We start from the raw sequence: 121,896 nt of genomic DNA on the forward strand, positions 1-121,896 counted from the left end.
ATTCAAAGTTTTCAGTTTTAGTGAACAAGAATCACCTTTAACAAAATACAAAAAACATCTATTCTTATGCAAATTCTATTTCAGATATCTAAATGACCTCTTTTGTCATTCCTCTACAGGAGCTGATTGATTCATGCTACTAGTCTAAAATATACATACAAATCAGAGCACTAAAAAAATTTTCTTTTCATAATGTCAGATAACGTAAACTTTATTATAAAATACTTCACAATTACATATATTGTATTTCAATTTAAACCCAGTCAGGTGTTCTGCAAGGATAATATGCCCTAGACTGAAGTAAGGTACTTATACTAAAAATGTACCAATTTTATCTACCTCATTCTGTGAAAGTAGGTAAGAATGCAAATGCGTGTATGTGTGTCTGCTTGTGTGTGTATCATGCAGACCACTTGTAAACTGTCATGAAGATTAGTCACCTAATTAGTCACTGTATATTATTTTTTAAAAGATCCTGATAGAAGATGCATTGGCAAATGTTCAGACCATCTTTATGTTATTATATCTAATTGTAAACATCAACACATTTAATTATCATGCAAGCATGAACAATTATGCCATTACTTTGTAAACATACATGAAAGGTTATTCATTACTGCCATATATTACAAAATATTAGTAATATCATGAAATAAAACCATATCAAACTTTTTCCCCAATCTTTGGTCTACTCATCATTTGAGAAATTTATAGTAATGAGGTCACTAACATGGAAGAGTGTTTTTTCTGAGGGAGAATATATATCTGTTCTATCTGAAACTGAGATGTATCTACATTATCTTCCCCTTAATTCCTCTTTGAAGTTATTTATATAAATTTATACATCCTTGACAATATTTAGTCACATACATGCCACCACAGGAAACAGAAGCAAACATCCATTTCCCTTCTGAAGAGGCCTTATGAAAACTGACTTAGACATGTTTCAAGAAACAGGGGAAAAAAGAATCTAGGATCATAGAAGCCAAACCAAAATCAAAATGCTTTTCAATTTGTTTGAAAGCAGGTAAGGAGTAGGCTAACAAAAAGGTAGTAATTTAATATTATCATGTTATGCATGCTCCTACACATAAAAGATACTAATTTTACTAAATATCTGGACTTAAAGTTGTCTAACGCTTTACCATTTTAATATTCAAATTTGACTTGCATTTAAATTTGCTAAATTTTCAAACTCTGGACTGAAATTCTTAAGTCAGGTATTGGATGCCAAATACTGCATGGATGAAAACTTGCTATTATAAAATTCTTTCATAAGGAATTCTTAGCCCATATGTGCTTTGAAGGAAAATCTCAATTTTGTCCAGCCAAATACAGCCAAGTTATAAACTTTAAGATATTACAATTCATCTTGTACTAAGGAATATCACATACTAGATCTTAGTAAGAAGATTTTAGAATTGAGTGATATAACTTCCTGACCAACAGACATACTTAACTAACTCAATAATTGAGTTTGTGCACTAGGCATCCTTCAACTCTACCCAGCAGCAAACATGCCCGTACAGTCCAATGTATTCCAATTTAAAAAGTCCAGAATGGTTTAGGCATGTCAGCTCCAAACTGCATCCATTCTAATACACCTGCTAAGACCACAAGCTCATTAGCTACAGAGCATCAATCTGCCAACATAATTATACTATTTCCCACTTAATTGCTCTGGAATTCTTCTGTTGCGAGAAAAAATACCTGTGAAGCATGCTGGGAAAATGGCTGTAATGTCAGCTTAAAGAAAATAGCCTATTACTTACCACCTATTTTTCCAGATATATTACCAAGTTCTGTTTTGTTAATTACATACAAGAGATATATATGCATTATTATTTTGCAGCTAATTTTTGCTATTTATTTTCTGCAGGAAAAAATAAAATCAGAAGTTATATGTATTGCAGTACAAGAACGTTAACTTTCTAAGTTCAAAACTTAGGAAACCCAAGAAATAAGGTAGATTCAGCAATGTTAATTCAGCCCTCACATCTACATTTTAGTTTGTAGTTCCTTATTTATCTGTTCATGGAAGAATTTTTTTCACATTTTGGCTAATTAAATAGAATACATTCTGTTCTGGAAGCACATAAAGCATAAACCGTGAGGGACAATAATGACCAAAAGAAAACTGATTAATCCATCATATAACTAGGAAAGTCTGTAGGACCAGGGTATGTCTGGAAATGGCAGGTGAAGGATAATGGATTTGAATCATGACAGTGAGAAAAAGTTCTAATGTGATGGTAATTGAGACACTTACACCAACATTTTCATATGGCTGCTAATGGCTGCTAAAAATGGCCACATTTTCTAGGTACCTATTTGAGTCATCCTTGGCAGATTCATAGAAGTGCCAAGTGATCGCAGCTGTGGCTGAACTGAGTTGGATCTATGCTTGTTATTTAAAATGCTCTAAAAATTCAGGTCCAAACTTGTTCAATTAGCAAAATGCTAGTGAAAACATGATAATTTTAATCTCTTTCAAATATTTATTTTCTTGCACAGATTTCTTAATAGTGGAAGAATTATTTTACAAGTTCTTGAGGTTTTAATCATCTTATGGTTTTAATACAAAAATTTTTTGTCATTTTGATGTAGCTTACATAGGCAGACTTAAATGCTCAGACTCAACCAATAATACACCAAATTATCTGTGCCCAGCGTCAAATTCAGAAATTACATTAATGCTTGCAATATTGTTTTCACTTTCACTAAGCCAGTTGAGCCTCTGAATGAATTTAGCACTGTAATGTTAGACTGACTGTAAATCTTAGCTGGTTTAATGAAGTTTCAGATGAGCATAGAGATACTATTTCTATTGCATTTATCCAGGAATTCACTTTCTTGCTTGTTTTCACTGTTCCTACACCCACTGGAAATGTGGAGCGTCTTCACCATTTTCAGAAACTTACAGACAGCATCATGCAAGGACATATGTTGAAGACTGAGATAATCAAGCATACATCAAAGATTTCAGTTTCTGACCTCTGGGCTACTTCCAAGCTAGCTTTCATCTGAGATGTGTTTTTATTTTTTTAATTAATTAAAGTAACTGACAGTTTATTTCCTGGTGGTAACAAGATCATATTTATAAACAGGATATATCCTTTATATCCTATTTTGCAGCAACAGAATTTTAATAGGAAATCTTGGCTGTTTCTAGCTAATGAGAGAAATTAGCCTGGGAGGATCACAGAATCACAGAAGGGTTGAGGTTGGAAGGTCTTTAGTCCCACCCCTTACTCAGGTAGGGTCAGGTAATGCAGGTTGCTCAGGACCATGTCTAGTCAGGTGTTAAGATTATCTCCAGAGATAAGGACTCCACAACTTCACTATATTAACATACCTGTATTGAAGTTAGCTTATATTTTTTCTATCTTATTTTTCTTTCTCAAATTGCTTAAAGTTCTTGCTACTAAATAGTTATACCACTATAACATAACAGGGATGAATATTCATCAGTTTTCATCAACCTCTAACCTACTTCTTGGACAAGTAATTTATCAAATCAAATGCAAATTAAACACAGTACCTTCCAAGTCTGATAATCAGAAGCAGCAGACCAAAATCTTATAGAATTAAAGTCACAATGATTTTGACTGAATTAAATTCTGTATTTGTGGATTTTCATTCACTGTACAGATTTTAAACTGTGTAGTCTGCATTTTCTACTCAGGTGCTGAGGCTGTAAAGGTGTAACCTGTGCTTAAATTTAATGGATTTTATGTCCATTGAATTCCAAAGCATTACAGTTTCCTATGTTGTAAAGTTTCCATGTTTCACATGGTTGTTCTGCCATTGAAAAAGAGCTGGTGTTCGTAGTCTGAGAAAAAACATTTTCATTAATTTTGTTGAATATCATCTGTTCTTCCTGAAAATTGAGCTTTGAGCACTTACAATTTATGACCACTGATAAATTGATAGTAATATTTTTACTGTGATGGGTTGCCAGCTACTTTCTTTTTAAACTCGAACATATTTTCCAAGTTATTGCTTGGGCTAACTGTTTGGCATTCCTGTTCCATTATTGTTTAGGTAGGTTTTTCTGGATTGTTTTGCTATTGTTTACTATTTTTTGCTGAAGAACATACTGAAATTTGGTAATAAAGTGTATGTTCTTCTTCCTATAAAGCTCATGATTATTGATTATGATTAAATATTGTGAAAGGTATTGTAATAGTTCTGTACATTATTCTCTTGGGGAGACTGAAGAGATAGAAAAGTCTGTAGCTAACACAGGCAGTCTCCCTCCATGCAAAATTCATCACTGACTTTGTAGCTATATGCTCAGACTCTTCAGTCAGTAAGTAGTGCTGGTGTTGCAGGACAGGGTATGCATGTGTGAGCTGTAGGGCTATGGCGAGATATGGGCTTTATTACAAAGGGAAGTGAGCTTTCAATCAAAGCAAAAGCTTTGATCTTGAAAGGGAATGTGGGAAAGGAAAGAGAGAAGAACAATACCCTGAGCCTCAAAGTGTCAAGTGATGGAAGTTTCAGTGTTGAAGTGTTGGTCCTGAGTGCAAAATGATCAAACAGGAGGAAGAGGAAATGGGATAACATGAAATGGGATAACATTTCTGAAGACAGAGCTTAATTTCTCTTGGAGATCTTAAGTATGAGCTCAAAATCGTTCAATTATGTTGTCAAAACTCAGAGCAGAAGAAAATGTAAAATAAATCACATATAGAATTGGTGGTGTGCATGTTGACATAAGAGGACAAGGCTTGAGCTGGATGTGAATAAATGAAATTGAGAGTGAAGACAGGGAAAAGGTGACACTGATAAAAATTTATCCCAACCTGTCCTTACTACAAAGTGTCACCGTTTTCTATTTTAGTACTGAAAGCAAGATGAAGAGTGCCTCCTTTTTTCTGGTTTGTTTTTTTTGTTTTGTTTTGGTTTTTTGGGTTTTTTTTGTTTTGTTTTGTTTTGTTTTTTGGTTTTTTTTTGTTGGTTGGTTGGTTGGTCGGGTTTTTTTTTAATTTCTGGCCAACTTCCATTTTCCCTGTGCCAGAATGTTTCCCTGAGAACCCCTGAACACAACACCCCAGTTTTTCACTTTAAAAATACGATCAGTCTGCAAGGAGATAGAAAGAATCTTCAGATTGCTACTGAGTTACCAGTTAGTTTGGCATAATTTTCCACATGACCTATCTTGGATGATATTTTAACTCACTTTCTGAATGATGCTTCCAAATGGAAACCTCAATCTTTAATGGTTGATTTTGCAGCACCAGACAGTCTCATAATTTTGATCTGAGTAACATCTTGGTCTGATGCTTTTCATATTTGCTATGTTTGCTTTCAGCTACACCAGTGTAAATATGCTCATATTAAGTGTCTCAGCCTACTGAAGTACAATTCATTTTGAATTTTGGTCTATCATATCACAAGGTACAACAGAGGTTCAAAACCCACACCAACTTTCTAGAATGTGGTTAGTCTTTTGGTAATCATCTACCTTCATTAGCTGATTGAATACTTAGTATATTCTATCTGACAAATAATTACTGATTTTCAGGCAAAATGATTCCAAATATCTGTCATGACAGCTAGAAAACTAGAATCTCACCAAAAGTCTCTGCATGTAAATATAGATTTGATGTTTTAAGGATAGAAGCGGTTGGGAAAGGGAAATAAAACCATTCATCTTTGACAGAAAATATAAAATAGATTCTGACTTCCTCATCCCTAATTACCTAGGAATGACCTGGGAATTCCATTTGAGCATAAGTCCAGTGGGAAGAAAACAACACAATCTGCATTCTCTTGGATCCTCAAACGTCTGCCATCCTACTGGGGTGACAGTTTTTCTTCCTCTTTTGGCAAAAGAGGAAAAGGACATTCTTCATCCGTTGTGTCAGAGAATATATTCCACTACCATTTAAAATGCAGTTTTCCCCCATACTGAGTAAGCTGTAGTATTTAGCTTCCTAAAACAGCCTCTGGATAGAAATGCAATGTGTTCCAATAGAGTTTGCTTTCACATGTGCAATTTGTTTGTGACTCATGAATCCCCATCAATATGCCTTCTGTAGAAGATGTTATAAATGGCATCAATCCTTTACTTGTATTTGAATCACATGCATAAGGCGCCGAGATTTCATAAGATACCAAGCAGATTTTGGGAGGACAGCAGTGTTCAGCTTCAGAACAAAAAAAAAAAAAAAAATCATTTATGTGCAAGATTTCAGTGTAAATTCAATGTGAAAGAGCAACAGAAATTCTTGACAATGCCTCCTCCCCTTCAATCCCTCCTGCTGCCTCTCTGTTGTCATCCTTCTTAAGTATCACCTCTCCTTTCCATCAGGACTGGCACTCAAGGATAACAGATGGCAGCCTCAAGATTGTAGCACCCTTTAATGTCTGCCCTTTACTGTCTGGCAAAAGTGTTGACATTTCTGCCTTGAATGAGAACTGAAAACATGTAAAAATATATTCAACATGAACATTCAGTGTCTAAGATGTTTACACACTGCTAATGGGCTTTGACTTTAATAGAATGATCCTTAGGTCTGCAGAACCCACAGTCAGGTGTGAACCATATATTTTCTTCTGTTATTTCCACTGCATTAGAGAAATAACCAGCCTTGTTACCCATGGACTTAAGAGCTGTGCATACTATTTCCATCAGCAAATATGAAGGCACTGTTGTGGGTTTTCTTGCAAGCATCAATCAAGCTATGGGAGTACAATCTCCTAGAACTGCCCACAGGAAGTTCTGTCTCCTCCTCTGGGAGGAGTCACTAAATGGGTAGGATATGGAAGAGATAAACTAAGAAGCTCAGGTGCTATTGAACACTGGAGTCTTGAGCAGTCACTGAATTTTAATACTCATCATCACAGGGTTTTGTCTTTCATAGTGCACTGATGTTCAGAAGATAAATTGTATAAATGGCTCTTTGTTGCTGAAAGTAAAGTTAATTTATTTGTTTGCTGAACTGAGCACAGAAATAATGGACTGAATTGTTCGTTTCTAAGAGTAAGCTTCAGGGAAATCTCTGGAATTATTTTTTTCTTAGGGACTCAAAATAGGTGCCTGAATTCATAAGACCAGTATTTCTGTAAAACATTAAACTCTCTCAAAGTACAGTGGAGCAGAGCTACGTCACAGTATTGGGCATTGGCTGAATGCCCCCCTGGCACTTTTCAAGGTAGCACTGCAACTCCTGCAACTCATTTTTAGCACCAATTTATTTCTGATGGAAATTAAAAATCCCTGCCTCCTCTTCATCATAAACTATTAGATAGATCTTACCATAAGGTTTTTGAAACAGCATTGCATGTTATTGTTTGCCTTTTAAGTATTCTCAGTTGTTATAAGGTAGAAATTTCCCATTAAAAATATATATGCGCCTTCAATCTTCAAATATGTGGAACAATTCAAGTCATATGGGTGACAAAATATAGGACATAATTTACCAACAAATCCCTCAGATTAATGTATACTGCTTAAAGACTTTGCACAGGAGGACTACACACGTCTGGGAAATGTGGACTACTTTCTGCTTGCAAACCCTGTATTTTGACAGGCTATATTATCTTGAGATAGAACGTCAGAAAAAGAATGAATAATTTAATCAGAAATAAATGAGACAAATTGTGTAAGGGACAGTACATGGATTTCCTTCTTGAAAGCTGAAGTCTGCCCATGCTTCACATGACCGGCCAACCATTCCACACTAAATGGTGAGCTGATCAGAAGCAGGTTTCTTCCTGCTAGTTTTTAAACCAAATAAATAAAACATTCAGATTGCTAGGAGATGCAGTGAGTTGTTCTGTGGATTTAAAGAGGCATATAGCTTTTAGTGCCCTTAATAAAAGCCTGTAAAGTAATTTTAAAATTACAACTACTATCCGGTTGATCTGAAAATTTTTAATCCATTTTTGTATTCAACAAAATAATGAAAACAGTAGGATTCACTTCCATAAAAATATTACATGGATTTACTTTTTCGCAAACAAGCTTTTAACTGAAATAATATTCCATACATTCCATTGCTTATCTGAAAAAATTGAATACCTTTGTACTTCATTAGACATCTCCCTTCTCTGCCTCAGCAACATGAGGAACTGTAGCCCGGAGTTATTTTTAGATGGAGTGAGCAGTGTGAGAAAATCTGTGTCTTATTTAGGAAAAAATACGTATATTAAGAATTAAATGTGAATGGTCTCCTTTGATCAAAAGTGTTGGAATAAGCATGTGGGACACAAATGCCTGATGTCGAGGCATGCTGTTCCTGCATTGCCTAACTGTTCTTTCATATTTCAAATGCTGTTTTATTTAATCTTCACATTAGAACATGCTGAGTGATAGGGTTAGAGAGACCTAGTGTTTTTAAATTTGCACGTCTAAACCCTGTTTATTGGTATTTTGATGACATCTAGTGGTGACAAAACTGTTAGCCAGATTTCTGTCCTATGCTGATGTAGCAGGATCATCACATTATGAAGAATGCTTGTAAATGTGGGTGTAAGGCTCGCGTTTTGTAAGATGCAGAAGAAAAGGCTCAGCAACCGTTCCACTCTTTTACTGTCTAATCATAGGGAACAGCAAACTTCTGGTACTTTCAAATATAAAGAAACTTATTCTTGTAGTTTATTTTAGGATTTCAAAGTCAGGTTCCACTGATACTGTCAAAAGGGGTAGCAAAATAGAAAACCAGAACCAGGGTTAGACGAAGCCATAGTGTATCTATGATAGCCAGCCTGTTCTTCAGTCTCCACCCACTGCCAACAAGTTAAAAATATTGTGTACAAACTGGAAGCGTTTGCCTGCAATAAAGCAATACCTGGTGCTGACAAAGAATCACACAGTGGTTTTGGATGTGTCTAAATGAAAGAGAGCAAATCTCAGCTGCCCTAATTGTGAATATCAAACCAATTCTACATACATTAGATGGTTGCCCTTGTTACAATTCACCTATATATCTGCAAAATTGGTCTCAGGCCCAGTGTATGTAATAAAATGAAAAAAAGGAATCGAGCTGTGAGAATTCTCTTCCCCCTCCCTCAGAGAATTAGTGTTGAATGAATAGAGATACTTTGGTTGAACAGCACTACTTTCTACAACACAAATGTTTTACTTTTAATAAATATTTATGAGGAATTGGCAGGGGAGGAAGAGGTTATATTTTGATGATTAGAAAAAACAGTGATTCAATAAATGACATTAACTTACTAGCTTCTCTGCTTTTGTTTCAAAACTATGAACATGTAGTGAGAGAGTGTGTGAGTGTGTGTCTCTGTGTGTGTGTGTCTGTGTGTGTGTATGTGTTTGAAAGAGAGAGAGTGTGTGAGACAGGTGGCAGTGGGGTTGCTATAGCAATTACTTGTCACTAATGATAGGAGGGTAATTACTGCAGCAAATTCCCACATAGCTATTCAGCACACAAGTTAGACTATTTCCCATCCCAAAATATTCTTTCTGTATGTGCAAGATTACCTTTTTCACCAGATGGCTACTGGCTACATTTCTAAAATTTAAAATAGTGTAAAACCAGAAGTTCATTAATTATGGTTTCACTGGAATCAGCATTTAGTCGCCCTCATCAATTTTGAAAGAGGCAGTGAAGTTCTGTCCTAGGAGGTATACTTTTCTTAAGGTGCAATACAAAATTTTGTTTTTCAGAACACTTTTTGTAAGTTCAATGTCAAAAACATCTTGAGGTCACCTTCAATGTTGCATTCAAGAAATCGAGATTAGTATGTGATTGAGTCTGACTCATCACTTAATTGCACAAGATGTAAATCAGATTTTTCTGCAGTGAACTAATAAAATTAAACTATTAATAACTGTGAAAACAACTACAAATCAGGCCATGTTCGAAGGAAAATAGACACAGGTATTGAGCAACTCATTGACAGAGTTTCTTTGCAATATGTTCATTAGCATATTTTTCATTCCCTTTCTTTCCATGATTTGTAGCTTAACAGTGGGTTATCACCTTATGCAAATCAGAAAACCATCTACATTGCATTTCATTTTTAGGCTGGTTCATTCTACAGTATTTAAAACATTTCCAAAGGAATAAATATAGATGCAAGTTCTTTGCTAACATATGTAATGAAAATGTTTGCTTTTGTATAATCTGCACTAATAAAATGGTCTCAAAAGATGTGTATCTTATTTCCACAAAAGCATGATGTTACCTAAGCTACAGTATTTCTTAATGATTCTTTCTATCCTTTTACTTTCCTTTTACTGAAGGAAATACAAATTACAGGCATTATTTTTTAATTAACTGGTGGCAAATATGTGGAATTAAAAGCTGCTTTAGAGAGTTCATTTTTTGCCCCTCAGCTGGCTGGACTGTGATAATTTGAGAGAACATACAATATTTTCTCTCTTTTCCGGAAGATGAAGTAATGAATTTCAGAACTAGGGGCTAGAAAGGTAGCACCTGGGCTTCCTTGGTGGATGAGATTGTCTACTATGCCATATTGAACAAATGTTTGATGCACTCCTACTTGTGTATTTCTTTCTGATTCACTTGTTATGAAATTTAAAACTGTACATCTCTCTGGTTACTCATATTAAAAAACAGTACGAATCTGCTTAAGCTTAGTTCACTTTCCATCCAACGTTGCATTTTATTAATGTGAAAAGAAAAGATAGCTGTTACTTTGTGTTAATAATGCTAGAATAAACCTTTATAAAATGCAACTGTTTTCAGATACTTTTTGGTACAGTTTTTTCAATTCATAAATAAAACCAGGTGAATATGCTGGAAGTTAAAATCCAGCTGGTGACCTTGTACAAGTAAGTAAAATAATACTTGCTGTAACAACACGAATAATCATATGTTTAATAAGGATTTTCACAATTTTGTTTCCTTTGTGTATGCCTCTAGTGAGGTTGCTTTATAATCTGCTTCTGATGTGCGAATCAGTAAATCTTATGAATCAGTTTATCCTCAAAGACAGCACTTGAATTCCCAAGGATTTAATGAAAAGCGCTTTCCATTTTTCTCACTAAAAATATATAGCTTGGTGCCAATTAAAATTCAGTGCACAGTGTATCCAGTAACCCTGATAATCAGTAAAAACATGTCAGAGAGCAAAATGGTTTCTCCAACTGAATGGAAATCTCAACGAGCAGTTAACCTACAATAGGAAGAAACTCATTACTAGGATAGCTTGCTGCCTTACAGCATTTGAAAAGCTGATTAAAGAAATAATGACGGGAAACTATATAAAATCCTGACAAAAGTGACAGGGAGGATAATGACACATATTTCAGCTTGTACCAATACTTATTTTGCCTCAGAACAACAACAAAAAAGGTTGATCAGACTGCTACATGTTACATCAATGTACAAGAATGACAATTTCTTCCCGAAAACGCCACACTGTTTTTATTGTTTCAGCTCTTTGACTCTTGCTGACTTGAGTTCAAGTCCCAAACGGACTTCTGATCAGCAGGGTAGCTGATTTCAGAATACGGAGAGAGAGAAAATGTGTAAACTTGGCAAAGTACTCCACAAGCTCCAGCTTGCAAACCTCACAGAGATTGCAGCCCATCCAGCTCGCAAGCTCTCACCTAATATAACATGCTGTAAGTTGTGAAGAAATGTGTTTAAGTATAAATAGTCTCTACTAGCTTCAGGAAGTAAAACTGTTCCCTTAGTTTAGTCAACACATTGCTTGCTGTGGAAGCTGAGAGGCCAATGTCCTAGACTCACCAGTGATTTCTCCCTGTAAAATAAAAGTTACCAATAATTGTGTGTATAGTATTGTCTATTAGGTGGTGCATAAGGGCTTGCATTGTATGTACATACTGTAATTGTATAGAAAACATTACGGAGTGAGCCTGCTTTTAGCCTGATGCCTCATACAGTGGTAATTAAGGAGAACAGTCTTTTGATTTGCTACTATTTGCAGTTCTGTAGGAAAACTGAGTTTAGGCTATCTTGTGCTGTGCACTGTTGCCATGTTTAATCTCCTGATTCGCTAGGAACAATTACATGCGACACCTATGGGGAATTTAATTGCTTTGCTCCTGCCTTTATGGCAATTGTAATTATGGTGTAGTACTATTGGGGGGGGTGGGGCGGAGGAGGAAGAGAGAAAAAAAATGTGATGTTTTTTAGAACATAGCACTGAATAATATCAAGGTTAGATTTATACAACAGCATAGCTCCAAGAATTAGCTTCCAGAATTAAACCTGTGCTTCTTTTCATGAGAGGCCAGACAAAGTAAAGCACTGGTTATTGCAAATATTCTCATGTAAAGCTTTCCATTCAAGCCTATCAAATGCATGTATCCTCCCAATACATGTGGGAGTTAGCACAGCTTCTTTTTTTCCCCCTCCTTCTCCAGCTGAGGAAACTAAGGCACAGAAATGTGCTGCCTGATTTGTCTTTATGAAAAATCCAAAGGAGAGCAAATTAGTATGTAAGAAATTTTGAATTTCTAGCATTTCCAAGCTCCTTTTACTTTTAGTGGATGCAGCTTTGAAGGAAACATAATGGGCAAAACACATGGCTTTTTAAGCTATAAGACCTTAAAAAAACCCTGTAAAATGGAACATAATAAATAAATGAAAAAATGTTGCCGTGCACTATTCTGCTGATAAATCCTGTTGAGCAGAATTGAAAATGTCATTGTCTGAATCATACTGCATGATCCCAAGCAAAGGAAGTTGTAGACAGGATTATCCTATTGCATTCTGAGGGAAATTTTAAAGAGAATCCAAAGAGCAGTACTATATTAGAATTTCTTTTATTCCTTGCAGAAAAGAAAAAATGATCACTGCTTCATTTGCAGTAAGGCCTTTTGATTTCTTTTATCATCTAGATGATTTTCAGAACTGATCTTGATGGCAATTCAGTTAGAAATTAAATTCTCATCAAGAAGTCCTCCAGTGGCTTCACAAGTTAACACTCTTTGAGAAGTGGTGTACAGATCAAAATCAGGACAAATGCTCCACAGAATAGAGTCTGTTCTGGCTGAAGAACTCCATAATAATGCAGAGGTTTACTTGTCTCAAATAAACGCTAATCAGACAGAAGTGAAATGCACTCACAATTCTCCATAAGTTACCTGTTCACCTTCAACACCTGCAGTAGTCCCTTTTAAATGATATACAACACGGCCAAACACGTGACCCATAGATAGCAAAAAGGCAAACCACTCCTTTGGTATAATTACACTGTACAAGAAATACATGTTTAAGATAACTACTAGGGTTTTCTCTTTGCAGCCTATCCAACATAAGTTTAGTCATGCCAGCGAAGGTATAATGCAACAATTGCCTGTATGAATCTTGGTAGCATTTAGACAATGTGCTGCAAAAGTGAAGGCACACAGTACATACCCCTGCAGGTCTGCTGCTATGATTAACCTGAGAAATTTTGTATGAGAAAGAAAGTAACTAAGAGAAATGTGTTTTCTTCAGATAATTATCAACTTCTTTTCATACTGACATCAACAGAACTGACAAGATCTCTTTGAACGTCAAGAGTACCTTTCTGGAGGTTTTGCATTCTTTCTTACTAAAAGAAAAAAATATCTTCGTTGACGTTTTAAGCTTTTCCCAATTTTCATCTTAAAAAAGCTAAGGAGTTGATGGAAGATCCTTCCAAGGCCAAAGGGAATAATTCTCATACAAGAGCCAGTATAATTTTTTCCACAGAGTATATTCTTTTTCCTTTCTCTCAGTTAGTAACTGTAACTCCATATAGTTATGAAAACAGCTATAGCCTTTTCACTGAGTTAACAGTTCCATGTGTAAACGATCCATATCATTCTCCCCACCTTTTATTATGCTGTAAAAGGCTTCTGGACTGGTACAAGACAGGTCAGGTTTTCCACTCAGAACACAGTATGTGTGTTCACAGTCAATGTGATGATCTCCTTGAGAAGTCAGCACATGGGAACTATCATTTGAAGGCCTGTATTTGGCCACTATCTGGTCAAACAACATTGGATAAGTCACTTGCAGTCTTTGTTTGAATTTCTTGTTTATAAAGCCATTATCGACCAATATTTGCAAATTGCTTTGTGTTTCTGTTGTACCTTAAAAGTCATTTTTGTTTTTACTTTAAAACCATGTCCTGACTTTGTTTCCTCCAAATTTACATATCTAACCCTCAATCAAGCCCAAACTGCATCCCTTGTTTTGTAATGTTAACAGTGCAGGCATAGTACAAAAGAGAAGAGACTCCAAACAGTGAATCTGAATGCACTTTTAAACATGCTTTTCCATTGCAGATATTTACAAATGAAACCCTCTGATGCAGCATTTAATTCCCACAAGAAGTACTATTCTCATTGTATCTTCTGTCAGTATACAAGCTTCTGCTGTGTTACTTGTATTGCCATTTTCAGCAGGGACTCAGAAGAGAGAAAGGATAGGAACTCAGACAGAATTACTAAACTGAAACACAAAGATAATGAACTCTAATGCAACAGGACAGCAAATTAGAAGACTGGGAAGTTGTTAGCCCATGTAAAAATAGGAAGAAAAAGAGCTTTATTCCATACTTTTCAAGCATTCTTCAAAGCTCAGAGAGCCTACTAAACGACGCAGTCCAGTTAATCTGCCTAGAGCTCCTCAGTTCGGCTCTCTTTACAAAAGAAATCCAAGCAGACATTTTTAAGAGCAATTATTTTTTTATGAAAAGGAAATAACTAAGACCTAGAAAGGCACATTAGGGGCTAGGAGACAACCAATCAGGAAATGATTTAAAATGCCCATTCAGCTCAATTTGCTTTAAAGTATTTCAAACCCCCTGAATACAGCAAATTCTACAAATAGCCAAGTGGCTGGAAGACATAGTGCATATTGCCAAACAGATTTAAATGCAAAACCAAGACTCCTGTTTCCCAAAGCTGTGGAGGGTGATTTTAACACTGTCTAGTCTTAAGGCAAAGCTAGTCTCTCTGTTTTTATGCATTTCCCTACCAGTGTCCTAATGTTCCCCTTCTGTGCAAATACCTACAGATAAACATATGTATAGAGAAATTTGGTAGTTCCAAAAATGACATAGATTTGGCAAAATTGTGTCCTTTTTCACAACATTATCAGCCACAAGCATTCAAACATCATAAAATACCCCCTGTCCTTTGCTTTGGGACCAAAATTATAAAGATTTGAAATTATACATTTAATATTTTATTTACTTTCCATTTTGATAAGTCTTGTGAAAATCTAGATAATATATTAATTTTTTTTAGAAACATGAAGTTTTAAATTTATGTTTTCATTAAAACAAATCCTCAGATTCACCCTCTATACAAATCATTTTAGCAGCTGAAAGATAAAGAAATGCATCACATATCACAAAACTGTGATAAAATTTGGAAGATGACAATATTGGGCTGCACTATAGTTTTATTATTCTAGAAGTTTATGGGTACTGTCATATGAAAGGGTACAAATCTATTATAATCCTGACCTTTTCAAGTAACTGACATTCTGAAAATGTTCTGACACTTATATGGAATGGGAGAATTTTATTTTTATTCTGGAAAAAAATAAGACATCTAAATCTCTGAGTCTGGATAGGAACTTGAGAATTGAAAGAAATGAAGGCAATGTTTCCAGATTTTTGTAGGGAAAAAAAAAAAAAGCACTACCACTCAGGAAATCAGATACTCAGCTGTGTCTATGGAAAGCTACGACATAATCTTTCTGCAGAATGAGAGAGTCCTTTGAAAGGCTTCCAAGACAGAATAATTCAGAATATTTCTAACAAGACTATTGATTGCAAAAGCACATTTCCTTTCCACTTACCCACACTTTGTGATTTTAAAGGCCTAAACGATAATGGTGAAGTTATATGAAGCCTAAAAACTAGTAAAAGCTGCATACAGAATCCCCGATATCTGATCAAAGGCAAGCTATTTCATAAGTAATCACAACTCTTTGAAAGATAAACTAAAACCATCTATTAAGAGATAATATTTGAAATAATGTCTGCTAAATAAAAATTACTAAATGGGCATTAAAACAGAATATGAATATAGTCAAATGGCAAATATCAGATTTTTTTCTAAGACACATGGAAACAATTTCAGAGATTTTCAGTAAAGAAGCACCATGTGACATGCAGTAAAAGCAGTCAGCTTCCATGTTTCAGCACAAGTTGTACCACACAGTGCAAAGAACAGCAGAAGTTTATTAATAAGCATGTAACTAGAAGACAAACCTGCCGTGATGACCACAGTTGTGCAGAAAAAGATTCTTTCTTGGATTTCATAAAAATGCGCAGAAATTTTTTTCAGATGACATATTTTTCACATTAAAGAAGGATTAGGAATTATGATGACCTCGTGGAAAAAGCTATAAATTATGCCTCTTTTATGTGTAGATGGATTTTGCAAATTCACAATGGCTTTTTTCTGGAATACTAGCCATCCTTCAGATTGTGAAACAAAAGTCTCTGAATGCAAAACCCAAAGGTGGGTCCTCATTATCTGAAGAAAGAGGTGGGGAAGAAAAACACCTTAACTAACTTGATGATGTCCAAAATTACAATACATGAAAAGTATAATACTGAAAACCATGTGAAACAGCTGTATTACATGTACGATTCAGATTCATAACCATTCAGACTAACTAAAAGCTGACCATGACTGAATTCTCAATCATGTGACTGGAAAATCAGCGTTTACCACAATAAAGCAAAACTATTCAAGAAGTATTATGGAATAAGAGCTCTAAGTAGGTGAACAAAATTCCTCTTTACAGAAGTGCTGTAGAACACAGTTGCAAGACATTAGTGTGAAAACAGAACTATGGCAAGAATGATAATTGCATGTAGCCGAAATATTGTGACTTCAACCTTTCCAAATAATGGTGAAGTGATTCATTCCATGGTCATGATAGTTATTCTTGCAGTCTGGTCACACTCATTACTGAGGATCAGTCCTCAAAAAAGCACCAAAGCTAAAGAAAACTAAAGCTTACAATTATGTCAGGATACTCAAAATACTACAGCCTATGTTCCTTCACTGACAAATTGTTACCTAATCACTAATAGTGAAAGTCATTGCACACACAGAAAAGAAATGCTATGATAGAAGCCTAGATGAATTAATTGTTTGGATAATAAAGCCCTGAGATTCAATATTTAAATCCTATGAAGAAATGTCTAGTGGAATGTAGAATCACTTTGGCTACAAATTTGCCTGTCTCCTGGACTGTGCTGCTAAGTGATTTTACTGGGCGTTTGTTGCTGGTTTTATTTGGCATTATGTTTAGGTTTCATTTGCAGTAAGTGGTAAGCAAAATGAAGTCTCAACTTCAATGTTCAATTAGTTTTATTTAAACATTAAAATAATTTACTGTATCAAGGAATCTACCTTCCTTTTAGCCAGGTTTTATATATTTTTTGTCATTACCTTTTCCTATCCTTCAAAGGATGTTTCAAGAAAAATGTTTATAAAAATCTCATTTTGTTCTGCTAACCCTGAAAACTAAACATGTTTCATTTATTTTTAAATTAAGTGAAAATTAGCCAGGTGTGATAGATAAGTTTTCTATACACAGGTCTAAATATTGACAAAAGGAGACATGTCACAGGAAAAATCATCAGTCTAGCAATTATCACGTTAGCATGTTAAGCGGAAAAAGATGTGAAACTTCCAAATGTGTCAATACAGATTATTTCATTTCCACCAGCTATCAGCTATACTGTGAACATCAGTGCCTTAATGTCTACTCAGCAGCAAGTTAGTTTTTGCAAGCAAATATCTTAACATGACACCCAGAATTGTCAGATCTCTGGCAAAACCATGTGTATCCCCTTAAGAAATCGTCTGCCAAGTAAATATTTGACATTTCTAGAAGGACAGATAGTACAGAGATAGAGCCAGAGGACAGGGACAGGAACAAACACTCAACTCTCACAGACATGGCAGTGACTTTCAGGTCCAAACCTGAGTGGACAGGGAAAAGAGCAGAAGTAGCTGGTCACCATGTCCCCAGAGAGGAAGCAGTGGCAAAAATGTGCTAAAACTCTTTTTAACAGTAGGTCCAGAAACCAGCTGCGATTTTAAGGGCTGGTTCTGCCAATTTAAATCAGGTCTCCTTCAGTACAGTCTTGATCCTTTCACATTTCCTTGCCTAAAACTTAAACAGGATTGGCAGCCAAAGAAGAAAGCATTTTCCTCACTTTCCTCCAATCTCTGCTACTCTTTCAGATTCCCTACATATTAATAATTTCTCATATAAGGAATGTATTTGTAATATTCATAATCTAGTCAATGTCACATTATTTCCAAGTCAGTTTAACCTTTTCTGTTGCTGCTGTCCATCAAAAATTTTTTCAAGAAGTTAAATTAAGGTGCTCTGATTAATGAGCAGCAGACAAAGCAAGAAAGATAGAAAAATGATCCATGTAGTTGAACAGGGGGCATTTAAAACACATATTTTTCTTTACAATGTAAATAATTAATTTCAAGATCCCTGAGAATACTAGTGCTTAAATAGGTTTTAAGTTCTAACTCTTTCTCTGGTGAACAATAGTACTGGCAATTTTGTAGCAGCTTATGAAAGACAGAATCACAGAATAATAGCTCACAGGATGCATTATTTTGGAGAGGGAACTTACAGAAGGTTGTCACCCCAGTGAGAACTAACGGTGTGAGATAAACACACTTGAGACCAATAACACTTTCTTGCAAAGATCTCATATAATCTAAGAATTTTTAATATAATTTTTAAAATTTACTTTTGAAAAGCCAGTATTACATGATGTGTGCTCAAAACATGACATATTTTTGGTACTGATTAATCCAACAAGTATCAATATAAGGTCGGCAGCATGGACAGCACCTCAAACAAAGCCTGGGACATTACAGAGAAACAACAACCAATTTCATTGACTTTGCTTCAGACCATTACTGAATGACTCCAGGCCACACGTGCAATTTGTATGGTAGTTTTGTTAAGACCTACAGTACTCAACTATTGTTTTCTGTCTAAATTATGTCCCACCTTTGCAGACTAGGAGGCCCTGTAGAATGCATGTGGGCAAGATAGAATTTATGATGTAATTTGATCACAGGTGCTGAATTTGTTTATAACCGCATTAATTGTACCATGGTCTAATAGACCTTTTTAGGTGAAGAACAACAAAATCTTCTTAATTTTATTTGTACTGCTTTTTTCTTAGAAGCATCCTTATTTGACATTTTAAGTCTATTTTGCCTTAGAAGTACATTATGCAGGCTGCTGGTGGGATAGGGAAAACATTATTCAAAAGTTGAAACTACTTTTCCAAGGAAACAAATCTGCATATGCTAACTTCTAATAAGTACTGGCAAATTATTAAGATGTATTACCCTCCCATATATTTCCTTCAAAATTTTACTATTCTTTGACTTCTAAGCAAGAATTCTCAAACACATAAAACAGTGACAAAGAGATTACTTTCAGACAAATATCATGATTTTTATGTAAAATGCCTCAAGGAACAAATGTTTTTTTCCTATTTTTCATTGTAAACAGTTGGCATGGTATTAAATTTAAGATATTGCAATCATCCCATTCATCTCTTTTTCATTGTCCTCAGGAGTCCAGGGCTTGCAATCCCTTGGCACAAATAAGAAGTATTTCAACATAAAATTTCAGAAGCAAACAAAAAAGATATTTTTCCTTTATATCTTTTTTTACTCTCCCTTGGTGCTCAGCATCAAGCAAGATTTGGCCCCAAGTCATGGAGATTTTAGGCAATAGTTTCCCCATGCTTAAATTTTAAAAGTAGTTGCCATAGCAACTGCCAGACACAGCATATGGTGCGTCTGTTACCTCCAAGATAACAGAGCAAGTTCTAAAGAATTTTCTTTACAATATGTTAAGAACCTTTGTACTTTTTACAATTTTTCAGAGTGCAGTATAAGGTACTGTTGTTCCCTGACATTCTCTTCAAATTGAATGCTCATTTTGTAATTCTCTCTTTCATATTAGGGAAATATTTCCCTCTCTCTTGTATTTCTATTCATCCAATATTCAGCAAAACAAGAAAGAATAAAGTGGGGGAAAGGAGACATCTACTAAGTTTTATCTAAAGATTCTACTTAGTTTTGCTACAGTGTTCCCTTTCCTTCACAGTGAAATCCAAAAGACAAAAAAAAAAAAAAAAAAGACACAAATCTTATTAAAATTTCTCTATTATATAGGTGCTGGGCATGCAGACATTTTGTGGAACTCTATGCAGCCTTCAACCTTTGACTCCTGTACATGCCCACCTTCTCATTTCAAATGAAGAATTAGTATCTGTGCTAAGCGGCCTCAAACAAGAGGAACTCAGAAACACACCTGTCACCTCTTGTTTGGTATGCAGTACATACCCTTGGATAGCAAAGACCTATATTGCAGACCCCCTTCCAAAATGGTTTGTCTTTGCTGTGTGCACCTCCTGAAAAGAAAACCCCTACGACAGCTTGTGGGTGGGATGACACTTCCTACCTTCCTCCACACCCTGAGAAGATCCCACTGTCCAGCAGAGCTCTCAGCAGTTCAACCTTTCAATGCTTGCCTTGCTTTGCAGGATCCCATGCAGACTCAAGAAATAAGGGAAATAGGCCTTTATTCCTCCTTCTGCACCTTTGTGGTTGTATAGATCGAGACAGGATTAAAAAGAATAGTTACTAGGATACATAATAATGTTCTGCTCTATAATTCTCTGTCCCCTGAGTCCTTCATTCTGACAACTTTCTGCAATTCAGGCACTTTCTGCATAAATCTGCTAAAAAATTAAAAAATAAAACCCCACCAAAACAGGATGTAAGAGTGCACATTTAACTCTCCCCCTGAGGAGAAGTTAAAAAAAGGAATGAACCATTCATTATACACTTCACTTAATGCACAACTACATGATGCTGACACTACTCTGATGAAGACACAAGATAGTGTAAGACCAGAGTAAAATATTTTAAAGGAGACTTTGCATGTTTGTGGGGTTTTTTCTTGTATTTATTCTTCATTTACCACAGTTACTTCTCAAGGATGGGGTGGTCATTTTGTATTTGGAATTGCATGTGGATTTTGGAATTGCATGGAACTGCCTTCAAGTAATACTTGTTTTGCAAAGAAATGCTTATATTTATTTAACAAGTTGCATGGTTCATTAGAGCAATTTATAGTGGAGATTTTTTTTTAAATCTTCTTTTACTGCCTGGTCAAGGGAAGAGAGAGACTAAAGAGCATAGCAGCAGGTACTATTTCTGAGCTATAGCTTTCAGTGTAGCTTTCAGTAAAGGCTGAATGATTCTGTTGTGAGGAAAAAAAAAAGACATTTTTGCTGCTGAAAAGAGACTAGGGACAGCATTTTTTTCTCTAGTAATAGCTGTTGAAATTAACTAATAACAGGAAAATACAGGAAAAGCAATGGTAGGAACTTCAGATTTTTGCTGCTAAATAGCATGTAAGAGAAGGTAGGTCATGTGTGAGTTTCACCTCATCTTGGTGATGCATTATTGATTTATTATTCTGTAGCATTTAGAAGAAGAAAATTACTCATGGTGTCCTGACTGATTGAGGGATGGTGAGAAAAATATTATATGTTAATTTGTTTAAAAATTATTGTATTTATCATACATAATATAAAAATTGTGATGAAATGAAAATTCTATAATGCAGGAGACATAGTTGTCACTCTCCATGCCTCACTTTTATTTTGTGCTGTAGACAATATCAGAGTGCATAAGTAGATCATCAGCTAAGTTACCTCAATACCCATGAATGCCATGTTTCTCTCAAATTGTAATTTCATAGGTTCTTACGCCTTAGTTTTCCTTGCCAGCCCATGGATGGCATTATTTGTTGCATTGGACATACACTTGACATTAGATCTCCACAAGTTCCTAAAGAAACACATACTTATTCACTTCCTTCTTCTAAAACAAGCTCTTTCCACTTAATTGTGATTTTTTTCTAGTTCTCGTCTTGGCAATCAGCAAGCAAATCTCCATGGACATTGGCTGTCTGTACCAGCCAGCCACCAGACCACACAGTGTACAAGAAGGGGCTGAAAGAAGCAGTTTGTTCAGTCCTGAGAAGAATAAACAAAGGGAGATCTTAGTGACCTTCTTGCTGTCTTCAACTACTTACTAGGAGGGTATGGAAGAACAGAGCCTAAGTCCTTCTAGTGGACACAATTATAGGATGAGAGTTGGTGAGTACAAATTGTAACACGGGAAATTCCAACTAGATAGTAGGAAAAATATTTTCATCATAGTCAAACAGTGGAACAGGTTTCCCAGAGAAGTTGTGGCATCGCCATCACTCAAAACTCAATCAGGCAAGGTACTGAGTAACCTAATTAAGTTGATCCTGCTTTGAGTGGGGCCAGATGACCTCAAAAGTTCTCTTCCAACCTAAATTATGTTGTGACTCTGTGATTCTATTCAGTTCAGGAGAGCTCAGCAGGCAGTGTTTGCCATTGAAAAAACTACTCTAATTGAAAATCTGAGTATGTCTGACAGAATCGGTCTCTCTTATAAGTGAAAGGGTGTGATTTATTTAAAGTAGTTTGTGCCACAGAGGGAGAGGTTGCTATTGTTCTCTTTTGGATGGCTTTTTCCTTTATTAGTATAGAGTATGTTGAATTTAGTAAAGTTATTCCTGGTGAAATTACAAATAGCAGAGAATCAACTCTTAAACATTAATTTGCCCAAAATAAAATAACACTTAAGTTTCCTTTCAGTATGGCTTATTCTATTTCAGGAAACATAGGACCCAATAAGTTATATGCAGAGCCCCTCTATAATTAAGTGTAAGTGAAGTATACTGCTACACTGTATTAGTGACTTGATATAAACATATTTTCCTCCTGAATGGTTATAAACAGGCTCACCATAACCTCATTTTTAGCTTTTTTTTCCACATTATAAATTCATTTTTCTCTTTGCAAAATGTCACTTTCTTTCCAGCAGGTTAATCCCAGGAGGCCTGGTAACTACAATTACTCCATTTAAATATTCCACAGATCTGTTAAGAGTCAAAAGAATTCTGTAGTGTCAGTTTAAATATAAATATATATAATTCTAGTTAACAGTCATCACTTCAAGTCTGTTATGAAAACTGTATTACTCATTCAGAGTGTGTGTGATGTTATGTATGCAGCATTTGTTGCAGCATTTTCATTGATTTATTGGTTAAAAAAACAACCATACTAATAGCAACATATCAATGACCTCATGCAGAAACCAATGCTTTACACAGGTTAACTGGTGCATAAGTGTTTTTTCTCATTACTTAAGGAAAGAGCACCACAAAGTTCCTAGCTTTTCATACAGAGAAATCTGAAAGTGTATATACTACTGTAAAAGCATATACCAGCAAAATATGCTTTTCATGTCTATAACAGTTCCATCTAAAGAAAATACTTTCATTTACCAGTGACCAGAACCTTATTTTTTTCTTGGTGGGTGGTAGGGAGGTTTGAAGAAGTTGACAATTTTCTGCTACCTTATAAATAGCCTGAAAACACTACACAGTTAAAAGACAAGTCTCTTAATGGCTTCAAAACTAAAATTGTGATGTTAATCAAAAATAGAACACAGTTTATTTTCTTCAACTTTAGTGTGCTCATCAGGTGTTTATTTACTTATCCTGCTAGAATAGCCTTTGCAAAACAGGTAGAAGTGTAGCTGTTTTTACAACGAAAGTTTCAGAGTAGCAGAATGAATACCTTTATGCCCAGCAAACACAACTAATACCAATGAATAGTATTCTGAAGCTTTTTATCTCCATGACAACCCACCTCAGATTCTTCAATAAAATGCCACAAACATACTCATTTATATACACCTACCATGTGTTCATAAATATCACCAGTGTTGTGTATCTTAAAACCATACTATCAATGTCCTTCTCTCAGAAAACCAATCAGTCAGCACTCCAGCTAACAACTTCATTTGTATCCTTCTGCTTATATTAAATGTTGAATAAACAGTTTAATAGAATAAGAACACAAAGAAATACATACAAATTATGGCTCAAACATATAAGAACATTCCTCGAGTTTGGCAATCATAAGGAAAAATAAAGAAATGGGAAGAATTACTTCAAATATCTACACACCAGAATCACAAATTGCACAGCAGAACTATTCACAGTACTTTTTCTGTCTCAGAAAGGAAATAGCTAACTTAAATATTATAAGCAGAGTGCTCACTAAGCTGTGTGAGTAAGGATCTAATTATTGATACGAGTCACTTACTGATGTAAATGTCGCTTAAATTAAGGCTGGAAAAATCACAATAAAATGTTTAAAAAACTGTCCCAAGACCAAAGTTCAATTTAAGCCACTCTGGGAAATGCGATATTACAGACATCTACCCAGGTAAAGGAAACAGATACCCACTGCCATTTCCTCAGCATTCACAAAATTCAGCAGTTACAGTCCATTATCTTGCCTGTTTTGTGTTGTTAGGACTGATTCCCTGGGCCACCCATGCTGCCACAGCTGTAACATACGGGCTGGGGAGATGCACGGCATCGGTGCAGAGCAAAGTATTGTCACAAACGAAAGAATACTGTATGTTCAGGCCTGGATGCAAGCTTGCCAAACTTTTATGCGTGGCCTGAATGGCTGTCATGAGTTTACTGTGGCTGGATTCAAATCCCTAAAAAATTGCTAAAAGGTGAGAGAGGTTCACAACAGGCAAGACAGATTCGATGTGAGGAATAATATTAAAATTTATTGCTAACAGAATAGAAACTAAAAAGTAATAAAATACACAGTATTAAACACACTTTTAACCACCCCTTGGCCCCCTGCATCAATGAAGGAGGAAAAAGTCTCAGGGCAATAGCTAAAGTCTCTCTTCATCAGGGTGCGGGGGGTCTCTGCACCCCCCCAATGGTCTTTCATGGGCTGTGAGGGGACAACTCCCTTCACCATGATCTTCACCACATATCACGGAGAGTTAAAGCTCTGAGTCTTTTCCCTGCTACGTGGGGTCCCTCCCAGGGGAATAAATTCTCGGGGGACCCCTCCAAGTCGGGTCCATACCTCCCCCGGTCACAGGTTCTGGGGTTCATCTCAGTCTTTATACCCTGATAGTTTTCACCAGAGTCCCACTCAGAATAAACCTGCTCAGCATGGCTTCTCTCTCTATCTCTCTCTGAGTTACAAATTTGAGTGGCTGTGGTAGCTGTGCTGGCTGTGCTTCTCCTCTCCACTCCGCCCTGGGCACGCTCCATGCCATGCACTGCTGCCGCTCGGGGCTCCATCTTCAGTTGCAGGGGGCTAGTAAACCCACGACAATGGCTCACAGTAGCTGCAACCCATACCTCCTACAGCCTCTGCCTTCGAGAGGCAGTGTGACCCCTGCCCCGACCCTCCAGAGCCTCCACTCCAGCACATTCTTGCCAGCATTTCCACATAACCTGTTTTAACAGTCGCTCATATCTAACACCCCTACCCAAACACACAGACTTCATTAGTCGTGGTTAATTGCACATATTTCAAACACCATTTGTACCTGTTAAGCCACTCTGCAAGATAATAGCTGACAAACCAGGCATATCTCTTTTTCCTGCCTTCTCCCAGGGTGTGTCAAAGGGTAGCTGAGCATCAGCATCAATTTTGGGAAAAGCAAAAGAAAAGGGGAAAAAAAAAAAGGCAGAAGCAGCTTTCAGCTGTGGGAATCAGCCTTATCTGTGGCATCACAGGCCATCCCTCATTTTGGCATGAGTCTGCTCATCACAAGCCATTTTATCCCAATTTGTATGGTCAGTCCATAGCAGCTGACATAAAACACCTGTGAATCTCCCTGCCAGTCTAGAAGCACAGGTTATAAACTCAGCTGAGAGAACTCTGAAATACCACCAGATATCTTTAGTGATAGACATGAACGAAAATTCTGTGCATTTTCCTCTTCTCTGGTCCTTTCTACCATCCCTGCACTGAACTCCACTATGGAACAACACCACATTTATAGGGGAACAAAGGTCACTTCAGCATACCCGTATTTCCATGGTATGTCACAGGACTCAGGGCATATTAAAGACCTTCAGCATGCATATGAGTGATTTGGTCCCTAAAAGAGTCTCAGAAAGCATTATGAATGCAGGTAGTTGGCTCCTGTACCTTGCTAGAATACACATAACAGAATTGTGCTTCAGAAAATGTGAGGGATCAGGGCAGGAGGGGCTCTTTGCAGTCTTGGACTAATGAGTGCTGCACTATCTGGCTACTCTGAGACATTCTCCAGCAGTAATCTAGTAGATAAAATAACTCTGCCTATGCATTTAAGATTAGCTGTAAACTCTTAATAAAAATGCCAGTTTTAATATCAGCACAAACTTCTGCTTTTGCTTTAGGTGTCCATCCAAAAAAGAAAAAAAGCTTCCTGCAGCCCAAGTACACCTCCTATAATGCATCAATACTAACAATGCTGTCTGTCCCAAAAACCTCCAGTGTGGTCACTCCTATTCCTACGACTCTATCAATAATGAAGACATATTTGCATTCTAAAATGGCATTGCATTATACTATCAAATACTGTATTCCTCAAGTTTCATAGGTAACTGCGCTAAATTATTACATTTATTTTCGGACTTCAGGACATGAAGTCTGCAGTCCATTTCACTGCAAGCCAACAAAATAAGTTTGTCAAGATGTATTCCTCAAAATTTCTTGCTTTGCCCTGTAACTTCTTCATATAACATTTTCCCTGCCTGAGAAACTGCAATATGAGCCAGAAACTCATCTTTAATTAGACATTTGTGCTCAGTCTAAACATGCCAAAAGGACAGAAAGTCTAAAAGCTGAAAACTTAATTGTTTCCCTAAAGAAGACTTAAATATTTTCTCATACTAAAAAGGTTCTAGAGTGTCAGGGCTATATACAATACTTTATAAGGCAAAATGAAACCTTCCTACAGAAAACCCACAAAAAAACCCCTTGAAGTTCTTCCTCTTCTAGCTTTTCCTCACTAATGGTCAGGTGCATCAATTCAAAGTTTTCATTACCATCCCTACATTAAAATGACAACATAAGTCACCAAAAGACAATGTACAATATATATTTCATGCATGTTGAATGCCACTTGCAGTGTCAAAATACTAATGCTTGATTGTACTATCTGTCTAGACTGAGCATCTAAATTTCATGCCTAGAGCTTCCCTGAAATGCTTAATTTTGTAAGCCAGTGCCAATGGTGCCAAAAAGGGCTCAACTACATTTTTTAGGTAGTCACTACTCAAGCACAACAAAAGATAGGAGTTATCTTTTATCTGCATTTCTAAGATGTAGACAGCCCAAGGTTGGGGAGCTAGAGCAACCACTAGAGCAGAAATCATTGTAGAATATAAACCTAAAGAGATTAACCTTATTGTTTTCTCACTGTTTCTTTAAGCCACTATTAAAATCGAATTAAAAAGACAATGAGCTGAACTTCTCATGGTGCCTGAATATAGCTGAGAGTAGATTAAGAAAGTCACAAGTCCAGAGACACTAAATCTTATTAATCATAATGATATTTTTTACATTATAGCAACCACATTAGAAACAACTTCATTTTAGATAAAAAACTCTGCGAACCTGTGTTTCTAATGGAAATCTAATACAGGGACCATAGGTTTTACATGGAATTAGCAGAACTTTTAAGCTGCCAAGACCCAATGCAGGTTATTAGATTTAGCCACGTAACTCATAGTAAAAATAAGCACTTTCTTCCTACTGAATGAGTTTAAGTTCTAAACCAATACTTCACTTTTTAAAAAAAATGTTTTATCTGTTCATTTTATAACTACTGCATCCCAGTTAATTCTCAAGTCAAAAATACTGTTTGTCTAGGATCCTAATGACATTTACAAGGCCTACAATTAATGAACAAAAGATACTTTACCATCTCTCAGTGTCTTGTCCGTATAAAAATTACGTACCGCACTTCTACAGAAATGTATCTTTTCTTCTGTTTAGTTTATTACCTACAGAAAAGAAGTTTTACATAACTTTTTATGTCTTGTAGCTGTAGTCTCTAAACTATATGCAGCTACTTTCAATGAAAAGAGAAAAAACTATAGTGGGAATAGCTTTAATGTCATATTTTTACTAGTGGGTGTGAGAAGTGATTTAACTTACAGGTACTGATTATTTAATTGTATTGATATAGAGCATAGAGCCTACCATGACTAGTGAATCATTCAGACTGACAAGAGGAGGTGTAAAAACCCTTCTTGCTTCTATTCTGCCACATCCTTCCAGTTTAACAAAAGAAAAAGCTTTATTCACAGGTGGGGGTTAGTAAGCCATTAAAGTTCTTGATAACAGCTATGAATGCATAAAACAAACATGTCAAATCCATGCAGTATAATTCTGAAATTGATTAGATAATCAAACAAACTATTCCAAGAGATGACTATATCATCAGATGCACAATAAAACTGACTGTGAGCCTACGGATGTTTTAAAAATAATCTTTGTAAACTTTACAAAATTAAGCATGTATAGTGTGTTCCGTTTCATTTGTTAGTGTGTGGTCTTTATTCAATGCAATTGTTGTATAAAGCCATTTCTTTAGATTTGAAAAGATACAACAAACTATTAAAGTTTTAGCTATCTCATTGTGTATGAAAGTAATTGTACTGTGTATTTTTAAACCTATGGCCCTGCAGCAGTAGTTTTAATCAAGGAACCTGACTCTAGTCTGCGAAATAATTGTTTTTCGGACAATACTTAACCAAAAACAAATATCAGTCACCAGTGTGCCCTGGCAGCCAAAAGAGACAACTGTGTCCTGGGGTGCATCAGGCACAGCATCCTGATTGAGGTAATTGTCCACTCTACTCTGCTCACCTTGAGTATTGTATGCAGTTTTGGGCACTGAAATATAAGAAGGTTATAAAGCTATTAGAGAATGTCCAAAGGAGGGCTATGAAGATGGGGAAGGGTCTAGAGGGGAAGCCATGTAAGGAATGGCTGAGGTCACTTGGCTTGTTCAGCCTGAAGAAGAGACTGCAGTCTACAACTTCCTTGTGAGGGGAAGAGGAGGGGCAGACACTGATCTCTTCTCTGTGATGACCAGTGACAGGACTTGAGGGAATGGAATGAAGCCGTTTCAGGAAAGCTTCAGGCTGGATAATAGGAAGAGGTTCTTCACCCAGAGGATGGCTGATTGCTGGAACAGGCTCCCCAGGGAAGTGGTCACAGCACCAAGCCTGACAGAGTTCAAGAAGCATTTGGACAACACGCTCAGGAACATGGTGTGATTCTTGGGGTGTCTTGTGCAGTGTCAGGACTTGGATTTGATGATCCTTGTGGTCCCTTGCAACTAAGGATATTCTATGATTCTATGAAAAATAATTAACAGAATTTAGATAAATTCTCAGTCTGGTTTTCAGCAACCTGAATAGAAAAAGCTACCTATAGATAGGTTTGAATATGACTATTTGTGTTCTACAGTAATACAATAAAGGAATAATAGAGCTCACATTTTAGATATTTAACAAAGCACAGGCTTCTGGATCAAAAAAGTCTGTTTTCCTTTTCTTCCTCATCAATTTTATCTTTTTCACTAAACACAAGATGATGAAAAGCAAACAAGTAAGGGATTCACCTAAAACTTTTAATCTCTTTTCAATATCATTTTATGATAAGGGTAATCAAAAATACAATGCAAATCATCTGCTTTCTTTAAATAGTTATAATTTTTATTATTTACAGCCAACAATAGATTTTCAAATTATACTTTTCCCATCGTTTTTTCTATAGTATTTAAATAATACTTTTCTGTTTGTGTGGTTTTTTACTATATAGTATGCATATAAAAAATTTTTATCTTCTATTTTCAGTATCATTACTATTTCCTTTATTGGTATAAATTAATATTCTAGAAAGCTGAGTAAAAGCAATATACTGAAGGCATTAACTAATGTGCCTAGTAAAAGAAACATTAAATGTAAGATGAGCTTTTTATTTTTATTTGGGTTTTTTGTTGCTATTGTAAGAAGAAACAAAGTCGGGTAAAAGCTGTATTAAAGAGTTATGACCTAGTGATCATATTCACTAAAAGGTGAGAGTTCCTTTTAAGTACTGCCACGTACTTGTTTTGCCAGAAATGAAGCGGTTTCTTCAACAAATTACCAAAAATCTGCCTAGTACTTGTAGTCCAAGAAAAGCAATGTTATTGAAAGGAAACCCTATCTTCTTTTTTCATTTTGTACAAAAGATAACCCCATTGGGTCTATTTGCAGGGCCAAATCCTCAGAAAATGAAGCTGAGAATGGTTGTATATTCTGCACAACTTCAGAAGAGACATACTCAGAAGTGGCCCATTGGAAGAAAGCTGGCATATCTGGACAATTCTTTAGTGAAAAAAAGTTTTATTTTACAGAAGCTAGACTATACTAAGTAATGCAACATGAAAAAATTTTTACAATAATCCTGGTCTAAGGTGAACTTTGCAGACCTGACAGAGGAATCTTTGTGCTTGTAAATTTAGCACAATTTACTCCTAACAAATGGGATTTCATGATTGATGACATCCAAGTTGCTTTTCAGAAGAGTGCATAACAGTATTTTTATTTAAACATGAACTAAAAACTATAAGTCTGGCAATTCACCCTATTTATCAATTTCTAATTAATGAAAAGGATGAAAACATTAGAATTGAACTTACCCTTTGAAATGACAAGGCTGAAGAGAATCATAAGAACAACTTGGATACATGAATAGGGAAAGTGAGCACTGATACAGGATGTTGTAAGTCTCATAAAGAATTCTATTCAAATATTGCTATTCAGCATCAAATTGTAAAAAATCCTTTTAGATGAGGTGAAAAATCATAGAATTTTAAAGCTCAAAGAACAGGTAATGCAATTATAACAAGATACAGGGGAGCTACATAAATTATCATATTCCACTTAACTCAGTGATCATAATCATTTTGCAGCTCTATTACATCGAGCTATGAAGAATAATTTAGAAAATCATTGACTCCATCTAGTGGTAATTTTCTGTAATTTTCACTTGCAACTCTGCTTCAGTAGAGAACTAAATTCCAAATTTTAGTTTTAATTTGTTACAAGCCAAGAAACAACAACAGATAACAATAATCCAGAAAATCAATGGGTAGTAATGCCCACATCTCTTCCAAAACCAGTGCCCAAGATATTCTGCAAAGAAATTCAACATCATTTTTCATACACTTAGCTTGGGAAGCTGAGAGAGGGAAATTAGACAATTTTGACTAGTGCCAGAATGTGGACAAGAACCTCAGCTTCCCCAACAGAGTTGTCCCCCAGAGAACAAGGATGAGGGAGACAATCTTTCTCCGTGCATGGCTTTGCCTCAAATCACCAGTAGACTAATGGTGACTGATATGATGAAATGAAATGAAATTAAATTAATGAAACAAAACTGTATTTTTCTTTTTTATGACTTAGAGGGGGTAGTCGTATCACTACAGCCACCACCTCAGTCATTACAAGTAACCACATTTGCAGCCCTCTGAGACAATATAAAGACTCAGACTTCAGAATATGTTCTGCTTACTCAGACCCCACACAATGTACAATTGAATCAAAGTGACAGCATGGCATGAAGAAATTTACACTGCCACTCCCCGATCTACCTTATTCCATAAAACAAAACAGAACAACACCAAACAACAGGTCAAGTCCCCAGGGCCATAACTGTAATTTTTCAAAAGCATTTAATCCAGATGAAGTAATTTTGGATATTCTTGTTTATATAACAACTAAAATATAAGTATGCCTGAGAAGTCTGAGAGAAGTGGAAAGCAGTAGTCGGGAGGCTTCCACATGTTTATTCAGGGTCATTGAAATGAAAATTAAGTCTACAGTGATCAGAATCAAAGGAACTACAGAGAAAAGTGATTTTAACATTTTGAAGGTTTGGGGCTTTGAGGGAATTTGGACATCAAAAAAGGTTAATTTTTATTTCTATTTTTACAATAATACTTGTTATATTCAAGCAATATGGTGGACCTCAGGAAGGAGGCCCACTATTCATCTCCAGAGTTTCCATGACAGGGCAACAAAAATGTCATAAATACTGCTCTATTCTAGTAAAGTCAAATACATAACACTTCCCAATTAATAATTTGGAAAGCTATCAATAAATTTTGAACAACTACGAGAAAAATATCAGTTACTGACAGAAATAAACATAATTCCATAAGCACAAGGATTGGGGTTCAACTCAAGTTTGATCTGATTATCAGTCATAGTCTACACAGCCATAACACCTATGACACTGAGCAAAGGATGAGCACTATAGTAAACTGAGCTTTCAGAGCTAAAATTTGAATTATGAAAACATTCACTGGTGAAATTACCCAAAGATTATTTTGAATGAGTAAACTTGGCAAACAGAGTGGTCTCCTAAAGGAAGTATAAATATTACATGTCATTAAAAAAGGTTACTTACCCTCTGCTGTTTTAATCAACCACAGTTGATTTACAGAATTTCTACACCTGAGCCCTCTCCCACTCTAACCTATCTTCCTTTGACAAGACTACTAATGAAAATTCACTGAACTGAAGAAATTTTTAGCTACTAGCATTCCTTCTCCCAAGCCATTATGTTCAGTGTTCAGTACATTGCTTCTAGGACAAAGTAGTCGTATTCTACATGCTGTCCTTGTCAACTCCTGTGAATGAACAGAGCATTTTTAAATAATTCTCTAGACAACTGAGAGTGTGTAGAAAACCAGTTAAAAAATCCTGGAATTTCATAGAATAGTTATTTCTCAGATTATCAAAACAAACAAACAAAAAAATAGAGGAAAAGTTCTTTTTTAAAAATTTTCAAATAATGGAGATACAGGGTGACTTCAGGTCTTCATATGAGCTAACTGCAGCCTAGCAAGGGGTCTGTCAGTTAGGATATATTACATCCTCTACGGCATCTTACTAATAATTTGGTATAAGTAGTTTGATCTGATGATGAGCTCGCTTCTGACTGTTTATAAATGAGATGTAGATCAACACGACAAATGCAGAACTTGAAAAAAACAGAGTAACTATATATTTCATGGTAAATCATGCAGCATTACAGAGCTGTAAAAAACCCAGCTTATTAATGTATTAAAAATAGCAGTGTCAGGTACTGGCACTTTTCTATTTGCCTTTTAAATTACGCCACAGAGATGATCCCCAGTGCATAGTTCTAGTACTGCAGTCTTATAGCTGTATATTAGAACCTTCTTCTCCTATTACAGTCATACCTTAGAGAAAGGAAAATTGTCTGAACAGACCTCTTAATAAGCATAATTTCCCAGGCTTCTAGTTAAAAAACTATTTCATAATAAAATTCTTCATTTGTAACTATTTGTATTTTTTAAAATATTAAAGGCTGTTCTCCCTTGATAATGATCAATAAAAGAATGTATTCAAGGTATCAAGTAATCTCCTGCTATTTTCAATCTTTTGTCTAGCCAATTTTCATATCTTTGGCAATTTGCAGAATGTGAGAAGTCTGGATAATCATGGATTGTGATAGTGAGTTTTAGCTCTAAATTTCTGCAATGAGATAACACTTATGAGACATCTCAACCTAAACTATTTCTGTTCTCCAAAGAAGGTCTTCCTCTTGAGGCTAACATCTTAAGAGTCAGAAATACTTAACAATTTGCCCAGAGAGTTACAATGAATGAGAAGGGGGTTATGAAACCGGGTCCTGCCTTATTATTGCAAAATGTGGAATATGTAAAAATTCTCTTAAGAAAGGATGTTCTTTGATGTTTGATCTTTGTATATACTTTTAAGCCTAATCAACAAGAAAGGAGATTTAATCTGTGAATCAGATAGCAACTAACAAGCAAGGTCTAAGTGATGTCCAGGTGTTAGAAAGACAAACTACTTGTTGGCCTTGTTAAAGTTTGGGACTTGACATGCTTCAATGATCTCAGACCTACAGGGAGGTTAACAAAGGTTGGGAAGAGTGTACCACTGATAGTAGACATAAAGAACGCAGAATTTACGAGCCACAAGGACTTTTGTCAGAACTCTCAAGATAAGGAAGAAACTAATAAAGCCAACTCAGCAATTGTACTGAAATCAGCTCCGATTGGGTAAAAGGTAACTCCGGCACGGGGGGGGGGGGGGGGGGGGGGGGGGGGGGGGATGGCGACCACTGACTCAAGAAACTCACAGACTCAAAAGAAGAGAAAGACTCAGCATGCAGACTAATTAGCATGAGAAGCAAGAGACTCATTAACCACTAGAAGAGAGAATGCTAATTAAAAGAGAAATATGTAACTTGTAGCCAAGGCATATTTATGCCTTTAGTTGTCAAAATGTATAAAAAGTAAAAAGTTTTGATAGTTGGTGTGCTTGATTTGTGGAAACCTCCACCTTGCACTCTGCACAGAGTAAACAATATCTCCTTTCTAAGCTAGACTCTGTGTATTTACAGAGCTCCTAAAATTGGCACACTGTCTCCTCGGGTCCCTGCCAGGAGCCTGCTGAGGTGTGGACTTCCCATGGGGTCACAGCCCTCTTTCAGGCATACATCTGCCCTGGCGTGGCTCTTCTCCAGGGGCTGCAGATGAGTCTCTGCATCCTCGTCGACCTCCATGGGCTGCAGGGGCACATCCTGCTAGCCCATGGTCTGCACCATAGGCTAGAGGGGAATCCCAGCTCTGTTGCCTGGACCACCTGCTGTCTCTCCTTCTCCACTGATCTTGGTGTCTACGGAGCTGTTCCTCTCACATATTCTCACTCCTCTCTTCTCTGGACACAATTATATCTGCAGAATAACTTTTTTTCCTTCTTAAATATGTTATCACAGAGGCGTTATTACCACTGCTGATTGTCTCTGCCTTGGAGCTGACTGGCATTGGCTGTCGGACATGGGGACAGCTTCTGGCAGCTTCTAACAGAAGCCACCCCTGTAGCTCCCCCCCAACTCCCTCCAAAACCTAATCATGCAAACCCAATACCTTCTCAAGTGAAATAAATCACAAAGACATCAGTGAGGCCATCACCATTTTTCTTCTGCTTTTGTCAGACTCCAGAACTAATGTTTTGTGGTAAAATTCCTATATTAGCATCTAAACCTTTTTAAAAGACATGAAGTTTTATAAATCAACAAAGTTGCCTTGGGCATTCTGGACCTTGAAGCTGGTATCTGCATTCATATGTAATTCAAAGGCATTTGTGCTGCACAGGACCATTACTGTACTCTGGACTGTTTTCTGTCTTGCCTGGGTCTGATGAAAACAAAGTGTTGCCAAGTGTCCTGAAGGATGATCCACCATTGCCTATGAAGGCAAAACTAGTGTCTTGATTGTCACAGTTAAACACAAAGGTCTTAAAAAACCATGTATTTAAAAAAACCCCAATAACTCACTTTTGTCAGGGCAGCTTCTTTTTTGGTGTGTGAAGATTTGTCTGTACGTATCTGTAAAAATTGTGAGGAACTTAACCATCTTAGTTGTGAATTATGTTAAGAGCATCGGTATGAAAGGAAAAGAAAATATAATTGACAGGACATTACGTGAAAGGAATTTAGAGTCAACTCTGAATGATGGTTAGCCCTCAATGACAATTCAGGGATGTGTTTCCAAGTGCTTCCATGCTTTCCAAAATCTGAGTCTTCTCACTGAAGATCAGCAAAAGAATAAGTCCTAGTCTATTAAGAAAGAAAAACTAGTATTAATCACCTCTCCAGTAGAGCTCCCCATGAGTTTTTGGCAGAAGTAACATGCTAACAAGGGAACAGACAAAAACCTTCTTCAAATTAAAATTAAAAAAAAATCATCATCTAATGTGCACTTTTGATTAATTTGATTAATTTGAATTTTGACTGACTTCTCTGTCCAGTGACTGCTCCCTCATCTGAGTCTTCTTGGACAGCTTAAGGTAACCTGTTATATTAACCTGAAACAGGCTAATATAATAATATTATATTGTTTAGTAATAACTAAACACTGTTTAGTTATTACTGGATGAATAAGCTGACTAAAGTCTACCCAACTGAGATACTTTGGTTCAGCAGATTTCAGCTAAATTTGCTTACTTCTGCTTATTTATAAAACATATAAGATTTCTACAATAAACTAAACAGAAAATAACAGCCCTTAAAAGAACAAGCCCTACCCACCTTTAAAATAAGTATTTATTTCAATGCTCAAAGAAAATGTTTTATATTCTACTTAACCTTTATAGGTAAGATTGCGAGGTGGATTAGGAATTTTATAAGTAAAGCCACCTACCTCTGAAGTTATGTTAAGTATTTGTATGCTCAAACAAACATCTCAAAAAATATTAAACCGTTTTAAAGGTTTAAGAAATACTGGAAGACTTCAACATGCAAAGAACTAAGTGGTAGTAGAACATGAAAACATTTTACCAACTAACTATTTCCCCTAAAGCTACTTACTGTGCAAAAAAAGATACACTTTTCTTTTGGAATATTTTGTAAGTCTCTGAACCAAAAGTATTTCTCTTTACAGAAACTAATTCAGAGAGCTGAGGAAGCTATATAAGACCACCTCTCTTTATGACATAAGAGTGTTCTCCTGTCCTTTAAAATACAGGGTGTATCTTACTCTTGGAAAAGATGTTGTGGCTGGCTATTTGCATCTTAATCAAATACTTCATGAAGTATCATCAGCATCACCCACAATCTGCGATCGATGACTCTACAAAATGCTTTCTGCAAGATAAGTATTAGCTGACATTTAAATATAACTTTCAAACATAAAACATGAACTATTCAAGTAAAACAACACATTTGCATCTACAGGCTAGATGTTCATTTGGATTGGGAGAAGTAGAAGTTTTGTGACTATTTACAGGATGAAAAAGGAAAAACTGTTAAAGTTTTTTTAATGAACCTAAAAATCTCAATAAACTATCAAGTAAAGAAACAGAGATATATAAACAACAACTAGTCATCATATATAGAAAGACAATTTTAAGTGTTTTGTCAACTTCAGGAAGGGTAGCTGATACAATGTGTAATCACTTTCACCTCAATATCAATATCATGGTTGTTCTCCCCAGGTTCATCTACGCAACGCAACTGCCCTGGGCAGAGCACTGGCCATGGATCACAGTGTCCAGATACATCAAAAGAGAAGCAGTAATTGAAATTTTAGCTTGGAAATGAAAAATTGTAAGGAATTTAGCTTCTGTCCCACCTGAAAAGCTGAGGAGCAGAACGGTGTTGTTGCATTTGTACAGGCACATTAAGCTCCTGACCCGGAATGAACACAGCAATGCAGGCAGCACATGAGCTCTGCAAGGGGAACCCTCACTGTCTTGCTGCAGGAGAAATATCACCCCTAATCACTGCTGCTCACATATCTGCTTATTATCAGAGCAATCCAGTAAGTACCAGAGTAAGAGACCTGAAATTGCTGTTTTGTGAGGCAGTTCCTGCTGCCAAGAGATGGTATGTTTGAGCTCAAAAGACATTGAGAACATTCAGAAGTGACTTCATACCAAAACATTCAAACAAGAACCAGAAAATATAATAGGGGAGAACTAGGAAAAGAAACACTTGTGTTTTGTGGTAAATAATGAGCTAGTACTTTTCAAAGGGTTATGTGAGAACAAAAAAACAAGGGAGTTCATAATTAAAAACAACATATAAAAATTTTAAAGTAGCCTGGCCATCTTTTTCTAAGAACAATTAAGAATAAGGACCTTATTAGTTATTATTTTAATTTTATTAATATATAACCATGCAAATTGAGCATAACATGCTGTCATCACGGTTAGGTCCTAAAAACTTAATAAGCTATGCCATGACTGAGCATCTCCATATGTGATTTGGAGTTTTAGACAGCCTACCATACTTTAGATGTTTAGAGGATGATGTACTGCTAGTCAGAGTTTTACATAAATATAGAAAAATATTTTAGGCTCATTAAATTAAAAAAAAGAAAATCCATAAAACCCAGGAAAACACATAGACACATTCAAACATTGATTCTTCCTTTAGAGCTTTTTCTCCCTTATGCGTGACTGATAAAGACTGAAAGAAAACAAAAATGTTTCATTTTTTTTGACTGAGAATAATAATTTTTATAAATCTAACATATAAGCTGAACCAAAATGAAATATTCTGTAAATGGAACCTAACAGCATATAGCAAAGAAAATAATGGTATATATTAAAAAAGATGGGGGTAGTAACATTATCTATTCAGTAGACCATTACTTCGGACAGTTATCCAGAATGTGGCAGACTGGGGGCTGACTCTCAAATGACAACATTAAAGCTTGTCATTCCCATTGGTAGTGTAATATTTCCTTTTATATATTAGAATAGTCAGCAAGCTAGAGAGGATCATGGCTGGGCTTCGCAAACGAAGATTTGGGAAGAGAGGATACAGACAAGAATGATACTCTACAGTTCTTCAAAATGTACATTTGTATCCATGTAGGAGAATGGAAGCTATTCCGGATTTTTCATATACCAGGAAGGTTGTCGGTTATTGGATAAAACGGCACACCCACCATACTGAGGTACATTTAGGAAAAACAATGTAATTTCTTTAAATTCTTTTTTTTTTACCAAGCAAATAATTACATAGAATCTATCTCTACCTCCTGTCCTGTTCCCCATCCATTAACATCCTTCTTTTTTTTTTTTCCTCAGAAGTACACACTGAAAGGGTATCTGATTAACAGCTGTTTAACATACAAGACTTGGGCAACTAGCTAAGCCCCAGATACACAAACGCAGGATATAACAGAGACAGCGCCAATCGGAATCTCGGGCCACTGATGGCCCATTGAAGGGCCCAGTCTGAAGGAGATTAAACTGGAATTTTCTGTCTTAGAAAGGTACATTGTGTGTGAACAAGCACAGAAAAAAGGCAGTGGGACAATGGGGCCAGTTATGTGAAAACGAGCTGCTGGTCAGCACACTTGCCTAGACAAGTCCCACCGAGGTTCCCAGGTAAGCCCTGTGTTCTGCCTGCGTGTGCAGCTAGCGAACTTCAACAGGGTAGGTAGTGAACAGGGTTCGTGGCCTAGGACCTGGATACTGGGACGAGCTTGAGTCTGGAGCTACTGCAGAGATCCCGGATTCAACAGCCAAGCTACCGAGGGTATAAAGGTCTGCGCCTGGTACTGGAGAGACCTGCTTGGGTAGGGAGGTGGGGGCGAGGTGGGAGATCTCCTACCGACACTGTCCAGTGTATGGGTGTGGAACTGCACCCTGCTCGGCATTTCCACTGGGTAGACCTCGGGACTGAGGCAGCCCAGCTGTACTGGACAAGGAAGCAGCACTGGCGTGCGTCTCGCAACCGCTGGAATGAGCTCCCTAGTGATGCAGTGCACTACCAGTGGCACTCCGGTGGCAAAACATCAGCACAAACATCAAATACAGAGCTTTAGTTGGGAAACTATTTTACTGCAGCAAACGCACCCCGACCCAGGCTCCCGTCACAGCCCACGCCGTGCTGCGGGGCCCCGAACGCCGCTCCGCGGGCGGGGGCGGGGACGGGGGCGGGGCCGGCGCAGCTTCCGGCGGGCGGCGGATGTTGGGGTTTGAATTGGCCGTCGGTTGGTGCGCGCGGGGATCGCGGGCCGCGCGCGGTGAGTGGCGCCCTCGGGGGCTCCGGGCTCGGGGGGCGGGTGCCGGCCGGCGGAGGGCTCGGGGCGGCGCTGGAGGGGCGGTGTGAGCCGCCGGGGCGGGGGGCGGGAGCCTCTTCCTTCGCCTTGCGGGGAGCGGCGTGCGGCGGCCTCTCAGCCCGCGCTCGGGGGAGTCAGTGCTGCCTGGCTCCCGCCGCTTGGCTGGTGGCAGGAGGTGCATTAGTAACTAACCAAAGGGAGCATCTTCCTCTTTCCGCCACGCTCCTGAGAGGAAAAACTAGCGGGAGGCGAGCGGCGTCCCGGGGAGACTCGGCCGTGCAGCCGCGGGCGGGCGTCGCTGGCAGGACCCGCCGGGGCCCCGGTGCGGGCCGGGCGTCGCGGCTGAGCTCCCCCCGAGGTGCGGGCAGATGGGCTGTCCGAATCCCGGCCGGTCGGGATCCTCGTGACGCGGCGGGAGCTCCCCCGTGCCCGCCTGTGGGGGGATGCGGAGGGACGGGTCTCTCCCGGAACGCGGCGCCGGGGAATAACGGCGGGATGAGCTGGCTGGAGGCTGTGTGTAAATTCGGGACACGCAGGATGCAGGGATGGGCTCCGGGAGAGTTCCTTTGTGTGCTGGGGATACCACGTTTGCCTGATAGGTGCCTCGTGGAGTTTTTGGGTTTTTTTCTTTGCCGATCCTGTAGTTTAAAGTCTCCAAACACCTTACGTCCCGGAGCAGTTAAGAGTTTCAGAATTTAGCAAAACCTAAATACCCACTCTGAGGACTTTTCTAGCCTGTTTAGGCAAAGTAGATACATTTTATTTACAATGGTTTTATAGACTCTGGGACATAACGTGTCTCAGATATGTTCTTGTCTCGCATATCTGACTTGGCCGTGCTGATCCTCATGGAGTGAGATGATCATTTTAAGGAACTTGGGGGGACAACCTAAACGTTCCAAAATCTGCCACAGACCTTTTCTGCTCACAGTATCAAAAGCCTTGTTGAGGTCGACAAAGGTTACATAAAGACCTTTGTTCTGTTCCCTACACTTCTCTTGCAGTTGTCTGAGGACAAATACCATGTCTGTGGTGCTCCTGTTGGCTCTGAAACCACACTGACTTTCAGGTAGGATTCCTTCTGCTATAGTGGGTATTAGTCTGTTCAAGAGTATTCTTGCCAGGATTTTGCCAGCAATGGAGAGCAGAGTAATACCACGATAGTTTGAGCAATCTGATTTAATTCCTTTCTTCTTATACAAAGTGATGATGACTGCATCACGTAGGTCTGATGGTAGTTCGCCGAGTTCCCAACAGTGCACCACAAACTCGTGAAATTTGGTGTGGAGTGCTTGGCCCCCATGTTTCCAGACTTCAGGTGGAATTCCATCTACCCCAGCTGCCTTGCCGATTTTCACCTGCTGTATGGCCTTGAGGGTTTCTCCTAAAGTGGGAGCAGTATCCAATTCATACTTTACTGGTTGTTGTGTGATGGACTGAATTGCTGAGTCTTGGACTACACGGTTGGTACTGAAAAGAGTCTGAAAGTGTTCAGACCATCGATTCAGAATGGATGTTTTATCTGTCAGAAGCGTTTGCCCATCAGCGCTGAGTAGAGGGCTTTGTACCTGGTATGTAGGCCCGTATGCTGTTTTCAAGGCCTCATTTCTAGAAACCTTTGTGATCACCCGTATCTGCGCATAATTGAGTTTTTTCAGCTAGATCGATCCACCACTTGTTATGGATGTGACAGGATGGCAGTGCAAGGTGTGCTTGGTGGGCGGTTCTCTTCTTCCTCAACAAATCCTGGATTTCTTGATTGTTTTCATCAAACCAGTCCTTGTTCTTCTTGAGGGAGAACCCTAAGGATTCTTCAGGATGCTGTTTTTAATATGGTGCCAAATTGTCTCGCAAACAGACTGATGCGAAATGCATTGTTTCTGTGAAAAGCCCCATAGGGGCCTCAGTGCATGGGACCTCAGTGATTTTTCTCACGTAACTTTTAACTTTGAACTTCGGGTTCATTTCTCTAAAGAATTCGAGAAAAGTAGAAGGAATTGCAGGTGGGAGTGGTACAGTGATTTTTTTTGTGTGTGTGTTTTGCTGAAGCCAAGGAAAGTTAGGAAGATAGTTTCTGATTTCAAGCCACATGTGTGCTTTTTCTACCTGATAAAGCTTTTTACAACAAAATCTGGTCTTGTGTGGTCATATACAGATAGTACTTTTGTTGTATTACCGTAGGACTTTGGTGACTGTGGAACTGACAGTGACCATGCTGGGAAACGTGTGTGAGCTTTGTGGTTGTCTTTTACTCCCTTTGTACCAGATTAAGTATATTTATTCCTTTGTAGTTTAGAAAGAGGAAAATGTGTTTTTGTGAAAACTGTAATCGGTTATTTCATCTGACTGTCGGTGCAGTGTGTGCTTTTAAGAGCCTCTTCTCCTAAATTGGTTGTGGTGCTTTTTGGTTTGTTCTCCTTTTAGACTGTTTTTTGGCAAAGGTCTTTTGTGTACAACTGCTCCGGTCCTCTAAAAGTGCAGTGGCATAGAGCAGTTTCCTTATGCCTGAGACTTCTACCTCCCTTTTATTTATCTTTCTTTCTCAATAGAACTATCCTAAAACTCCAGTAAATGGCTGCAGTACTTTGTTTGCAATAGTTTGGATTAGCCTGAGGTTTCTTCCTGAAGCTGATATCAGGCAATCATCAAAACTAAGTACCAGACCACCGATAGGTTGGAGTCTGTCAGGCTTCTGGTTTGGACCTTGGATTTGTTGCCGGCTTCTTCCCTGCCCACTTCAGCGTGTGAGGAGGGAGTTATCCGCCTGCATGAGGTCAAGCATGGATCTGCAGGCAATCACCCATGATTCTTGGCTTGCAAAACTTAGGTAATGCTTTCTTCAGCTTTCTAAGGGAAGGCAAGTCAAAGATCTATACATATGTTCCTAGAAGGTTTTTGATAAAGAATTATCATCGTAGTGCTCCAGTGAAGTTTGTTTGGTTTTTTTTCCAAAGTGGCCTTTGATGCATGGCATGGCACATAGCGAAGGGCAGCTCATGTGATACTTGAAAGAAATGTGAGTTAGGTCGATGTTTTTGAATAAATTATTCTCCACTTCAAAATGTTAAATGCATAGTTCTAAGTGATGTAAATTCCCCTGTATGCATGTCCCAATTTTGGATTCTTCTTTTCTTTTTTTTTTTTTGTTTTCTTTTGATTTGTTTGACTTTTTTGTGGATCAGGATGTCTTTGACTAGGCCAGGATCCTTCATTTTCTCCAAACAGTAGAGACTATATTCAGTTACATCATTACCCTACACAGTTCACAGTTATTTTTTTATTCCAAGTTCTTCGTGTTAGTACAATCTTTACTTAAGCAGAAGTCACAGCTACTGCCTAGGTTGTCCTTGGACCATTATTTTTGATGCTTAAAATAAGTAAGAACTCTTCTGTACAATTACATTTGTACATAATTAGCTGTTGCATTGGACTTTATTTTGTCTTTAGAAAATAAAATATATTGTGTGTTTGTTAGTTTGGGAAAATAGTTAAAAGCTGCTGTATGTTTCATTTTCCAGAAAAAATATTCTTAGACTGTTTGCATCCTGCTTTCTGAACCCTTATCTCTCAAAATAACGGTTGAATTCTAATATTCTTTTATTATAGTTCCTGCTTTTAGTTTATTGAGGTTATGCTCATCTTTACAATTTTATATAAAATGTAAAAGAGGTATATAATGGCCATTAAGGTACTGGATGTATTTAATACCTTGTTTCTTTTTCGTGACAGAGTGCCAGCCAGAACTCAGGATGAGTAAACCAAATACTTTTGACAGTCAAACTACATGTAAGTAAAGTTTTTATTACATAGTTTCAGAAATATTTAATGTGCATATATAATGCCAGTTGTAACTGGTTTTATTTGGGCTCAAAGAACAGGTGGGTTTCAGTAATCAAGTTACAGTGCCCAGTTCTGGCCCACTCAGTACAAGAAAGACAATGACCTACTGGAGAGGGTTCAGCAGAGGGCCACAAAGATGGTTAGGGGTCTGGAGCATCTCTGTTATGAGTGGAGACTGCAGGAGCTGGGCCTGTTTAGTCTGGAGAAAAGAAGGCTGAGAGGGGATCTCACTAATGCATATAAATATCTCAAAGGCAGGTGTCAAGATGATGGTGCCAGACTCTTTTCAATGGTGTCCAGAGACAGGACAAGGAGCAATGGCCATAAACTAAAACACCAGAAGTTCCATCTCAATATGAGAGAGAACTTCTATACGTTGACAGTGGCAGAGCACTGGAATAGGCTGCCCAGGGAGGTTGTGGGGTCTCCTTCTCTGGAGACATTCCAAACCCACCTGAGAGAATTCCTGCTCTAGGTGACCCTGACTTGGTAGGGGAGTTGGACTAGGTGATCTCCAGAGGCCCCTTCCAACCCTAACAATTCTGTGAAATTGCATTGGAACCACTTGTCTCAGGACATGAAAAAGAACCACTTATAAACTTTGTTGGATTTGTTTGCTATAATTTGAATATTTTAAAACAGTGTTTTTCAGTATTTTAACCTTGTGAATTCAGCTGCCAAATCACACAGAGCTGTGTTTGAGATGTACCATTCAGGGCTTCCTTGGGCTGAAGCAGTACCCCTATTCTTGGCACTATTATGACTGTTCTTGCTGTTAGAATATTGTTAATCTGTCTTTTATATATCTACTGTGAATTAAAGGGAAGCTGTTAAATGTCTGTGGAGGTATGTTAGTCGGCTAGGAACTTCAGTTAGTGAGTAATCCTCAAGGTTTTAGTTAAATCCAATGTTGTCTCAAAGCCTTCAGTGTTTTAAAAGCAGTGGTAGCATATGACTTGGCACTGTCAGGGTACCATTCACATGCTTTTCACTGTTATCACATAAGTAGACAAAGAAATAGTTAAGTCGATTCATGGATTCTAATATGGTGATGACTTTATGTACAATACTAAAAACAATTAGATTACATATTTTATATGCACCTGGACATTGTTGGCCATTTGATATCTTCAGGTGTTTGGGGAAGAACATTTCAGTTGGGAGCACAAGCTTCTTGTGAATTTAGCTTGGCTCATGGACCTCTCCTGAATCAGCAGGCTGGTGAAGTATTTTCTTTTTAGTAACTAGAGAAGGAACAAATAGTACTCTATTCTGTATCTACTATAAAATTCAACATTAAGGAAAGGGGTATCTACTGTCCTTTATCCAGGAATCTACTTGAAGGTGCGTGTGATTAAAAGAGATGAAAGCTACTCCTCTGTAGCTGATCAGTAGTAATTCCAGTATATTCACTGTGATAATAAACATGATTCTTTGTTTTAGTCTGTGTTCTCTGTGGACGAACAGATGACTGCCCTGAAAAGTATGGAGAAAAAAAAACCTTTGTGGAATGCAATCTTACTGTTCATTATTACTGTTTGGTAAGTGTTGGTGTTGATCTTGGAGTTTTCTGTTTTATCTGGGAAAAACAAATGTAAGTGCAAAAAGTATTTAATAGTAATAATCTGTCCAGTCATTTTAACAGTTTTGTTGTTTTAAAGCTTGAACTGTGAGCTTTAACTCATTTCCTTGAAGGCTTGTACTTGTCAGGTGAAGCAGATGAAGTAAGTAAATCCCAACAAGCTTTTATTCAAAGCTAAATTCTATTCATGGTCCATTTAAATGAATTTAATTCTCCCAATCTATCCTGGCATATAGCAATGAAGGTACATGTTTGCACCTACATATTTCCTTCTGTAGAAGAAGTGTAGTTTGAAAATTTGGAATGTGAAAATTTCACCTCTTGTGGGAAAAAGTAGAGAAAGGTTTTCTTTTTCTCGTTTAGTTCTTTTTTAGCTGTGAGCTATTCTCTGAGGTTACACAGGACTTTGTAACAAACAATAATCCTACTTCTCAGTTAAGTAATACATACCCTACTGATCATATTGCTACAATGTCACTAATTAGTAAAAGTTTGTAATTTAAACAAAGCTATGGATATAAACTGCAGTTGAATAGTTATCACATTTGACATTTTTCAAGCTTCATAGTCTTAAAGGTATACTTCAACTATCTCTCAAATTCTAAATTTTTGCAGGTCTTTAAAATAATATGACTACCTAAAAAAAAGCAAACCCATACAACAAGTTTTTTGTTTGAATTTTTTTCCCCCAAGTTTAAAAAAAGTCTCAGCAGTATCGGGAATAATTTGGGGGGTATGTTTTCTCAACAAGTTTTTTCAGGAGTGTTGATTGCAGGTGGCTTTATAGGTTGGATACCAAATCCTTTAAAGACTAAGGAGAGTGGAGGTTTTCTGAAGTTAAACAAAGATAGAATTGATTTTATTTTTTTATTATCTTTAAACAAAGATAGATTTTATTTTCTTAAATAAATTTGAAGCAGCTGGAAGGAAATATAGGTCTGTTTGTTATTTTGTCTTATATAAGGCCATATGAAACGATAGGAAGAAGTCCTATCCTGATGGAGCAGAACAGCTAGGAAAGGGCATGCTTGCAATCCTGAGCCTTACAATTTATAAGATGTTTTAACTGCAGGAAGCTCATCACAGTATCTTTTATGGTGTGTCTACTTTTAAAAGCAAGCAAACAAACCCCCTTGATTTTAGTTAAATATAGTGCATATTATATAAGAAAAGAGTTCTAGAAAGAGACCAATGAGTGGTGCAGTTTCGTTTTTCTTGGCCAAATGTCTCACAGTTGGAAAATATATTTAATTGGTTTTAGTACATAATTTTACATTTATTTGACTAAAATATTGATAAAACTGTTTTTAAAATGATGCTATGTTGAAATTATAAAATGAGATTGTAAAGAATACAGAAGGCATCAAGTTGTGAAACTGTTTAGTTATTTGAAGATTGTGATGTAGCTACCTAACTAACTTTAATCTAAATTATCTTATGGCTCTTTTGATTTGCCTAGTTACTTGATTCTGTGTTTATTTGAATCTCCTCTAAAGCGAATTACTTTTCCTCTTAGGTAGCACTTCAGTACAGTTACTTCCTACTGTGCTTCATTATCTCCACAGCACAATTGTCATTCATATTAACTCAGCTAATTTAATTTTACTTCCTCTGAAGATTTATATGCTGAAAGTAATTGTTTGACAATTATCTGAATAGTCTGTATACTTCAAAAAGGAAGGCAAAATACACTGTCTCGGGATCTAAAGTATTACACAATACTTTGATGTTATGAAATATTTATTTTCATGTTACTGGTTACTCTTCTCTACTGTCATATCAGACAAAAATATGTAAATGTTTTGGATCAGCTTTTTAATCATTTAAATATTTGCATACAAGCTTTGTTAGACTAAACTCTCTTACTTGAGAAGCACAGTGTACATCATTTTAAATCTTAAGGTAGGTAAATGTTTTAAAATACTTAATTTCTTTTCATAGTTGATGTCAAGTGGTATTTGGCAGAGAGGGGAAGAAGACGAAGGTGTGGATGGATTCTTAATCACAGATATTAGAAAAGAAGTAAATAGAGCTGCAAAACTGGTAAGAGTAATGTCTTTGGTATTATCATAAGGGGAAAAGTAACTTTTAAGTGCATTTGGTGTTGCCTGCAGGATTTGTTTTCTTTTCTTTTTCCAATGGACAGTGTGCCGAGCCCATTCAAGAATCTGAATTTTACATTTAAGTAACATGTCTGTTGAGTTTTTGGAAGCCATGAGGGAAAAAAAAACCTGCAGAAGTTGTGACGACCCACCCTTAAAGGGCAGGAAGCACCTAAGATTCGTAAATGCTTGTTGGGCAAAAGGAACGACAAAAGTCAAAGGGTCTGAAAACAACTAGAAAGTTTTGTTAGTAAATTATGTGCTTGGCATGGAAATTGGTATGTTAGTCCCTGACCTACCTATATAAGCACACAGCAGTGGGTTTTGGTTAAAGGGGTAGGGTGAAAAGGAGGAGAGAAATTAAAGAGGGAAAGATAGATTTAAGAAAGAAAGAAAGAAAAAGGAAAAGGATTAAAAGAGAGGATTAAAGAAAGAGAGAAGAGAGAGAGATTACCAGTCCTGGTTCCAGTATTGATCCAGCTGAGAGAATGTCAGTCCTGGTTTCAGCATCTCTCCAGTTGTGTCAGTCCTGGGGGTGCTGCCTGGGTTTGAGGGGGAGGGGTGCTTTTTGTGGACATGTTTCTCCACCAGGAAGATGAGTTTCTCTGCCCTTGAAGATAGATCTCTTGCTTTCTGTGTAAATTAGTTATCATGCACAGTCCGTTCTTTCCAGCCTTTCTGAAAATGGGTTGGAGGGCTTTGGGGGTCTTTGGTGGTCTTAATCCTTATCCTATAATCCATGCTCACTTCCTGCCACTTATTCCTGTGCTTGTGCTGTACTGTGTTGTGGTTCTTAACAGAAAAGTGTTGCCCCATCTTTGCCTGGCATCCCTTTTCCAGCCAAATCTTGTTCTTTCCCATGTCGTGTTAATACTAATAGTCCTTGGTTATTACCAACAACTCTTGTCTTGTATTACTGACAGTCTTTGGCTGTCTCCATATCCATCCAGTTATTAGTGTTTGAGACATACACATTAGTCCCTTATCTTCTAGGAATTGAGAGCTCAAAGGGTCTCACTTTGGACCACTGTTTATAGGGTCACAAGAAAGTGGGTTTTAGTCATAGTAATTTTCCATCCTGGCCACAATTCGAGTCAGTAGCTTTCTTTGAAGGTTCAGTAACAAAAGTATTATTCCTCTTGGGTTGTTACTCAGCCAAGAAAAATATGTTTCCAAGGATATTTGTTAAAAAACAGGAGCTCATTAGATACCTATTAGTTCCTGGGAACAGTGTTTCTGATAAGCTCAAGAGAGACTTAGTCCAGGTACAGTTTATCAAGGCCAAGGTCTAAAGAGCATTTCTCAGATCACAGTGTGGCCCGGGGGGCGGGGATTTGCTACCACAATGCGTCCTGCAACCACAGTCAGCTTCTCTGGGCCTCTAAAGTTTGCAAATATTTTTATTCCCTGGGTATGTTGCAGATAAATGAATATTAGCAAATTACACTTTCATAATACCTCCAGACATTGTGCTGAGCCTCAAGCTGGCAGTATATAATTTTATAGATGCAACTAAACTGTAGGTACTAGTAAAATAGCTTGTATTTTAACTTACATGTCACAAGACAATATGCATATAAACCAATACATAATATCTGTGAAATAACTATATATATTTACTCACTGAAACAGAGCTAAACCACATTAGTCTTGTCATAGTTACAATCTATTAGCCAATATTCTTTCTTACACACTATTTATAATTTTTCTGTTGGTTTAATTCCTGTAATTTTACTTGGACTTTAGATGTTAATATTCTTTTATTTCTAAAATTATTTTTAGAAATGTAATATCTGTAAGAAAAAGGGTGCTTCAATTGGATGTGTAGCTCCCAAATGCAAACGAAGTTACCATTTTCCTTGTGGGATAAAAAGGGAATGTATTTTCCAGTTCATGGAAGACTTCAGGTGAGTTTTGGGGTTTTGTTGTTTTCCATTTTCAATTCATTATATTTATACAGGAGATGGCTTGTTTTTTTCTTGACTTGTAGTTGGATAGGTTGTTAATTATAAATGACATAGGGTTATCTAGGAAAAAAATATTGTATTTGTGGAAGACAGGGAGGCCAACAGTTATATTGCATACCTAATACCTAGAAACTAAGTTCTCAACACTTCTAAATACATAACTTAGTGCTTCTACAAGTAGTTAAATTGTTTATAAAATTGAGCATTAAATTCCAGACTCTGAAATAAACTGCATAATGACTGATTTGGGGTTTTTTTGTTTGCCTATCTCCTGTGCCTTTGTTGAAATGGCAGAGGTTTGGGTACCTATATCTCTTAGCAATCACAACACTGTGTGCCATTCTGTTGTGTTTCGAAGCTTACTGGAGATGGACTGCAGGAGAAATGGATTTAACATCAAATGTCTAAAAAATGTTTATTTTCTTTTGCTATCATCTGTCTAGCATCTTGGCTGTAGTCAAAATGCTGGAGTGCGTTATTCTGCCTACTGTGAGCTGAGTTTGCAGGGTGGATGGGTTGAACTCTGGCAGGCACTTCAACTTAAAAAATGACTCACATTACATACACATGTAAAGATTATGCAGTTTCAAAAAGGTTTCTTCTAGAGCTGCACTTCTTGGATGTCTTATGTCTTTAAAAATTTGCTAAATTATAAAATTTATCACACTACCTATACTGCTGAATCAGTATGCAAACTCAAAAGTTTCTTCTTTAATGTCATGGTAACACTGAAATACAGGAAGAACTTGGAGTTCTGAGGACAAAAAACGTGTTATTTGGACCAGAAGTTTTGAGAGAAAGGACATATATGACCTCTATAATTTACAGAGCATCAGTTGGCACCGTGATTCTTCCTTACTGTCATTCTGTTGACTTGCTCTGTTAGATAAATAATTTGTTTACATGTGTTCTAGTTTAACCCAGACAGGCAGAAGAGCAAGCACAGCTGCTTGCTCACTACCCTCAGCAGATCAGGGAGAGAATTGGAAGGGTAAAAGCAAGAAAACTCCTTAGTCAAGATAAAGACATTTTAAGTAAAGCAAAAGCTGTGCACGCAAGCAAAACAAGGAATTCGTTCACCACTTCTCATCAGCAGACGGGTATTCAGCTATCCCCAGGAATGCAGGGCTTCATCATGTGTAGCAATTAATGTCTCCCCTTCCTCCTTTCCCTCAGCTTTATTGCTGAGCTTGATGTCATGGTACAGAATATCCCTTTGGTTGGTTGGAGTCATATGTTCTGGCTGTGTCCCCTCCCAGTTGCTTGTGCGTCCCCAGCCTGCTTGCTCCTGGGGTGGTGTGAGAAACAGAAAAGGTCTGGACTCTGTGCAAGCACTGCTTAGCAATAATTAAAACATGCCTGTACTATCAACACTTTTCTTCACAGATCAAAACACAGCACCATCCATTCAAGCTGCTATTAAGACATTTAACTTTATGTTATATTGATAAGGGAACTGTAAATTATTATTTTTAGATCTTACTGTTGGGAACATAAACCAGTCCAAACTTTTATGGATGAAGAATCTACAGGAGCGTCACAGTGCACAATATGTCTGGATTTGGTTGAACATCTTCCAGCATACACTGTATTGAAAAGTCCTTGCTGTAAAAGTGCTTGGTTTCATCGAGAATGCTTGCAGGTAACACAGGTTCTCCCTTGCTTTTTGCATCCACAGAGATCACATTTCTTCTCTGTTTAAAAACAATGGAACAGCTGCTTAAAGTTGTGTGAAATTGCTTAATGTTAATTGAGGTAGTTGGTATGGAAATAGGTTTGAAGGACAATGCTAAAATTGTGTTACGGAGACAAAAAAGGATTTTGGTTTTTTAATGCTATTAATTTTTCCTCTCCTCACCCCCACGTTTCTGCATGTGTGATACACACTTCATGCCTTCACTTATGTTTAGGAACTGAAGTTCAACCTAGGTAGTTACTTTCTTGCAAATCATTATGTGCAGAATCTGAATGCTAAAAATGTCGTTTGTCCATCATCAGTTCTCTTTGCCTAAGTCCAAAGCCAGAAAAAGTTACAATTATTTTTGGTAAATTTATTCTGGATTTGGAGAGGTTGACTTGAAAAGGATTGTGCTTTTGTTTATGAACCTTGATCTAGCATGTGATCTCTTTCCCTTAAAGGAAGAGAAAATGCTCACCGTTTGCATCAGTATCAAGTGATATCATGATTGATGTCAGCTTTAACATCCGTGTGAGGATTGCATCCTTGAATGTAATGTTCATCAATATTAAGACATTTATTGGCATCTTAAGGATGGTAGTAATTCAATAATTGGTTTGGTTTTTTTGTTGTGTTTTTTTTTTTTTTCTTGACACAGTATCAAGCTTTGAGTGCTGGGATATTTTTCTTTAGGTGCACAGTATGCAATAACAAGGACAAATTTCAAAAAGAAATGTTGAGAATGGGCATATACATTCCAGAAAGGTAAGTAATTTTGTGATAATCACTCCTCTACAAAAACTTTGATACTCTATAGAACTGCATCTATTAATATGTGAAACTTTAGTTCTACCTTCAGTTGTAGAATTGTTCACTTTGGTTAAGGAGTAGCCTGTTTCCTTTTAGTTATGCATAAAAATTGGCAAAGGTCAAATTATCTCAAACATAAAACAGAAAGCTCTGAAAAGTCATTTTTAATGCCATGATTCAGCTAGGAATCCAATTAAAAGATAAAAGCACTTCATAAATACAATTATTTTGCCTTAACATAGAAGTGTGCTTTCTGTGCCCAGGTTTTCTGATTATCTGAATTTCTATCCAGACAGAATTGTAATTGACTGATTACTTAGCCATACAGCTTCTATCTTCTGCCAAGGTATTGCTAAGGATATGTTTAGCATAATAACGGCTTCCAAAATTCTGAGTTGTTTTTCATAAGTTTCCACCACTTGATGAGGCTCAAAGTATGACAGAAAGTGATCAGGATGATGTTTCTTTGTTAGAAGTAGTATTCTCTAAAAACTATTATTCTTCAGAGAGTACCATTAATTTCCTCGAGTCAGAAGCTCAAGATTTTTGAGAGGAAGTAGAGTCAAAATATTTGATGAACTTTGCCATACTGGCCGGGAAAATTCTGAGTTTACCTTTCATGAGTCCATTTTCAGTGGTAACTTGAGTAGGTTACCTAAACAAATATCTGTGTTTCTTGTGAGAGAGAAAATGAAATAATGTGAATCAGAGCAAACACACACTGAGGTCATGTGAAAAATAATAAATACTTCAAATCAAAGTAACTGTACACAAGAAGTCTGTCTGTATTTTACAGTATTATTTTAGTTACTAGACTTTTTTCTTCCCCCTCTCAGTTGTCTTAACCGTTGCTTAGAACATTGCATGGTTGAAGTATATTCATGTGTTTATTACATACTCTGTATTTGGAAAAAGATGTAACCCATTTAAACAATTGGAAATAGAATTCTAATATCTGATCTTCGGCCTTGTTTATAGGGACGCGTCTTGGGAACTTGAAGAGAACGCATATCAAGACTTACTGCAATGTTATCAACACTGTGATATTAGAAGATGTCTCTGCAAGAAAGGAAGAGACTATAATGAACCTGATAGGTATGATGCTTTAGCAGGAAAGTATAACCTACAATAGAATAGTTCTTTGGTGTGGTTTGGTTTTTGCCTTTTATTATCATTAGAATTTATTTATTTAAAGCCTTTGATACTTTTCAGCATCAGGTTTTAATGTCAAGCCAGCACACTGTCTAAATAAAGTGTTTGTTTCACTCCATATTTCAATACTAAATTTCTCTAACTAGGTTATGAAAGCCAGGAAAACCAACTTTAATGGCTTATCGGTTATCTTGTCCTTGTTCTCATTTGATACAGAGCTGAAATAGAATTTGTGCATCAACATAACACGTAGATTAGCTTGTACATAAATGAACATTGTGTGTCTTTCATTGAGTTTAATTCCGCAATTTAATAAGTGCTAAAATACTTAGAGCCTTTACGAGTAATTATTGTTAAAGTACTAGACTTATGTGAAAATTAACTAGCTGTGTAAAGGCTAGTAAAACCAATCTAGCTGCAAGCTGTCCCGCTGCATGCAAGTGGCAGATAGAATACTGCTGATAGTGTAATAAGAGGTCATGTGAAAGGCTTTATTCTGCTCTACCACTTGCTTAATTTTTTTTAATAAGTTCATTTTCTGCATGAATTTTTGTTTTGTTTGTGTGCTTCTGAAATTTTTATTTTTCATTGGTGTGAGTATGCTCAAAGCTGTCAGAGCCTCTACTTTGAAGACTTGTTTCTGTAGTACTGTGGTGGTTATTCCCTGTAGACATTAGCTTTGCTTTATATGGTTTTGACCAAGCATTCCATGGTTCATTCATGGTAGGTGTGCACCTCAGGATTTACTTTGCCTTAAAAGTTGTACCTTAGGCTTCCAGTATTTGAACTAATCAGTCACATTTTTCCATTGTATGTTTAAGCAAAATTGAAGAAATCTAGACAAAAACATAAGTCATTAATAAAAACATAAAATAAAAAACATAACACTGTCATTAATGAAGAGTCTTCTTCAGAATGTAAGAATCATCATAGCATCATAAAATGGTTTGGGTTGGAAGTGAACTTTGTCCTGTCACAACAGGCCCTGCTAAAATATCTGTTCACCAACACGTCAGTAGTTTGAATTTTTCCCAAGAGGGCTCTCCTGTAAAAAAAATTACCATTTGGAAAAGTCGACTGGTGGATACCCATAAGATAAAGAGGATTTTCCTGACTAGCAATACGAGGAGAAAATATTGCCTGTAAACTATTGACTTCAAGGCAGGGGAGCACACTAATTCATAGCTTCATTCAATACAAGGTCTTGAAACATGAGCTGCTTTTTTCTTCTTGTAAGTACATCTTGTATGAAGAAAGTTCCCCTTGATTATAATAATTTCTACCAGGCTGATAAAATTATGTTTTGTTAAGTTTAGTGTCTGGATTGAATAGCCTTCATTTTAACTTTTCTTCTGTCTAATACTAAATACCTAAGTTTTTAATTTTAGTAAATGGGAAATAAAACGTTGTCAGTGTTGTGGTTCTCGTGGGACTCATTTGGCCTGCTCATCTCTGAAGTCATGGGAGCAAAACTGGGAGTGCATAGAATGCAGAAGTATCTTGGCAAAATCAGGTAAAGTTATGAATGTGATAGTGACTTCTTAAACGATAACTTTAAGTTACATAAATGTACTTTACAGCTAGCAAATATACTAGTTAATATAATTTAATCATACAGGGAAGTACAGCAGAAAGAAAAAGCGTGCTTTGGCTACCTCTGAAGAGACAGATGGGACAACTTGTTTGATGGAAGAGCCATCTCCAAAGACCCCTCGGCAGTCATCTGGATCCCAACGCAATTTTCTACTCCAGTGTGTAATTTTCTGTTTTCGAGCAGAAACTGATTACTACATAATATTCAAACATGAGGAGGTGATGGCTTATTCTGTAGGAGAAACTTCTTACACTAAATTGCTAATTGATTAAAACTAGAGTTTTTAGTGATTAAAGTTTTCTGAGTAAGCCATGAACAATAGTTATATGGATTTTGTGGCATGAAAACCACTTTAGTTTGATAAAAATAGATCCTTTCTAAAGGAACCTTAACAATTTAGAGGTAACTGAGAATATACAAATGGCAAAACTTTAAGTTTGTTTATTGGGGTTTTTTCCATTTTAATAGTGTTCTAGAAATCTAACTTACAGATGTTTATAATAATATTTTCCTGTGCTGAATTAAAATTTTGTCAAGTCTGTAGAAATTAATGATTTTAGTTTTTACTTAATGTATCAGTTAGGACTTCCATCTCATCTATGGGATGCAACTAAAAGCAGATCCTGAAAACACCATGTAATAAAATACTGAATTATTATTTTTAAAATTGTAGTTCAGGCACTGGTGGACTTCATGGTAGGGGGAAACTATATGGCTATCTTCAAATAAGAAGTGGTTATGCATTCTTCAATTGTATCTCTTCTTAAAATACTGTTTTGACTTATAGATCACCAAAGATAATGTACCAGAACAACTTGTCACCTTGCTCACACCTAGAACGTCCAGCATCCAACAGAGTGACGATGTCCTTATCTCCACTGATGTCAAACAGAAAGTGGTCCTTGAGGCAAAAGTATTTTCTTTTAATTTTTCTTACGTTGAAGAGTAATCTAGCATATGGCTTTATACCATAATTCCTACAAAATATCAAAGGGGGTGGAGAGAGGAGTGTATTGTACCTATATCTACTTGTTTGCATGTATATGTGTGTATGTGTATATATATATATCTCACAGACCCCAGCACCTGCAAAAACATTTTCCCAGGGGACTTTACAGCAAACTGAAGTTTGCTCTCCTCAAGTCCAGAACTGAGGTTTTGCCGGCACTTCTCCTCCTGTCAACAGAGCTTTTAAACTCAACTGTCTCAAGGTCACTGTGGCCAAGACGGCCACCAATCTCCACTTCATTCACAAGGTCCACTCTGAGTTGGCTCCCTTAGGACCTGTTCCATAAAGTTGTGATCCAGGTTTCTTAGGAGTCTTCTGGCCCAGATTGTACCAGCTGTGTGATATATTTATATATATATACGTATGTGTATAGATGTATGTATATAGTCACTGGAAAAATGGAATGACTACACTGAAAACCTGGAGTCATAGCTCGATAAAGGCTTCTGTTTTTTATAAATGCTAGAGGGGTGCGAGGAGAAAAGAATGATACCTATTGAGAATTTTTAGGTCAGGTAGTAAGGGGATGAAAACTCAGAAATGTATATTCATCCTTACTAAAGCATGGCTAGTTATTCTTTAGAAAATAGGGAATAAAAAGAATCCTAGTTGCTTTCTTCTAATTAGACATGTTTTGAATGTTCAAGGTTTTTGCACTTGTAGCATAGGCATAGTTCATGACTGTACTAAAACCAGTGCTAAAACAACATGTTTTAATATAAAATATTCATTTTAAGGATGTAAAATTCTTTATCTGGCTGTGAGTAGTTAATTGATGAATTCTACCTTATGAGCTAAAAATTCTGATGAAGGAATTAGTTACTTCTAGTAGATCGGGTATTTGAAACATTTGGTTGGAAGTTAGAAAACAAAGAAGAGGTCTTATTTTTTTATATGAGAACTGCAACATTTCTTCCTATTCAAATGTCTTTTTAATTATACCGACAAAGATTATTCTGATTTGGTTGCAAAATATTGCTGTAACACAAAATGGTAAAGTTCAATTTCTCACTCATTTTACATTGTTCCAATGTAGACTGACACTGTGAGAATTGTTTGTCACTGTGTTGGTGTCACTGATTTATAAAAATCACTACTTGTTTTATGCCAGGGTAATTATTTCTACCTCCTTTTTTCTAGTTCTTAGAGGTACTTTAAAATTTACTACTACAGAGTTAAAATTTAAAAAATCTACACTGAATATTTTACTGATATAATTTAGGCAATACCTGAATGTGCCATAGTGTTTAAAGAAGTGTTCTTCTTAATAGATTTGTAAGAATGTTTTCTGTATAACTGTTGATAATTATGAATTCATCTGAAAATGCATCTAATTTTCTCATAGGCATTTAAGAGAGCGAAGAAGGGAAGTTTGTAATATTCTGAAGGAGTTAAAAGTACAAGTTAATACAAAAACAACAAGGCTTAATATCAATGCAGACGATATCTGGAATAGTGCTTTAAAAGGATTTAGACAGCGCAACTTCAGTCCTACAAACACCATTGAAATAAATTTCACAAACTGCAAAAATAGATCAAAGACAGATACTTCTGCTGCATCAAAACACCATTTCTTCCAATTATTAATGCTTCACCTTCAGAATTCATCACTGTTTGAGGGCTCTTCTGCGAAGAATTTGTCCCTTGATTTTCAAGGTAATTAAATGCTTTGTTCAAAAATACATTGAGAACTATGTAACTTTAAACATTTTTTAGTCTTCAGCCAGTATGAGTGTCAGTTCACAAGTATCATCTTGATGACTAAAAATTGTTTGGATTTTTTGTTTTCTTTTTTTTTTTAATTCTGAAGGCAGTTGGAGTGTGGATTTGTGATAATAAAAAAAAAATTGGTTTAGTTGGAAATGATGACAATGAAGGAAGAAATACAGCAAATAATTAGACTTGTTCTTGTCAAGTGAATTCCTTTCTTCCTTACTCACTTTCTCTGCTACTTATTTTCCTTTCCTCAAATTTCTAGGATGTTCGTTATCAACCATCAGGAGACAGCAAACCTCATTTGTTGCCTTTCCTAAAATAAGAAGAAATTGCATTATGACACTTTCTTTTAAAAAGTGAGGATCACAAATCATTTCTATGCATAAATAGCAAATATATTTTTCTATTTGCAGCTGTAAAAGAAAACCTTTATTTCGAAGCTGGTAAAATGATTGCAGTTTCTCTGGTTCACGGCGGTCCATCTCCTGGTTTCTTTTCCAAAACACTATTTGATTGTCTTGTCTATGGTCCAGAGAATGTGAAGCCAGTTTTGGAAGATGTTGCTGATGTTGATGTAGCACAAACAATAAAAATGGTAATATGCAATAAGTTATATTTCTAATTCGAGACTATATTTGGAGATAAAGACTTACTGAATAGAACTTTCATTGAAATTAAAAAGCTTTTTTTTTTCACATATATACATGCATGTAGTAAACCAATTCCTACTTTTGTCTTTTTATACAGATAAAATATGCAAATAGTCTGTCCAGCCTACAGTCTACAATACATGACTGCTATGAATTCCTTGCTGCTGCTGGATGTTTTAGACCTATAACAGCTTTGTGTGATAAGAACATGCTGGTGAATGACATATTGATCCATCATGTAATCAAGAGAATTATTTCACCCTTAGAAAGGTTTGTTTTGTTTGAGTTTTCATGCTACTTGGGTTTTTTCCTCACTGAAATACTAAATAATATGTCACTAAAACTATCTTTCACATGTTCTTACTTATTCTTCATTTAAATCAATGGAGTGTACCGTAATTTTCAGTGGATTAATTATCTGAAGGACTAATTAAACTGAAGGACTGAAATTATTTCTCTACATATCTGCTCTGTTGCACTTTTTGGTCGCATTCCTTTTTCAGCCTTGTGAAGAAGGCAGATTCACAGTTTTAAAACTTTTTTTTTTTCACTTTTAAGTTTTTAAAGCATCACAAAGACTACAAAATCTCTTAAGCTTGTGTTCATTTTTAACTCAGCATTGTTTGAATTCAGAATCTTTAAATTTTAGAAATGTTAAACATATGTTTCAAATTTTAATGAGTTTTCCAGAGTTCTAATCAGGGAGTTTGTGTTTGCCATTAGGAGGGCAATAATGTCAACAAGCTGACCTGCTTAGAACATCAGCTTTGCATTGATGTTTCCGTGAGATAGTGATGACCTCATTGACTGGAAAAGCTGCAGCTGTTGACTATTCTTTGATTAATCACTGACATTACTTCCAATTCTTCATCTGCTCAGTAAAAAGGCCTTAGATGCTAATTATTCTAATATAGCTGGATTTATACTTAAAACATTTATAGTGTTACCTTTGACAAATTTGAATCAACTGAATCTCTAAGAGCTATAAAAACTAATTTTGAATGTAAGGATTTTTTTTAAATAAAGTTCAAAGCAATTAGTCTTTCAGTCAAGGCCCTCTGGCATATTTGAACAATATATATCGCATTTTAAAACTTGTCAGTTGGAAAGTAAAACATAATAATTAGCCTGTTTAGGGGTAATGTGGTTTTGTGCATTTTTGGAAATGGGCTTAAATGTGCATAAGTGAGTAGAACAAGAATTTGCTTGCCACTGTCAAGGACTGAGAGTAAATAAAGAGTTGGTCATTTTAGCTGTTAAATATTTTACACCCTGACTGTACGCTTTCAACATGTTTATTCTGAATTTTATTGATTCAGCCTATTGGTATGTAAGAAATTATGAGTAAACACCTTAAGTAAAATTAAATTGTGATTATGGCAGCCAAATTGTAAAGCCAGTTGCTTGAAATGTTCTTGTCCAATGCACAGTAACAAGTGAATTTTTTTTCAACCCACAGTTCTTTGCTTTGGTTTGATTTTGGTTTTGGAGAGGCAAGTGTGTTTAAATGCATGTAGTTAAATTACAGAGTCAGATTGGTGTGTACGGTGGAAGGGACTTCTGGAACTTATCTTGTCTACCACCCCTGCTTAAGCCAGGCCATCTAGAATCAGTTGCCCAGGACCATGTCCAGACAGCTTTTTATTAATACCTCTATTGATGGAGGCTTTACAGACTCTCTGGGCAACCTGTGCCAGTGCTCGGTCACCCAGGCAGTAAAAAAGTGGGTCCTGATGTTCGGATGGAACCTTCTGTGTTTCAGTTTGTGCTCAGTGCCACTGGTCCTGTCACTGGGCACCACCACTTAAAAGAGCTTGTCTCTTGACTTCCTTGCACACTCCCTTCAAATACTTGTAGACATTGAGATTCTACCTGAACCGTCTTTTCTCCAGGCCGAAGCATCCCAGGTCTGTCAGCCTTTCCTCATAGGGTTATGCTCCAGTCCCTTAATCATCCGAGTCACCCTTTGCTAGGCTCTTCTCCAGTGTGTCCATTTCCCTCTTGTGCTGGGGAGACCAGCACTGGACACAGCATTTCAAGTGTGGCCGTACCAGTGCTGAGCAGAGTTAAAGCTGAGCATTTCCTTTGATCTGCTGGCACCATCATTCCTAGTACAGCCCAGGATACTGTTATCTCCATTTGTCACAGGGAGAAATAATAGCATATAAGCACACGCAGACTTGCAGAAGCCAAGCAAAGGCTATCTTTTAAGACATCTCATTTTACCTAAAGACAAGGAATTTTAACTGTTTTCTGAAGAGATGTTTGTAAGAAAGAGATTTGTTAATGTTTTATGTAAAAAAAGTAAACTTTGCACATACAGTCAAGTACTAGGAAATAATTTCTGCATATCACTGGTATTTCTTTCATCTGCCCAAAAAGCTCCATAGAAACATCTAGATTGTTAAAATGAGAGTTAAACATATTTTGCAAGCTAAAATGGGACTACTATGTAGACCTTATTGACAAGACTTGGAGACAGCAGATGGAGATTTATTGTATCCAATCTTGCAGCTTTATAAAACAGAGAGTTCTGATGCATGGTCACTCTTTTTCTTTTTTTTTTCTTTTCCCTCTCCTAGTTTTAGGCAAGGTTTGAAAACTCTTGGTATTCTAGAGAAAATGCAAATGCATCCAGATGCATTCTCTAGCGTATTGTGCTACAAACCCGAAAGACTTTCAGCAGAAACTATTTGTGATCTCTTTTCAATCCATTCCTCATCAGATGTAAATAAAGTTAAAGGTGCTGATTTTTGGATGGGCTATTTGCAAGATGTGGAAAGTAAGTAATTTTTTTTTTTTCTCTCCCCTTCCCTGTTCAGGGTATATATAAACCCTGGTATATATATACAGGGTTTGATTTATAGAGTTCAGTGGGATAAATAAATCCAAGGGTTTGCAGTCACTGTCAGTTCCTAATTGTTGTTCTTCACCCTCTTTCTTACTAATTAGAATTTCTGAAACTGTTGTCCAATTATAATCAAACTTTAGAGGGGTCAGTAAAGGAAAGATAGGAACTAGAGTTCCTGTGAATTTAAAAAGAAAACCAAACACAAGTGACACAGAAAAATCCTTTATTAGATAGTTTGTCTAAAGTCTTAAAGCCCACTGTTTTCTATCTTTTTCTTACAGAAGAGTTTTTTTCTATTCACTTAAGATTTTTCAGAACTAACCCAAGTGAGTTTTGCTTGTTAAACATTTTCTTATTTAGCCATAGAACTGCATATTTATTCAGCATATTGATCTCATTTTATGTGGGCTTTTTTTGATCTAATGCTTAGCATGTAGGATAACGGTTTATGTGTAATAGACCATCAGTGATAAATAACACCTAATCCTATTTTTTTAGGTGGTGAGTCTGTAGTGACGTTTGAGGATATTCTGCTGTTCGTAACAGGCTCCTCTTCTATACCATCCATTGGTTTTGATCCTGAACCTACTATTAAATTTTTGCGTATAAGGTATCCCATTGGAAACAGACTCCTTAATTGCTTAGAACTCCCTATAACAAATACATACCAGCAGTTTAAAAATAAAATGGAGCTCACCATCAGAAACACATTAAGAGTTGAAAGTGAATAAGTATTTTTGCTATTAAACTGGATGTTGGAAACTTCAGTTTTCTGCAAGAACATCTACTTCCAATTTGCTACTGTATTTTTGGACAATGTGCTCTCAGTCTTTTCCCACTTTTCCTCCAAAGATATGCTAAAAGTAGTAATATTTTAAGATGAAAAACAATTTTCAAATCAGAATATGCTTTATTTCTTGAATAATTCTCCTTTTGAAGTTGACTTGAGTCAACAGTCTCTTGCAGAAGTATTTTAAATATCTACTTTTGCTGTAGACAAGTATAAGTACCAAACTCTGTAACAGGTAAGTCTGTGGATTGTATCACATACTTCAGTAACTTATTTATCAAAGGCAAGTCAGGCACATCTTGAAGATAATTTCTGTAGAGCTTTGTTTCAAGTAAAACTGTGATGCAGGTGTTCTGAAATCTTTTTTAAACTGCTGCAGCTTCTCTTTCTTTCTTGATCCTGGGAGAGGTGCTAATCTTTTTATATTAAGACCTATTTTCATCACTGGGTAACAAAAGCAGGTATCCCACGTTGCCCCTCAATTTTTAATTTTTTTCTTTTTTATTTCAAAGTCTAAGGAAATTATTACAAGCCTTAGATCAGATATTTCGCACTACTTTCAAGTAGCTAAAACAATCTGATCTCATCAAAGTCCTGTCATTAGAAATTTAAGAATATAAGAAATTAACACAGGACTAACAGTGTTTTTTGGTTCTTAGTCAAAAGCATATTAAAGTCTACCTTAAAATTAATGTATGAACTCTTAGAGAATGTAATTTGACTTGTTTTATATACTAAGCATTTTCTCACCGTCTTCTATTTTTTTCCTCCAATAATATTCCATGTTTCTCATCTCTGCATAATTTTTGAGTCTCATTCTTCCAATAACTTCTTTGTAGTCTTAGCCTTCAGAATGGTCTATTGCCATTATAAGGAGAATGGCTTGGTGCAAATTTGTTTGCATAATAAGGATTCATATTGTATGTTTGTATTTTTAAAATACAGCAATGAGTCTCCTGCAAATATTATACTTCAAACATGAGCAGTGTACCCAGTGCAGTATTCCTTTTTCTTGCCTAGTTAAAGATAAATGTCTTCTGTAATATTATGTGATTTTTCTGTGTGAGAAGTACAGAACTTACAGGAGTACCAAACAGAGTGTGAATAATTTTAATGGACAATTCCTGGACTTCCGGCATCTGCAGTGACAAGGGAAACTGTTCAGAACTTGGAACTAAATAAACTACATTTTAAAACCTTCAAAGGAGAAAGAAATACAAAGATTAATGTGAATACAGGGCTTCAAAAACATACCTGAGATTACAAAAGTAGAGTTCACACCTTTTATTGCTTATTTCCTTTGAATTCAGCAGTTGAAAGGGTTTTATATAAAGGTAGAACTAACCTTTAGGTCAGCTGTAGGAAATGTTAACTTTAAAACCTTCTGCTATACAATGGTATATCTAAACACTGAATTTGTAAAATTATGTAGTATCTAATATTGCTTGAAAGGGTTTCTCTAACATAGAATTGGTTCCCATTTTCTAATACTGATGTCTATGCATTCAGGACAAGTTTTCTTTCCTTTTTTGTTGGTTTGATCAGCTCTATCTAGACATTCCAGTATATTCCAGTTGTATTCCTCTCCTCTTTGCGTTTTCAGCATTTGTTTATATAGACCAATCTTGAATTTATTTAAACTGTTCATTAGAATTCCACTGAATAAGCTAACTACCGATTCATCAAAACACAGAAAGGTCCCCCTTGTCCTTCAAATGTAAGAGCAGTTTACATAGCTAAAAGGACTGTCAGGTTTTTTATTATTATAGCAGGTCTCTAAAGTGCAATATTATCAAGTAGTTTTCATTTTACATAAACATAACCTGAGGCACACCTGGAAATTAGGGAATTTGCTTAGTTTCAGTATTTCTGTAACAGAGAGAATAATTGTATATACATTAGTTATGTAGTAAATATATTCTTACGGAATTTGCATCTTCTGTAAAATTTGTCGGCAGTGCTCTTTGTGTTTGGCCACAAAACTTCACCCCACAGTTTCTGCATCAAACTCTAAGCATCCATCTGGAATTAGCATATCAAATAGGCTATTTATTTTCTAGAGTGATAATTTTATACTAAACAATAATATATTAGTGGGTTTAGTATGGTCTCCTTAACAATGCACATACAATAAAAAACACCCTCAAGTATTTTAGCTCTGTGTTTGAAAAGCAAAGGAATAAGAAATTTCTGACTTGCTTTCACCCATTCAAAGGATGCTTACCAGAAAAAGCTGTTAGCATTTTTAACTAACTGGCTTAAGAGTGAAATAGAGTCAAAAGGAGAACTTCATTTATACTTAAAGTCTAAATGATTGTGTGCTGCAGTTTTGACATTTTTCATTAAGATGTTCAGCCTGTGAAGACCTGAGGGTTTTGAGAGCATTGGTCATTAATTCACTCACATTTTACATATACATTTTGAAAATATTACTAAAAAAATGTTTTAAATAGAGAGAAATGCAACTTTGGAGCCTACAAAATATTAGTTTAAAGTTTATCTTGATTCTGTATTATATGGTATAGCATTTTAAAGCTCAAACTTTACTGATTTTTACTTAAGGGAGTTCCTAGTTGGACAAAAGAAAAATTAAAATGCTTAAACTTTTGAAGTGTCAAATCATATGCATACAGAAAGTAGTTTTTGAAACACTGATGTATGTAAAAAAACCCAAACCAACAATTCAATCCTCTGATTTTTATATTGCATAAACGATGTTCTTTTTAAACTTATGGTAATTAAAAAAATGTAATTTTGTAAATATTTTTAGCTCTAACTTGAACTGCAGGATCAGTGCCTGAACTGTTGCATCTTCAAGCAACATTATATGTGACAGGTGTAGCATCAATTTTGAAATAATCAGTAATTGTGGGAAATGTTATGTATATGTTCAAAGTGCAATAAAGGGTTAAATATGGAACTTTCTTCAGCGTTTTTTTTTTGTTAACACTTAATGGGTTTTAACCCTGTAAGTTATCGCTATTTTCTATAATTTCATTTGTGTACCTATATAAATATATAGCATGTTTATCCAGATACCTTTGTATCCAAAACTGTGTTAGGGCGAATGGGGCTCTTCCCACTGTAGGATGCTGTAAGAGCGCGGAGAATCCAAGGAAGGCTGCCGCTGGAGATGTGCTACCTGGGGCAGAGGCAAGCAAACCCGAAACTATTTTTCCTTGATGACTTTATTTATAGCTAGCTGGCTGGTTTTGAAACTTCAGTCCTTTCATGTAATCAAATCTGAGTGCTGCTCAGCTGCTTGCATCCGAGCTGTTCCAGTTCCCTCCATGAACCTTCAGTGCGAGAGCAAACACTGCTCCTGCGGCTTTTTGCTCGGGGGTGGGGAAAGGTGTAAAATGCCGTTGTCAGCCGGGCTAAAGCACGGCCCCCCCGCCGGACCGTGAGCAGCAGTTCCCCATGGCCGCTCCCTGCGCACCTGCGGGGCCGGAGGCGCGGCCGGGCCGGGCCCGCCCCCCGCGCAGGGGCCGCCACGTGTCCCGGCGGCTGCGCAGGCGGCGGGCGGGGCGGGGCGGCGCGGCCGGACGGCGGCGGGAAGATGGCGGCCGGTATCCGGGACAAGCAGACAGGTGAGCGCCGGCCGCCGTCCTCGCCGTGCGGCGCCTTCCCGGGGCTCGGGACAGGGAGGGAGCCGGGTCAGCCGCACGCTGCCGCCGGGGGCGCCTGCCTGTCTCCCTGCGGGGCGGGGTGTGGGCGCCGCCTCGCCTCCGCCGGGGGTTCGCACCCTCTCTCCTGGCTTGGGTCTCCCGGCAGGTGGGTGGCGGCTCCTCCACCGCCCTCTGCTTCGGCGGCATCTGGAGCACCGCTCCGCCGCCTCTTCTCGGGGGCCTCGGGCCGCGGCTTTCGCCGAGGAGCCCCGGCCCCGCTGTGGCCCCCGGGCCCCGGCCGTAGGTGCCGCCGGGGTGTGGAAGGCGCCCCCGGGGAGGAACTTGAGCGGGCCCGGGACGGGAACGGTGTCTTCTCCCACGACCATGGACGCGCACCTTCCGTCTTGGTTTCCTCCTGCCCGTGAGAAGGATCAACGGGAAATAGCGTTAAATAAGACTGCTGTTGTGATGCTCGTGTTAAGACAATACTACGTACTGACTGTCAAGAAATTCAGAACACGAGATTAACAACTAAGGATGCAGGTTTTCTGTGAGTAAAGTGTTTGTTATTCAGTCACTTCTTACAGATTGCTGAGTCCTTAATTGACTCTTTAATCTCTGTAGAGCCTTGAATATACTCCTAAAGCATAGAGGATGTCGACTCCACAGTCCTCTCTACTTCCCTTGCTTGCCAAAGTTGAAAGTAGTTTGAGCTGTAATCCTGTCACTTTCTCATTGACAACTGCGGTATCTTTGGTGGTATAGACGATTCTGGGTGCATTTATTTAGCATGAAATGTTTAAAATCATCTGACTAAAAAAAGTCAGAGTCTCTGTGTGTGCCTTAAGTATTGACTAGTATGCTCCATCTTTTTGTACCAGGAGTCCTTTCTGCAATCTCATTCCTATGTCCATCTGCCATTGACAGTGCTACTTGATGTTCCTTTCCAATCCTTTGCTTTTCTTCTCTTTTCTACCTGTCTAATAAAGCCCATTTCTTTGTGCTCATGTTCTGTACAGCTTTATTCTTTTCTATTGTGCTTCACCATGTTCATGGAGTGGGTTGGGTTAAGGATCATCTAGTTCCAACCTCTTCCCTCTCTCGGCAGGGGCACCTGCTCAAAGCCCCATCCAACCTGGCCTTGAACACTTCCAAGGGATGGGGCATCCACGTCTTCTCTGAATAACCAGTTCTAGTGCCTCACCATCCTCGTAAGGAAGAATTTCTACCTTATATTTAATCTAAACCTACTCTCTTTCAGTTTAAGGCCATTCCCCCTTGTCCTATCACTACAAGCCCTTGTGAAAAGTCCCTCTCCAGCATTGTTCTAACCTGCCTTAGGTACTGGAAGGCTGCTGTAAGGTCTCCCCAAAGCCTTCTCCAGGCTGAACAAACCCAGCTCCCTCTGCCTGTGTTCTTAGAAAAGGTATTCCAGCCTCCAGATCATTTTGCTGGATCTTTTCTGGACTTGATTCAACAGGTCCACATCCAGAGCTAGATGCAGTGTTCCAGGTGGGGTCTCACCAGAGCAGAGGGGCAGAATCCCCTCTCTTGCCCTGCTGGCCACGCTGCTTGTGATGCAGCCCAGGATACAGTAGGCTTTCTAGGCTGCAAGTGCACATTGCCAGCTCATCCACCAACACCCCCAGATCCTTCTGCTCAGAGTTGCTCTAAATCCGTTCTCTGCCCAGCCTGTATTTGTGCTTGGGATTGCCCCAACCTAGCTGCGGGACCTTGCACTTGGCCTTGTTGAACTTCATGAGGTTTGCACAGTCCCACCTCTCAGGCCTGTCAAGGTCCCTCTAGATGGCATCCCTTCGCTCCAGCTTATTGAGGAGGAATTTCTTTACGGAGTGGATTGTTAAACATTGGAATGACTGCCCAGGGAGATGGCGAAGTTACCATCCCTGCAGGTGTTCAGGAAACAACTGGACGTGGCAATTGTGCCATGGTTTAGTTGACAAGGTGGCAATCAGTCAGCAGTTGGACTTGATGTTCTCAGGGGTCTTTTCCAACCTAAATAATTCTGTGATTCTGTGACCTCATCACGCAGCTTGATGTCATTGGCAAACCTGCTGAGGAGACACTCAGTCCCTCTGTCCATTTGCTGACAACTGTTACTTGATTATTTCAGTCAGCCTTTACCACTGAACCTGTATTGTCTTCTCTTGTGTCTTTTGCAAGGAGATAGATTCAGGAACTAAAAGATACATGGAAAAAGGGAAAGATTTATTATCATTTAGTGTTTGTATTACCACGTATGTACACCATCTGTTGTGACCTTTATCCTGGTTCATAACCAGTCAAAGCATATCATTGTGCAAGCACAGTAAAAATATGATCCTTGCCCCAGGGAACATTCAGCATAAAAGTAAATGAAATGGCAATATCAGTACAAAAAAAGAAACTCAGAGACTTGCTGAATGTTTATCTTGATTGTCACAGCACATAACTAGTCTGATTACTGTCTTCCTTCACAGAGAGCTTATGCTAAGTTTTGCTTTAGAGGATAAACTGCAAAGCAGCTGTTTCAGCTCCAGTAGTACCAAAATACATAACCGTAGAGCTTTAAAAAAATTGCGCATAATGGCTGAAGATGTCACCAGTGGTGAGGGACCAAAGAATCCAGGAGCAGTCTGTAATCAACTTTCAGGACTGCTCCATGGTGTTTAAAAAAGAAGAAAATAAAAAAGTATGAAGGAAGTGGAATGCTGGTTTCCAGGGAGACTCAGCACTCACTGCTAGCTTGGATTTTCCCACAGTCGCGTTCCACTGCTAGTAATGTGATTTGAAAGGACAGTACCCAGGAGGAAGCAGAGACAGGCTGCGAAAGAGAAATTTGGAAACATTGCCTGGATGTGAATAGATAGTGTTAGGAAAGCCAAAGTTCAAGTGAAGTTGAACGGTGCAGCTACTGTCTAGAGAAATGACAAGTGCTTCTGCTGCAACATTAGTAGCAAAAATGTGAATAAGAAAAAACGTTGGCTCATTGCTAAATGGACCTGGTCATTTAGTGGTGATAGGCACAGATAAGGTTGAGGAACACAATGCTGCCTTTGCCTCACTCTTCAGCAATGATCTTCCAGCCTTTGTGTCACTTTGGAGTCAATCATGGAGTGAGTCCTATTGGAAAATACTTCTCATCACATGAAGGAAAAGGCAGGCGTGGATCTATGTATGGTAAATCATGTCTGACCAATCTAATTGCCTTCAGCGAGAAAATGACTGGACTTGTAGGCAGTGGGACAGTAGAGTGTGTCATTTACCTTGACGTCAGCAAGGGTCTTGATGTTGTGTTCTTGTATCCAGGTTAGGATGTTACAGACTGAATGGATGAGCAACTAGATACATAAAGCAAAAAGGCTGGATGATCAGGCTCAGAGGGTTGTGATTAATCAAACATAATGTACCTAGAGGCTAGTAACAACTGGAGCACCACATGAGCATATTCCGTGACCTCTCCTGTTTCAAATCTCTTATTGGACACCTGGAGGAAGTGTCAGAGCGTACTCTGATTAAGTGTGCAAGTGACAGCAAACTAGGGGAGTCTGTTCTACTTGAGGGCAGAGCTGCCACTCAGAGGCACCTAAATGGGCAAGAGGAATAGGCCAGCAGAGATCTTATGGAATTTAACAATGACAAATGTAAATTCCTGCACCTAGAAAGGAAGGACCCCTTGCAACATACAGGCAACAGTGTTTTGTCACACTAGAGAGCAGTCTGGGATTGCCAGACTGATTGATGGAGAGCAGCTGCCAAAAAGGCCTGCAAGGGGTCTCAGTGGATGGTGAGCTGAACGTGAGCCCACAGTGAGCCCCTGCATAGCAGCATCCTGGGCCATGTTCACAGGAGCACAGCCAGTAGATGGAGGGGAGTGATTATTTCCCCTGCCCAGCCCCAGGAGACGGTGTCTAGATGCTGCATCCAGTTTGTGGCTACAGTGCAGGAAAACCATCCAGCAGTTGGAGGGAGTCAGCGGGGACTACCAGGGTTATCAGGGGCTTGAGCAGTGAGATGAGGCTGTAGCAGTAGGGCTAGTTCTGCCTGAAGGAAAGGTGGCTTCAGGGGTGACCAAACAGCAGCTCCCCAATACCTATGGGCAGCACTGAGAAGATGGAGCCAGGCTCCTTTGAACTGGTGTATGGCAATAGGGTGAGGGACAGCTGGCATAAACTACATAACATAAATGAGATGTTCAAACTGGATATAAGGAAAAACTTTTTCCCCACAAGGACAGTCAGTGCCACAGGTTGCACAGTGTGGTTGTAGGATATCCGCCCCTCAAGACTTGACTGGATAAAGCCCTGAGCAGCCTGGCCTAGCCTCACAGATGACCCTGCTTGAGCAGCAGGTTGCACTGGAGGTTTCCCAAAGTCCTCTCCTGCCTGACCTGTCCTGTGATACTGTAAATCCCAGGGAACTGCACTGAGTATGCTCACAGGCTTCATTCAGAAGTTAACTGTTTCTACTGCTTTCTGTTTATGAGCAAAGTGATATACATTGCTCTGATTTTCCTCTTGGCAAAACCTTGTGATGATTTTGGTTATGAGTTTGAAGAGAATAGCCACTAATTTGTAATGATGCAAATAGTCCTTTGCTGTTAGTCAAAGATGGGAGAGCAGCACACAGTGTGTTGTTTAATCAGGTAACTGAGGAAGGACTCATTACTTAATAGATTTATACAGTAGCAGTAGGTGAAGGAGTCTATTTTGTTTTCTGTGTTGAATGGCAAGTTACATGAGAGTTCATTCCTGTTTCAAAGAGTTTTCCTGCTGCAAATTAAGGATATTTTTGTACCCCTTAAAGCAGCAATTTCCTCTTATGGCTTCTCAAAATGTTTTAAAATGTGTATCAGTTTTAGTCAGGCATAAAGGTATTTTTTGTTTGTGTGTATAGTGTTGTTCCAGTGGAGTAGGAAAAGCAGATCAGGGAATAAAGCAAACTAGTTCCTAATGTCTAGAATGCACCTTAAGGAAGATACTGGACCTATTTTAACGCAAACCACGTCATATAGCCTGTATAACTAAGAAGAGTTAATGTTTTGGAACTTGCTTATTTTCCTTTTCCAGTGTCTTCTGGACCCCATAAATTCTATCTGACATAAGCCACTTGTCAGTCAAAGCTGTATAAAAGTAATGAAAATTTGATTTGTTGCCTTTATATTTTATGATGGTTTTCCTCTCAAATGAAATGTTTAATATAACACTGCTAATGTGTTTAATCACTGTTGTTGAAATGTAAAGAGAGTAATTTGGCTTTGTTTTCCAGTGGCTTTGAAACGTATGCTGAACTTCAATGTCCCTCCTGTTAAAAACAGCACGGGAGAACCAGTGTGGAAGGTAAGAACTATTTGAACAGGAATATGAGAATTTTATAGTGTTCAGAAAAGTTCAGATTTGCAAATTTTAGCTAACTCGAGTTCATCTTCCCTATGTTAACTTGTACGAAATATTTTTTCCTGTATTATAAATATACAGAATTGATTATCAGAACTGCTGAGAAAAATTCAGATGTTGTTTGCTTGATGACTGAAGGACTAAATGACTGATTCTTTAGGCAATATTTTACTGAGTAACTGAGGAGGATATTTTTGAAATATACTTAGATCTCATTCATACCATTGGCAGAAGCTTGCATGATACCTTACAGGTAAACTCAAAGTCAGAAAGAAGCCCATACAAAGGGAAGAACTATTGTTAGCCTTGAACAAGCTGAGCTACCTTTATTACCTTTAAAATGTAACTTGTAGTTCATGAGATGTTGCTACTACAAAGAGTATATTCTGTCTCTGCATCTGTTGTCTTTTTTCACTAATTCCTCTCTGCATCTCCTACTGTTTTCCCCCAAATGCAGTCAGAAAAACTCTGCACGTACAATAACAAATTTCTGACAGCAGACTTGTTTGTCAAGACAGTTTGCAGAAGATAGACATGATGGTTCTTTTTCCCCCTTTTGTGACTGAGTTTCTTTTTGGTTTTTTTTATATTTTATTTATTCATAAGCACAAATGGAAGTCCATGACAAATTAATGATTTATTTTAAATTGGTAGATGTTTAAGCACTTTTCACATTAGGGTAGTAGTTTCCTAAACCTGAGTTACTGCATCCACTGTATCCTATATTCTCCAGTATCCACTTTTTACAGCACTTTTTAAGACGATGTGTATCTATTTCAGGTTCTCATTTATGACAGATTTGGCCAAGATATAATCTCACCTTTGCTGTCAGTGAAAGAGCTGAGAGATATGGGGATCACTTTGCATCTGTAAGTGTTTTTTAAAAATTTTGATTTTTTTCTGAAGAGAACTTTATTTAATATTGCTGCAAATCGTGAACAAAATAGTGAAAAATAGCTACTAAAGTTTATATCCTGACTTGTTCCTAAAATCTGATGGCATTATTCAGAATCAGGGAGTGGAGAGAGTTCCAAACACTGTTCAGTACAGTTTCTTGCTAAGTACAGGAGGCCCCTGTTCAAAAATTACCCAAGAGGTATTCTTTTGGAATCTGTCTTTACAAATGTAATCATAATCTGTAATCATATATGTTAAAATTATATTGACACAAACTGTGTTATGGGACTGTGTATGTTTTCTGCTTGTCCTTTTACACATAGAATTTAATTGTCTGCTGTCAAACATATGGAATCTTTAAGTATTATTTTAAGACATTTCCCATTTCTCTTTCCCCAGATTACATTTACTTAGCTCATTGTCATTCCTTAACTGTGGTAATAATCATGAAGAAACTCTGAAGATACATTTATTTTTTCAAAATTTGATAAACTTTTGCTAAGTGAAGGCTAGAAATAGAAACATGGTTTAACATGTTAACACATTAGCAGATATGTGAGAAAAACATCTGAGAACCTTACCTTTAAGCAGGAAAGGCGAGTTTAATAGAATGAGATATGCAGGGGGTTTTTATCATGTCAACAGTTTGCATGTGAACTTTGTGGATGCAGTATTTTAGCTTCCTCTGAATGGATAATCTATTTTTGAAGATTTCTAAAGCCTTTTCTCAAGCTTTGAATAAACTTCGGAGACATCTATTAATATATTCAGCCAAAAATTATACAACTGTGATTTTTTGCTTTTCTTTTCGTGTCTCATTCTTGCTAAAAATATAGCTAAATATAGGACAACATTGTAGAAAATTACATTTATCTGTACAAATAAAAAATTTCTTTAACTTTTTTAATTTTACACATATCAGAGAAGCAGCACATTAAAGATGGATTTTTTGTTCCTGTCAGGCTTTTGCATTCAGATCGGGACGCTATTCCAGATGTTCCAGCTGTTTACTTTGTAATGCCAACAGAAGAAAATATTGACAGAATGTGCCAGGTAACTTGCATGCTTAATGTTTCAGATGAGTGGGCACAACAGTGTGTTAAGTAATTGTGCAGTCACTGGAGTGTGACTGTTCTATATATAGTTCTTGTGTATGTCTAAACACCTTTGCTGACATTTTCCACATGTAAGCACATATTTGTCATAAAAATGTTACCCAAAATGTTTACGTGCAAAACTTCAATTTCCCAGAAAATAGAAGGGTAAATATGTCTTATGTGTTTCAGAGAGAGAGTGTAGGGAGTGAAAAGACAAGAGACAGTGGGTACAAACATTCCATTTAAACATAAGAAAAAGCTGTTTTAATGAGTGTAGACAAACACTCTGTCTGGAGTGTTGTGGAGTCTCCATCCTTGGAGATGTTCTAAACCTGACTGGACACAATTGTGAGCCACCTGTACTGTTTGATGCTGCTTTGAGCAGGAGGCTTGGGTTAGGCTAATCTCAGTTTTTTATGTTCTCTGGGAGGAGATGGAAGGTTGATATCTTTGCCAAAGGAAAAAAAAGAGCAAAGGGTAATTTTGGTCAGCAGTAACGTGTGGAGTAGTGATTGCTGTCTTTTAGATTAAATTTCATTTCCTGTTTTTTTGCAGTTCTAAGTTAGGTTGTTTATATCTGGATATGTAATCAAAACACTGTGCAGAGCTGTATGAACAGACAGCCAAGCACTTCTGAAAATTCAGTTTGACTGGATAATTGTAATACCACATAGTAAAAGTATGGATTTTTTTTTAATTAGTCAGAAATATATTAGTACTTTTTCAGGAAAAGGGTTGTGTTTTTCCTTTTTTTTTAGGATCTTCGAAACCAGCTTTATGAATCTTATTATTTAAACTTTATTTCTGCCATTTCAAGAAGTAAACTGGAAGATATTGCAAATGCTGCTATAGGTGCTAATGCAGTAACTCAAGTGGCTAAGGTAAGAAAGTCTCCAAGTCCCTAATGTTAACACCATTTCAGGTGTTATTGCATTCTTACTGTCAGGCATCCTGGGGAAAAAAAAGGAATCTACAGTCATCTCATTAATGTAGCTTAGTACCATACTTCAGCTTAGTCAAAAGTCCAAGTGCTGCAAGACTTTTGTGCTAAATGATAAGAGGTTTCAGAGTATTCCTGATCTCATCAGCTAACAGAGTGCCTTCAGTGCATATATGTTGAGGTGAGGTTTTAGCTCCTAAGTACACAAAAAGAGCAGTATGAGTGCAGTTGTCATTTTAAATAATATTTCATACATACACACTCTTATGAGTACACTCCTATACCTTTCTGAGTTAAAGGCAGGTGTTAGGTATTTACTCTTTGTTGGATGCCTGTACCAAAACCTGTAAATTAAGTTATTATTTTCATATATAATTAAATATATTTGCTTTTTCTCACTCCAGTTAGTACTACTGGCATGAGACAAAGAATCTGTTGTGAAATGAAATGAACTCTACTTGTGTTGTTTAGGCCTTAGATCCTCAGCAGGAGTAAGTTGGTGTAGCAGTGTAACCTAACTTCCTTAAATCTGATTTTCCGGTGTGATATCCCATGAGTAATTTATTCCGTAGAGAGATTTAATTTTTTTCCTGAATGTATGGGTATGTTACAGAAAAGTTAGAATTCATCAGCTGTAATGTTGTATTTTTCAGAGAGTACCCTCTTCCCTTTCTCCTGCCCGAGAGCTTAGTGCTGCTTATGTTGTAGTCCTTCATGTTCACAAAAAATGAACCTATAATATTGAAATGTCCTCCATACGTGTTTTTTAGTGATATTTGGCTACTAAAAATTTGTCCACAGAAATAGTTGAACTGTTCTGGCACTTTTCAGTGCTCTAATATTTTGTATTAATCACTCAATCCTTACACAGGCTTTTTAATTAATAAATTATATCTTGCATTTCTTTCTTTGAATAGGCATTTCTGTGAAATGTTCAAGATTAGGTAGCAGTAAATCACAGATAGGTTTTTTATGCTTCACTCTGGGTTATTCTGACCATTATTCCTTAATTTCTAGGTGTTTGATCAATATCTTAATTTTATTACTTTAGAAGATGACATGTTTGTATTGTGTAACCAAAACAAAGAACTTGTTTCATATCGTGGTAAGTAAAATTTATATAAAAATTTTACCAGAATGTCTGAATTTGAAATTTACTTTTGTTTGAAGTCATAGCTAATAACCAGAAGTGATTTTATTTTGCTTTGATCTGGTAGAGATGAGAAGTCTTTATATGCCTAACATTTAGCAGTGAGATTTTTCTCCTCTCTTCCGCAATTTCCAAAGTCAATACCTTTCTTTAAAACTAGATCTGTAATACTCGGTTGTGTCTCACGCTGGGGATTGATTCCATTGGCAGAATGAAGGGCATTTTTCTTTGAAAAGGAGACTTTAATTTTTTGCACTAAAAACTGCTGTTAAGAGTTTTAATAATAGTTGTGTGATGTGTTCATGTGTATGTAAAGACTGGTTCTCATAAGATTCCTTATGCTAACAAGGAATATGAATTAAAATGACTGAAAATGTTTTGCACCCATCAGTTTCTGTGTGGCTTGTTTTCCTCTCTTGGGCCGCTGAAATTTGCCACACTATGTATAAAGCAATCTGAAAGTTTGCAGTTTCCAAAAGCTGATCGAACAGAAATCTGATCTCCCATAGAGATGCTCCAGCAGAGCACTCAGACAGTCTGTCTCATTGTGTGCATTCTAGATCTGACACAGAGAGGCAGTGGGAGTGCAGGGGTGAAGAAGAAGTGGTCTTTTTTGCCTTTGGAGAAAAACCCTAGCAGGAAACTGCCAGTTTGTAATAGTTTCATGATCTACATAAGTCAAAGTAAATCTGAGGGTAATGGAAGACAGCTACTGTTCTTGCAGCAGCACTGCCATGTGTGGCCATTAATGTAGCTGAATGTGTGAACTAAGAATAAATATAACAAAACAGGTTAATTCTCAGAAACCTGATTTCCTGTCTGTAAGACTGTGTTTACAGAGAGGTAATGTTTGGGACAAATAAGCATGATAAAATTCTTCAATTATGTGAAAGGCTTTCATAGACAGAAAAGACACAAAAGATTCCTCTGTTTAGTAATGGACAAGAAGTAATGAGCTTAAATTGCAAGAAGAAAGTTTCTGATCTGATATTAGAAGCACTTTCTAACATTAAAGGTAGTGAAATATTACCATAGATTACCTATAAATGTTACGGTATTTTCATGACTGGTAATCTTTCTGAATTAGTTTAGATACAGTAATTGCATGGGTTTAACTCATCTTTGGGTAAGAGGACTAAGCAGATAAACCTTTAGGCTCTCTCTGGTTCTGTTTTTCTATGACTGTGTAGAAGGAGAGTATATGGTCAATGTTTGAGGCATCCTGTTTTGTGCTATGCAAATTCTTCATTACCATTCTTTACCATTTTGTTGAATTTTGTAAAATGACAACAAAATGAAGGAGACCTAAGCTTACCTCTCTATAATAAATGCATTCCCCCTCAGCTTGCTACAGCAGAGAGAGAGGAACATATAGAAAACACGATAGAACATTTTACTGAAAGGTTATTAATGGAGTTTCTCAAAGGTTGACTTAACAAGCAGTAATACTGAATATCTGCATTGACTGCTATGGTACAAGAAACAAATCTGCTCATGAAATGCATGTTACACAAAATTAGAAGGCACTGACAGTATGCAGATTACTGGACCATCATAAATGAGTACTTTTTAAAACTGGAAAAGGCAAGAGAGTAAAAATAAGGTTATTTCCCCTCTGTAAAGTGGGAGACCACTGGTTGGAGGTAACTACAGAATGATAGCCCTAGTTAATTTCAAAGCTTTGTCATTACAGAAAAATACAGATACTGGGAACAGTCTGCCTTTTTTGGTGCTGATATTTCAGAAGCTTGAAACTTCTATTGCTGCTTTCATCCTAACAGCCAAAGGCAAAACTTTGGCTTACTAAGTATAGTTGCTGATAGAAATTGCCAATATAATCCATCTCCCCTTAGAGGAGAAAAGATGAGGGGAAAAAAAGCACCTTTAAAGTTAGAGAATGGTTATGATTGGCCATGCATAAATTTAGGATGGAAAGCTTATTAATGTTTAGAGCTTTAAAATTCATTTTTGAAGAAAGAGGAAAAGACAGGCAATTATGTGAGAAATTTTAAAGGTAAAATAAAGCAAACAAGGGTGGAATTTATGGCATGAATCCTGAGATAGTGCTTGGCTTGAGATCTGTGATAAGATTCGTTTTGATGTTTCCTGTTGGCTATTATATTCTTGTCAGTGTTAGTTATTTAAGAGAAATGTTGCTATGTGTCTCCTCTTCTGACCTAAATGTATGAGGGAAATCTCTCTTATCTGTCATATGAAATGTTTTATAACTTGATAATAATCCCTAATCTAGAGACTGACAGTAAATTTGTTACAAAAAAAAAAAGAATCTCCATTACAAGAGGTGGAATTTAGAATTTTTAAATATAGATAACTGCATACTATAATTCTCTTTAAATTGCACAGGTAATTTTTTGAGGATTTTTTTCCTGAAAAATGTTTTCCAAGTGGATGGCCATTTCTCTTCCATAACATGCAGTTTCCTAGGAAGTATTTAGTAATGTAGTACTGACACAATCCAAAAGTTAAAGTATGCAGTCAGAGAGAGTTGGAAACAATTATGTAGTGTTTGACCTCAGACAGTAAGCAATAATTTTCTCCCAATTTTTTTCCAAAAAAAAAGGGAGCAGAAACTAGTATATGTGCTAAGAGGGGCATTTCATGATTTAATCTCTTCTGCAACAAAAGCTGTTGACTATTAACAGCTCTCAGGTAAGAAAAGGATTGTTTTCTCTGTATGAAAGTGGCATAACCTTGCTTAACCCTATTCTTAACTCTTTCCCTTGCTATTTTAGCCATTAACCGACCAGATATAACAGACACAGAAATGGAAACGATAATGGACACTATTGTTGATAGTCTCTTCTGTTTTTTTGTTACACTTGGTAAGTTTCCAAATTCTAGCATATTTTCCATATTCAATGAGACAACTAGAAGTTTAGTGATTTAATATAGAAAATTAAAGGCAGAATTAAATCTGTGACCAAAATCTCAATAATTCACAGGGTGGGATAATGATCTTGCTCAAATTATTGCTTTATATCACTGCAAAGTCCAGTAAAGGCTGTCCCTTCATAGAAGTTGAGTTTTAGTCTTCAGTATCAATGGGAGAAGAATATTAAAATGCAAAGATTTGAAATTACTGTTTTTACAAGATCCTAGTTTGCAATAAAGGTAGTAGTGCTTTGAGTTTGGACTTGTAGCACTCAAAAGAAACCAAACTCAAAGAAATAGAAGAAAAAAACTCACACAAACCCTGCAAAAATCTAACTGAAATACTCAAGGAATAGGAAGGTACATTAATTTTACTTGTTTTATTGTGAGTTTTCTTGATACTTAGCTCATACATTTTTCATAGTGATGATGTTTAATCTAAGTTCTAACTGAATTTGGTCAGTCTGAGATAGCTTTCCTACAAGGGGAGTGGGGCAGTGTGTTCAGTAGAGATTCTCTTGGACCTGTTCAGTTCTTTCAAGTGTTAGTGTGATACAAATTGAATGTCTTTTACTCAGTCACTTAAACTCTATGGTTTTGGAATTTTCATATTTGTATAGGTAAGTGAGAAACAGTAGCTAAATATTTTGAAACCTGAAAGCCAATGGAAAATGTGCTTTTGAAAATAGCATTACCCTGCAGTGATGGATATATTGTGGTGGTGGTGATATAATACTTCCTATTGTTTTCAGGGGACTTCTGACCTTTTGAAAATAACTTTTAATGCTTCTTTGTGAGATAGTTTGTCCCCTCCACAATACAATAGCTGTCTTTCTAGTGCACACTATATTTCTCGTTGTCTTGTATGAGGTATTCACTTACTTTTGTAAAACTTTAGTATTTCTATATAGTATTTGTTTCATAGATAAAGACTGCAAGAGAAAAATTTGAAGTTAAGTTTGTATTTATCTCAGAATGTTAGTGAAATTTGTTTATAAAAAGTATACTGATTTATAATCTGAAAATTATAAAGCACGTAGAAGTCAATATATCTTTTATTAGGCACTATTCCTATAATCAGATGCTCAAGAGGAACTGCAGCTGAAATGGTGGCAGTGGTAAGAACTGTTTTTCTAAACACCTATCATTGATTTAAAACTTTCCTAATGCCGTGTTTAGTTTTCTCAATAGTAGACAGAGATCTAGTGTTATTGTATCCTTTTCCTTATGAAGGAAATAAAACTGGAAAGGAGATACATCCATTTTCCTTTCTGCTTTCAATTCCATGGAACTCTTCTGTAGAAATTGGGAGCTATGGAATGAGATGATTGGAAACTTAAATATAAATAATCAATCCTAATCTAGAGTTTATCAAGATTTTCTGACATTATGATTAAGATACATCTACACAGTTTAAAAAGTGGCTGTCTGGCCTTGTGTTTTTCTGTGTGTCTTAGTAAGAAATTTTTATCTATCTTACTGGGAAATCCCATAAGTACAAGACATTTTTAGTAAATCAAACTAAGCTGACATTGAACTTGATCATCAAATAGGGATGAAATGACCAAACTAAATCACAATGAACAATATCTACAGCACTGTCTTCATTAGGGGTCACTGTGCTTCATTTCTTCCATCTTCTTCACATCTTCTTTGTCATTGAAGCCATGATACTGATTAAACCTAAGCATTCAGTGTGCATGCATTCATATTGAGGATAATCTCATTTTTATGAAACACTTGTGTGACAGTATCTGACAGCCCAATTTGCTGCTTCTGCCTCTTGGTGCCTCCTGCTGGTATTTTCTGTTTGCATGTTTAGGGAAAGGTAATAGTGCTGACTGTCTGGGAAGAGATTAGTGGACATAAAGGAAATATCTTCAGTGTAGTCCTGGATATAAATATAAATGCTGGAGGGAGAAAATAGAATTAAGATTGATTTCTTTCCCATGTGCAGTGGACCTAGTCTTCCTGCAGCTAAGACTTTTATAAACTACAAAAACGGCACAATAAATCTTTTAGTGTTGATCAGATAAAGAGGTTAGGAAACCACTATTTTGTTAAAAGTGGTTTTGTTTTTTCCTCTCCTCAGAAATTGGATAAGAAGCTCAGAGAGAATCTAAGAGATGCCAGAAACAGTCTTTTTACAGGCGACACACTTGGAGCTGGGCAGTTCAGGTATTGTGTTAGTAATAACTATGTATTTTTATTTTTCATATTTCTGTTGTCTGAAATATCTCATTAGGATAAGTCACCACTGTACTGAAAATTGCATTTATTAGAATTTGTTTCAATATTAAAACAATTTATATACTCTTAAAGGAGTTTTTCAGTCTCTTAGCATAACCCATTTTAAAACTTTTATAGCTAATAAGTGTATGGTCCTAGGGCAGTAAGTCGAAAATAATCTAATGAACCAGTTAATTTTGTTCCCTCTCTAAACCAAGCTTATGCAAATACACTGTTTGCAGGACTATGATATGCACTTGAACGTCTGAACATATCTGTTAGCAACCTTTAGTCCATTAAAAGCAAGAAAGACCCATTTTCTTATTTGTGCACTCTGTTACCAGTTGTAGTTATGTCAAAAGCAAGTGTTTCTCAGCTGATCCCTATATATGCCAGAGGAGAACTGCTTCAGGACGACCACTTGGATAATTAGATGGTTAAGGTCTGTTAAGTCATGACCATTTGAATCCTTTGTGGATGCTTGCGTGCATCTGATAACGTGTTCTCAGTAGTGTCCCTCTGTACTGTTGTCCCCAGATAGTTGAATATTCCACAGGCTGCCTTAGGAAAGTGTATTATGGGAGTTTATACTGTACATGAAAAGGTGAGACATGTATTGGCAAGACTGTAGCTGAAGGAAACTGTTATAATCTGACTGGATATAAAACAGTCTTTTATATCAAATTAAGAGCAGAATTTGAATAAAAGGCATAAAAAAATCAAGGGCGGCAAAATGGAATGAAAGGAGGGAGAATAGTTGTGAAATACTATTTCCCTCATTTTCATGGGAACTGAATTGTAACCACTACTTTTCCTTCAGTGGCTGTTTTCCTGATAGTATAGCATCATTACCCACAAAATTAAAATGCAAGGAAAGGGAAACACTGGAAACTTCAACCAATTAAATGGCTTCAGGTCTTTAGTTTGGTTTTCAGAATCATTAAGGTGACTAAGGTTCTTGAGATTATATATTAAAGTGAAAATACTTACTGCAAGGAATTTACATGCTTTTACTATGTGCAAATATACTTCAGTTGGCATGTTTACTGTAGGGATAATGTGCTTGAGGGAAATGGTGGTAATAATTTTCTGTCAGTTCACAGTCTTCCTGTCTTTGCTATAGATTTTTCATGTAGCCGTAACCCAAGACCTTTAGGCATGAATGCATTCTTTTATCACAAAATTGAGTATTGATAGAATTACTACAGTGCATCTCAGAAGTTCATAATTTTTTTTTTCACAGACTTTATGTCCAAGCAAAGAGAAAAATGAAATTAAAAGCTCTTGGAAGAGAGATTTTATATTTGAGGTTCATAATGGGGATTAAGGTCGAATATTACCCACTCAGACAATTGTTTGGAACTCAAATGTGTATCCACACAAAAGATGTATCAGTTAATACCTAAAAGGCTAGTTGCTGTTCAGTGTTTTGACTTCTGTTCAATATTTATATGTTGGTTCACTTAGTACAAAATAAAATAATCTTTTTATCATTACTAAGATTTGATTCCTGGGATTTCTGGCAGTGATCAGCCCCAGTGACTTTGGGAAAGGCTAGAGGAGCTCAGCAATAGGCAATTCTGCTTTTAATTTGAAATATGATGTAGAAGGTGGCTGATATCACTCAGGATGTTACGGGGGTGTTTTAATCATGTTTAAAGAGGTACTAACACAGTGTCATCTTTTCAGCTTCCAAAGGCCCCTATTAGTCCTTGTTGACAGAAACATAGATTTAGCAACTCCTCTACATCATACTTGGACATACCAAGCTTTAGTGCATGATGTTCTGGTAAGGATAAATCTGATTTTTTTACCAAAACTATTTTTTCACTCAGTTTGTTCTTAATACCACATTCTCTCTTGATCCAAATCTGTTTTGTCTGTTTTATTTGGAAGTTATTTTAGTAAAAAACACTTGGAAGATTTTCTCTAAAAGGTTTACTTAGCAATAATTTCTAAAATACTTAAAAAGTTGAAATCCTGATGTCTTCAAAAGATAGATAACTCAGCAATCCTGGCCTTTTCTTCAGTAGTTCATAATCTTTATGTGCTGTAATATCCAAACTCCATTAAGTGCAATTCAGTTTTGAAAAAATAAAGGCTTTTAATGTATTTTTTAACCAATTTTGGTTTTAATATGAATTTCTAAAAACATATTTTCCTGTTTTTCTCCACAAGGTGGTGTAAGTGTTCAATACAGAGATGCCAAGGGGTATATAACCCCACTGGAGGAATCTCAAACAGATTTTTAAAATAATTTTTTTGAAATTCGTATAGCCTTAAACTGCCTTTATTTCCTCAAGTTTATTTTGTAATACCAGTAGTAGAAATGTACTTGAATGAAAACTAATACTGCTTACCTAAGATTTATGCATTTTGTGTGTAGGTATGGAGTAAATAAAAAATAAGAAGAATAATTAGTATCTGGAGACTTTTTTATACTGAGAGTTTCTCATGAAAATCATTTCAATATCTGCTTTGAGAAGTATTTGGAGTTTATTTTTGAGACTGTTAGAGGAATACATGAAATATGCACGTGCACATATGTGTTTGTATACAGGGTTGATTGTGAACTTGTCATGTGAAAGGTGTTTGGTTCCCTGATCATCCCACAGAACTGTATGGTCATAACTAGAGTGCTGGCAAGAAACTTGCATTGCTACAATGAAAATATTTCAGCACTAGTGGGATGTTTTAGGACATTTGTAAATTCTATTTTATGAGATTAATTCCTTCTGACAAGTGCCTTTCTCTTAACTTAAAGAGTGCTTTTTACAGATAGAGAATTTTTGGCCTAGTTTCTTTAGGGAAGGCATATGTGAAAAGAACAGTTTGCACTGAGTTTTCTCCAATAACTGGCTAGGGACTTGTCAGTACAAGTGCTGAATTTCTGCAGGTTTCATTTAAAAATAGTAAAGAGTAGGGTACGGAAACCCAAATTACAATTTTTACAGGTGTAAATGCTATTGCACAAGGTCTGTGCTAATTTCAGTTTGTCAGCTGCTAATGATTTAATCAGCAAATGCTCACTTGCTCGGTAGTAAAACCATGTGAAGCTCCATCTATTTGACTCCAGCTCATCTGCCATGTGGAGAAGGTAGTGTTGGGTGGCCTCAAGCATGTGTTGGGATAGGACTTCAGTGCATCGAGGTGCAGAGTGATCATATACTGGAAACTGAGGACAACTAGTACTACAAATATGCTGGGGTATCAGAATAACACTAGAAGAATGATTCGAGGATTGTTGGATATTTGTCTGTACTGCATCAGGATTCAGTAGTTTCTCTGGAACAACTTGTTAGATGTTGCATCTTATTTTTAACTGAGTGGATAGGATTATGAATTTGTTTAGTGAAATTCTAACCAAGTTGTCTGTGATTCCAAGGCAAGGGCAAAAGTTTAATTTAAAAACCAGTCAAGTTATTCACCTTAAAGGCAAGCTTGCCAGGCTCTTCATGCACCGAGCATAATATTTCATGAAAGAACTGCAGTAGCATTTTAAGAGGCCATGAATTGTAACTGTGAAAGTGTTACTAAGATGTTGGTTATGTGAGCTGTACTTTGAAACAAATTGTTTTTCACATAAGGTCTCAGTTACAATAGACCAGGAATTCTGTGCAGTGTTGAACTGTATGCTAACCCAGGCACAAAGTTGAGTGTTGCATCTGTTTAGTTTATAACCGTGGTGTTTCTACACATAAACAGGCTTATGAGAAGAGATTCCTATTTCTAAATAAAAAAACCTTTCAGGAATGGGTACAGAAAAATGAGAGGTATGGATAGAAAGCCTTATAAGGACAAAATGGGGAGTTAAGAGGAGGAACACTAATCAATAAGAATTATTTTGGGAAAATTCCTTGTAAATGCGAAAACTAACTTGAAAACTCAGGTCACTGGTGAGTTAAATTGAGCCAAAACATAGATCTTCATTAAAAACTACAGCTAAATTTGCAATCAAATAAATTTTTTCCCTTCAAGTTTTTATTGAATATATGTACTTGAAAAATACTTTTCTATTCCTAAAACATTAAACACATCTTGTAAGATGAGGTTTGTGCTCATTGACTGCATGAGTTTTCTTTGAGTAGCTGCTTCTACTAATTGTACTTCTAGATAGTTTTGTTTCTATTCTGGCATGGATCACTTGTAGTATTTAATTTTAAGTCCTTGCCAAGGGACAACTAGGAAAATTTTAAAATTTTATTTGACAGTTTCACTTACAGTGATCTGTTTCTGTATACTTTAATGAACATAATAAAGTGGAGTTTTATTTCTGAAAAAAATACCTGTCCTAAAAGGTTCATGACAGATTCTGTATAGCTGAAGATTTGATTCTCTTTATCATTGTTTGCCAAGCAAATGACACCTTTGAAATTTCTATGTTCATGCATCTGTGGAAGAAAAAAAACTGTATGGAGAAACAGCAGCTTTTTTGCAAACTTTTGCTTTAGCATGCATTCACTATTTCACTAGTGTTTAAAAAAATTAGGGAAAGAGCTGTGAATGTGTAGCTAAGTAGTCTTCACAGTAAATAATGCTGTTGCTGTTGTCCTGAGCTTCTTGGCAGCTTTGATACATTTGTTATCCTTGTGTAAGTAAACTTCAGCCTTAGAAACACTTTTTGTCTGCAACACGGGCACCTTTATGCTTTAGTTTTGGATGGTTATTAGAGCACAGTTTTTGCTAAATAACATGTTTTCTGTGCAGAAAGCTGAAGTTCAGTGTCAGGAGATTTCTCACATATGAGACAATCAAATGTCTTTGCTTAATATTTGTTGCTTGTTGGGTGTATTTTTAAGTGACTGTGAATACTTTTGGAGTTCTTATATTGCTGTTGTTATTATCTAGTTAGCTAGTAAAATGTTTTCTGCCCTCTTATGAAGTCCTAATAAATAGCTGTGTTAATATTTTTTTAGAAAATATTCTAGAAGATATTGGTTGAGTATGAAAGACTGAATAAATAATTAAAAACTGTCAAATATTTACATAAGATTCCTCTTTATTTTAGGATTTCCATTTGAATAGAGTTAACTTGGAAGAATCGATAGGAATGGAAAGTTCTCCAGCAGGTGCTAGACCTAAGAAAAAAAATAAGAAGTCCTATGATTTAACTGCATCTGATAAATTCTGGCAAAAGCATAAGGGCAGGTAAGCTGTGTAGATATGCAGTTTATAATAATTTAGTCAAAACAAATTCTAAGTATTCTTCATATTATGATAGTTCTATTTTTAAGCTTATTTGAAAATATTTTATAAGTTTGGAGAGGTTTTTTAAGGTGTATTGGGTCTGGCTGAGATGGAGTTCATTTTCTGCACAGCAGCCCTTACAGTGCTGTGCTTTGCATTGGTAGCTAGAAAGGTGTTGGTAACACACCAATGTTTTGGCTACTGCTGAGCAGTGCTGGCACAGCATCAAGGCTGTCTCTCCAACATCACCCCTCACCAGTAATCTGGGGATAGGCAAGATTTTGGGAGGGGACGTAGTCAGGAAAGCCGACCCAAACTGACCAAAGAGATATTCTGTAACATATGATGTCTGTTCAGCAATAAAAGTGAAGAGAAAGGAGGAGGAAGGGCAGGGCATTCGATTTTTTTTCTACAACATTTGTCTTCTGGAGCAACCACTCTGCCTACTGAAGCCTTTCTTCCTGGGAAGTGGCCAGACATCGCTGCTAGTGGAAAGTAGAGAAGCAAATCTTCTGTTTTCCTTTGCTTTCACACACAGTCTTTGATTTTTTCTACTGCCTATATCTCAACCCATGAGTTTGGGGTTTTTTCCATCTTATTTTCTGCCCGCCCAGTCCTACTGAGAGGAGTGGCTTGACCCAACCTGCTCAAACCAGGGTCAACCAACCACATCATTGTCAATATTTGTTGCCAATGTTAATTGTTTATGAGCTTTTTGTTACAAAGCTCAAAAATGTTCATACCAAAATTACGTAAAATTATCAAAAACAGTGAATTTATCTTAGAAAGTTTAAGTAAACCTACAGTGAGATGTCATTTTCACTGATTTGATACTGGTGCATGATTTCTGTATTGTTATTTCCAAAAAGGTTTGGTCTGGTTCTAGTGTTTCAATTTGTTATTTAACTGAGCCTAATGCAGAGTATTGCATTAGTCCTTTTCCAGAGGTAGCCGAGTCTGTTCAGCAAGAACTGGAATCTTACAGAGCCCAAGAAGATGAAGTCAAAAGACTTAAAAGTATCATGGTAAGTTTATCACCTGTATGTGCTCTATGTAAAGCATTATAGGACTTTTATAGATGCTTAGCACACCCTGTCATCCCACACACAAAAATTGCCAGTGCATGCTGAATTTTAGGCATAATACAATCTTAAAAGTAGGACTAGAAGTACCGTATTTCATAAGGAGGCTCAATTTCTTGTGTTTAATGGCGTTGCAGTTATATAATTTCCATACTAACTGAAAAACGCTGTCCAGACATTAATCCCGTTGTGCGAAAATAGATTCTAAATGTACTGACTCTGTATGCATGTGTGATATTTGTACTTATTATGACTGGTTTTATTCCTCTTTCCAAACCCTTCCTCAAAACCCAGGGTATAGAAGGGGAGGATGAAGGAGCAATAAGTATGCTTTCAGATAATACAGCTAAGCTAACTTCAGCTGTCAGGTAAGTGATCAATAATGCATTATTGTTTAATTAACTGGGAACTATTCCTGATTTCTTCTGTCATTGCACTTTTAATATTCTTCGAAATAAATAGCTTTAAATGTAGGCTATTCAGCTCAACAGTGTAGTTTAAATGTTTTATAATTCTGATAAAGTTAAATGCAGGATAAGTGTTTGCACATGTAACTTCCACAGTATGTATGAGCCATCTACACATGGCTCTGCATTCTTTCATTAAGAAAATTGTTAGTGAAATCCACTTTTGAAGTATCTTCTTGCTTTGCACAGTGTGTAATTAATTACATTTTGATTCATGTAGTTACTATAACATCTGTTCACAAGATTATAGTTATTAACAACTCTGCATGAGAAATTTACTCTCCTGCTTAAGTCTGAAATTTAGACTTGTTTCTCATTGTAAATTTGTTTTTCATTCCACTGATACCTTGGAGAAGGGAGATGTTTAGTTTGCTGCCTTTCACTAAGACCCAGTCAGAAGGAAGAAGAAATAGTAATTATTGTGAGGATAGATGGGGTGATGTGCCCAGTATACTGTGAAATCCAGTGTGCCTGCATTAGTTAGTTGTCTCTTAGTGAGTTTCAAAAGTTGTTTTGTATGCTATGCCTAGCTAGGATTTGATTGGAATTACAAAGGACGTGTGATGGATCAGACAGTTTCCAAAAAGCAAGCAGATATTTCCATGCTTTTTATAAACTGAGTAAGACACTGAGTATCCAGAGTGCTTTTGGATGTGAAAATGTGTAGATCCCAAGCAGTCTTTTATAAATGTGATTGCCAAGTGCCAGCAGTGGAAATCATGTAGATCATAACACTTTAAGTAACAATTTTTCTACAAAGTCAATTTAACCATTCTGTTTCCCATTTCGCAAAAGAAAATATTCCAATCACAAATCCTGCATAGAGAATTATGTTCTATGCAGAAGCACCTGTGACAAATTTCAGGATATCTAGAGGTTCTATATTTATTTGACAGATGTTATTATTTAATATAATTTTATAATTATTTGACAAAGTTTGATTTTTTTACAGATATTATTATTTGGCGGATACTGACACTTCTATATGTACCAGAAATGAGCTAAATGTAGTAGATTATTTGTTTAGGTTAGCAGGGCATGTATCTGTTGTTGGTCACAAGCTTTCAGTGGAAATATTGAATTATCCTTTATGTATATTTTTTGCTAGTCAAGGTCAAAAACCTAGTTTACTACATTACGTGTGACTTATGTCTTTATGTTATTCTGTTATGGTTATGAGAATCATTACCTCTGTACTTTGTGATTTCTTAGTTCCAATCCTATTCTATAATTTTAGGTTTTAATAGTCTTTAGAGATTCCTTCCAACCCAGAAAGTTCTATGATTCTATAATTCTTTTTGTACCTACTGTATACAATACACAATTCAACTAATAGTGCAAATGGGCAGGTTAGTTTGTATTTAATCTCTTCAGCTCTCTTCCAGAACTTCTGGAAAAGAAGAGGCTCATTGATCTTCATACAAATGTTGCAACAGCTGTTTTGGAGCACATAAAGGTATGGTTGCTCTCCAATTTCAGTTTTCTATTAGTACTGCTCCTTAACTGGAGGAATATATTTGAACTGGTGAAGATAAGAAAGTGAGTCTTCTCAATTGTGCTACCTTTTCAGAAATTCCTGTGTAACATTAGAGTTGAAGGGTGACAGAGAATGAATTTTGAATGCCTCTGCATGGAAAATCAAGACATACCAATTCTTTTCTTATCAGAATTTACTAATATCCTCTCAGTCTTTTTTTAATGGTGGCCACAACTGCTGTTGTGGGTTGAAATCTTTCTAAAATAAGTTTCTGATGGAAATGTTTTGTTTATTTTAGAGATGTGTCATGGCAAATCATGACTTCAGTCTAAGCAATTTTCTGCTCTGTATCTGTTTATCAGAAGGGCACTGTTGACTCCTCACCAACAGAAATAATATCCAGAGGTGTGGCAATTATGACACAAGTTACTGAAGTGGTCTTTCCACCAGGGTCTGTGTTAGATGTCTTGTGCATAATTTAAGCACTTCAGAAGGATGCTTGTTCTCTTTTCTGTTTAACTATGCTGCTCTTGTGTCAGAGACCTCACAAAGTGTTTAGTATCAAGTGAAGAACGTGGTTACTGCCAGGATAACTTGGAAAATGGATCTGTTTTCACAGTATGAGAACAGAAATTATAGATGAGGCTTTCAGAAACACTGAAATTCTGTTTTTGGAAAGTAGTTCACATACCAAGTTTCACTGAAAATCAATAATCAGAAAATTTTACCCCAAGCTGTTTATAATTCATGGAAGGCAATGTGTTTTTAAGATAGCTTTAACATTTGTAAAGGGCATAAGACCTGTCCTCAGTTATCACTGCTACTGAATTTTTTAAAGTACAATATATGAACAAAGGATTCATTCTGACACTTAAAGAATAAATTAATTTTACGTATTTTTAAAGTTGGGGAAGAGATATTAGTGTGTCTCTCTGTTTAGCTTATTACTATGGGGCCAGTTAATGTGCTTTTGCAGTATTAGGCTTGTAAATTTTCATATATGACAATTTTAAAGCAGTACATCAATACCCTTGACAAAGTAGAAGTCAATAATGTCAGTATTTTGATGCCTTGATGTAAATTCACTTTTCTAAGAAGACACTGCAGGCCTACACCAGTAGTGTTTTATGTATTATTTGCTGGAAGGAAACCATGTTTCAGAGCAAGATGTAGGATGGCAGTAACATCAGTTCTGATCACCAGTGTCCTGTTGGCAACGGACTGAAGTCAGATGCACTTGTTCATTCTCCATTAGGTGATAGCAACACACTTTTGGTTAAGTAGAGGTGGAGGGAATCCTCCTACAGATTACTACAGCACTCAACTAGCCCTTTGGCTCACTGCTCTGACAGGGAGCCTGCTATTAGAGAGTTCTGTAGGATTGGTCATCCATTTCTCCATGATTCTTAATTGTGGAACTGCAAGTGCTCAGGCTTCTTACCTTGTTTTTGTATAGCTGTAGAAGAAGATCATGAGACAAATGGCCATGCAGTTTCTTCAATACATTGATGATATGTGCATCTCTATCATCTTTTCTTTTGATTTAGAAAGCATCAGTTCATCTCCAGATATTTAGGAAACTGTCTTAAACTAATGCAGAAGCACATGTTTTTTCTGTTGCAATTTGCCTACACTAAAGCCTTTTCACTGAATGAATGTCAAGTGTATTCCAGCTGCTTTCTCCTGACCATTTTCTCCTCTTTTTTAACCCTTTGGTGTTAGAAAAAGTAACTTTCTGTCTTGAGATGTGAAATTTTAATATGCAGGATGGTACGCTACCTAATGGATTCCTCTAGAATACTGTCAAAAAGGGCATTGTCTCAGTCAGTACTTTTAAAAGAAATTCTCATGGCACCTTGAGGCTATGGTTAATAGGTTTTATGTACAGTTAAATAATTAAACCAGATTAGGATAAGAGAGAATTTTTTTTGCAAGTGCTGAAGTCATGAGGAACTAGTGAGGCACCATACTCTTCTTCAGGTTACTATAGTTTCTCTTTTAAAATAATCTGGGAGTGCATTCATACCTTAAAATAGACTATATGCATTGTCAGTTGTGGTTTTTTGCTATATTAATGATTTGAGCATTTTTCTTCACTACATATATGAGGATGAATGCAAAAAGTACTACGAGACATGCTTTAGATACACTAAGTGAATTTAATTTTTCTTGTGGTCATATTTTAATGTTTAGTTTACAGCTGCTTTCTACATTCTGTTGGATTGTTTTCTAAGACACAACAAGAGGAAACCAGAAATTAATGACATACTTAGGGGTCCTGGCAGTTTTCTGGCTTAAGTCTTTAGTGAAATAATGGAAAGTATGCATCACTTTTTCACTAAGTGAACCATCAAATATTTGTTGTCAGTGCTTAGAATAAATGCATCCTTGTTTTGCACTGATGGATTTTTTTCTCTGCTGAAGCTGGTGATTGAAGGACTGGACCCAACGGAAAACAGATTTAGGGCTAGAATTATGAATACCTAGCTGCTTTAGAGTTTCAAGTAATGCTCATCTTTGCATGTCATTGTAATTTGAATACTAGGATTACTGATGTATGTTTAATCATGACATATAAAAAGGTGTACATGTACATTTTTCTAAAATGATTAGTTGGAGAGGGGGTAGATTAGGTAACCTCTTGCTAGAATTATACATGTGAATTTATGTGGCAGATTTTATGTGAATTATCTGTCATAAATTACATTCGTTTGTAATTCCTGCATAATTTTTTTCATGTATCTCTGCTTTTGCTTGATCTCAAGGCCTGATATTTGAGTGACTCCATTATTGGGATTGACAGTAGCCTTTCAAATTTTCAAATTCTTATTTTATAAAGGAATTCCACTATTTTAACTACTCTATTTTAAATAAGGTTACATTTTTGTCTTATACCATGTGTAGTGGGTTAACCTTGGCTGGATGCCCTGTGCCCACCAAGCTGCTCTATCACTTCCCTTCCCAGCTGGACATGATGGGAAACCTGTGGGTTGAGATAAGGCAGCTTAATAAAGTAAAAGTGAAAGTTTGCATGCACACAAGTGAAGAGGAAAGTAACAAGGTTTATTCTCTACTTCCTATCAGCAGCAATGTCCAGCCACTTCCCCAGAAGCAGTGCTTCAGCACACTTAGCAGTTGCTCCGCAGGCAAACATTGTAAATGATGAATGGCCTCTTTCACCCTCCTTTCCTTAGCCTTTATATCTGAGCTGACATCATATGGTATGGAATATCCCTTTGGTTAGTTTGGATCAGCTGGCCTGCTTGTGTCCCCTCCCAGGATCTTGTCATCAATGGGGGGAGGAAGGAATATTGAGAGAGAGTGCTGATGCTTTTGCCAGCACTGCTCTGCAGTAGCCAAAACACTGATGTGTTATCAATTGTTATCAACACCCTTCTAGCTACCAATGCGAAGCACAGCCCTATGACAGCTGCTATGGGGAAATGAACACCATCTCAACCAGACCCAGTACGTTCTCACTCCCATGGTCATCTGTGGGCTGCATTCATTCTCTAATGTTGTTCAGTAAAGTGAACGTTGTTCATTGTTCAGTGAAGAGAAACAATATGTGTTTGTGGAATATATATGTTGCAGTGGTCCATGCTGGTTTTCTGTCATTCAATAACCTTCCAGTAAAAACAACTTTTTCTGAGTTCAGTTATGGTGACCTTTCCATCATCATTCTGTGCAGTTCAGTGAAAGGGAATTGGCTATGACTGCCACTTCCAGCCTTCTTCCAGAGTTTCCCTTCCTCTTGATAGGAGCACACTATAATTACCTGACCAGCCTCACTCGTTCTGGGGGCAGTTATTTCTGATTGTTTTCAGTCAGCATCTTTGAGAAATTCCTCAAGTAGTTTCTTAATTTCTTCTCTCTTCTTCTGCATGTTCTCTCTCTTTGTCCCTAAAGTTAAGAACTTTTGTACTGTAAAAAGGATAGGAGAGCTTCCAACAAGTCCTTACAAAAATGACCCTCTAAGATATTTCAATGAGTCGTGCTTCCACTTCTTTGCTTAAAAAAGAAGGAATTTTATGTTCGTTTTGGAGTACAGCACTCAAGTAGACTTTCCCATGTGCTTCAGTAATTTTCCCTAAAATATCTTTTGGCTTACAAACAGCCTTTTTCCAAAGATGAGAGGTTGAAAGCTTTCACAAATATATTTTAAAAAAAGCAAGGTAAAGTGTGGCACTTTAACTGCAATACAGATCCTGTCCCTGAAATGGCAGCCAGAAAGGTCTCTTGAATGAGATTGGTATGGAAAAGATGTCGTAGTAAGAAATCAAGAGCAGGAGACAGAAAAGGAATAACTGTAAATGTAATTTTATTATTTTTTATTATTATTGATTTTCTTCACCTTACTTGCCAGTTTGGCACCCATGAAAACCTCTCCTTTGCTGTGTTTTTTTATTGAATCTACAGGGTTGTTTAGCTCCTAATCCCCAGCTTTTCCTCTTGGCATGTCTGTGAGTTTGCCATTGAGTGAGCAAAATTGCATTTACTTAAATTAAATGAGACATCTGCGTCTTACCAGTACTTCCTAGACAAGTTGGCTCTTCAAGAAGTAACTGTCTGGTTGGTGTGGCATGTCTGGGATATCTATCAAAAGGTAACTAGTAGTGTTCAAGGCTATTCAGTAATCCATATAAAATTTGATTAGGTGTTCATCTAATTCCTAAAAACCAGTATAAAAAAATACTGCCCTAATTAGCACCTTTGCTAGTAACTTTCATTAGTTATCTAGTGAAGAAGCAGCTGATTAGACATATCATAATGATCCGTCTCTTGTTCATTGCATCAAAAAGAGTCTCAAAAATTGTATAATGCTGCTTATCTCTGATGTCCCTATTGTGGATAGAAAAAAGAATAGGAAGTGGATAGAAAAAAAATGTGGACCTGAAGTTTTAGGATTTTCAGTTTGTTTGGGGTTTTTTTCTCCAAAGAGTGCTAAGTTCACATTTCTTTGCTGCTGTTAATCTGTTTTGTTCAGCAGTCTTAGTCAAAAATTCATAAAGTTGCACATGACTGAGAAGAATTTTACCTAGCTTGTGCTCCAAGTTAGTTAACAATTGTGAATCTGTTTCTACAATTCAAAGTAATTCATGTTTGAATTACATAATTTTCTTTAAAAGTTGATCTGTAAACAAATACAGAGAAGTAGTGAATCTTTTTGTGTTGTACATTTTTACATGCCATCTAAATAAATTTATCTTAAACAGATCACCAGCTAAGATAATATGGGCATGGCCAAATTCAACATTAATATATTTATCTTAATAAGATTAAGTTTCCACATTTCGAGACAATCTCTTGTTTATTGGATACCTTTTGTCTGGGAAAAATAATTTAAACTTAAAACCATTAAATTTAGCTTCACGTAAGGAGATACAAATGTAGTTAAAACACAAAAAGTAACTGAATGTAATGGAAAGACTAGAAAAATTGTAGTAATTTCTTTGCAATTGTTTTATGTCTCTAGAGAGATTATGGGAAACTGTAATGCAGATAGTCTCCACGATGCTGTAGAATTGAAGTCTCAGAACATGTCTGATGTGCCAGATAACAAATTGCATCTGAATTTAGGACTTGGAAAAAGGCTGGTAGTTCAGTTCTATTCAGACTTTAAACTAGTGTAACATAACCACTGATAATCACATTAACTTTGGCTAACTACTCTTTTAACATAAGCTCAAGAAGAAGCTCTATCTCTCTTTTTTTTTCACTTCATGCACCTTCTATGTAGTTACAGTCACTATGACAATCAAAAGAAGACATTCTTCTGCCCCTAAAAGTAGCAAAGGGTCATTTTTTGAGCACTCTTCAAGGTAATTTACTTTATAAGCTGTAATTACAAGCTTCCACAAAAGGTTTAAATTAAGTTGCTGTTTTGCAAGTAATTGCTTGTCAAGGAGTTCAGTAAATGGTGACTGAGAAATGGAAGTGTTGTATCACCTGCATCATAAGCTGATTGCCAAATGCTTTCAATGTAAAAATATTCTTTTATTTATCCACTCCAGGTCTTTACAGTACTCAGAAGGTGAAATATCTTAATATCCTTAGGTTAGAGAAGTACCTTTTTTTTGAAGGGTGGGGAAATAACTTTTTTGAAATTCCATTTTCTTATTTGTGATGTCAGGAATAATTCTAAATAAATTCAGAAACATGTGAAAACCAGACTTCTAAAGTTTTTATGTTGCTGTTGTTACAACTGCTGCAGTGGGTGGAAGGTCCCATAGCAGTTTTGCATGCTTCGGCATTATCAGGCAAAATTCCCTGAATCACTTAACCCAAGAAACGCACGGGTGACTCTTGCCTCACTCTGGCAGTATCATTTCAGTCTCCCAATGGGTATGCTGTGGAGCTGAAACACTTCCAAAGCATTAAGATGGAGATCTATTCTGACAGTTTCCTTTTCGAGCCAGTACATAGCTGAATATGTCCAAACACCAGGATTTAGTTAGTTACCAGATATTAAGGTTTTGTAAGCTGAGTAGTTGTAACGTTTGTTTTGATGCTACATGTTAATGTTCAGAGACACATAATGATTTGCATTGTAATGGAACTTTTTAAAATAAGTTTTGGATTGCATTTTTCTACTTTTAGATTGTAAATCCATGATCAAGAAGTGCAAAGCTTGTTTGTGCAGATGTGCTGCAATGCAGTCATTAGTTGCATGGCCATGTGATATATTCCAGAAAGCTTTTGCCTCCATAATTTTGTGTAGTCCCTGTGCCATCCTTCCTAAAAGAGAATTTTCTCAACATCTATATGTCATTGTATAACGACAGACTTGTTTTCCAGTGTTAGGAAGATAATCTAATAATAAACCTATCTATTTTCGTTGTGAATGAACTATTCTTTGATCTGAGGTAGTGTTTCATTACCAGCCCAAGTTGGCAATTGCCAACTTTTCTCTGGGATGATACCTTAATGTATAAAGGAACTTCCCCCACTTACCTGCATTGAATAATTGTCTCCTTGACTGAGAGACTGGAGGTTCAACATAAATCTGACATAATAGTCACTGACCATTATTTTTTCATTCACATTGGACATCCCTTTCTTAACTTGCATTTTCACTTTTAGTATGATAATTACATATACATCAACATCCTGAGAGTTATAGAAGCATATTATAATGCAAGGATTAGTTATTTTTACTGATACTTTATTTAAAAATAAAATTTTAAAAAGAGTCTTGCTACATACCCTTTTAAAGAGGAAATAAATATTCTTTGTGTTGAGATGTTAACCCTAACACTTACTCCTAAACAGAGTCGAAAGCTGGATGTGTATTTTGAATATGAGGAAAAAATAATGAGCAAATCTACTCTGGATAAATCTCTTCTGGACATGATTTCTGACCCAGATGGTGAGTACTTTAAATCTGAACTTTGTATACACAATAAATCTGTACCTGCTTGGACTTCAGGGTTGGTAGAGAGCTTATGTGCAAACTGTGCAAGACTTGTAAAGAAAACAGCTTTTGATTGATCTTCAGCAGCAGTTTAGAGAGTTTAGGATTTCAGTTGAGTAATATCCAAAATATTAGGAACATTTGCAGCTCCAGTAAAATCCTTTCCCAGCTCCTTGTTTCTGAAAGTCAAGATATTTTAATTTTTGTGCTTTTCCAGTATTTGTTAGTATAGCATGGAATTCTGTTGTCTGAAGAGTACTGATCCTTTAAAATCCTACTGCATGTTTTGTAATGTATATTACCTCACAAACAGAATGAAAAATGGCATTTCATAGAATTTGGTTAGATCAAGGGGCTGCAATGTAGGTAGCTCTTGCTTGTGTGAGGAAAAAGATAAAAGGGAGAAGGTGGAGAGAAGGGGAGCTAGATGTAAATTGTCCAGTTCACTGAGACTCAGCTGAAGCTTTGCATGCATTGACCCAGCTATGGCCTGTCTGTTTTCATTGTCTAAGAGCAATGCATCCCAGCTTCTGTTTCAGATGTGGTTCATACATAACAGAGCATTGTACACTGAGCTTACTCAGATTCTCGATTAGCAGGAGTCATTAAGGGTCTTTCTGTGAAAGGTTGAGATCCAAATGAGTTCTCAGCTTTTTGTAGTATCATAGCATCAACTCGCATTTCAATCTGTCACAACCTGAGGTATGTCATAACCCTCTGATGGATTTCAGTATGATCGGATACCAGTTGGGTGGAACAAAGTAACCTGCAGAGCAAGATCGTAAAACTTAAATTATAATCACTGACCTGGCTGCATATTGGCAAAGTATATTGGCAAATCCCACGTACTTAGAGACCCAAGGTTCCTGCTCTTTTCCCAGTATACTCTTTAGAAAATGTTTTGTTACCGCATGCTTATGTGTGTAGTCTTTTAGCTACCTACTGGACTTAATGTCTGCTTGGAGTTTGTATAATGATGCATATTTATATAAAGAGTATATATACATCCTGCTGACATTTTACAAAAGTCTTTTAGTAGTGTCTGTGCTATATAATCAAAGGCAGTAGAAGATTGGTAGAAGTCTTGAGCTAAAAATTTACAGATCTTGTATTGGATCAAGTCTAGAAACTAAAAAATTTTCAGAAAATTTAATGTCAAACATCAATCTGTAATTCAGTACATACATTAATTTTTAATATGAAGTTAATAAGAAAATGTATAATCTGTACTTTTATTAAGCAACAATACAAACTAGTCCTTTTCAATGTTAAGAATTAACTTTTCATGTACTATTTTGATTCAGCTTTTACATTTGCATAAACTTAGATATGAAAACAGAAATTTTTATGCTTGTTTGTATGTCCTACTGGATCAGTTACTTTTTATCTGAATCCACATTTTCTATGCCTTTTTAGATTGCAGTATAAAGCAAATTGTTTTCCAAGACTGATGTATCATCTCAACATTCCCATTAGCAAGGTTCCTGGGTTTTATGTAAGAGAAAGATTAGATTTACAAGCTCGAGTTTTAGTTCATAAGCTAAGTATTCAGGTTTTCATGGTAGTATGTTAGCATTTTATGTGCATTGCCTAGTTTTAAGATAAGTTTATATAACAAAGGGATTTAAGTTAAATCACAGTGATTATTCCTGGGTGTGCTTCTTGTAAAACTGTCCAGACTCCTGTTGTGTGATTTACTGAGAAATACCAACTCAAAACACTTTGAAGGAATAATATATCATGTCTTCCAGTGCTTCTATCAGTGAACTATTTGTTTGCATTATCTATGGGGATACTTGTCTTGTGGACTATGATATCTGCAGAGCTCTTCACAAAAGTACTGAGCCGTGATCATTTAACAGCTTCATGGACTAATCTGCCACTCAGGGCTATTAGTTGCCTCCCAGTTCAGTGGGTATTACTGTATCATGGAGTGACAAAATGGGAGCTACTGGCTTTTCTTTGCTAGTAGTTAGCTAGTACTGCTAGTTAGTCAGTAGCCCTAAAGGCTGCCTGCTGGTTTTTGAGTGGAAAATACAATTGCTCTGTTCTACATTTCCTAAGTTAAGTTTCTTCAGACTGTTTCTTCAGGAAGCTGACCTGAGTCTTTAGGCTGTTTACTATGATTACATCAGTAGTATGTCAAGAGTAAAGTACTTCTTCCAAGCAAAGTGTTTTTCCTACAATTTAGTAAAGTATACACAGTACAGTCACATTTATTATTATTATTATTGTTGTTGTTGTTGTTGTTATTATTATTGTTATTGTTGTTATTATTATTATTTAGTAAGACAAAATATCACTTAGACTCATATGTGAGTGAGACCACTTCTGTGAGCACAAACTTTCTAGGAGCATTGTAGGCACTGTAGACAGGCCTGGAGAGGAAATGCTATTACATGCCAGCCTAATCCAGTTGAAACTGAAACTTAGTGATGAGCAAAGTGCTGAAACGGGCCATAAAGGGGCATGCTAGAATCCAAGTTTCCAAGTCAGTTACAGAAACCAGAGTCAGTTACACTGTATATTTAGAATGTTTAAGTGAATTCCAGGTGGATGTCTACCTTGAAAACTGGCTTTTGGTTTAGATAAATACAAAGTTTCTTCAGTTCTCGATCTTCTGACTTACTGGTGTTTGGTAAAGGTTAGTAAAACCTACTTTCCAGAGAAGATTGTACCAAGTCATAAATGTTCATTTTAACGGCACTTACTCTTAACTTCTGCCAAACTAAATATATGCTCACTTACAAACAAATGTTGCAGATTAGATTAGATGATCTCCTGCTAACATGATCCACATTCCATAGCAGGAGAAAAACACCCAAAACAAACAAACAAAACAGAAAAAGAAAAAATAACAAAAACAAAACAGAAAAAAAAGTCTATTTTCTTAACCATGAGTACAAGAAAGTGCATTCTTATATTGTACTAAAGATATCAGGTTTTTTAATGAATTTTAATTTGAAATGTTTGTTTTGAGAAGTTGTACTTCTGAAATCTTCATTTGAAATTTTAGTCTTTATTAACAGTGATTCTCTTATAGACAAAATAGAAGATGGTGTTCAAAATCTGCTGTAGTAGGTTATAGTTCAAGTCATGGCCACGTCATCATTTTGGTTGGAGAGGCAAATTTTGATTGTCATATTAATAATGCTTCCTAAGAATGGGAAGTGTTTTTCTCCAACAGACAGTGTGACATATGATTCAGGAGGTGAAATCCTTTCTGAAGAGAATTTGGAAATTCAGGCTTTTTTTTCCTGACCAAAAGTTCATATAAGTGCTTTTGTGAATCTCAAGTTATTTCAGTACAGTCAACCATAGAGCTGTGTAAACAAGTTGTAGACGTAAACAAATGTGCTGTGGCTTTTACTTTTATGATTTTTCTTTAGCCTACTTTTTCATGGACCTACTCCTAGCTAATGCTTGCAGTCTCCACATGAAACAAGTAATAATTCCACAGCATAACTTATTTATTAAGTTATTTGAAGAATAATATTCACTACAAGCAAAAGGGGAAAGTGTAAAACTTTCAGAAAGAATAGTATATCTAACTCAACTTGTAATAACATTGCTGTATGTCGTTCTACCAGTTTTATACATTGAACAGGCCCCTGGTTATAGATATAACAGTTATGGTCATAACAGTTATGGTCATAACTAAAGGTCTGCATGTACATATATATGATTACTGAAGAGCAATTAATGTAGCAGCATAGTTATAATTGCAGTTTTTTATTATTTTTTTTACTGCAGCAGGAACCCCGGAAGATAAAATGCGATTATTTCTCATCTATTACATAAGCTCAGCTCAGGCACCTTCAGAGGTTTGTATGTTCTTTACAGCTTCCAAAACCAGATTCTACCACACAGGATTTTTTGTATTGTTTCAGCAGTAAGTAGATATTTCTGCTTCTTTTTAAAGAGAAGTATGAAATGCCCAGGAAATATTAAAACTTTAAATAAATTTTGTAATGTTACAAAGAAGTCTGCTCACAAAGCTTTAGCCACCATTTCAAAGGATATGAATGGCTAGTAAGAAGGAATATTTAGATCAGAGTTACTGCAAGACTCATCTTAGCATGCTGTCTATTATTCTGCTCCACTGCTCAATAGAAGTAGATAAAGCAATATGACTCTTTTCACTCTATCTTTGTATATTAAAGAATAATTGAGTCAGTTGACTAGCAGATGAATAAAGGAGAAATGCATCTTGTGCCAATATCTGAATAATTCAGGAAAGAATTTCTTAATATTTCTTTTGAATTTAAGATTATTAATTTCAAGGAAAAATCTTCTTGCACTGTAGAAATATTATGTGATGGAAAAAATGTTTGGTTAGGCAAATAGAAAGTGTTCTTATAAATGTATATTAGCTCCTCTTCATTTAGTATCTGCTGTTGTGACATTCTACAGAAACCAACACTCTGTCAGGGTTTTTTTAAAAATGCTGATATAAAGACTGTTTCCATATCTGAAAGTGCTCAGGATATAATTCCTGCACAGGATTTAATGAAAGCTGCTGTTGGCAAATTTTATTTTAAGTTATATTTTCATACTTCATAGGAAATAGAATTAAGACTCATAATTAGTTTTTAACTTACTTTGGTTAATGCTATAACTTTGCACTGCTTGCTTAATATTTAGATACAGATATTAGAGTACCTTCAACCTCATCTAATTCTCCACTTCATAATTGCAGATTGATTTGGAGCAGTATAAAAAAGCATTGATGGATGCAGGTTGTAATCTCGCTCCTTTGAACTACATAAAACAATGGAAGTAAGTATTTTCTTTTTTATCCTATATGAGGCTAGTGGGTCATTTTGCAGAACCCAGCATTGTATTCAAGAGTTGTGTTACTTCTCATACATCATAAATTGTCCTTAAATATTCATTCTGGTATAATCTTTTACTGTTATGGTACTACATGCAAATCTTATTTTAAAACTAACCTCCAGTAATGCCAGAACACTGTTGAACAATGACATGTAGTACTGCCTTTAATGATCCAGGACAGAAACAACTTACTGAATTAAATGAAAAGTTGTGCTAATTCAAACTCCAAAGGTTTTTTTTTTCATATCAAAAGGTGATGCTGCCTATCAGTTTTTCTAGTTTTACATGGTAGCAAAATAAAGTATTCATTTTTTAAGTATCAAATCTAATTCCTATTGTATTTGTAGACAAGAGGGATGCATATAATAAATAGTTACTTCCCAAAAGAGTTTGAGATGCAGAAGTTTTTTCACTTTCAGATGACTAGGGGGGAACATTCTACAGCCCTATGTGCCATGAGATAAATATTTGATTTCTATCACTGCTTTCACAGGGCTTTCACTAAGATGGCTTCAGCTCCAACCAGCTATGGAAACACAACGCCTAAACCATTGGGGTATGCTTTTGATTAATCTTCTGTAAGCCTTTGAGTTCTTTTAGGTTATTTTAGTAGTACTGAAAGTGTGATTAGTACTATACGTGGCTCAGAACAAAGTATCTCTCTATTTGTAAAAGTTTTAAGTTACCGACAATTACAAGTGCTCATCTCCCCTTAACAGTGCATAGGAAACACATAGAGGAAAGTAAATGGATTTGTGACTAAATCCACAAAGTATATTAATATTGTGCTATCTTCACTTATGCATTAAATTCACTCTCACAGGAATAGAATTCAGCACCAGGAACTGGATCTGTGACGTCCATCATTTTAACCCATACATAGTCAATGGCAGAAGATAAGAACAGCCCTGAATATACAAAATCAGTTCTCTCTTGGTCTTGGACCGTCAGGGATGCAAGAACACACCGCTCTTTCGTTACAATGTCATGGACAGGCGTAGTTATTTGTGCTAAGGGTACATATATCCCATCCAGGGTATAGGACTTGAGTCTTTCCATGCTTGAGAGGATTTGAATCCTCATACCAACTTTACTTTCAGGAGTGCGCTGTCACTGTCATAAGGAATCCGTGGCGCAGTATGGTTGGAGAGAATTCCGGTGCTGTTTCACTTGGAAAAATTGTTGGAGGTGCTCAGCATCTCTGCTAACTCTGATTAGGACTCTGTTAACTGTGATTATAACACCCACTTGAACACTTAAATGCTTGCTGAAGTTGTAAAATAAACTGTTCAGTGGGTTAAAGACTAGAGCTCAAGACTCCTCTTGATAGGCAAGGATCTAACTGCCTGATTATAGATGTATTCCCATACATTTGCTTGCTGTGTGGTATGGAGAATATATTTTATGAAAAATTGAATTACTTGGTACTTAAGTCCCATCAACATTAATGGAAATTGGATGTCAGTATAAAGCTTAAGAATAAAAATATAAAAAAGGTCTTACACATCATCTTTATTTTGTTTTTTTCAGTCTATTTTCACGTGTTATGAATACAGGATCACAGTTTGTAATGGAAGGAGTGAAGAATTTGGTACTGAAGCAACAAGTAAGTTTAAAAAAAACAATAAAAAGTCTGTTACGTGAGTATTGTGAATACTTGGGAAAACAGATTTCAGTACCTCTATCATATTAATAAAATCCATTGTACAGTAAAAAAGTAAACATAAATCTCTGGATAGATCTATCACTTTGGAACTTCCTGTTTTTACATAAGTAACAAATAATGTTCGCATTTTCTTTGAATCCCTCTTTGTAAGGAATTAGATTCCAGTATGTGCAATTAAGACTGATTTCAGCATTATAAGAAGAGTAGCTGTGGAATACTCAAAATAGTATTCCACGTAAACATAAACAAAAAATCTGTGTCTTTACTTAGAACAGTACGTATTAAGTGAATCTATTCCAGAATGATTGAAAGGCTGAAAAGTGTAAATTCTCTGTTCAGTTACAGTTCAAGCCTTTCTAGTTTTCCCACGTAAGTAATGTACAGCAACCATAATCTTGTAATGTGCATGAAAATCAAAGTGTGTTTATAATGACATGGCCACCTTCAAATATTTACTAAGCTTTATAAAATATTTCTGAGGATAATTTGCATGCAAATGTCAATGTACACCCCCCAAAAGAAAACAAACAACAACAAAAAAGAAACTGGTTGTATAACTTGCAGCTGAAATTTTGAATTGTGGTTCCCAGAAGTGCTTCCCTGTAGAAGACACATTATTTTCTCCAATATGTACTTTCATCAGATGCCAATAAATCAATATTTAGTTTATAATCTTGATTCTGTAATATTTTGACATCAATATTTCTAAGAAAAAGATCATCAAATTCTTAGTTGAAAAATCAGAATTTAGTTTAGAAATACAGCATATCAGAACTAATTAAAATGAAATCTTAATTAAACATTTATCTTTTTGACTTACTTAATCTTATCATTGCCATTGTTTGTTTATTTACCCTGTTAAACATATAATTTACGCATGAAAGGTATCAGCTATCTTGTAAAAATGGGATCTTGCTTTTGTAGGTTATTCAATGAAGTTAATTGTGCAGGAATTTAACTGTGACTAGATATGATAAGTTGCATTACAAGTTACAAATCAGTAGTATACCACCAAACATGGTTGAGGAAACTTTTAAATATGCAGCTTGCTTGAAAGTTATATTTTATAGAGAACTGTTCAGATGAACTCTTACTTGTAATAATAGAAGATAATTATATTCTAAAGGAGACTTCCTGTTCTTTTATTTAACATTTTGTCACTTCTTTAAATGTGTGGCTTTAAAGAGTTAGTATTATTCTTGACAAAATGGCTTGCATTGTTTTGAGTTCTGAGTGAGAAAGAAGTCAATTTGCCAATGTTTTCAGGATATGCCTTTTCTGGCTTTTAATTCCTTCTCTGAGTATTTTAGCTTAGCCAAATAAAATGCTGTTCTTCTCATATTTTTAAGCCTAATGTAAGTCTGTGGTATTTTTATTAAAGTTAACTTTATTTCTCCTTCAGTCATTTGGGGATTTACATTCGTTTTTTACTAAGCGTTTTTCAGGGTAGTGTGTAGATCGTCCTTTGGAATGTCCTTTTGATATATTCTGTCAACAAGACACATTTCCAATTCTGTTGCTATGTAAACTCACCCTCAGTTTATTATAACTGAAATAGTTTGACTGTTTAATACTTCAGATCTTTTGTCCAAGCTAAAATTTCCCATCTTAAATACGGAACAGTGGTCTTGAATCTCGCCTCAGTTTATTCCTTTGCAGTTCATCCAAACATTTGTTGCCAGGGTTGCTTTTTTTACCCATTTCTTTGACAACATTAGTTCTTGCTTAGAATCACACCCTTAATTATCATCTTCAGCTTTAAAATTCTTCCCTTTAACTGCAAAGAATTTTTTTTCATAAAAGTTCATGTATGATCACGTCTGCATATGTTGCTTATACCTAAATACAGTCCTGCTCCCATCTTCACACTTTTTTTGTACTTTACGTTCATCATCTGGCTAGATGCACCTCAGATGTTTGCATTTTCTGTACAGAAGAGTAATTTAGGTGATGATAAATATGCTTAACCTTTACAAAATGTAAGAGGGAAAATGTTGAAATTAGTATTTCAAATGCTCTGTAAACTCTTCCATAAATAATAGTGTGCCTGCAAATAGTTCTCAGTAAGCATTTCAGCATTCCATTAACTTCACATTATGTTTTACAGAATCTGCCAGTCACACGCATTTTGGACAATCTCATGGAGATGAAGTCAAACCCTGTGAGTACAACTGCATTCATACGGAGAGAGGTGGAACAAATGAAATCTTGAGGCTGGGATATATAATATAACGGGGCTAATTTTTTTCATGATAATGCAGTTAAATCCAATCATGCTGTATTTCAAGAATAGAACCATTTTCATAACTATTTACTAAGACTTTTTTTATTGAAATTGTTTCTAAGCAATAACAATTTATTGTGTCTCATTGGATCTAGTATTTTTGAGGTTTTTCCTGGTCTGAGCTTCTATTACTCTTCTGCTGTACTGAGCTTCTGTTGCTCCTAAATTTCTGTGTTAAGCTGTGGGTTGAAATTTTCTTTGCATCAAGGTGATTTTTTTTTTAAAAGAGCACAATTTCATAAGTAAAATAGTTACAAAGAGGCATATTAGAGAAAATTTCATTTCCCACATCTTTAAACTGTGCTATATAGAGGAAAATATTTTACTACTGATTCAGTCATTTTGTTTGCAAGCAGAGATGGTTGTTGTCGGCAAAAGTCCTCTTTTTGGCTTGTTTCTGTGAAAATTTACGCAGACTATTTGAAATTTATATATTACAAAGTTCTGAAATGCTTACGTGTTAGCTAGATAGTCAAGGCATTTGCTAGAATTTACATCTAAAAGTAGCCCTGTGTCTGGTTATGCCTAGTATATAATCAATGCAGTCATTTTTCTTGCTATGTATTTAGTTCCTGCAAAACTCTTACATATGACCAACCTGTTCACATACTTGTCCTGAAAAAATCACCTGTTAAAAGTTATTTAGAAAGCTTTAATATGTTTGCCACATCATATCATCCTTCCTCATTTAATGACATCAGCATCAGACATTATATTTATATATTATATATTCATATGTATTATATATATTATAATTGTATAATTATAATATCTCACACTTGTTAGTAGATTCAAAACATTCTTAGTCCACTTTCACCTTCAGGTATTAACTATATATAAAGGGAGAAAAATAATGGTAAAATATGAAAATTATCAACATGCAAGTAATCCTTTATTCTCTTAAACTGTACTGCATTGATGATATGTGTCATGATTCTTAAGTGATAATTTGCTTTCTCTTAACAAACAAAAGGAATTGACACTGTTTTCAGTGTTAGTGGATTGTTGTTCCTATTTGCAAGAGTTGCAAAACATGTACAGAGCTAATTTTAGCTAGTCAACCAGTAGATGTCACCCAGAACACTTACCACAGAAAGCTGAAATTAAAACTACAGAAAACTTACAAGTAGATGAAAAACAAAACAATTTTTTTCAAAATAAACACTAGCTTCCTTAGGCTACAAGTTTAGGAGTTGATTTGGAAAAATTTACAAGTCGTATAGGGTGGGGGTTCTGATTTGATATTGCCACATTTTACTTAGTAGAAAACAGCCAGCACCACTTTGATAATTTGGAAAAAATATTGATCTTCTAACTTAAAAAAGCAGTCATTGAGCCAGTCTGTCAGTCAGCAGCTTCATGTTCCACTGGCATGTCAGAGACTGATATTCATGGCCTGAAACAGGGAGAACTACTTTTCAAGTCATAGGAGAACAGGCAAGCCCTAAAAAATGATTTTCGTAACCTGCAGGAAAATTGACAGCAAGTTTTGGAGTAAATTTCAGCTAACAGAAGCAAGCCAGAGAGTCATTGTGGAATATATTTAGATTTGCTGTACCACCAACAGAAGTGAAATTGTATCTGGAAAAAGTCAATGCGTAGATATACAGCATTGTGGCGGCTTCTGTGTTTATCTTCTAATGTTTGGAGTCTTTTTCTGTTCCCCAGAATAGAAAACTATTGCACTGCAGGCAAAATACAAAGACAGGGGAAAAAAGCCCTCGTGATTTAATATTTTTACAACACAGAAAAAAATCTCTATTATGGTTCATTAAATCTTATTAACCACAGTGATCAGTGTATGAATAAAAGTTGTAATGCAAGATTAGAGCGGATTATTGAGAAGTCAAACAATTATTACAATGAACATAAATAATTTAAATTAATTTCTAGATATGAACTGCAACAATAAAGTAAATATATAAAATGTACAACTTGTACCACAAATATTCACAAATATTGTCAGTTGAAATCTTAAACTTATTTAGAATGATACCCTATACAAAACTCTGTAAGGTTGTCTGTAAATCACTTTGTGAGTTACTTGTCCCTGCTATTTCTTTTGTCTCACAAGGACAAGCTTACCAGCAAGGACACATAAGTCTATACCTGTGCTTTCCAAGTTTTTCAGAAGCAGGAACAGCTAGAACCGTTCTTATGGGCAATAATACCATCTTGTAATTTTTTTAATTTGTGTAGATTAACTATAGTTACATTTTTTCTTGAAATACTTATTCAGAAGCATTCCTTGATGACCTTAAAGTAATCCGTTACTTGGGGGTTTTTAAAATAATAATATTTGTTGGTCAAAGCAGGTTTTTAAGGAATTGCTTTTAAGATAATGTTTTCACAAAGGAATGTTCTGTTCATAAATCTACTAACATACTTGCTTTGTTTTGATGTCCCTTAATAGATCAATTAAAACCTTAAATCTTCCTAAAACAAAACAAAATCTTATTGTCAAGTATACACGAATTTTAACCCATAGGTATGAAAATGACCCTCATCTACTATAAAATTATGGAGGTTCTTTTAAGTATCTTCTACAAAATGATTTGATTAATGAGTTAGGACAATCTTTGATAAGTAAAGCTTTACAAAGGGGTTTAGCTTCAGTGAATACAGTATGTACATTTTTATTGACTTAAGAGGTAGATAGATCTGATTTGTGATATATATTAATGAAACTGTATTTTGGTTAATACCATCACTTTTAGTGTATATGGTATCTTTCAGATTTGGGATATATTGTAGGATTACCTTTCATGCATTACAAAATAAAATTCTAAAAATAGAGGGTTTCCTTAATCCAAATTAGTCATCTTAGATTCTGCAGAAAAACAAATACATACTGAGAGTTAATGACATTTCCATGGGATTTTTTCCATTTTAATTTGAAATCTTGACAATTAAGTATGCAAAAGTATGCATTTTCTTCTTGAATTGTTTCAGGAAGTCACAAATTCAGTTTCGTGTAAGGAAACAGCTATACAGTTGTTTTTGTTGGCAAGCTAGCTGTTTCTTAAAGCAAATAAAATCAAATAGAGTTTCTTTTCTCTGTACCCTCAGAACTGATTTCAACAGGAATGGTGTATTTAAACAACAACAAAAAAATAAACTAATTTATAACATTTAGATTTCTTAGCCACTTTTCATGTGTCTACTTATACAAGCCAACAGTGAAAAAACACAGGAGTAATACATTCAGGAATAAATGTTTGTAATATGTGTATTAACTCTCATTTTTAGTTCTGGCATTAATCTGTAATTCATTCTAACAAGCAGAGAAAGTGCAGTTCTTTATCCCAGGTAAATGTTTCTCAAATACCTCTCAGTTTTAGTGTATCAATCTCTGTCCATTCCCAGCTCTCTCATTACTTCAAAGTCACTATATCACGTTTATGTACAAAGCTGCCAAAATCATTAATGCTGGCAGACTACAAATGTAGTTGAAATTGCCAGTGGAGCATATAAAAGCATTTTACAGAGGTTCAGTGTGAAATTAGATCTAAATTAATTTTTTTAAAAGCCAAACTTCAGGATAAGAGAGTTATTTTATGTAACTACATAAAAGTTCTTAATATAAAATAGATTTATTTTCTGTGTGTGTAACCACATGTATATTAAATATTTTTTAGTATTAGAGGTAGTTATGCTTTGACTCTAATAAATTCCCCAGATAATCTGTCTGCTACTCAAGAAGTATTTTTTCTGTAGTACAGAATCATCAAAACAGAGGTCTTTGCATGTTTGCACCCAGGTGAACTCAACTGTAGTTGTGCATACAGTTTATCCACAGAGTACCTAGATGAAAATGTAGTGTAGAAACAGCAGAAAGCCAAGTAGTTGTCAAAAGGAGTTACTAAGAAGTTTTGTTTTTCGTCCATTATAATTGGTAAAAATCCTGCTTGTTGCCAATAAAAATATTGGAAGTGCCTCAGTGTTTTGTGTGAAGAAAAAAATTCTTTTTTATAGTTTAGACAGTCAGACTTTTCAAATGCTTGTGGAACACATTTCTTCAAGAGCTTAATTTTGGTTTAATAGTAGTCATAAATCATGAAATGAGAAGGATAAGTTACATAACAGTAGCAGATTTTGATCTGTCTTGTATTTAGCATTCATTGCCACAGAAGTGTTTTGTTTTATAATGTTAAAACAATAGCAAATCTCTGTAAGCTGGAAAATTTTAGCATTTATAACTAACCGTGTGGTGTTCCTATAAAGCTGATAACACCGTAATTTTTCTTTCTGCATACTGCCTTTCTCTTGGGATTTATTATGCAACCAGTGTATTTTTTGGAAAGTGTGTGATAGTCAATTTTAGATGAACCAGAAATAAAAAGCTTAATAGTACCCTTACAGCTTCTCATTGCTGTTTATTCTGTATTGATTCAGTTACGTCCAAACTTTATAAATATTAGTGGACACCACAATTAATTTTGAATTATGTGATGGGAAATTATGTTGGTTTGAACTATGTTTAACATAATAGATACAAGCCAAAAATGCCAAACTTTTGAGATAAAAACATACTTTTTAATAGGAGACAGATGACTACCGGTATTTTGACCCCAAGATGCTACGAGGCAGTGACAGGTGAGTTTACTATGAGTTTTGCTTCTTTCCTTGTACTCTGTGAAAAGGCTAACTTAAGAAATCTGGTTTTATTTTACTTGCTGACTACAAGTAATTAATTTTAGTCATTGATTCTAAGTCAAGACAGTTGGTGTTGAAGGAATTCACAATGGGAACTTGGATCAACCAGATATATCTTGTAACACTGCAAAAAAAAAATCCTTGTTCCAGTGACTGAACATGCTGCTAACATGTACATCAGTTCAGTCATGGGAATTTGTACTAGTATTTAGCAATAATAAATGTTAGAGTTATTCATAGTTGTACTGCTTGGTTTCTCTGAAACTTTGTGGTTTTCCACTGTTTGAAAAACAACCCGCTAAAAGTTGACTGCATTTGCTTTTGTGTGGGTAGGTGCACATTTTATGTTCATGTGCATATGAAGGGAGATTTGGATATAGTTTATTTACCAGTAAAAGAGAGGAAGAGGAATTACACTAGAAGTTTATAAATTTTTATCTTTTGCTTTGTATCTTTGATCAATAACTGGCTGATAGTCACACCTAATTTAATATCCTAGAAACAGAGAAGATACTTTATTTTAATGTACCTTCTAAAAATAATTTTCGTCAAACCTGTGGGAAAACAATCATCAGCTCATTTAGTTGCAGGAGTTTATTACGGGACAAATGTGGATAAAGTAGGTCCAGACTTGGTTTTATTTACTTGCTTCATCTGTTCTTGAAACATGGAAAGTAAAAAACAAATTTCAGATAATATGTAAGTTTTATTGGAAAGTATTGCAGATTATGTAGTTTCAGATTTTGAAAGTGTCAGAGAAGAAAATCGCTAGTATTTTATATTTTAATTTTAACTTTCGTTGTTTTGTAATGCTTTTGTAGCATTTCTGGTGGATTTTGTGCAAAAGTGCAAAGATTTGTTTCACTAAAGCCAAAGAGTTTTTCTCATGTACATATGCTTTTTTACCCAGTCCGTATAGTTCTTTTGTTGCTCTAAACAATGTAAAAATAACCATTTACAGCAGTTCATAAACATGCCATTCTGTGTAGCTGTAATAGTCATCGCAGGGAAAAGCTTTTAATTTCTGGGTTGGGGTTTTTTTGGGTTTTGTGCATAAACTTAAGTTATATTCCTTAAATCATATTTGAGCATGACAGCAAAACTCTTAATATAGCCATATAGGGGTTTGTCTAATTCTCCCTTCAAATATTTATGTAGATGATAAAAAACATAGGTTAGCTGGCATGACAAAGTATTACTTGTTTCAAATAGTGAAATCAAATAGTATAATTAATGGGACAATATTAAAAAGTGACTAATTTTATTTTCTAATCTAGTACTATTTTAAAAAATATTGGCATTGCTATCTATTATGTTTTAAATAGAGTAGGAACTGCATTCCTGTAATTCAGTCTTAGCTAAAGAGTATCTTTATATCCTGTGTAAAGCCTATGTCAAATATAAACAGGCCTCGTCCTCTGAAAGGATGACACAAAATGTATGTGGATTTGCTATATGATATTCAAAAGAGAGCATTGGGGTAACACTTCTACTTGTGGGGAGTCTGCAATATTCATGATGGACAAAGCAACATATTAGACATAGCCATTCCCTTTTAAAACCTGTTTTTCTGGTACACTGGAATCTGTGTTGAGTCAATTTTTGTTAGTCTCTCAGAGAAAACTTCTTGGAATAAGAGAAAAGGTAAGCTGAAGGGGAAAATGTAATGCTTTTAATCCATGTTAGAACATAAGATGTATTTGACTGCCTGGGGCTACAGATAGGAAGGTAGTGGTAGTGTGTGAGCAAAGGGCAGGAGGGCAGACTGACCCTTCATAGCCTTTTCTTTGCTTTCCCCTTCCTCCTGAAGGTGCAAGGTTTCTCCCACTGTCCGTGCTACCTGCCTGTGAATTCAAATGGAGAGGAAGAGTCTGTACCACCAAACTGTAACTTACCTTTTCCTCCCTAAATAATTCTAATCCCACATACCTCCTGCCTAGAGTAGTTTTTGAGATTTTGAAGCTATATCCAGCCACTGCAAACTGACTGGCTTACCTGGTTAAGATTCCAATAGGCAGGATTGAAGCTATATCCAGTCACTGCAAACTGACTGGCTTACCTGGTTAAGATTCCAGTAGGCAGGATTTCTAAGTGCCATGAACTGTGCTAATGCTGGTGACATTTTTTACTCATGGTATTTGCTCCTAGGTAACAGCACCATAGTTAGAGCTTTTAAACTCTGGAAGAGTTGTTGTCATAAAGCTTATGATTCAAACAGCAACCTTAAAAATGATGAAGTAAAACTCCTATTTACTCATGTATTCAGTCCTGTAGAATGAATTATTTTCTATAACAAATAATTTAAATAAAATACTTGGAGGATGAATGCACAAAGGCAATTATTGTTCTATTTTATACTTTTGTCTAATATTATATAGTATTTCATAAACATGATGTGTATATTACTTATTTTGCATATTTATATTCATGTCTAATAAAATTTGAACTGTATGTTTTTGTGTGGTTTTTTTATAGCTCAGTTCCAAGAAATAAAAATCCATTCCAGGAGGTAAGTCACATAGGAATTATTTTTTCAATGTGTTAAAAATAAATACATCCTGAAGTACTAGTCATTTTTGATAATCATGATTAAGAAAATGAGAGGTCTTGTTTGCAAAAAAAGCACTTAAAACTAATTATATCTAGTATTAATTATAATTAGCTGTTATTCTGAAGAAGGCTTTTCATCTTCAAAGAACTGTGTAAGCATGAACTAATACTGGAGAAAAAAAATCTAGCAAATTCTTCTGAAGGTAATACAAGGACTTACTAATATCCTAATTGGGTACTGGGCAATTTAAAACCCCATTTTTATACCAAATCTTGAGAATGCTCTCTAGATTTAATCCTCTGTCCAGCCTTAAACAGCAGTGTTGACCACTGATGTACATGACTATTTTAAACAGTCTCTGCAATTAAAGGAAAGAAGCAAAATAATTAATGTTGTCATTTCATACAAATGCCTGTAACTTTCAGTATTTTTCAACATAAATATTTGCAAATAGTAGAAGTCTTACTTACCTGACCTGACTACCAAGGTTCGTAAGCAAAATCTTTGCCTTGGCAAAGACATACAAAACTCTCAGATTTCTCCTGAAATGTTCTAATTATCCTCCAGAACAAAAGAAATACCATGTGGTATCATATATATGGCTAACAGATGGTCATAGCAAAAATGTCGGTAATAATAATACAACTATTAAGTCTCCTTTGTCTAGTCATTAATTGTTCTCTTTTAAGCATAGCCCAGAAAATACTGATGGCCTTTACCTGTAATATTATAGATTATTACCATAGTAAGTGGGGAGGGAAAGCACAAAAAAAGTAATGTGTTGAAACCATGTCTGTATCAAGTACTTCTTAATAGAAAATTGTGATTACTTCTGTTTTGGATTTAATGATTTGCTATTTTGCTACTGAAATTATGAGAATTTCATTGCATACTCTGATAATGTGTGTGTTGCCTTTTAGGCCATAGTGTTTATAGTTGGAGGAGGCAACTATATTGAATATCAAAATCTTATTGACTACATAAAGGTATGTGTACTTCTTTGGTTATAGTGTATAACTTACTAATAGAAACCAGTCATAGCAGGTTTTCTGTAATATTTAGCATTTGGAAGATCAAGTCTATGAAATTAGCCTTAAAATCCTTGTTCTATACAGAGTCTGGGAAAAAAGTACATAAGAAATCAGTAGAAATTGTGGATTACTAATTCAGACCAAGAAAGACTGTTTCTGCTATATTGCTCTGTTGCACTTTGGAATTGAGTAAATAAAATGCATTCTTCTTTATTTTGTCTTCATACACACCAACATGGTTGAAAACTGTAGCAGATGTAGCTAAGTGAATTAACCTGTCTTCTGTACTGATACATTAAATGCTGTCAGTTTGACTGTTCATACTGTTTTAGAATCCTGTTACTAGTTTTCATTTGCTGTTCTTAAATAAAGCAGCTGTAGCGTATCGTAACCTTGAAATTAAGGAACTGCTCAGAATTCTTTAGTTTGCTTAAATATTACAAAAGAGATACCACAATGCTTTTTTGTATGCAGCTTAGGAAAGTGGAGTCAGTTCAAAATACAACCTGCAGATTACAGTATCTTATTTTATGACAATCTTACTTGAGTGTAAAGGGTTTCAAAAGCCAACATAGTGTAAATACCATGCTATCTGTCAAAGCAAATATCAGATTGGCATCAGTATCTAAGTGCTTATTACTTACCCACATTTAAAAGTTTTCACTCCTGAGTTAATGGAAGCTCATTCTTGCTACACTGCATCATTTAATTTTGTGTAGAAATCATAAGATATGCACAAAGAAAACATAGGCACAAAGAAGAAAATACGTAACCAACTGTGTAACAGGTCTAATTTCTCTGGTTCCAGATGACCAGTCTAGCAGAACACAAAATCAGTGGATGGAGAAAAGTAACTAAATCATTACAGTTCCTGGGGAGCGGGGATGGTATTCCAGCACTTTCCAGGAATAAAAAAAATACAAAAGGAATCTTAGTAAAATTTTGAAGAAGGTAAAAAATTATTTAAGAGCAGCAGCATACCATTCTTTTTTTCTGATCCTAACCTTATTCATGGTACAATTGTCCTGTCCTGTGATAGACTGGATTGAGGCTTTTCACAAGAAAGAATAAATATGGAGCATTAGTCACTGAAAAACACTTCTTCCAAAAAACAAGCACATGAGGGCTTTATGTCCAGGTAAATCATGAAGAATGAAAAGTCAGAACATGTGTGCTGAGTTTTCCCCTCTAACAGGCAGCCATTTTGGAACAAAGATGGTCTGGATAGGGGAAAGGATAGAAGAGGATTGTAAATTAAAGTCATTTAGACTTATCACCATCCTTGATAACTAATTCAGTGAGGCATCTGCCTGTAGCAGAGTGCATTGTCAAACATTTAACTTGCTCCTTAGTTTACCCAAAGCCACTTCAGTACCATACAAATTCAAAAGATGCCCAGCAACATGTGTATTTGTGGTGTATATTTGTTACTTCCTACTAAAAAAAATCTCTGAATTCCCTAGAGGCTACTACACTTCACTGATTATAGCTGCACACTGACAGAGCTGAGGTTTGCTGTGTACGTGTATATACAGGGCATTTGTAAGATGACAAGTTAAGCACTCGGCACTTCATACAAAGTGACAGGAAGCTGAAGTTTCTGAGAAATAAGAGGGCAAACAGGAAGTCATTTGATAAACAGAGGGAGAGTACAGAAGGAACTGAAAAGTACGTGAATGGTAATGTTGGATCTTACGGAGAGTCAGAGGTTTTCTTCTCCTGGAACCTGTGAACAGTTGTCACAGCTGAAGGGTGCTGTACGTTTCTCCAATCAGATGGTGTACGTGAGCAGCGGGAGATGACCTCCCAAGGGGAAAGACTCCTTCACCTTTATTCCACTTAGTCATTTGCTCTTCAGAAGACAAGGTTAATGAAAACCTTAATCCTACCTCCCACCACCTAGAGACTTGGGTGCCTCTCCCAGGTGACTCTTACAGGCTTATCCAATAAAATTTGCTTTTCCGTATGGTACACTTCCAGCATCTATAGTTTCAACAGATGTATGTAGCTTATTAATTATTCTCATATTCAATCAGTCTTCCTCCAGATTAAAAAACAGAGAAAAATCAACAGCCCTTGCTTGAGAAAAATCAACATGTTCTTGCAAGCAGATACCACAGAGATTTTATTCACTGCTTTATTTTTCTAAGCACTATCTGTTTTGCCAGTTTGCATCTGAAAGCACAGAGAAAATATTTTAAAACTTTCTAAAACAGGAAGCAATGTTCATTCAGCTTTGACATTCTGAGGGTTTTTTTGTACAAGAATTAAGAGGAACACTCAAATCCAATTATTTGCAGTTCAGTGCTAGAATGGACTATCTCACAATATCAAAAAGCAAATATTTATAGTGTCATTAAGGCAGATTATGCCTTAAAATAAATATATTGGCCAAGATCAGTTCAACATGCTGAAACCGTGTCACCAGAATTGCAATCCATAGGAAGCCTCCAAGGGAAGGCTAGCATACTTACTGTTTTGTACAAAAGAATGTAGCATATCCTTTCATTTCCTTTTGTAGATGGTTAGAAAAGTACTACTTGTTAATCTGTTCCAATCACAAGAAATTTAAATCAATCATAGTTTTTCAGTCATTTAGAAATACTGGACTTTGCAGAGTACTGAAGTTTGGGGTTTTTTTAGATATAAAGCAGTTTCAACTTGGCTCCAGTCATTATTTGCAGATATAGCTCTTTGTTTGAATAAACTAAGAAATGAACATGAATTACATACACATATTTAAAATTACACTTTTAGAGTGTGACAAACTCGAAGTGTACCTTCATGTTTCTTAGAGCTGCCTGAAAGGCAACAGTCTCATTTCACAGTTATTTGTATAGTTTAAAATTTTAGTACAAGGAAGAAGCAAATGTTCTCAATCACAGTATGGAAAGGGGAGTCTGTCAAAATACTGGTTTAGAACACAGATATCAAGATTTGAAAGAATGGCCTGAAACGTCTGAAGATGAAAGCTCAAGATCCTGCTCAGCAACAAGAACAGCTTATTACTACAAAATACTCAATAAAGATGAGAACTTGAACCAGGATTACCGTCTCCCCAATAGGCATCCCCACCAGCTAAGGACTGTTTAAATCTGCTTCTGGTACTTTCTGCTGAAATGGCACAATTAGCAGTTTATGTGAAACAATCATTTTGTCAATGATTCCTATTTTGCTCTTTATTAGGTAAATTTTACCTAACTAATATGGGAAAAGTCAAAATAATTTAACAGTGAAACAGATTTCTCAAGCCTGTGCTAGAACTCTGAAGACTCAGGGAATTATTAACCCAACACTGGAAGTAAACTCAGTCTGAAGCTATGTATAACTTAAACTAATTTTCACTTCCCAAATGCTAACATTGCACTTTGGTAGCCTTACTATATCTAGCGAATACTGTTAAACTGCAAACTAAGTTTATCATGCATCTGAGGGAACTTAACATTTTGTTTCAGAATTCCTCTAAAAAAAAAAGTGCTGTTTTAATATCATCATCATATGGAAATAAACTACAGGTGGAAGTTTTCAGGCTTTAACCCAAAAGAAACAGTAAATATGTTGACACTATTCTTAGCGAATCGCCAGTTATTTTGGGGAGTAAGGCTTTACTCAAGTAAGGTTCTTAGCTTCCTGAAGCCATTCATAGATACATCAGAGAGCTTTGCATTCTAGTGAGTTTAAATGTATAAGATGTCCCATTTTTCCACTTTCTGCCTCTGGTCCTTTATTTTCCACTTCAGTTTATTTACAGGTTTTTTTCCTGCAGTGGAGCAACTATTCGTTTTCCAGCCAAAAGTGTAAGACTTCAACATCATCAAGATTTTACTGGTTTCTTTTAGTATATAATTAGTTTAAGCCACTTTTGCTCTCTGTTAAACACTTTATTTCTTATGGATTTTTCTTTTTTAGGGTAAACAAGGCAAACATGTCCTGTATGGCTGCAGCGAACTTTTTAATGCTACACAGTTTATAAAACAGGTAGATAACTTTGATAACCTCTGTAATATTTATTACTTCTTTAACTGTGTATTGACTTACATAACTCTTCATCTCTCCATGGATTTTTACAAAAAAAAAAAACTAATTTGTGAAGGATTAATACATATTCTTGTTAACCATTTTTGTTTGCTTGAAGTGGGGGTTTGAAGCCATTATATTTCATTATCTTTTGAAGACTGTGTTGTGAATGTGAGTTCACAGGTAATGCAGGAGAACAAGTTCATAATTGCCTTTTTAGAAATCTTAGTGAAAAAAATTGAGTTAGTTCTTGATACATTCACAAATAACATGTCTTTCCAAGCTGTTCTTGCAACAGTGAGAAGATCTTTAAACCTTTGTCCTGGTTTATAAATATGTGTGTGTATGTATATAAATGCTGGCCTAGTGTAAGCTTGTTGTCCATACCTATACTAAAATCTGTATTTTAGTGGTTTTAAACATCATCATCACCATTACTTCTCTATGCCTCATTCCATTATAAATACAAAATAAAAATTATTCATGGTAGTCAGCAAATAGTAGCCCTTCAGTAGCTGTCACCACCTATGGTTTTATGTCCTACTAAGATGAGAATAAGTTGTTATTCAAAACTACATTTTAAATAATTAAATTAATTTTTGTTGCACTTGAAGGAGACAAATGGTACTTAACAGCTTTTAACTCCTCATTCAGCTTAATTAACATTTTTGTTGTCTTGACTGTGTACCTCTGAGATTTATTCAAATCTGAAGATTTGAAGCTCAGATCCTCTCCTCTGAGGGTATGCATTAAATATTCTATTAACAGCATACTTTTGGTTGTCAGAGACAAACAAAGCTTATAGGACAGAAATATTTACTGTATGAACTGGATATTAGTTTGAAAGAATAAGATTAGCAACCTAATGATTTTCTGTCTCTTCATGTTTAGCTGTCCCAGCTTGGCCAGAAATAAGACTGAAACACCTGGATGGCAGTGTGACAACAGAATTGTTACCACATTCAGATATCTTCATATCTTTAATTTTGTCATTATATTAAAACTTAAAACCCGTTTCACTAATATGATAACTTTTAAAAAAATGTGTAATTAATACAGTGTATATCAGCATTTCAGAAATAAACCTTAAAACCTGATATATTTTTGGTGGGGGTCAGTTTTGCATTATTAAATTTTAAATGCAGTATTAACTATGGTATATGACAGAGATGGCTGAAAAGCATGGCATTTTCAAGTTCTTATATGTAAGTTTCTGATACAGTAAATAGAGCAATAGTTTCAAGAAAAGGTCAAATCTGAGATATTCGGAGATATGTTCTTCTCGAAGCCAGAATATCTTTATTTAACAAAATTGAAAAGGACGGAACTACCTTTTAGGGCCACAGACAAACAGCCTTAGTGCTAGAGAACTACTTCTTCTAGTTCTTACCCTTTTATTTTAACCAAAGTCCTTAGATTTGTGCAGTCTTTGTTTGGTGGTCAAAAGATGTACTTGAAGATACTTTCAATACAAGTTTCTGATGCAGTAATTTAGCTTTTCTCTTAAGAGAAAATTGCTTGTCTACACAGTCACAGTTTCAAACTGTAGAACTTAAATCTTTAATTTTTTCTGCACCTTTTTTTGTAACTGCTTTGACTGTTATGTTTGGGAAGAACCCAAATCATACTCACAAAACAGCTTTTAACTGTTTTATAAGCACGTATTTAAAATACAGTTTTTAACAATTCCATTAGGCAGGGGCAGTTTAGTAGTTCAAAGAATCTCATTATATAATTACGTTTTGCCAGTAACGATAGCTCTGGAGAGTGCATAGAGGAACTGAGAGAAGGTAACAAAATTTTTTTTATAGATGTAAGTCTCTGCCTCTAGAAACATCCTCTCTGGAAACAGCACTGCTACAGGTGAAGTAATTATATGCCTTCAAAATGAGGCTTAACACACACAAAAAGCAAAAAGAAAACACTTCTCGTGAATTTATTAACAAACTGTGAAATTGTAAGAATTACTGGCTTACTGTAAATTTTTCAGCAGTGTTTTTTGCACCATTTTTCAGTGTTGAATGTTGATTTTGCACTAAACACAATACCTTTTCCCCAGCTAGATTGTTTTTCATAACATCTATACAAGAAATGCAGTTGATCTGTTCCTTAAAAGTATCACAAGAAAAATATACATAATCTGGATCATGTTATCAAAAAGTAATAATGTTATTTAATTATCTCAGCTGAGCATTGTAAGCTACTCCATGCTACTACTATAAATTTCTAACTTTGACAAGTCAATAAATATGTTTATTGTGGTGTTTATTGTAGTTGTTGCATGTGAGCACTCTCCCAGACTTCAATAAGCAAGAACTCACTGTCAAATGCAGTTTGTTGTTCTAGTTCCCTATGCATATACTGTATTTGTTAGTAAAAACAAGCTCAAAGTGTGTTTGGAAAAGAAAATTACTTTTAAGGTGTTTATTGCTTCCTCTGGGAGTTCATTCCGGGTTCTTGAAATAATCCCTTCTCAACTGTGCTTCCTATGCAGTGTTTTAGCCTTGCAGCTGATAACCATCTTACCAAAAACTTACCAATTGCTTTTTGTCCAGATCGTGGCACCGCTCCCTTAAACCAGGAGCACTTCTAAATCACAGCTTACAGAATTCGGTCTTTCAGTAAATTGTGTAAAGGTACCAGAAATTCCCTTGGTGGCTACATTCAAAAATCTCAGTTTTCAGTCTTTACACGGCCTCTGGAGAAACATTTTGGTTTTGCCCAGCTTTATAGCTGGGTCTTCAAGACTGCACTGGTCAATTTGAGGTTTGGGTTTTTAAAGAAAAAATTAATACAATTTTCATACTTCAAACATTCTTTTCCTTCCTTTCTAACCTAGTTTTCTGGTTTTGTTGTAGTAGTAGCGCTAAAGCTCTTTGTTACCAATAAGGTAAGTCTTTACAGCTCTGCCTCTCTAGGGGTGTACCTACATCATGCTTCTTCCCTTCTGACACAGTTTGAGTTATGGTGTGCTGGCGTTTGTTACATGGCCCTTTTTCCCCAAGTACCTCTTGTGGATATAGGAATGCAGAAGGTTGTACAAGAAGTCTCTATGGTTAATCCAGAGGCAAACAATGTTAAAAGTAAGCTGTTTCTTTGGTAAGTTTGTTCAATTTATAGCCAGTCACCGTGCCCTTCGTATCCTCAAAGGCCGGTGCTTAAAGGAGAGGTTATGCGTGGCTCAGTGGATCTTTTAAGTAAAATAATAGCAGCAGCATTCATGTTGCTAATAAATACTTTGGACAGCTGCATACAGGACAAGGAGGTTTGGAACTTTTCTAGCTTCTTCTCTGTTAATAAGTCTCTGAGAGGACCAGCGCCAACGCCAGCTTCTGGCACAGCAGTTCCAGCTTCCACATCTCAGGACAGGCAATTCTTCATTGGGATCTACCTTCCCATGTAGGTAAGTAAAAACAGCACGAGGCTGAGTGTCAAGTGCTAAACCTTTCTCAGGAAGAAAATTAGCAGTCTGGTCTTCAACTGTAGAAAATTGGCACATCTATCTTTCAGGAAGTATAGGAAAATCTTAGAAATCATTGCATGTACTTAAGAATTAATTCACATTTTGAAATTACAGCCCTTTGCTTGCTTTCTTGCTTTAATTTGAAGGATTTAGAATATTTAGATGGATATTTTTTGATTTAATGATGAATTTAGTGCCTCTGTTTTTCAGAATTAAGACACTTCTAAAAAGAAAAAGTAACAATTAAAAGAATGAAACAATCAGAATGAGTTAAAGAAGCCTCTGGAGACCACCATCTGGTTTAAATGCCCTTACTTGTATAACGCTCTCTGATAGAAATCAGATACAAATCTTTCTTATGTTAGAAGTAAATTTTGCTAAGATTGATGGTGTTTACATCAGTCTGAATGGAATGTAAAGTAGCAGCTTTTTCCCAAAACACATCAGTTCTGTAGAGAATAGGAACACTGCTGTCAGTCACAGTTACAGAGCCAACACTGCTGTGCATACAGACCACAGACTAGATTGAAGAAAGTGCAGCACTTCTCTTTTTGCTTAAATGATACACTCCAAAATGGAATTGCTTAGTAGTTAATCCAGTGTGTTGGCTGGAGCAATCCTAAAAGGTTTAAGATGTAAAGGGTTTATAAATAGGTACGTAGGAATTGACTTCAAAACTATCACAACTGTGTTCTTCAGATCTGAAATAAAAGATGTTGGGCTGGAACAACCTCCTATCCCTTGTTTACTGACAGTGGAGAGACCACTCGCTCTCTTTGTTTGGATGGTTCCTTTGTTGTGACTCATTGCTGACAGATGGCTCTGGATCAGAGAAAGTTAAGCCTGACCAGTGTTCTGGTGGTACAAAAAAGTTAGCCACAGTGTTGATGATTTCTATGTAATTTCAGAGATCAGAGATGTTAATAATTTTCTTGCTGTGAATCAGTAGATGATTTAACCCACTTCTGTTTTATTTGGAAGTGGTTTAGTAACGCTATTCTGTGAAACAATCTCGGTTGTTTTCAGCAACATTCAGATATATTCTGCTTCTTAATGTGGTCACATGTCACTGCAACACGCATGCCCTCCTTCAATGGTATACAAAAATCTTAATATTTAATCTACCAGTGCATCATAATTTTTTTCTACAATTATAAACGCTTAGGTAGTTAAATTGCCAAAGGAATTTTAAATTTAATTATAAACTTTGTAGCTTTCTGTTTACCTGCCAGTGTCTTTCCCCTTCTATAAACCAAGCAGGACTAAATTTTACATTTTTAAAAGGTTATATTAACTTATTCCAACTCCTTCTCATGATTGTGTAGGTCGACTTTCTTGAATTGGTAATGGAGGAGTGGTCTTTATCCCATGAAAGCAGACACATGCCCCAAAGCCTCAGAACTATCAGTACCAAGTCCTATTTCAGTCTCCCCGTCTCTTGTGTATGCATTCCTATTTCTGGCACTGTAAGATAGGTAAATCATATGCATAATGCTTTTACAGAAAATTGCTTTTTAGCACCTCAGCATGGACATACAGTCATTTACTGCTCTGAATTCTTTCTTATATTATGCATGTATCATGAAAATAAAAGGATGAAAATTAACCTGGATAAAAACTAGGTCCCAGAGAGGTATATAGCTTCCCTTAACAACACTTGGTGTGGTTTCTTTCTGTATTTGCTTGGAGATTTTGGTTTGGTTTTAATCATAATGACCTGATATGAATACAATTCTCCACAGTGTTTCCTATAGCTAAAACCATTCTCCCGCCATTTTCTCCCTCGTCCAAATGGATTTATAGTATCTTCTCTCTACATATAGACATTCAAAGATTTTGAAATCATACTGACTATACAGTTTTAACAAATAATAGGATTATTCCTACTTCATTTTGGAAACTAAAATTACACAGGGCAGCTAATAATTTTTTTTTGTGTTGGACTTAATTGAGCTGTTAAATTTACTCCCTGAAATGAACTAGGACCATTTGTACATTCAGCTATAATGGCAAAGCTTTCTGGGTTCTTACTATCTAAACCAGGAAAATAATTGCAACACCTTGTATAAGTTGCCAAATGGCATTGGGAGCTCTGTTCTGAAATGTTTATTCCATTCAGTCTGATACATGCCACTCAAAAGACTTTTTAAACTATAAATCAACACCATTTTTGTGTTTCAAGTGCAAATAACTAAGTTTGTACACTTTTTCGAGACCACAAATATATATCATATGAAATAGATTGAGTAAGGGCAACATTTTCTTCCATTTATAAATCCCGTA

At 36.2% G+C, this 121,896-nt stretch overlaps 3 protein-coding genes and 1 long non-coding RNA gene across 6 annotated transcripts; 3 read left to right on the forward strand and 1 right to left on the reverse strand.

Moving 5' to 3' along the window:
• Positions 1-24,647: 24,647 nt before the first annotated feature.
• Positions 24,648-29,948, reverse strand: LOC135415968 (uncharacterized). Its single transcript, XR_010431373.1, has 2 exons — positions 25,454-29,948; positions 24,648-25,218 (listed from the first exon to the last, which is right to left on the reverse strand). It is a non-coding gene; the product is annotated as an uncharacterized LOC135415968 (long non-coding RNA).
• A 7,205-nt stretch (positions 29,949-37,153) lies between these two features.
• Positions 37,154-42,457, forward strand: LOC135416737 (uncharacterized). Its single transcript, XM_064660057.1, has 5 exons — positions 37,154-37,341; positions 38,338-38,419; positions 38,933-39,224; positions 39,318-40,601; positions 42,082-42,457. The coding sequence occupies exons 1-4, from the start codon at positions 37,154-37,156 to the stop codon at positions 40,229-40,231; spliced, it is 1,476 nt and encodes a 491-aa protein (XP_064516127.1). The 3' UTR covers positions 40,232-40,601; positions 42,082-42,457.
• An 807-nt stretch (positions 42,458-43,264) lies between these two features.
• G2E3 (G2/M-phase specific E3 ubiquitin protein ligase) lies at positions 43,265-64,193 on the forward strand. Its single transcript, XM_064658527.1, has 15 exons — positions 43,265-43,318; positions 44,816-44,913; positions 46,896-46,997; positions 48,839-48,963; positions 50,500-50,665; positions 51,360-51,466; positions 52,490-52,606; positions 54,052-54,176; positions 54,282-54,414; positions 55,045-55,170; positions 56,612-56,922; positions 57,396-57,577; positions 57,730-57,902; positions 60,215-60,414; positions 60,982-64,193. The coding sequence occupies exons 1-15, from the start codon at positions 43,282-43,284 to the stop codon at positions 61,212-61,214; spliced, it is 2,235 nt and encodes a 744-aa protein (XP_064514597.1). The 5' UTR covers positions 43,265-43,281; the 3' UTR covers positions 61,215-64,193.
• Positions 64,194-64,795: 602 nt separating this feature from the next.
• On the forward strand, positions 64,796-117,247 carry SCFD1 (sec1 family domain containing 1). 3 transcript variants are annotated; one of them, XM_064658528.1, is made up of 25 exons: positions 64,796-64,863; positions 70,150-70,220; positions 71,058-71,146; positions 72,137-72,227; positions 73,030-73,152; positions 74,229-74,316; positions 77,115-77,204; positions 78,316-78,371; positions 79,346-79,431; positions 81,172-81,271; positions 84,491-84,630; positions 85,604-85,694; positions 86,046-86,119; positions 87,593-87,674; positions 94,968-95,064; positions 98,863-98,933; positions 99,809-99,888; positions 100,439-100,501; positions 101,476-101,551; positions 103,719-103,772; positions 108,439-108,491; positions 111,027-111,060; positions 112,023-112,088; positions 116,043-116,111; positions 117,042-117,247. In XM_064658528.1, the coding sequence occupies exons 1-25, from the start codon at positions 64,833-64,835 to the stop codon at positions 117,063-117,065; spliced, it is 1,899 nt and encodes a 632-aa protein (XP_064514598.1). In that variant the 5' UTR covers positions 64,796-64,832; the 3' UTR covers positions 117,066-117,247. The 3 variants fall into 3 exon arrangements, with proteins under 3 accessions (XP_064514598.1, XP_064514599.1, XP_064514600.1); XM_064658529.1 differs by having other exon boundaries at positions 98,866-98,933; XM_064658530.1 differs by lacking the exon at positions 64,796-64,863 and adding an exon at positions 65,285-65,431.
• Positions 117,248-121,896: the final 4,649 nt, after the last annotated feature.

The sequence above is a fragment of the Pseudopipra pipra genome, chromosome 6 (genome assembly GCF_036250125.1).
Source record: "Pseudopipra pipra isolate bDixPip1 chromosome 6, bDixPip1.hap1, whole genome shotgun sequence".
NCBI classification, from domain to species: domain Eukaryota; kingdom Metazoa; phylum Chordata; class Aves; order Passeriformes; family Pipridae; genus Pseudopipra; species Pseudopipra pipra.

What these genes read in the sequence shown, in the direction of transcription:
- LOC135416737 (XM_064660057.1), top strand. Translation starts at nt 37,154, where the DNA reads ATGAACACAGCAATGCAGGCAGCACATGAGCTCTGCAAGGGGAACCCT. An exon ending in GTTCCTGCTGCCAAGAGATG is followed by an intron (nt 37,342 to 38,337) that starts GTATGTTTGAGC and finishes GTATCCATGTAG; the next exon opens with GAGAATGGAAGCTATTCCGG. An exon ending in CCGCTGGAATGAGCTCCCTA is followed by an intron (nt 39,225 to 39,317) that starts GTGATGCAGTGC and finishes ATTTTACTGCAG; the next exon opens with CAAACGCACCCCGACCCAGG.
- G2E3 (XM_064658527.1), top strand. Translation starts at nt 43,282, where the DNA reads ATGAGTAAACCAAATACTTTTGACAGTCAAACTACAT. An exon ending in CAGTTCATGGAAGACTTCAG is followed by an intron (nt 48,964 to 50,499) that starts GTGAGTTTTGGG and finishes TATTATTTTTAG; the next exon opens with ATCTTACTGTTGGGAACATA. An exon ending in CAACGCAATTTTCTACTCCA is followed by an intron (nt 54,415 to 55,044) that starts GTGTGTAATTTT and finishes TTTGACTTATAG; the next exon opens with ATCACCAAAGATAATGTACC.
- SCFD1 (XM_064658528.1), top strand. Translation starts at nt 64,833, where the DNA reads ATGGCGGCCGGTATCCGGGACAAGCAGACAG. An exon ending in CTGTTTTTTTGTTACACTTG is followed by an intron (nt 77,205 to 78,315) that starts GTAAGTTTCCAA and finishes ATCTTTTATTAG; the next exon opens with GCACTATTCCTATAATCAGA. An exon ending in TGGCAAAAGCATAAGGGCAG is followed by an intron (nt 84,631 to 85,603) that starts GTAAGCTGTGTA and finishes GTATTGCATTAG; the next exon opens with TCCTTTTCCAGAGGTAGCCG.